The sequence below is a fragment of the Thermobia domestica genome, chromosome 17, assembly GCF_964235325.1.
Source record: "Thermobia domestica chromosome 17, izTheDome1.hap1.1, whole genome shotgun sequence".
Lineage (NCBI taxonomy): Eukaryota > Metazoa > Arthropoda > Insecta > Zygentoma > Lepismatidae > Thermobia > Thermobia domestica.
The window spans coordinates 21,484,882-21,629,060 of NC_137470.1; the positions used below are offsets into that span (position 1 = coordinate 21,484,882).

The 144,179-nt window shown below is 36.9% G+C and overlaps 1 protein-coding gene and 1 long non-coding RNA gene across 2 annotated transcripts; one reads left to right on the forward strand and one right to left on the reverse strand.

The window, feature by feature from the left end:
- The first annotated feature begins 2,791 nt into the window (after window positions 1-2,791).
- Window positions 2,792-66,136, forward strand: LOC145674689 (uncharacterized). The gene is made up of 4 exons (XR_014129017.1): window positions 2,792-2,939; window positions 59,459-59,488; window positions 61,042-61,111; window positions 63,254-66,136. It is a non-coding gene; the product is annotated as an uncharacterized LOC145674689 (long non-coding RNA).
- A 2-nt stretch (window positions 66,137-66,138) lies between these two features.
- On the reverse strand, window positions 66,139-67,988 carry LOC145673955 (death-associated inhibitor of apoptosis 1-like). Its single transcript, XM_081743774.1, has 2 exons — window positions 66,963-67,988; window positions 66,139-66,866 (listed from the first exon to the last, which is right to left on the reverse strand). The coding sequence occupies exons 1-2, from the start codon at window positions 67,123-67,125 to the stop codon at window positions 66,139-66,141; spliced, it is 891 nt and encodes a 296-aa protein (XP_081599900.1). The 5' UTR covers window positions 67,126-67,988.
- Window positions 67,989-144,179: the final 76,191 nt, after the last annotated feature.

Here is a 144,179-nt window from a genome sequence, read left to right on the forward strand (position 1 = left end):
GGACACTTTTTCTATAAATAAGTTGGAAAGTATTGTAAAAATACATTTTTAGTAATTCATACATGTGTCACCAAGAAAGCATTGTGACATTTTGTCTTCTCAACTGTCTACTCAGCAATCCAGACGAAGAGTCTCTGTTTAACAACACTCTCATGTCCTTTGCTTGCATTCCACTCCTACTCAAGCTGTTTTAGACACAAAAGTGATTGACAGTTGCCCGCCGTTTGGAATAACACGTTATTCTACTTTCCTGCTGGAATCTCTAACCAAGCAGAAGACAAGTTCGGTAGTTTTTGCCCGCGGGTACGCATATTGTCTCAAAAAGACACTACTGGACTGCAATTAATCCACAAATTAAAGCGACATAATGAAAACCTAAATGTAAAGTGCACAGAACTATAACATCTTATTTCCACCTTGTGCCTCGAACATAGAGTATTGGACAGCAGAGGACAACACAGTACAGTAACATTTTGGTAATATTCATGAATACATGATTCATCCAAAAGTATTGTTACTAATTGCATATTACCTTCTTTACTAATTTACGTAAGAAAATATCAAAACCTCTCTAAGGCTGACACCTCTCTATAGCGGACAATTATTGATTCCCCACGGCTGTCCGCTTTAGAGAGGTTTCACTATATATATATATATATATATATATATATATATATATATATATATATATATTTGTCTACTCAGATAGCTTATGATGCTTCGCCTATATCGACGAAACTCTGTCTTCAATATTGGGGGGAGGCTACGATCATTCCTCTTTTTCTAGTTATGTTTTAAATATTTACGATATAAAGTTGAAAAACAATACTGTAGAGCAGTAGTTCTCAAAGTGGGGTCCGTGGATCTATCCAGGGGTCCGTGACTCCTAATGATTGAAATGTGTTGTAATAAAACGGAACTCACACCTGTTACGCAAGAAATATTTTTCGGTTACTAAAGCAGTTACTAAAAAGAAAGCAATTAGAAATTACACGTACGTGCGTAAATTTAAATGTTTTCCTACTTCACTAAATTTCTGCCCTGAGCCTAGTCATCCGTTATATAGGACTACTTCAAGTGAGAGAAATTTCTTCTTTGTTAGGGCACTTTTTCAAGAGCAGTTGTACATTAACTGTACGATGCCTCGGAATTTCATGGATTTCAACTTCAAGTGGCGGAAAGTTACCAGCACTACCACCAATTCCACATTTTTTTTTAAAAAAGTAAATGTTGTTCATTTCTATGCTTATAAACATCAATCCTCCCCCAATTTTGGTATTTAAAAAAATAAAAACCTATGGGAAACCCCTCCCAAAATATGTTCCTACATCCGCCACTGCGAGTAATTTGTGACTCAAATTGATTTGTCAGTACAAAGAGTTGTCTAAAAAGGTATTGCAACATTTGATGCCTTTCCCTACCACTTACTTATGCAAGCAGACCTTTTCTGCTCTTTGCAGTATTAAAACTTTAAAGCGAAATCGTCTTAATATGGAATCGGACCTAAGATTGGTGGTGACAAAAATTATTCCACATTTCAATGCAATTATGGAGAAACACAAAAGAATTTCATTTCTCACATTAGTGACCTCACAGATTTGAGAACGTTGTTTATCAGATGAATTTCCTTTTTTTAAAAAAATGATTTTTAGTCTTGAAAGTTACCGTATTTTCAATTGAAATTTCCTTCAATAGGAAACAATCATGTATCTTTAGAATAAATTACTTATTGCATGATTTTTCTTGTCAGTAATAATTCTAATTAGTATATTTTTAATAACATGTGAAATTTCAAATTAGTATTGCAAGGGGGTACGCAGATCACTTCCCGAATGAACAGGGGGTCCGCAGCTCACTTTCCGAATGAACAGGGGGTCCGCGTTATCGGAAAGTTTGAGAACCACTGCTGTAGAGGATCAGGGAAGCAGAGTTGTCCTCAACACTGGAAGGAAGTCGGACAAAAAAAGAAAAATCTTCACATTTCTCCCGAAAAAGCACATTTCAAATCGAATTATTGGGGGAGATATGTTCCCTTCATTCCCCCAGGATTTGCGCCAGTGCCTAAGAATAATATGATGACTGTGTATGCAGTCAGAAAGTGTCCTCAAGCCACTGGTATCATAATATCCCTTGCGCTAACCAACCTTCCGCTTATCTCATAATACTATGAAAAAAAAAAAAAAAACAATTTCCACTTAGAGGCATAACTGTTGAGCATTAAATTAGATTTCATTTCTACTTTAAATTCCCTAAGAAACCTATTTTAAACATCACTAAGTTAAGAACCTATAAATATTTTCAGTCCAATTACGAAATTATAATATTGCCAGAAGAAAGAAAGATTAGTATTTTCAAAATTTTAATTACGGTAAGTAAAATCACAAGATTTTCCTCTTCGCAGCACATACTACATATATTTTATCTTTATCATAACTGTTGCGCGCTTGAAAATTGCTGGGATTAGCTGACAGTTGTCCACGTAGGGTAAATTAACTCTCCCCTTAGATCGGGGCATCTCTTTTCGGGATGCAATACCCCTCGAAATGGAACTTGAAGCGGAATTATACGCTCCCCTCTCTCCTCTGGTGATACGATAACGTTATAAAATGAGCATATGTATGTAATCACTTATTTCCTCAATTCTCCGTTGCCTGCCACTGGTTGAAATTCATTCGATAGCTTTTAACAGTCTGCTATTGGTTGAAATTCATTCGGTAGCGAAAAGCTAGTAGTGATATTAAGCCTTCTTCAGGGCCTCATAGAAAGACACTACGGCTCCTGAAGTCTTAATATAACTATCTATAGTACGAAACATTTAAACAGGCTGGAATTCACTCGCTGCTGTTCAGAAACATTCATTCACGTTGCCGGAATAGGAGATAATAACACTTCTGGTTTCTCCCTTTCAACATACAGCAAAGCAGCAGGGCCGCCTAACGGTAAACTATTTTATTTTTTTGAGTCAATGTTAATTATAGAAAGACCAATTAGATAAAGAGCAACCAGGCACGTAGCCAAGGAGTTCCTTGAGTCCTCCTCCTTTCGAGTCTAGGAATGAAAAAAAATAGGGAAGGATGGAACAAAATGAAATTAGAAAAAGAAGGATCAGCGTTGAAAAAAACTACAGGAAGGTTTTGGTTAATCTTTCTTATGAGGAGATTTGTATTGCTTGCAATAAATGGTGGCGAGGTGAGCGAGGTATCCTGCAAGAATCAGGGAATTTAAAATTTCTAGAAATGTTATGGAATTCTCAGAATTTCTGCTACTAGTCAGGGAAATTTCAAGATTTCGAAAGCATGGTGTCGTTCTGTAACAGTGTGGATATTTTTTTATCATAATTTGTCGTCATCGTTTTTCTGCAGTGTCAAACATGTTATTTCAGAAACAGTTTTCTACTGCTCCTTTAACCTGTCATTTGGAACAGACAGTAGTTGACAGAATAATAAAAACAAAAATTTATGTGGAAAGAAAGTTCTGTTAACATTTGATTCAACAGAGAAAGAACGCAGATGTTGTAAAATATTTTACAAGACACCATTGAGTGTGTACTTTTTATAATAATATGTACTTTTTATAATAGTTGAGGTCATAATGAAATGAAAATTGTTATATTTGAATTAACAGAGGAAGGACGTAAATATTGTATAATCTTTTTCAATACTTTTGTTTATTCTTTTACTCTAGATTTCTTCATTTTGTTGTCCTAACAAACCAATATATGTTGCAAGTAAAATAGTTTATATTGATCGAGCTCCTGGCGTGATGACTACAGTATTTCATGTCACGGATCCTTTCTTTCGCGAAATCCTGGCTACGTGCCTGATGCAACTCAAAAGTTGCATTTAATTTTTGAAAATTAGCACAATAATGACGGCCTTTTACAGTTTACGGAAATGAACTTCTGAAACTGTACTCAAAATCTGAGATATAGGTATTCTCTCGTAACTATATGTTAACGTACACGCTGGGATGCGCCCCTAGTAAGCAGACCTGTTAGTGAAGGTAAATAAGCGCATAGTTGAAGATCTGTTTCAGCATTTGTTAATACGACTGGTTCTCCGTGTCATTGTTCGTTTCTGTATAGGTACTTCAACTGGAGTGGGTTTTTTAAAGTTAACCCTACATTTTTCCGTATTTCCTTTCTCTGTACAGTTTGCTGCCCACGCCAATAATGTCCGAAAAACTTCAATGTAAGGTTTTACTTTATTTGAATAACGTAGCACATAGTGAATCAACTCATAGTAAAGTAATTGTAAGTGTTGACTTCCTAAGGAATCGGTATTTGGAGAAAAAAAAAGAAAAAAACGTGAAGAGCGCAGCTTTGTCGGGGAGTAGAAGCTGAAACTCGAAATTTGAATTGAGAGTTTTTAAATATTTGGCCTTTGATTTGACCTTGATGCCAGAAATCGGGACCAGCAACAATCCATTTTTCGTATGATAGGCTAATACCTAGACTTTTTTCTTTTTAAAAAAAGTATGTCCAGTTTAACCTATAATTTTAGTAGTTTTCATAATACTGAAGTAGGTTTTCTTTTGCAAGCTGTGTGTAATAACGCAAACTGGAATATTTCAATATGAGTCGAAAAATTAACATATGCTTGTGATCATGGTTATCGCTGGTGCCGAATTTTTAAATAAATAAACCTTTGAGAGCTACGGGGACAAGAGTGAGTACAACATTCAAAGTAAAATCTGTAGGCAGCACTAAAAAAAGAAAGTAATGCCAGGCCTAATATGCTTGTTCATGATCAACCAAGCACGGGCGTTTACATTCTGTTGGTCTAATTTTATCCCCCCCAATATAGATTATCTAATTCGCACACTGTCAGCGTATCTAGACTAGAACGTAAACTTGAAAAAAAAAGTAGAATGCTTCATTGTTTTGAATAACAAAGTAAAAAGCTGTATTGATTCGAACTTTACTGGTTTTATAATCGAAGTTGACGAATGTATACGAATATAGGCCTAAGTGTTGCTTTTTTCTTATTCAAGGTCTCCTCACAGACTAGAGAGCATATGTGAGTGCACACTTAGGGAGCATTTTACTAGCTTTCCCTCTTTAAAAAAAAAAGGAAAGAATGAAACTACAGGTATTTATGAAGCTCTGGGAACATTGTGAGTTCAATTTCATTTCATTTTTACATATAGTCCTAAAAATGTTCATTTAACTTACAAAACTTAAAAACACTTAAACCACTGGCGTAACAGACCGTAAGTCCTGAGCCGACCCCAACACCATATGTTAACGACTTGTGCACCTACTACCACCTGAATGATGAACAGGTGGTTAGCCCGGGGGTGCGGCACAGGATCGACACGGCATACGACCGACAATTCAGCTCAGAAACCTGTTTCGGTCCTGTGCCGTTTCGGTCCTATGCCGTGTCGATCCTATGCCGTTTCGGTCCTGTGCCGTTTTGCTCTCACGCCGCTGCTCTGAAATAATTTAACTTTTAATCATGTGCCTAAAAAAATAATATTTTTATTATCTGTTTAATCTTTGCTCTTACAAATTATAAACTCCTGTCGATTCTATGCCTGTGCAAGTTATATGCATAGAATACGTACGATCGAAACGGCATAGAGCCGACACGGCATAGGACCGAAACAGCACAGGATCGACACGGCATAGGACCGAAACGGCACAGGATCGACACGGCATAGGAACGAAACGGCACAGGATCGACACGGCACAGGATCGACACGGCGCAGGACCGAAACGGCATAGGACCGAAACGACGCACGATCATCGCCACTGCGTAGGATCTATAAAACCAAAGATTTATTTTTCATAAAAGCAATCAGAGCCCTCTCAATTGATTTTAAAATATAAGAATTATAAGATATTTACTATATGAATATTAATAATTGTGAGTGACAAAAGAATGATAGTGCTAAATGGACAAAATATAATTTCTTGTGTGCTTGGTCAAAAGCATTTCTATATGTATGGAATACTTATATATATATTTATTATTATTATTATTATTATTATTATTATTATTATTATTATTATTATTATTATTATTATTATCATTATTATTATTATTATTATTATTATTTATTATTATTATTATTATTATTATTATTATTATTACGTTTTAGCTCGTTTTGAAATCATGGCCTGATTACACTAGAAAGCGAAAGCCATGAGAAATGTAAGCTAAGTAGTAACATGGAATACTTTTAATGTTGCTCACTAGAGGAAACACTGCTCGCATGTCTTCTCGTCTCGATATCGAGACCACAAGAGATTTTTTAATAAGAAGCTCAGTTGGGAAGTAATAACTGAGCCGATGGCTCGAGCCGGCTCGCTTGGGGTGAACCATCGGCTCGAGCTGGCTTGGTTGGGATGAGCCATCTGCTCGGTTCGGCTCATCTGGGCCGAAGGCTCTAGCTGACTCTGTTCGGTGAGCTGTTGGCTCGGCTGACTTCTCGGTTCGGGTCGATAGTGAGTGCGCTGTGAGCCGAGCTGCTGAAGTTGTTGACAATTGTAAACTCGGGGCGAACAGTTTTGAATATATTTGGCCAGTGCCCTATAACTTTTAACAATGTTTGGCTTGAGCCCGAATACTCAACCTAAACCCTCAACCCAAATTCACAAGCTCGTGAACAATATCCTTGACTCCTAGAATTCACGACTACCGAGGTTAGCAATCAACTAGTTTTTTAGTATTCAAATACAGACCGCGTATCTTTCATGTTTAATCACAGTGTTGTTATAATTGTAATTATAATTATTATTTACTATTATTATTAATAATAATAAAAGTTGTACTAGTAGTAGTACTAGTATCATTGATAACCTATATTGTCTATGCAAGATACTTGAAGAGAATACTCGAAACTACACACCAGATTTGGCTCGACTCGACCCTAACGCTGGTTTAAAGGAGAAACCAAGCTCTCTTGAAGCAAAGGAAAAGAATTCTAGGTGTAAATAGAGGAACCGGGCTCTATGTCCCACCTGCTCACTTGATTATAAAGAATTCTCCACATGACCCAGGGATTCCAAATATTGTGTGAATACATATGGGGCAAAAGTAAGCTGCATTAAACGGTTTCCTCCTCGTAATATGTAATTCCGTGGAATATGGTACTTCTGTGCACAGAAGCAACAAAAGTGGAGAAAGAAGGGATGTTGTACACGTTGCATAAGGATACCAAGAAGTGCTCTGGAACAGTATCCTTGATTTATCCGTTAGGTGAATCTTCTTCCAGGAATACTTTAGATGGCGTTTTCCCCTTCCTTCGAGTTGGCAAACCTCAACTTTTCCCTGAGCTATGAAAAACTTGATTGTTATTGTGAATATACCAAAATACTATCTTAGTGTAGACCACTTATATTTTGATTTTCTCATTGCTGGAGAAATTTTCTAAAAGGAAGGTCGTTGAAAGTACATTTTAAAAAAAGGATAGTCTTTTTTCGACATTCTAATGTACACATGGTGATCAGAAAAATGGAAACATCTGTAGTTGGCAACACGTCAGATGTATGGGTTGGCAGTGGTGTCGTGCGCCCGCAGCGCCGGTCCGCTGCTGGTGGTGTGTTAGGTCGGTCTCCATACTACGTCAGGCGCAGTGCAACTGCAGTGTCCAGTGGCTGCAGCAGACGGATGTAGTGTAAAATGTGAGACCTCTCAGATTTTCAAAAAGGGCAAATTATTGGTGCGCGGTTATGTGGAGTGAGTACGACGGCAGTGGCTACTGTGTCAGGTATGTCGCGTGGGACAGTGTCGAAGGTGATGACGGCCTACACAACACACGGGAAAACCACATCGGGTAGGGATGGTATCGAGACGAGACGAGACGAGACGAGACTTTGTACAGTCTCGGCCTCGTCTCGGTAGATAAGTAGCGGTCTCGGTCTCGATCTCGTCTCGAGTCAAAAATCGCCGTCTCGGTCTCGTCTCGGTCAGCAGATGCTTGTCTCGATCTCGGTCTCGGTCTCAAAGGCCAAGTCTCGGTCTCGTCTCGTCTCGTCTCGAAAGTCTCGAAATAAATAGTGTGAAATTAAAATTGTGAAAGTATTATTATCGTACAGTCTGTCGTTTTCGCTTCTTATTTTTTGCCTTCATTCTTGATTTAGAATTATTGTATGATGTACCTATTCGTAGCTAATTTGCTATCGCTAATGCTTTCCATGCGTGTGTTCCAGGTTCAATCATCAGCGTGGGTATAATATACCTGGGATAAAACCCTAATAGTAACCCATATTTCACTTTCAGTAATAGACTTTGTCTCATATAGCGTCAATACTGCCTATACAATTAAAATCTATTAAATTAACTCCAGTACTATACAGTAGTTTATTTCCTTCCTTTGAAACAGAGTTGTTCAATACCTCCTAACGTATAACGCAACACATAGCAACATGAATGTATTTAATCGTACCGAAATTGAAATTTTACAATTTCTCAGTTACTATCCAATACATTCTGCTTTGACTGTCATTTTAAAAACAGAATATAACGGTCATTATCTTAACAAATAGAGTAAATTATTACTACAATATATTTTGTTTCAAATTGATCAAATGCTTTGTTACCGTTTCACATCTCAGTGTTTAATTGACACTTTAAAACAGGCACTTCCTTAACCTTGTGGTGGAAGCTACGACACTCATCTTTGTTGTCTGTGGTCTCTGGTTGGATCACCAAACAAGTTAGATTCAAAGTCCGATGCTTCGTATAGTATCGTCTCACTTTAAGTACATTCTGTTTCTTATACAAGTGCATAATGTCGTAATGTATTACATAAGCATATATTCAGTGTCGTAACATAGATTAAGCTTATTCCTGAGCTCTCAGCGCTGCATATTATCTTTATTAGAGAAAACTAATCATGCGTTCATTACGCTGAAATTTTATATTGATTGAAAATTACTTGCGAAACATGGACACACATATTATATAAGTATATAGGTAATTCGAGCTATCTGTATCTATTTTCTCTGTCCCGGCAAAAGAAGTGATTCTTAACTTTCTAGTTTTCTTTTCTATTAATTTTCGTAGTTTTGCTGCAATATGAAGGATCAACAATATTTTTTTTTTCGCTGTACGAATTTCGTTAAATTTTGGATCCGTTTTTACCCTACCTTACATAGTAAAAGTTATATATATATATATATATATATATATATATATATATATATATATATATATATATATATATATATATATATATATATATATATATATATATATATATATATTTGAATTTTAAATTTTAGAGGTAGACTATGCGAAGTCCCTTTTTGGTCGAAATAGAGTTAACTATACTTTTTTGAATATAATATGTTCTTTCCAGTGGTGTAATAATGTAAGCCTAAAAGCAACCTATTACTTTGTAACTGCTTAGTATAGTTTGAAAACAGTACTATAGGTCTTAGTTAAGGAACCGGATTTTCGCTTCTCCTGTAAAATTGCGAAATTGTGACTTGGTTTAGTTTACCTCTGAGGTCAAGATATAATAAAATCATAGCCATAATCATTATCAATCCACTGCTGGATGAAGGTCTTTCCAAGTCTTCTCCACAACTATCTATCTTGACCAATTCTTTTTCAGGTCACTCCCCAGTTGTTCTTGATTTCGTCAAACCTTCTTGTATAAGGACGTTTCCTAGGCTGTTTCTATCTCGTTGTATTCTGTCTAGAATTGTTTTTGTCCATCGATCATAATTTCTTGCAATATGTCCAGCACATTTTCCAGCCCATGCTAAAAATAATTTTATTAGTACCAGTCATTAATTGCCAAATTATTCTATCTATTTTATACATTTGGCCTACAAATAGTTCAAATCCGCTATTCTTGGAGCACAGAAACGCTAGTTTTTGATCTTTGTGTTGAATCTGACAACACTGACTCAATGATTTAAATCAACACAATATGAGGACCTCCATTTGGTTTAGCGGCTAGCACGCTTGACTTCGTTTCGCGTGGTCCCGAATTCGATTTCCGGTGGGGGTACAGTTGAACGACCGAAATGGTTCGGATTCCATTATAATCATTAGCTCCACGTCTGCTTTAGACGCTCTAGCATAATCGTGGGACGTTAAACTAAAACAAACCAAACCAAAAATCAACACAGTGTGTATTACTAACTGTAAGTCCTTAAATAATTTGCATATAGCCATATGGTATGGATGGAGTTTGAGGTGGTCGGTACTCAAAAAAAAAAAAAAAAAGTGAAATGTAAGTAGGGTGTAATTAGAACTTTTAATTAAGTATGGCTTTGTGTATATCAAGCCTAAGGCTAAGGGGAACAACTAGTGTTACTAAAAAGTTATCAGTTACATTTAATTTCAGTTACAATTTGCATTTACTTGTATTGCTGGAACCAAACCTTTGACATTAACATTAACATTATAAAGACTGTGAAAAACATCGTCTTTTGAAAACATTCTTGTACCATAAAACAAATTACGTGTAATTTAAAAATATTTTGCAGTTTAGCTACGTTATTTTCACTGTATTTAGAATAATATCTAGAATTTATTTAAGATGGCAACACTGCTTAAAATAATGGAACTGCGACTTGTAATTAAAACCACCAGAAACTATTGTTGCAATGTTATAGAAGCAAACTAAAGCACCAATCATTATAAAAATTTAACATAAATACAATATTTTAAGCAGTATAAGAATCACTATCCAAGTGTTTGGTATCTCTTAAACGGTTTGAAATAACAATTGTTGTAAATGACATTATGATCACTTAAGTCTTTTGGAAGAATCTACATGATGAGACGTGATATGTCAGCACGTTTTCGAAGTAAAATCTTCAGAAAAAGTTATCTTTTTCATTTCTTATAACTTTGTTCCTTCATTCATTCGAAATGCATATGCCATGATCATAGTATTTGACGCTAAGATACCAATAATGAGCATTGCACCATTCCATTTGAGTTATTAGTCATCTCCAAAATGTTGATGTTAGTGATACTGTATTGTCCTTTGTTACACGGAATAATGTATGTGGTATTGTGGTTTTATTTAATATCTAAATTAGAAATAGGCAATACTTTACATAATGCAATTTGAGAAAATTATTTTTTTTTTGCGTTAGCAACACTGCTTCTTTATCTAGTGGTATTGTAGGGTATCTAGAAGAATTTTTCCTTCAATATTTCACACAACATGGTAGAAAATTTCAGCATTTTGAATATATATATATACGTGGATCCAAGGGGCTATATTCCCCCTTAACGCTCAGGTATACACTGAATAAAATGAGCTTCATTCCTCCTTTACACTGGATAAAGAGGCAAAGTATGGTCCCTCCTCTCCACTCCCGGCCCTCAAGCCCCTCCCTTTATCATATCCTAGATTTGCGCCTATATATATATACTAGCAGCGTTCACCCCGCTTCGCTGCGGTCACCCCGGAACGCAATAAACCTTGTTAATTAGATAATTTTTACTTTTTCGCTTTCAAGTGATATGATAAAAACCATAGTAGATTCCAGTAAATGTTAACATTATATCGCCTGTCATTTATGTTAACCCGCCGAGTCACATGGTCATGCGGGTTGCATATAAATACGTTTATTTTTACCTATGATGAACTAATAACAAAGGATTTGTACGTATGGACACTTGAATGGTCAATTATCTCAAGACACTGGTAATTAAAAATTAAAGTGATATGATAAAAACCATCTAGGGTCCAAATCCTAATAACCCCCCAAAAATGAAAGAAATTGGTTCAGCCGTATTAGCGTGATGAGTTCACAAAGGATTTGTGCGTTCTCTTTTATATATATAGATATATATATATATATATATATAGAGAGAGAGAGAGGAGATTATGTACAACAGCAGTGGATTTTGTTTCGGGAGAGGCTTGAGGAACGGGTAAGAAACCTTTGTGTTGTACGTGTAAAGCGAAAAAATGATCATAAATATATTTCGGGAGGGGCTTGAGCCCCATAACTACCACCTAAATACGCCACTGTACATCAGTCAACCGTTTCCATATTAGCTCACAAAGCAACGAAACAAATTTTGAGTAAAGGCAAAATAACTATCAATATTCGAGACTAGACTGAGACTTTCGAGACTGACCAAGGTATCGTCTCGATTTATAGAGATCTGTCTCGATCTCGGTCTCGTCTCGGTATGTAAAAGTCCGTCTCGGTCTCGGTCTCGTCTCGAATTATCGAGACGATACCGAGACTAGTCTCGGTCTCGGCACCATTCCTAACATCGGGGAAGCGGTACAGTGGGCGGAAGAAAATCATGAGTGACAGGTCACGCCGGGTATTAAAGCGCATTGTCACGCAGAACCGTCGTGCCACTGCGGAGCAAGTGACGGAGGAACTCAATCAGCATCTCCCCCACCCTGTTTCGACAATCACAGTCCGCCGCGAATTACATGACATGAACTTACGGGGTCGTGTTGCACGGGCCAAACCGCTCATCAGGGACCATAACGCTTTCGCACGCCGCAAATGGTGCCGCGACCATGCAACTTGGACCGTTGAGGACTGGAAACGTGTGATATGGTCGGATGAGTCATCCTTCACCCTATTCCCAACCACGGGCCGTGTTTATGTGTGGAGAACGCCCAAAGAAGCTTATGATCTGCAGTGTCTCCGCCCAACTGTGAAACATGGCGGACGCTCGGTGATGCTGTGGGCTGGCATATCAGGTTTTCATTGGGTCCTGTGGTCACACTTAGCGGACGAATCACTGCCAACAATTATGTCGCAATTTTAGGAGACCACTTGCATCCTATGGTCCGGATGTTGTTCCCGGACAATGGCGACATCTTCCAGGATGATAATGCACCCATTCACTCAGCTGGCGTTCTTGCAGCGTGGTTTGAGGAACATCGGGATGAAGTTCAACACCTCCCCTGGCCCGCCCAATCCCCAGATCTCAACATAATTGAACATCTGTGGTCCGTCTTGGAAACACGACTCCAGCGATGATTTCCCCTCCATCCTCTCTCACAGAACTGACTGATGCCCTGCGCGAGGAATGGTGTAAAATTCCACTTGCTACCATTCACGACCTCTATGCCTACCCCCACGTCGCATCAATTCTGTTCTGAAGGCGAAAGGTGGCCCGACACCATATTAATCTCATCATCATCATAGGTATTCTGCCTTTATTGGCAGGTCACTTGCCGCAGCTGAGAAGCTTCCATGCTCCACGGTCCTCCGCTAACCTTTTCGTCTTGGTGTATGATCTTTCTGTTTTAATATCATCCATTAATTGTAGTCTCTTTCGCCCCCTCCCTCTCTTTCCCGCCACCATACCCTCTAGGACGTCCCTCATGATACAATCTCTTCTTAGGCAATGTTCCAACCAGTTTCTCTTCCTCTTCCTAATAATATCTAAAAGTGTTCTTTTCTCACCCACCATTTCTAACACTCTCTCATTCGTTTTCCGCTCGACCCAACTAATTCTTTCCATTATTCTCCACACCCACATTTCGAAGGCTTCCAGTCGATTTTCGTCATCTTTACGTAATGTCCACGTTTCCGCCCCATACAGTACAACACTCCACACGAAGCATTTTATAAGTCTTTTTCTCAACTCTTTATTCAAGGTCCCACAAAACAGACTTTTCTTTCTTTTAAAGGCTTCTTTCGCCATTCCTATCCTTGCTTTTATTTCACGTTCGCATTTCATGTCATTACTAAGAACACTACCCAGTTATCGAAAACTATTCACTTGTTCTATTTTCTCCCCTCCTACTTTTATATTTGACACAGACCACTTCGTTCCAATCACCATGGCTTTTGTCTTTCTAACATTTATTTTCATCCCATTTTCTTCAAAGCCCTTTCTCATTTTTTCTAACATTTTATTGATTTTCTTTTCAGATTCTGCAACAAGCGCCATATCGTCTGCAAATCTTACACATCTAATCCTTCTACCTCCTACCGAAATGCCATCATTATCATGTAGGCTCTTTTTCACTATTTCTTCTAGATAGACATTAAATAGTGTTGGCGAGATGCAGCATCCTTGTCGAACTCCCCTCCCAATTGCACTCTCTTCCGTCAGTTCTTCCCCTATCCTAACACTTACTTGTTGGTTCATGTATAAGTTTCTTATGAGTCTTCTATTTTTCCATTCCAACCCTATCTTTGTTAGAACTCCCAACAACAATTCCCAATTCACGCGGTCAAAAGCCTTTTCTAGATCAATAAATACAACATACACCTCTTTCCCTTTTTCTATAAATCTTTCACATATCACCCTTAATAATCCAATAGCATCTCTTGTGCCCTTGCCTCTTCTGAACCCGAACTGCTCTTCCTCAACATCCTTATTTGTTCTTCCATATAACCTTCTGTTCAGTATTCGGAGCAGAATTTTAGCTGCATGAGATATGAGACTAATAGTTCTATAATCCTCACATCTCTTTGGGTTCGATTTCTTAGCCATCGGTATCATGATCGTTTTCAGAAAGTCTCTTGGCCATTCTGTTGTTTCATATATTTCATTGCATAGTCGCCACAATTATTTCTTTCCCTTGTCTCCTATATTTTTAATGAATTCAATTGGTATGTAATCTATTCCTGTTGCCTTTCCATTCCTAATCTCGGATATAGCCTTTTCAAACTCATCCCGAAGAATACTAAATCCTTTATCATTCTCGCCTACTTCATTTTCCACTTCAACATTTAGGCTACACGGTCTATCCCTACTCTCATATAAGTCTTCAACGTATTCTTTCCACCTTCCTATGTGTACTCTATGTGTATATTAATCTGGTAAGTTGCAATTTCGTTCAGGTGTTTCCATTTTTCTGATCACCATTTGTACCTTAGAGCTGTATGGAATACCTACACGGAGGAATACCTACGGAACTATCGTCCCTTGTGTGTCAATTGCGAGTGGCTTGCAGAAGGCTGTCTTGCAGTTTTATTGTGGAATGACATCAATTAGCATGGCTGAGTTGTAATAAGCATCTACGCAACTTGTGAGTGATATACATAGTCAGATGCTCTACTGTTACACGTGTAATTGCTGTATAACAGAATGGGAAGTGTTGCGTTCAACGGTAGAGGGTTGTGTCCAGGTATTTAAGGTCGTGTAAAAGTGTAGATCTTGGTGTTTAAGTAAAATTGATTGTGTTAACCTGTACACGTCTGCGCAATGGAAGATTACCCTGTCCACGAGCTGGCAGATATGCAACTCATTTATGGAGTAGCAAGGGGCAATAGCCCAGAGGCGAGGCGTTTATATCGTGAACGTCGCCCTCAAAAGAGAGTAACTTTCCTTGTATTTTTCCACGCCTCCATATTCGACTTCGAGAGAGGGGTCCCTTCAGTTTCTCGTACGTGAAATCGGAGGAAATAGCCCCATATGGACAGCTGAACTTGAAGACAGCGTACGTCGAATGATCACAGACCGTCTTGAAACTATCATGTGTATGGCGTAACAATCCACATGCAACTCTAGTAAACGATCAGCAGCAGAAATTTGGCGTGGTATGGTGGATAATTTTGTGGTAGGATCTTATTTATTATCGGCCTGCCTGTGTGGGAGTACGTATCTTTTATTTTTACGTAATTTTCTCCCAAAATTGATAGAACATGTGCCCTTGAACATAAGACAGTAGATGTGATTTCAGTATGATAGTGCACCTGCACATTTTGACAGGAATATGCAGACTTACCTAAATGAAACATTCCCAGATCGTTTGATTGGGAGAGAAAAACCTGTGTTATGACAACCTCGTTCATTCTACCTCACGCTGCTTGATTTTTTTTTTATTTCGGGGATACGTATGAAACTCCGGCCACGACAGCCGAAGAACTTGTAACTCGATTTAATATAGCTGCGGCAATCATCTACGAAATTTCAGATGTGCTTGGCCACACGCGGAAAAAATTGCTTCGGCGATGTCATCTTTGCAATGCGGTCAACGGTCGACAATATCAGACTGTGAAATGTTATTCTTCATAGCTGTCTCGTGTACACATACTGCATTGCACAAATACTGTACAAGGTACCTCTGAGTATTTCACAGTTATCCTACCTTGTATGAAACAGAATAAATCGATAATTTGAAATTGTATTTCTTTCTTTCCTTGTGCAACACGCGCAACACCTTGAGTATCGTCGAATTTCATTCCTTCTGTACTCGTAGTTATTATCTTCCACGGATTTACGCATTACGGGGAGGAAATCTTTTAATGCAGCTTACTTTGGCTCAAATTATATTCACATAATTTGTGGGAACCACTGTTGTTATGTGAAGAATCCCTTATACTCTAGTTCATCATACATGATCTTTTGCCCTGACTGTCTTATGCACAGTCGTTATAAACCTACTCTGGATCACAGTTATTTTTTCCATTTTTACACACTCTTAAGTTGAACAGGAAGCCGTTCATTGATCATCCGTTACCATTAGCATAGAAGTTATAATTGTGATAAGCTAAAGACTTTGTTTCATTTAAATTCTTCTTCCGAGTCCAGGAATCACCTCCAGACGTTCATTACATTAATTAAGTTACACCCTATATATATAATGATAAAAAATAATACCGATATTAGTGTCGATGAAATAGTATTTGGAGTCACTCAGACGAACAGTAACACTTCCGATGCAATTTAAATCCATACTCAGATACCATTGCCCTTTATGCTCAATATGAAACTATTCTCCCCGTGCGAAGAACGGGTATTCTGTTAATAATTTATTATTAAACATCACACCATAAAATACAAAGTGTATCACGTAATGTACACGTTATACTGTTACTTGCTTAATGTATAAATAGAGGATGAAGGACTATTATGGGATCAAAAGATCCAATATATTTCAGACAAAAAATTTCTTGTAGGCTTTATATCTGGAGAACAACATATAGTGTACCCAAGCCTAAACTATGACTGAACTCACAAGGAAGGGTCACGCAGTGGCTCCGCTGAGATCCGAACGAGACAATTGTGTTTGCATTTGAAATGCTATAACTAGATGAATCCCAAAGTTATACGTGCCACCGGGAGGAATATCGTGAGTTACAACATATTTTGTAATGTAAGAACTACAAAAAAAATTACATGGCAGAATAGTTTGAACCGAGTCATTTGTTCGGAAACGGTTGGGTAAGTGGAAAACTCGGCCAACACGTACCCCATCATTTTCAACGACATACTTTTTGGGGTAAAAAACTTTGTCCCAGGGTCCCCCGCAGAGTCCCAGACGGGGTCCAACTCAAAATTTTCAAATGGCAAGGGGAGTTAAGTGGCACATCATTTGAAAGCTGTTGTAAAATGAAAGAAAATGCAGCAGGTCTCGACTCTCTACAACAACCCTGTGCAAAATGGCGACGGGTCAAAGTGTAAACAAAAACAATTGAAAAGTCCATGGTCACCCCTATAAATCGGAAATGGTGAGACAAATGTGAAAACAGAAAAGGATGTGTGGTATTATTTTCAAAGTATAACGATTTAAGTGAAAACGTCTTGTCCCAGGGTCCCCACATGGTCCCAGGTGGGGTCCAACTAAAAAATTTCAAATGGCAAGAGAGGTAGGACATCGTTTGAAAGCTCTTGTTAAGTGAAAGAAGATGGAGCACTTCTCGACTTTCTACGACAACCCTGTCCAAAATTGCGGTGGGTAAAAATGTAAACAAATTGGAAAACAATCCAAGATGGCCGCTTAAAACCTATATCGAAAGGATAAGCATACCAAACTGCTGAAGCTAGGAAAAAATATTTGGCATTAATGTTGATTAGTAAGTGACTAAAATATGCAAAATGTTCAAAAACGCGACATCTTGAGTTCAAAATGCCGCACTATGTATCGAACGCATATCCAGCTCACACCACTGGTGTTGGAGAAGTGAACGTTTATGGTTAATAGTCCACAAAATATCAAAGAGTATAATCTGTAATCCAATATGGCTGCCAGCGTGAAAAATGAGTTTGAATATAAACATGTTATTTCTTGGAATACTATGACCAAGCCAACAAAGTTTGACGCAGTTCGATGTACTGAAATGACTTACATATGTTTGGTACTACTTGCCAATCTTGCAAATGATTTTTTTTTTTTATTTGGTATTGTTTGAAGTATATATTCAAGTAAATAATGCCGAGAGAACCGTGACGAACGTGCATTAAGAAGAAACCATATATATGTTGTTACCGAATGAAATAATAGTTGAAGTGAATCGAAATTCAATTGTTGTTTAGTCTTCCTAGTATTTCTAAATACATAATAGAGAAAAATAGAGATTTAGATTTGTACTGTTATGAATGACAGGTTTTAACCATCTTGCATTCGAGGTTGTCATATTTTTCAATTAAGCTTTTATTTACATTTTGACCAGTGATGTAATGCTAAAATTTTAGGTGAGTATACGCTCCATTGTTTGTCACACACACACACACACACACACACACACACATATATATATATATATATATATATATATATATATATATATATATATCGGGTGTTGCAAAATAAGTGTTACAACTCTTGCGAGGTGACTCCTGCCACTGAGACAAGAAAAAAAGTTCTCTTGAACTTTCGGCTATCGGACATAGTTTCGGATCTACAAGGTGCCGAAAGCGTGGGAAAATGACTTTCGGACGCCTAGTCGGACGAAACTATTGAACGTAAAGAGGGCGGATAAAAAATTCACTGAAGAAGTCATACCTGCTGTATTGAATTTTGCATGTTTCACAATCCTACCATGCACGCGCAAGGGATTCCTCAAAGGAACGTAGGGAGTCCCGGATAATCTGCAAAATGAAAATTGGTCTAAATGGATATGAATTGATAGGGTTTCTACGCGGCAACAATAATTCATTTGTATTAAGTCGATATCTGGAACAAAGACAAAATGGCGGACATCTTCATGCCCGTTGTATGTGGTTGCATAATCGCCAGGTACGGATGCTGGCTAACAGTGACGTTCTGAGTATTACGTGTAGAGCATTTATATTCAAATGCTCTAGAAAGACATCTGGAGTGTCGGTAGAGAACAACAGATGGAGCTGGGTGATTCACATGTGTGGAAACACTTAACGAAAAATGCCCAGAAATGTACTCATACTCAGTAAACGTGATTTCAAACTATCGGAAATGTAAAGATTAGCGTTAAGAACATGAAAGGCATGCCGATTCACCAATAATATTCCCTCAATCCGATGCAATATGATGTGCACAGTTGCATACCAATAATAATGCAAAACTCAGGCCAAGTTGTAATTGTGCAAGGGAACTCACAAAGAAACTGGGTAAACTAAATGAATGTCACTATTGGGATCGCATGATCGATATTGAAATGTGACTAATGTGTGTGTTGATATCAACATGTATCTAATGGACAAATATCAACATGTCCCACTACTGCTGGGACACCGTCCCACGTGCAAAAAATAGGAAAATAACAACTCGGGTCTTGAATCTGAGGCCGTGGGCTCCCAATAGGTTTGGAAACTGCGACCACGCGAGCGCTCTAGCCCTGAGGCTTCGAGGGAGCCTCACTTTCTCTGTTTTCATTTTTTTTAGGAGTACCCATTTAGTTTTTGGCAAACGCTCTTGTACAGCCTCCAAACATGCTTGTGTGTTTCATTTTATTCCTACTGCACAGTTGTAAACAATCAGAGCTTTAAGACATTTCTTCCTATTTCCCATGTCGTTTTATTTTCCATACGTTTGGTGTTCCAGCAGTAGTGTTACATGTGCCAAATTGGTTCATTTTCGTCTTTGACTTGGCACTGTGTGTAAGATACGAATTTCTGGAGGTATTTTCCTATATTGACGTGGGACATGATACAAGTTTGTAAATTTCACACTGTATCAGAATTTGAACCATGGATTAAGATATTTCTTTTCATATGTGTCGACTGTGGGATAATGTCCCAAACAAAGAGGGACATTGATACAATCTTGTTCTACTATCCATTTCATGAAGATAGGCCCCTGACTTCGCGGTGCTGCCCTGACATTCACTCAAGACATATATTGCATTATCGTACCTCGTTAGAATTGTTGGAATGTTGTCTTTTCAATACTTAAGACACAAAAATTTTCTTTGTACTGTGTAATAAGAAAAAAATAGAAGTTAATGAAAAAGTGCGTATTTTATAGTACTTTTTTGATAAATCAATGTTTATAGGACTATGTCTCAAAAAAGAGAGCACTTAAAATAATTTCCTGTGTACGATATACAGATGCATTCATTAACTGTAAGTTGTATAAATTTCATTACTCAACACGTAGTAATTTTCTTGTTATTCAGTAAAAAGTGAGACATCATTATCCTGAATTGCTGCGGTGTATTAACAATCTGAAAAAAACTTTTAGAAAGATCTTAAAGTACCTTTTTCAACCAAACTGTTTCGATTTGTTTTAAGAGATAAACAATATCAAATATGACATTATTATTTTCTCTGCTCTGCGCCTTTCGCTATCCAGATTATTCGGAGTACCATGTTGCCACACTTTCCTGGCGCGTATCCACTCAGCCCGACGGGTATTTAAACTTGTCACTCACACTGTCCAGAACTTTGCAGAGGTATTTTTAAAATTTCATATCTCCAAAGATTTTAAACTAATTTCTGGTAAATTAACAGGGTATACAGTAAACATACCTATTGTTTAAAATTAGAGGAACGAACTGAAGCACGTTTGTTTAGATTTGCATGTGAATTGTTGCAAAATTTGTTGCTTTTTGTCAGTTTTTTCACTTACTGCACGCAGTACAAAATACATTTGCACCGAAACAAATACACTCACGAAGCTTATGATATGATATAATCTTAGTTGATATGTAATATTGAGTTTACAGTTCACAGAAAATATGTTTTCAGATCTAGGAGTCCCAGTATTTCTTTTTAATGTTGTACATTTCGAAGCACTTCTCCACACAAAGTTCAACTTCATATATCAGACAATAAACACTAATATTTTATTAAAAACTTCTTTCACAGTGTGGATGCTACGCACTTTGCATTTCCTTTGTCCTACTCTATTAGGATTTGCGGATATTAGGGGAACTTTGTATGGGTAATGGCCCGTTGTTACCAGTCTTCCATGGGTTGAGACTGGGATAGTCCCTGTAGTTCAGTGCCTGCTGAGTGAAGCAGTTCTTCTGCTACGTTCACATAAAAAGTTCGAAGTGCGATTTGTTTTCCGTCTTTCTTCCTGTACAGTATGTGAGCACTGGCAATGATAAGTCAAACAGCAGAAAAAAAATATCATCTTCCATCATTTGATAGACACACTAATAGCTCTTACGTAGTTGATTTGTAAAAAATCCCGTAAAGCTGGCTAAAAAGCACATGTGAATAATCAATGTAAAAGGTTTCTTCTTTTCAATTGAAGTAACACGCTTTTACTTAGAAAACAAAGAGTTTTGTTTCAGTAATTTTTCTTTTTCTCAATCTGCTGTTTTGCGTATTTATTCATTTCTTTTTATACTATTCCCGGCGGAAGCTCATGTGGTTTGGATTCCACGTTAATAAGTAGGTTCACGTCTCATATTGCCTCTACTGAACGCAGGGCCTAAAATTGAGTGGAGTAGTCCACACTTTGTGGAACTGTAGGAAAGGAGTGTGGAACTATAATTCTTAAAGTGTGGAGTGGTATTAATGTGAGTACATTACTTTTCTCGGATTATGCATTTAAACGCGTTTAGTGTGTCAAACTAAGTATTACTGATTCAATACATTCATTATGCAACGGGTTACTCAATTCCATATAACTGCCAGTATATGACACTAAGCCAGAGTTAATACGTATAGGTAGGTGTCTCCTAGATGGCAAGGAAAGCCATTGCCAATTTTTAGGTGAAGGAACTTTTTAACTATATTTAGTTTTCAAACGTTTTCGGTTGCATTCATATAGTTTTAAAATATGCAACTAACTGCACGTTTATCTGTTGTTCCAATAGGACATTACACTTTTCCGATATAATGAAATGTGTTGTCTTGTAGATAAAAATTCACGATCCTTACAACCCGTTATAGAAATATGTACTACCAGAGATAACATACATCAATAACCGCCAAAAATTTAGCCGAAGCACAGCGTTACGAAAATCAGTAGAAAGAGTAATGTTTCCCAAAGTGACTTCGATAGGTACTGGTAGTGAAAACATGAATACAGGAGAACACAAAGGAATGTGGAAATTGTTAACTGATGAAAAAGTTGCTTCAGGTGAAACGTTGCCTCTGTTGAAAATTTGGTGTGCTGCCCATCGCATTAATTTACCATGGAAATATGTCACCAAGAATGTCCAAGAAGTTTCATCTCTCATACAAGCAGCATCTGGACTGTGTGCTTTCCATCACTCTTCAGGGCAGCGAACAAAAGGTTTAACGATGGTAGCTTCAGAAAATAACTTCAAGTTTTGCAGTACCCAGAATATTTTGACGTCAGGTGGACAGAATTTTCATTCAGTATGCTCACTACTCTCCTAAAAATTGATATCCAAGCTGCCTTTACTTGTAAACGGAAAGCCATGGATGTAATGAAGCCAATGGTCATCTGCGTAAATGGATAAAAGTAGATCGCCTTAATCTTCTGTGTCTTGTGACAAATGCTCTATATGTTTTCAAGAACTGCCAGCAGAAGTTTGTAGGGATGCGCACGAGACGAGTCGAGACAGGAATTTCCTGGCAAAATTCAAGTGGAGACACGGCTCTTCCAATAGAAAAATATACGTTTTTCGAGTCGAGACATCACTTTTACAGAACATTTTCCACAAATGTTCAAATCTTGTCACAAATCTTGTCTCGTGCGCATCCCTCGAAGTTTGAGAATGATGAACTGTTTCTTTTGGACATAATAACAAATAAAAATAGAACTGTAGCACAGTTGGAGAGTATGAAAGAAAAACCTCTGTTAGACAGGTGGGAAAAAACGTTTTTAAACGAACGTGTGCAAGAGAACGTCAACGGAGAAATACAGTACTCATTACATGGTATTCAACTTCATCGTAATACACGTCGCAATAAATCCCATGACAAATATGTCAGTGAGAAAAGAGATTTTACTGTAGTACGCTACGAAGTCCTGGATTCCATAATTAACTTTGTTAGTCAGCGTTTGCTGTATGAATACACTATTGTTGCTTTGGAGCCTTTGCGTGTTTTGCAAGAGTATGTAACTGATGATGCCCTAAGAGAATGCCACAAAGTTATTTGTCTTGATACAGATCTTCTGCAGTTCGCAATGCAATATAGAGAGGCATCATCGTGCAGTATGTTGAAAGGTCTGGACGCTAATAGCTTTCTCATGAAAACCTGTGGAAATCAGTCATTTCATGCTCTATCAACAAGTCTAGCCCGAGTTGTTGCTTCGAAACCATCTTCTTCCGATGCTGAAAGACTTATAAGTGACTACAACATATTGAAAACAGATAACAGACTGTCCTTAGCTCCCACTACTGTGAAAAATTACCTTCACATTAATATAAATATGAGTCCGTTGGAAGATTTTAGCCCAACCTCTGCTGTTATGAAATGGCTGGCCAGAAAGGAAAGGCGTTTTGAAGTTGGTAGGAAGTCAAAGGAACAGCCCTGGTATAACGGTGGATTTGCCTCGGCAGAAAATAGACTGAGACAGCGTGATGATTACGGAAAAATGACAGTGAAATTCTTATGTAAGAAAAAGTGACTTTTTTCTTCCAGTGTGACTATTTTTCTTACCGGATTGTTTCCTGTATTTTATGGTTTAATGCAATACAATTAAATATGTATCCTAATGTGCCTCTAATTTTGTTTGCTCTGGATGCCAAAATTTTCCTAAATAATAATAATAATAATAATAATAATAATAATAATAATAATAATAATAATAATAATAATATTTTTGAGGGGCGGAGGTAAACATGATGTACTGGACAGAACACTGATTATATGTCTAAACAAATGCTGACTAAACTAGTTTTTCTATACTATATAAAATTTTTACCAGTGTGGAGCTGTGATTTCGTTGAATTTTAGGCCCTGACTGAACGGGACGTTAAACTCAAAATCAACTCAACTTTTTTATTATAAAACTTTATCGGTAAAAATAGCGGAAACACTTTATATGGGGAATACTCTGTAGATAGTCTAGCATTTTGATTAATTCCCGGGACACCATTAAACAAGGGTTTTGCATTTACTTGAGTTTTATCGCTCCAAACTACATCAGAATCTGCCTTGAAATAGGAACGACACGATTCTTTTTCTTCTGTCAGGGCGCAACCTCAGATTCACTTGAAACAGAGTTACTATCTTGTTCACTCCCGGATATGCCGCCACTGAGCACGAATAATCAATGTCATTACTATCTAACTCATAACCATCTGTGTCGGAGTCATTCATCAGTTCTGCAATTTCATTATCGCTCAAAATTTTGCCACTTCCTTCTGTAATGCGCCGCTCGTAGAAGGAATATTCATAGTTTTTTTTTTCATTAAAAAATCACGAGAAATACGTAGGAAAAATACAAATGCACGTTCGCCCGCCTCACTCCAATGAGCACATATGATCTGAGTGTGTAAGTTTTTGACGCCTACGAACTGAAGGGAAGTGTTGAAAACGTAATCAATGCGACGTGATTAGACGCAAAAACATTCCTCGTCACCTACACATTGCATAGTTTTCTTTCGTTGAAATAAAACAAAGGACCCATGTTTCTCTATTACATTCAGCAGGAGAATTGATCACAGAACAACTTGGGTGAGCATGTGATTGCCAAGGCTACAATTTCTTTTTTTCCCTTTAACATGTGCGTAAGCTGGTAAGTGTGTATACTGATAGATCTTGAGGTAGAAATGGAGCCATGGCTAATAAGTGTCCAGGAAGATAGCAGGAGCTATGGTGAGTCAACAAGTGACGAAGGTGAATGAGATAAGTAGATTAAGAGATGAGTTTTTGGATGTGTTACTTCAACGTTTTATTTCGATTACATTGAGATACATACATGCATGGTTATTATTATTAAGATGTTGTGAAAGGTTATGAGATCTTAAATACTTTTTCCTATTACATTCTTATGAAGTAGGCTTCGCGCTCCAAGCTTTCTGAACGCGACAACACAGCACAACACCGTTGCCACACTTCCAGTTACTGTATGCTGTTTCTTCATATAAGCGCGGGGAATTTAAAGGCTGGGCTGCAACATGGCTCTCCGCTTAACGCATAGAATATGTTCGAATAAACATTTTTATTTAAAAAATAATTACTCTACCAACTAAACCCTTTCTCGTTAAAAATTTCAAATATTCAGAATAATAGAGTTCCAAATTTTCGAACTGTGTTTTGTATGCTTCTCTACCTACCACGGTAAAGGAGATCATAGCCTCATACATTTATTTTAATTACACAAAAAGTATCAAGTGATGAAAATTGAACTTTTCCCAATTTACAGCTAATGAATGCATCTATATATCGTACACAGGAAATTATTTTAAGTGCTCTTGTTTTCGAGATATAGTCCTATAAACATTGATTTATCAAAAAAGTACTATAAAATACGCACTTTTTCATTAACTTCTATTTTTTTCTTATTACACAGTACAAAGAAAATTTTTGTGTCTTAAGTATTGAAAAGACAACATTCCAACAATTCTAACGAGGTACGACAATGCAATATATGTCTTGAGTGAACGTCAGGGCAGCACCGCGAAGTCAGGGGCCTATCTTTATGAAATGGATAGTAGTTACGTTCTACTAGTTACGTTCTACCAAAAAGTGCACCAAATGTATTAGCAGAATGTACAACGTTATTTTCTTAGTTTCCGCACTTGGGACGGTGTTCCAGCAGTAGTGGGACATGTTGACATTTGTCCATTAGATACATGTTGATATCAACACACACACTGGCCAAATTTCAATATCGATCATGCGATCCCACTAGTGACATTCATTTAGTTTACCCAGTTTATTTGTGAGTCCCCTTGCACAATTTCAACTTGGCCTCAGTTGTTGCATCCTTATTGGTATGCAACTGTGCACATAATATTGCATCGGATTGAGGGAATATTATTGGTGGATCGGCAATGGCTTTCATGTTCTTGATGTTATTTTTTACATTTCCGACGCTTTGAACTCACGTTTACTTAGTATGAGTGCATTTCTGGGCATTTTTCGTTAAGTGTTTCCACACATGTGAATCACCCAGCTTCATCTGTTGTTCTCTACCGAAACTCCAGATGTCTTTCTAGAGCATTTGAGAACAAATTCTCTACACGTAATACTCACGTCACTGCTGGCCAGCATCCGTACCTGGCGATTATGCGACCACATACAACAGGCATGAAGATGTCCGCCATTTTGTATTTGTTCCAGATATCGACTTAATTCAAACGAATTATTGTTGCCTCGTATAAACCCTATCAATTCATATCCATTTACCAATTTTCATTTGGCAGATTATCCGGGACTCCCTACGTTCCTTTGGGGAATCCCTTGCGCGTGCATGGTAGGATTGTGAAACATGCAAAATTCAATACAGCAGATATGACTTCTTCAGTAAATTTTTTACCCACCCTCTTTACGTTGGATAATTTCCAAACTATTGGCATCCGAAAGTCATTTTCCCACGCTTTCGGCACCTTGTAGATCCGAAACTATGTCCGCTAGCCGATAGTTGTGGTAGGTAACTCCACTGACAAACTTAAGGAGGTGATTCTTTATATGAAATGAAAGAAAAAAGTTCTAATAAACATGGAACGAAAAATGTCTCCTTTCAGCGTTATGAGCCGCCGAAAATTCGAAAATTCACGTTTCGAAACGCACTGCCTTAGAAACTACAGGACCGATCCCAAGCGGTTTAAGGAATTACAAAGGAACTAGAATGCGCTCTATCTAAATATCCATGTTCTACCGTGGTCCGTTATCGGCGAAGCGAACTGTAAAAATGAAGTTGAGGTATAGGGATACTCTTTTAAGTACTAATGGCGCGTTCGTTTCGCCGATAACGGAGGATGTTAAAACATGGATATTTAGATAGATCGCATACTAGTTCTTGTGTAAACTTACTTAAACCGCTTGGGATCGGTCCTATAGTTTCTAAGGCAGGGCGTTTCGAAACACGAATTTTCGAATTTTTGGCGGTTCATAACTCTGAAAGAAGACGTTTTTCGACCTATGTTTATCAGAAGATTTTTCTTTCATTTCATATAAGGAATCACCTCCCAAAGTTTGTCGGTGGAGCTACCTTACCACCCTGTATATATATATACATATATATATATATATATATATATATATATATATATATATATATATATATATATATATATATATATATATAGAGAGAGAGAGAGAGAGAGAGAGAGAGAGAGAGAGAGAGAGAGGGGTGTTTCATAATTCCTACTACAACGCTTCGGGATTGAAAGTAGGCATGAAAACAAGCAAAAAAAAAAAAAAGTTATTACACCGAAGTCGATAGCTGCATTCTTTTCGATTTACGAGCGCGGGAACGTGCAGAAAATTGAACTTTGAGCATTAATAGCTCAAAGACCAATAGTGTTAGAAGAAGCGGTATGGTGAACGTCAGAGGAAACCATACTTGTATTTTCGAAAAATGTCACATTCAAGATGTTCGGGAAATTACGAAAAATTTAAAAATTGCTCCACTTAATCCACAGTTATCTATGAGACCTTCACTTATTTTGTGAAATTCTGCACCTATTTTCTCCATACTCTTGAACTTGGTATTTCCTGACAACGCAGGTGTGGTTTCCTGTGAAATTCATCCTGTGAAATTCACCGGGGGCCGTTCACACAAGGGTAAAATCCTTCAATAATAATAATAATAATAATAATAATAATAATAATAATAATAATAATAATAATAATAATACATCGGTGAAGAAGGTGTGAAAACCCCTTTACAGATCACCTATCTCAAGACATGTTTTTCTTCATTCGCACCACGCAAACATTGGAATAGTACGTACCTTATAGGTCCCAATTAGTCTCCTTTGTAATGTCGATTATCGACGGATTTTGTTCCTCTGACATCTTCGTGATAAAGCCGGAGCTGCCATAACAACCTTTATAATGTGAAATTAATAAATAAATATACTTACGTACCTGGCAAATCAGCATGTTCTTTGTATTTTTCTTCCCTATTTTTCGATATCTTTGCTTTTACATTTTCGTCAACGGGATTTACACAGCTATTGTCTTTGCCTTTTTAACCACTTTTCTAACATCTTCTTGGAGATCTTGCAAATTGCGAATCAACTCTTACTTCGCCAATCCACAAAGAAATATTTTCTGCTGCGGCTTTTCTGAAAGTGAAGCAGGGGCGGATCCAGGACGGGCTTCTAGGGGGAGCGGTGGGTTGTAATACTGCTACTTAGAGATACTTTTAAGAACTTCAAACTCTGGGATGGATTTTATTTATATGAAAAATAAGAAAGTTTCCTCATCTGTGTGGGAGGGGAGCGATCGCCGCACCTCTGGATCAGCCCCTGAAGTGAAGTTCAACTACTACAAGTGACGGCTCTACTGAAATGTTCAAAGATTGCTGTGACATGGTCAAACACTACGTCTTTCCTGACTTTTGTTTTCTACCTCCTCCTGTTAACAAATTTTCTTCAAATATTTTGCATCTGAACGAAAATGAAACAACAAAGAAAAATATATATTTTTACTCCAGTCTTTTTTTGTTTCCAGTAGGTTGCGGAAAAACTACTGCTAGTACTAGCTGCTGAGTATTTATGAAAATTAGACGCCGCTGTTGTATTTGATAGTATTGGGAATGATGGTGAAAGCTTCAACTAGACCGACGATAGATCACGTTGTTTTGTTATTTTTATGAGGACCAATGATTTCTTGGCACAAATATATTCATTTAATTTCCTCTTAATTATTTAACTAAAGTAAAGACTCTTTTTTCGGAACCTCCTTCCACGATTGGTAAGGAACTGGTTTCATCCCGTATTACCTTGCTCAAACTGTATCAAATAGGTAAACTTTGAATTTGGATCAAAGAGAGCGTGAAAACTGGTCATTGCTAGGTCAGAACAGAACAACTTCGATGTCACCACCTGGATATAGCCCTACTTCTTACCCTCCTCACCACTCAACTCTATCTCCCACTAATCTTTAGAAACAAAAGAGTTTCAAAGAGAAACATTTAGAGACAGTTTGGTTTTACTTTATTATAATACCAGAGGTCAGCATTCAGAAGGTAAGGACAGCGCATGTGACATCTTGAAGAAAAACTACCGCAGGTTCAGAGTGATGTTTTCCATTATAGAAGGGATTTTCAGAAAACTCGACTCCCACACCCCGAAAACGCAAAGATTTTTTTTTTTTTTTAAATTATACATCATTCGCGACAACAGTCTGACGACCAATGCTTACTATTTTTTTTTATTTGTTTTGAAATACAGTACATAAAAACTGCTTTTCCCAATTAAGTCAGTGTAGAATGAATCGAATGTAGCGTATACCCACGTACTTCCTAAATTTTAGGTGGCTATACGACAGTTTCCAAAACTTAGAGGTCGGTATACGTCGTATATCCGCGTATACCCTCCATTACATCCCTGATTTCGACCCGCCACAATTTTGGATAGGGTTGTCGTAGAAAGTACGACAACCATCTACTTTCATCATCTACAACCATCTACAACCTTTCTCCATCTACTTTCATTTATCAAGATTTTGCAAACGATGAGCTTCTTAACCTCTCTTGCCATTTAAAACTTTTTAGATGGACCCCACCTGGGACCCTGTGGGTACCCTGGGACAAGACGTTTTCACTTAAATTGTTGTACTTTGAACATAATGCCAGACTCCCTTCCTATTTTCAAGTCTCACCATTTCCGATTTATAGGGGTGACCATGGACTTTTCAATTAAGTTTTTGTTTACATTTTGACCTCCGTCATTTTGCACAGGGTTGTTGTAGAGAGTCGAGACTTGCTGCATTTTCTTTCATTTTACAACAGCTTTCAAATGATGTGCCACTTAACTCCCCTTGCCATTTGAAAATTTTGAGTTGGACCCCGTCTGAGACCCTGCGGGGGACCCTGGGACAAAGTTTTTTTTACCCCAAAAAGGTTGTCGTTGAAAATGATGGGATACGTGTTGGTCGAGTTTTCCACTTACCCAACCGTTTCCGAACAAATGACTCGGTTCAAACTATTCTGCCTTTTTTTTTTTTTTTTTTTTTTTTTAGTTCTTACATTACAAATTATGTTGTAACTCACGATATTCCTCCCGGTGGCACGTATAACTTTGGGATTCATCTAGTTATAACATTTCAAATGCAAACACAATTGTCTCGTTCGGATCTCAGCGGAGCCACTGCGTGACCCTTCCTTGTCAGTATGATGTGCTTAGTGCCTGAAAAATACGAAAACTCGATTTAGGGGCCATTCAAAAATTCTTTTGCCCTTGATCCAAAAAATCTAATATATTTCATTCAATAAAAAATAAATCTTGTACGTCTTATATCTGAAGAACTACATATAGTGCAGCCAAACCAAAACTATCACTTAACTCAGCATGATGTGCTTATTCCGAAAGAAATACGAAACCTTGATTTAGGGACCTTCCAAACGTTTGTAGCCCCTGATCCAAAAAGTCCAATATATTTCATTCAATCAATAATTTTATTGTATGTCTTATATATTTATATATGGAGAACTACATATACTGTAACCCGACCCAAGATATCACTTAACTCAGTGTGATATGCTTATTGCGTAAAAAAATATGAAAAGTCGATTTAGGGACCGTTCAAAAATTTTGTGGCCCGTTATAAAAAAAAATCCAAAATATTTCATTAATCGATTTTTTTTGTACTCCTTATACCTGGAGAGCTACATATCTGGAGAAAACTCGATTTAGAGACCGTTCGAATATTTTATGGTAACTGATCCAAAAATTAATATTAGCCAAGATCATAATATTTTGATCCATTTTTTAGATCATTCCTAAAATTCTTGTTTTTATCCAATCTTTCTTTTAAGCAGTATCACTCTCTTTGTTCTCAATTTGAAAGGTATCAAGCAATTATAAAGCATTGCTTATTATCCAATTTATATTCGGTGTAGAGCTTCAATTTTCTCAAAGTTTCAAATAAGATATTGAAATATGATTTACTATCGGAATTCGTGTCAGGTATTATTATTACTTTTATTTTTGTTTTCCTTTCTTTCAATTGTTAAAACAAGAAACTTCCTTGCACTGTCATAAAATATGTGCTCTTTTCCAATAGCATAATAAGTGCTCATATAATTTTAAACTTTGAAATTAAGAATTGAATCAGTACAAGAAGTACAATTTGGATAACGAATGATTTATAATTGATGTTTAGTGGCGTACTGAAGGAAATGAATTAAGGACTTTGAAACCCCCCTTGAGCAAGGTATTATGCAAAATTAAGCACGTTTATAATATTAGCACGTTTATATATATAAACACTTGATATTATATAAACTTGTGTTCCTAAAGCCCCTGAACCCCCTAAACATTTGCGTAGAGTACTGATTGTGTTTCTCTTATTATTTTAACCGTTTTATGCTTTGAACGAAATTTGAAGTGCAAGGACCCTGTGAAGGACCACCTTTACTATCAAAATTTCTTTAATGGTTCTCAGTTTTTCTTCAAAACAATCAATAACGAACGAAAAATAAATGATTGAGTTTGATTTTGAATCGAAATTTGAAATACCACCAAAAAGTTGGCCCACCCAACCTTATTTTGTAAATGCCTCTTAATAATTTTCAAAACAAACTATTTTCTCTTCAAACCAATCAATAAGAAAGGAAATCACGTTATTAGCTTGAATATTGAATCGATATTTAAGAGCAGAAAAAACAGTATGAAGTTGACCACCAAATGTATCCTGCAAATAGATATATTTTACTGGTTGTTTTGAAACAAGTGATTTTTTCTTCAAAATAAGCAACCCGCCCCGAAACAAATGACCTTCATCAACATTATTTCTTAATTATATTCTTATGTTTTTCGAATCAAATTACTTTTCTTCCAAACAAGCAACAACAAATCCATATCAAACGATTGATTTTGGTCTTGAATCGAAATTTGTAAGTAAAGGAATCAGATTGAGTTTGATCACATTCTAAATTTATTTTGTAAATCTCTTTCTCTATTTTTTTCGAAACAAGCGATTTGCTCTTAAAAACTACCAATAAGAAACGCTTGGCTTCGGTTTTGATTCGAGACTTTAAAGTGGAGCCAATATGAAATTCCATCACCCATTTCTCTTTAAAAGACTCTTTATGTTTTTCGAACAGACTATTCTTTTTCAAAATAATTAATAGCATACGCATATCAAACAATTGATTTAGATTTTCAATTAAAATTTTAAGTGGAGGAACAAGGGTAAATTTGGCCATATACCAACTTTATTTTGTAAACATTTCTTTATGTTTTAAGAAAGATACAATTTTTACTATTTTTCTTCAAAAAAGTCAATAACAAACGATTGGCTTCCGATTTCAATTCGAAATTTGGAAGGAGGCAACTTCACATAGGTGCATTGATTCCCTTAAAAAAATCCAAATTTCCAAACGCAAATTCTAAGCCTACAGTTTTAAAATTGCAGTTACATATACATACTTCAACTTAGTATACATAAAAAATTACAGCATTATAAAAATATCAGACAAATAATATTACTTATTCGGTATTGAAAACCTCGAATCAACTATTGGAGTTATTTAGCGTCATTTTTTAATATCATATATATACAATTTGTATATATATAAATATATATTTAAAAATATATTTAAATTTTGTATATATATTTAAAAATAGACCATTTAGAATTATTTATCCTTACAATTTTTTATATCCACAAATTCAAGGTGAGGGATATGCGATATTTATGCATTCAGAAAGTGTTGACCACCCTACAGAATGTCGATCCTATGCCGTTTCGGTCCTGTGCCGTGTCGATCCTATGCCGTTTCGGTCCTGTGCCGTGTCGATCCTGTGCCGTTTCGGTCCTATGCCGTGTCGGCCCTGTGCCGTTTCGGTCCTATGCCGTGTCGATCCTACGCCGTTTCGTTCCTATGTCGTTTCGATCGTATGACGGTTCTCTCCTATATATCCTTAAGAAAATAATTGTTACTTAATATTGCGTAATTATAAAATAATGTATTTTTTATTATTTTGATCGTATGAAAGTTCTGCTGTCGATCCTATGCCGTGTCGATCCTGTGCCGTTTCGGTTCTGTGCCGTGTCGATCCTATGCCGTTTCGGTTCTGTGCCGTGTCAATCCTATGCCGTGTCGATCCTACGCCGTGTCGATCCTATGCCGTTTCGGCCCTACGCCGTGTCGGTCCTGTGCATGTAACCCGTTAGCCCGCTGCGTCGCCCTCACACAACAGGTGCATCACTTCCCAGTTTTCGTCACGACGCTGGGCAGATGCCAAAAATTTGGACTACTGTAGCGGGGGATTGGATCCGGGATCACATGGATATGAATCCAATAGTCTAATTACTATAGTATGGAGCTTTTTAACTTCTTTATAATGTATCCTATGGGATACATAATGTTTTTTAATTTTTTTGGTAACTTTGTGGCTACCTATTCTTGGAAGTGTATCCTATTTAGACAGCCTTGTCTAAATAAGAAAATGTAACTAAAATGTGCAACTTTGTCTTATTTGCATTTTTTTTCTTATTTTTCTTATTTTACGGAAATCACATGCAATATTTTCTTCTGAGCAACGCAAGTCTTCTTGCCAAAGTGTAGCCTACAAAGAGAGTTTTGAACTTATTTGATCTTCAAAACATTTCAGATAAATAAAAACAATACTGTAGTACACGCAAAGTAATAGATGTAGGTGACTCAACAAACAAACAAGGAGTCCAAAATAAGCCCTCCCCCTACTTTAGTTAACCATGGTTATACTGTTTTTTTTTATTAATATTGTTCGTAGTAGTTATAATCATAGTGGTAATACTGCTAACATTGTCAAATGGTGCATTGGTACGCATAGAGAAATTGTAAATTAAGTTCAAGTAACACATGGCCTTGGATTTGCGTGTAAATAGGGTCTACGGTATCCTGATGGCTAGAAGGTCGGTAAAAAGCACGAATGCTATGTAACCGAGCCACGGTAAGGTATTAGTCCCGTATTGCCGGACCACTTTGAAAACTAAAAAAAAAAAAAAAAATGTACTGCATTCGGCTATATTTTGTTGGATTACATGAAGTTACGTTAGATGTTACTTTGCATAAGGGTCATAACAACTTCAGTACAAAAACACAACACCAACCTGCACTATGTGGACACTAAAAGCACGAATGCTATCTAACAGTCAGTGCGTTTGCACACGGAAACGATAATATCGGTGGAAGCCCCGATAATATCGGTGTCGGTGTCGGCGTACTTTGCACACGTCGCCGACAATATCGGTGGAAGCCCCGACAATATCGTTGGCGGTGATGAGCGAAGTAAGCGACACACACAAGAAAATCTTCTCCATATATGAAAACAAATAAAAAAAAATAATCGGGAAAATTATTTTTTAAAACAAGGACTACAAAAACTGCTCTAAAGAGGTGTGGAGGACGGTACAAAACTTAGAAAAAATAGCCCTATGCCTGAACATGTTTAGATTTAACAGTGCCGTTTTAAATAGATGCTGTAAACATATTATTTTCGTTTCGATGAGAATTGATGCTGCTGTACATTGCAAACTATATTAGTTTTAATTTTTGTTGAAACACTGTTACATATTGTATGTATATTATTTTGTTTTCCATGCAATTAACATTAATGTCATAGTAGATTAAATGATAAGATTCGAATTAGTAATTACGTTTTACATTGCTCCATACATACACTGGCGCAAATCCTGGGGGGATGAAGGGTACATGTCCCCTCCAATCTTGGAACTGGGGAGATTGTCCTTCTAATAATCCGATTTGAAATGTGTTTTTTGGGAGAGAAATTTGATTGTGTCCGATCGCCAGAAAGGAAAGTGAGATGAAATTAATGTCCACTCAGAATAAGCCTCAAATCTGCCCGCCTCCCAATGTTGAAGACAACTCTGCTCCCCTGATCCTCTACAGCATTGTTTCTCGACTACAGAAATAGTTTGAACATCGCTATATATATAATATGGGAACTATCTTACCCCCCCCCCCGCCAAATGTTGAAGACTGATTTGCGCTGTTGCATACATACCTGTCGTTTCTCGTTTCTTTTTGTCCATGAACTCAAAATCCTGGCTCAAAATTAAGGCTTGCATAAACTTTTCGTCATGCTTTTTGCTTTTCAATTCTGTCCTTGAAAGAGTCTGTTATCTTATCCCATATGCAAGGTCTACATTCCACAAGTTCAATAAGGGTTAAAATATCGAATGAAAAAATTCCTGCCATTTTTAAAATCTAAGCAAAACTAGAAAGATACGAATGCAACAATACACAACCTTTTCATTCAGTCACTGTAGCTAAACTGCAGAACTCTATCAGGGGGTCGATCCCGGTACAAAGGGGATAGAGAAAACTTGGATACATAGCTTTGGTCTTTGTTTTCAATTGCCATTCCACAAATTATTTTAAAAAAAGGGGATTTGGGATAGTTTTGGAAATGAGAGAAAAAATCTGCAACAAGTGAAGCATGAAGTCACATCTCTATTGTTGAGATCACAATCAAGAAAATGCCAAATGAGTAACTTGTCCTTGGAGCTTTGGAAAGAGTGTTTGATTGTGCTGGTTTCGTTTCAAAATAATAAAAATTCTACTTTGACTTGTCAACAAATATTCTATTCAATCATTGCTTATTGAGTGGAACCGGGAAAAGTGATCTGCACACAATTCTGGTGAAAATAAAAGAAAGTAATAATAATCAGGATTTTTTCCATATGCTTATGTTCCCAGTGTATCCAACTTTGAAAATTACGCTTAAATTAATTTCCAGAATGTATAAATATTTAAAAGCATTAATAGATTAAAAAATATACCATCAAAGAGTGTGTGTGTGTGTGTGAGAGAGAGAGAGAGAAAGAACAAAAATTAAAAAAAGGAGTGGAAAATAATCAAGAAATGGGTTATCTAAATTTCCTATATTCTATTTGGTAACAGCTATTTAGAGGGAAACCAGTACTCTTCAGACTTCCCACATTTTATATTTATTTAATAAAGGGAATTAGCTACTCCAAAACAGAGACTGTAAAAAAATAATAAGCTGTTCCGAAGTTGTTTATAGGACAAGATAATAATAATAATAATAATATACAACTGTAATAGAAAAAACGGAAACAACAGAATTCCAAAGACAAGAAACGAAACAAAAATAAACAGCGCCTTGTCACTCACTCTCTTCATCTAACCCACTGGCCGGCTGACATTATCGGTGGCGTGTGCATCCAATCATAAAAAAACATTGCCCCCGACAAAATCGGTGTCGGCGATACCGCCGACAGTATCGGGGGCTTGGCCGACAGCATCTGCGTGTCGGAGGATCGGCTGATAATATCGGTGGCGTGTGCAAGCTACGATTTGAATACATTGAAGTCGATTTCACCGCCGACATTATCGGTGCTTCCACCGATATTATCGTTGCCGTGTGCAAACGCACTCAGGGTAGAAGCGCAGAAGGGGGCCTGAGCGGATCGAGGGGACCCGTTCGACAGGAGCAAATGCGTCAGTGACGATACGTGTACGCGTCAGCGAGGGTAAGTGACATGTGGTTTTGGCGATCATAAAAATTTCAGTAGCACTTGTTATGGTTTCATACTTGCAACGCTTCACATACAGCTTCTGTACACTGTGCAGAAATATATTCCCGTTCAGTTAGAAGTAACTTGACCTTCAACACTGAGGCCTATGAACTTTGTCTTTCTATGCAATGCACAATCTCGGTTAAATAAATATTTTCTATTGCACAAAACGAGACATTATTTGCTAATTAAAATTCATAATTTTCATTGCATGGAGGCAAAAATTTTTAAATTCCATATTTCCTAATCTGAATTCTCAAATAAGAGCTCCTCCATACCTTTCGACTAGGAATTTAAGATTAAATTTAATATTTGGACATTATTTTTTTTTCACACTGACAAAGGCGCATATAAAGATGAAGTCACACGCTCAGAGTTACCAATGTTGTGATACTGAAATGAAATCTTTGAGTTTAACTTCCCACGATTATGCCCTTTAGACTAATGGAAACAATGATTAAAGGCAAGTGAATGATGAGGAGAGAATTGGTGGCATGAAATGTTGGAGGAAACGAGTGTACCCTGGGACAATCCACGGACATGATGTTGCCCACAGAAACTTATTTGCATGGGGATTGAACCAATGACCCCACACACCAGAGATAAGTACTTTAGCACTGAGCCGCCATGATCAGGAGGTAGCGTTAGTTCTCCCCGATAACGCCCTGGTGTGACCTCACACCAATTTTTGTCTCCTAAATGTTCATTAAAAATCTTTCTCTTATGGGTAAAAAACTTTAATATCAGAACCGGGAACTCCATTACGGAAGAAGCCCATTAAATGAATTATAATTGCACTAAATGAATTATGATAAAACTATTGGTAGAATGAGAATATGGGATGAAACGGACGTGTGTGAAGTTGCCACCCCCCACTTTAAAATTTCGACTTGATACCGAAGCTAATCGTTTGTTCTTCGTTTGTTATTGATTGTTTAGATGAACAAATCGTTTGTTTCGAAAAACGTACGAAGCTATTCACAAAATAATGTTGGGGGGCCAACTTCACACCGGTCCTCTACACTTTCAAATTTCAACTCGAAAACGAAGCCACTGGTTTGTTTTTCGTTTTTGTTTTGAAGAAAAAATCGTTTGTTTCGAAAAATTTACAAACATATTGACAAAATAAAGTTGGGGGCCCAACTTAACACTGCCCCCCACTTTCAAATTTCGACCTGAGACCCAAGAAAATCGTTTGCTTTTCGTTTGTTATTCATTGTTTTGAAGAAAAATAGTTTTTTTTAAAACGTACGAAGATATTCAAAAACAAAGTGGGGGGGGGGCAACTGCACACTCTCCTCCCCACTTTCAAATTTCGACTCGAAACCGAACCCAATCGTTTGTTATTGATTGTTTTGAAGAAAAAAATCGTTTGTTTCGAAAAACATACGAAGATATCCACAAAACAAAGTTGGAGGAAAAACTTCACGCTGCCCTCCCTTCTTACTAATTTCGAGTCGAAACCGAAGCAAATCGTTTGTTATTGTTTTGAAGAAAAAATCGTTTGTTTCGAAAAACGTACGAAGATATTCAAAAAATAAACTTGGGGGAGGGCAACTTCACGCTGTCCTCCACTTTCAAATTTTCACTCGAAACCGAAGCCAATCGTCTCTTTTTCCTTTGCTATTGAGTTGAAGAAAAAAAATCGTTTGTTTCGAAAAACGTACGAAGCTATTCACAAAATATTTTTTTGGGGGGGGGGCAACTGCACACTCTCCTCGCCACTTTCAAATTTCGACTCGAAACCGAAGCCAATAGTTTGTTTTTCGTTTGTTGTTGATTGTTTTGAAGAAAAAATCGTTTGTTTCGCAAAATGTACGAAGATATCCACAAAACAAAGTTGGGGGCAACTTCACGCTGCCTTCCCCACTTTCATATTTCGACTCGAAAACTAAGCCAATCGTTTGTTTTTCGTTTGTTGTTGATTGTTTTGAACAAAAGATCGTTTGTTTCGAAAACATACGAAACTATTCACAAAATAATGGTGGGGGGCAACTTCACACCGGCCCTCTACAATTTCAAATTTCGACTTAAAACCCAAGCCAATCGTTTTTTTTTTCGTTTGTTATTGATTGTTTTAGTGAAAAAATCGTTTGTTTCGAAAAATATAAGATATCCACAAAACAAAGTTTTTTTGGGGGGGGGCAGCGTGAAGTTGTTACTATCCCAATTTTCAAGTTTCGACTCGAAACCGAAGCCAATCGTTTCTTTTTTTTTTGTTATTGATTGTTTAAAAAAAACAATCGTTTGTTTCGAAAAACGTACGAAGATATCCGCAAAACAAAATTGGGAGGGTAACTTCACGCTGCCCTCCCCACTTTCAAATTTCGACTCGAAACCGAAGCCAATCGTTTGTTTTTTTCGTTTGTTACTGATTGTTTCTTTGAAGAAAAAATATTTTGTTTCGAAAATCATACGAAGATACTCACAAAATAAAGTGGGGGAATAACTTCACGCTGCCCCCCACTTTTCAAATCTCGACTCGAAACCCAAGCCAATTGCTTGTTTTTCGTTATTGATTGTTTTTTTAAACGTTTGATAGGAGTTTGTGGTTTATTATTTTGAATAAAAGTAATTTGATTGTTAAAACATATGTATATACAGTATTTATGAAATGTTGTTAAATGTGGTTTCTTTCTCGTTGGTTGTTAGTTGTTTTAATGGAAAGAAAATGGTTGTTGATAATAAGTTGATGGTCATCTTCATGCTGGTCATGCACTTCATTCAAAGCAAAAAAAAAAAAAAAAATAAATAAATAAATAAAATAAAAAAAAATAAAATAAAATAAGTATAAAAGCACAATCAGTAGCGTACGCATAAATTCGTCAAACGTTCTTCAGACGGTTTCGGTTCTCAATATTGCTCAACATACAGCAAAATTTATTAAAGTAGGGTTTCAGCGTTGAATTTCATAGAGTGAAAATGTACTAGATAGCACGAAGCGGTTTTCTGCAATCAATTAAGCATCCTAAGAATATATTCGATCTCCACTCTAATCTCTTTACTAGAACCAGAAGTGATACAAATGTACTACGATTTCAATAATAATTGTGTAGTGGAAATGGAAAAGGCTGAAAGTGCCAAAAAATAAGAAGTCGATTTTTTGCATGGAATATGTTATAAACGACATCGCCAATAACCTAGAATAGGTCCAAAGTGTCAGAAAAATTCCTACTAGTTTCTAGAGCACTCGCAAGGAGCAGCACCTTAAAGGATAAAGTACAGTTTTAGGAAGTTTTTATTGAATACTGGAAATTTTACTTTGTGGCACTTTCAGCCTTTTCCATTTCCATTACACAATTCGTAAAAAATCATTGCATAGAAAACAAACTCAATCAATTGGTGTACATGTGACACTGTTACTTGCTTAGAGTATAGAGAATGAAAGCTTTTTTTATTCAATTTTTGTTCGTTTCAAATAGTACTACAATCTTTCTTCTTAATTTGTAATGTATAAAGAAATATAAAGCATTGCGCTATTATTCAATTCGTACTTTTGTACAGCTTCAATTCTTAATTAAATAGTTCAAAATAAAATAATGAAATATGATTTATTATTGAATCTGTGTTCGTCTCAGGCATTGTTATTACTATTATTAGTCTTTTCCCTTTTCAATTGTTAAAGCAACAAAATGTATTGCACTATCATAAAATAATTTGCTCCTTTCAAGTAGTATTATTATGATCATATATTCAAGCACTTGAAATTATATAAAGTTCGCAACCTGAACCCCCTGAACCTACGCGTAACAAATTTCTGCGTACTATTAATGGTGTTTCTCTTTTTATTTTTTAATTGTTTAAAACTTGGAATGAAATTTGGAAATGTAGACCCAGCGTAAAGGTGACCACCAATTTATTATCGAAATATATTTAATGCTTTTTGATTTTTCTTCAAATTAATCAATAACAAACGAAAAACAAATTATTCATTTTGAATTTAATCGAGAGTTGAAATTTGAATGACCAGGGTAAAGTTGGCCCATTGACCTCTATTTTGTAAATGACTACTAATATTTCTTTGAAACAAAATATTTTCTCTTCCAATCAATCAATAAGAAACAAAAAAAACAAGCGATTGGGTTTGGATTCCAGTCGAAATTTCAAAAGAGGGGGCTAGTGTCAAGTTTGACCCCAAATTTCTTTTGCGAATATGTCCGTACGTGTTTCGAAGGTGGTACAATTTGAAAGTGGAGACAGCGTGAAGATGTAACCACCAACTTTGTTTTTTGAATACCTTCGTATGTTTTTCGAAACAAAACAAACGAAAAACAGACGATTGGCTTCCGTTTCCAGTCAAAATTTGAAAGTGGGAGAGCCAGTGTGAAGTTGCACCCCCATACTTTTTTTGTGAATATCTTGGTACGTTTTTCGAAACAAAGGATTTTTCCTTCGAAACAATCAATTAGGGATGCGCACGAGTCGAGACACACTTTGTAAAATTCGAAACGAGTCGAGACAAACGTATTTCTCGACTCGAATTTTCGAGTCGAGGCACGAGTCGAGTCGAGACTGCTCGTAAAAATCTCGACTCGACTGGAATGTCTCGAAAATCTTTCTATAATTTTTAATATTATTTTGAAAAGAGTGTTAACTCAGAAACAGCCTTGGAACGAATTCCAGCATTTATTACTTTAGAAAGGTACATAACGTATAAACTTCATAGTTGATCTTTCAAGATCAAGATTTGATTTTCAGCTCAATTCAGTTAATTAAGACTAATTATTAATGTCGTGATATTTGATTGTACTACAAACATAATAATAATTATCTAGTTTGTATAAAACTATTATCAGTAATATATAGGGCCTATCTATTTTGTATAAAACTATTGCGATAACATGAATTTCATAAATTTTCTGAATGAGCAATTTGCAATCTATAGTAATTAGCATAGTTATAATTGAGGAGTTTTATGCAATAAGGGCGTGAATCTGAAACATGCAGTTGGAGAAAAACGATGTTGCAAATTCAAGTTTTTTTTTTTTTTTTTTTTTGCATAAAACAATGTAATATGCAACATTTTATTCCGATATTAAATTGAAATGTTACCAGAAGGCTAAGCAAGCATGGTAAAAGCCACAAGTGCGTTTGATGCAAAAGGGCGTAAACTCGCTTCCGCCCTTATTACATCAAACTCCTTAATTATTGTTTTCGTTTCAATGAACGCAATACGGCTACGTAACTTCTGGATTATTCGCTTCTTCAACTATTTTGAGGCTTTAATGAGTTTCAGCATATCACAAGCTACGGATAATATATAATGTAACATTTGTTGTACATCACATATTATGATATGAGACTATTTTACATAGTATATTACAATAAATGAACTGCTTGGATGCCAAAAACTAGTACATATAAGTACCTTTCACTTCTGTAGATAGGTATTTTTAAAAAAGATTTTTGGAAACACTAAATTATACAATAATAAACTACATACAGTAGTTATGGTTTTGGTTCCCAACATGAAGGAAATCTGGATTGTTCATGACATATTGAACTTCAACTTTCACTCTTGGAAAATTTCAATTTTGGAGTTAGGCCACTTACCATCAAATCAGTTCACTGTAAGATAAATACACTGCTCACTTTACTCTCTTGGTTGCAACGCTATTTCCTTTTTTTTTTTTTTCATTCATTACTATTCCAGATAGTTTTGTTTTGCGCTGGGAGTATATTTTATATTCACCTAATAAAATTACGGATTCATTTTGTAATCAGTTTTAAATTTACAAAAACTGTTAATATAAGTTCACAATCAAATTGAGCTAATTGTTTAATGCATTTCGAAGACTTCATAATCGTAACATTTATGTTCTAAGACACTATGAACATAAAGTAGATTCGACCTAGCCCAGGGGACGCTGCGACTCAGTGGCATAGCTTTCACCCTTGGTGTGTGAGACTCTGATTCGATCCCAGCTGGTGCCAAGTGGGCTTTGTGATACAGAAACACCGTGTGTGTGTGGACTTTCTCATGGTTCTCTGGTTTCCTTCCACTTACTTCATTTCATCATTTCATTCATTCTCAACGTCCAAAATTATTGTCGCATATCTATAAATATGTTGTTGTATGAATATAATTTGATAACGAATTCATCCGGTATTTCTTATAATGTTAGCATGTGTACAATCGGCAGAGACATGTATGTGGCAAATTTCATGTCAAACGAGCAGTAAATAAGAACAATAAAACGAAAATAAAACTTTCGTGTCCATTTAGCAACATTTTGTTTTACTCATTCTAATTTTCGTATTTATAAATATTTTCATATGAAATTTACTACATATACATTTCCCAACTGTACACATAGTATCAGTATTAAAAGTACCCAGCAAAATCATTATTACATTATACTCTTACAAGAAGACAGTTATAGATATGCGACAATCATTTTGGACATGAGTATACAATGACGTAACAGGTGTTTGTTTCAAACATTGTATAAGTGTTCGTATAAATTGAACTTATTTCCTAACGTCATAGAACTAAGAACTGTTGCAGATCGACGTAAGTCCGGTGACAATACAAAATTCCTTGGTACTTTCATACTTTGCAATATATCTATTTATTTTAAAAGCAAATTTTAATATGTTTTTATTTTCAACTTCTTTATCCTAAAATAAATAATAGTCTTTAACCAGCCCTGGTTTCCCTGGTTGCATATCACTTTAGGATTTGGAAAATGTGTCCAACGAATAAAAAAATGATAAAACACCTTTTAAAGACATTCTTTTGTTAATCAATTCGCACTAAAAAGTTAAAAATAATTTTGTTTATGCAATACTAAATAAAAAAATGGGACGTGTCATTTTAAGAATTTATAAAGTAACTTTAAGCCTATATTAGAGTGCATCTCATTTTTTTTAAGTCATGCATAAACAAAATTGTTTTTTACTTTTAAGTGCGACTTGATTAATGAAAGAATTTCTTTAAAATGTTTATTATTATCTTTTTTATTATTGTTGATGTTTCCATCCTTGGCATAGGGTATTTATTTTGGTAAGGTACCGCATGATGCGTTTCTATACTACTAGGGTATATTAAAATTTAGTTTCCTATGCGTTACTGCATACATTAAAGAACACCTTTTTTTTAAAGAATTACTACCTAATATAGAGTGTTTCTCCGCTAATAAGAGGGAGACAGATTGAGGGTACCAAACACCCCTACCGTTGATTGAGAAATATTTAGGTGTCGACACTGATGAGCGACATCTACATTTGAATTTGAGTGTTTTATGGGCTTCAGACAATTGATTCAGACCAGGATACATGGGGGACGGAATGTTGGAAGCAAGTAGTCCAGTCCCCAGTTTGAATGCCTGGAATGAGTAAGGACTCTTCCCCCTTGGTAAAACCTGGCAGAATTGGAAGCAATATAGAAGAAACACTGCTTCGAAAAGAGAGAGCAAACATGCATAAATAGATAGTCAGAGTCGGATTTAGGTTTAGTGGGGCCCCAAGCTGTTTAAGGTAATGGGGCACTTTATGTGTCCAGATGGACATAGGCACCCTACATACAGAAATGAAGAAACTGGAGGTAATTTAGGAAGCAGACTAGCAGGAGCCCCAGTAATTACATGGGGCCCCATGAATGTAGGCTACACAGTAGGAACCACTCTTGCTATGTATATTTAAATTTAATTTAATTTTTTTTTAATTTTCTTATATTGTAGAAATGTATATCCAGTTTTTCTTTAGATTTTGGAGCCCCCAAGAGAGCGGGGTCCTAAGCTATAGCTTGTTTATCTTATACGTAAATCCGGCACTGTAAATAGTATACATATACAGGCGCGGATCCTAGAGTGGCTATAGAGGCTATAGCCCCCCCCCCCCTTGACGCTCAGGTATACACTGGATAAAATAGGCTTCAATTCTGTTTACTCTGGATAAAGAGGCAAACTATGGTTTAGCTCCTCCCTTGATCATATCCTGGATCCGCCACTGTATATATATATATATATATATATATATCAAGGCCGGCCTTAGGCCAATTGCTCCCAATCGGGCCCCGCGCTAGAGTCGTCTACTCTACTCTCCAGTACTGTTTTAACAGTATATTAGGCCCAAAGCAAATAAGTGTGTTGTGGTTCCTTTGACTAAATTTTGCTCCTGATACATGCCACTATGTTCGCGAGGCCCTCAGTCAAGTGAATCTGTTCTGCTACTCTCGGTTATCAAGTACACAATTGCAATACAGGTATATCCATGGACTCCACAAAGGAAGGTATTGAATCTCCCTAACAAGTAAATGAATAGTTTATATTAAGTTTCCGGGCATAAGCAAATATTTTCTGAATTTAATGCTGCAGTAGTTTCTTTAGTTTTTTTTATGTTTATAATTTCTGTTGTAAAAATAGATCTTATGTCTAGAGAGTATCTTGCACACCTTAACACTCCCCTAAATTTCCTTACACGCATCCCTGGGCGTAAAAATATTGTTTTCTTTGAGTTAGTGTAAAAATGTATATCATTATTCTGGGTGCACACCCTTTTTATTTTGAACACCCCACTAAGTAAAAGTTCCTGGCGTTTTTACTGATTACGTCATGTGATACTACCGAGATGGTATCAAATAAATCAGCCTCAGTGCGAGCTCTTTGCATATCCTTTCTCTTATTATATTTATATTAAAAATTCAAAACCATAAGACAAACTTTGCCCTCTCCTGCGAAAAATCACGTGGATTTTTTTCTTTCTTTTGAAAAATGAAGTCAGGAAAAACGAATGTATACTAGTGCATACTGAATAGGTGGCTGCTTATGAAGGTTTGTGTTCTAACTAGATGAATCCAATGAAAAATATGTCATTCGTCTGCAATCAGTTCCTTGAAGTTTGTAATCTTCTCATCACCATTTCATTTTGTCTACAGTCGATGACGATTTCAAGAAGATTATACCTTTCACAAGTTGCTACCTACGATGTTCTCACTAGCGTACATTAGGTTTCCCTGACTTTAATTGTTTTGAAAAAGATACAGCTGTTAAGGAATCTTTGAACCAACTAATTTATATCAATGTGTATTTCAGTATGTCCTACAAATATAAACTTATGGAAACATAGACTGCACCACTGTATTTCTCGTAAAAATCTACCCCAATTTGATATATTAGATGTGACCGCCTTCCTATTAAAAGGAAAATAGAAGTTAAGTGAGATACAAGATGGCAGCCATGATAAGCATACCCTCAAATAGATGTCTACTTCCCCCAGTGTCGGTTAATGTGATTTTGGTTTTCATCCGTTTACCCGTTTTACAAATAAAACGAAATTTTCAAATTTATAACGCATTGTTATGGCTTGTTCTGGTCAGTCAGGTTTTTCGCCACTGCGGCCATCTTTATGGACAGAAGCACTTTAAATTTTGCTTACGCTCGTTTATTGATATTCTACATTTCTCTGCCAAGTTGGTCAAGAAACTAAATTTCGACATCGATAAGTTCACTTGTAAGATATGAAAACTATGAAATACTGGTACAGAACCTTCTTAAAAAATTGTGAAGCACAAGGGTGAAACATGTATTTTAAAAATTCATTCACTGTCTGTATTAACATTTGAGTTAGACCCTATATATAGGCTCTACATACCTTGATGCAAATTAGTTATAAACCCGGTGCCCCACAAAATGTTCCCAATCGGGCCCCGCACCACCTATGGCCGGCCTTGATGTATATAATATGTGTGTGTCTCTTATTGTACGATGGAAGCTGATGAAAGAGCCCTATATTATTCTTGATTTTTTTTTTGACAGGTAAACAAAGAATATTTCGGGGATTAATCTACCCTAAAGATTATAATAATGTATCTTATCTTTTCTCTTGCATGCATATTCTCAGTTCTGCAGGTAGTTTTCATTTCTTTCTTGGAATACATAAACAAAGACTTTGGTTCGGTTTCTTCTTCACAAATCTTTGTCGAAAAGTTGACTTCCTAAATACGCTGGTGCAGAAAACGTCACTTCCACTTCCTCTTTAGCTAGCTGGTTACAAACAAACTAGCTTTGAGCGGGTTATATAAAGAAGTTTACATGGTACTCGCCTCTGAAAATGATTTGTTCCGCTTTCGGATGTAACCATAACAGTTTAAGAGTAATTGACTACAGAATGATTAAGAAATCAAATCAAATTAGAAATGTACTACCTAATATATTAAAGAGTAACAATAAGAAAGCCACGCTATACAACAAACGATATAACGATTAATTATTTATTGGGCGGACAATCTTTTTGAGGGACACTTTCTCTCTTTGCGCATTTTGCCAGGAAGAAATTAAAATACACATATTTTTACCAAAAGCACCCTTGCTTTGTCTTTTTTCTTTGTTTGTATGTTTGTGACATTTTGGGCTAATTTCGCTAACTATTTAATATATATTAATACTCAGAACACTGTAATATCTTTTCTTAGTAAACTGATAACTGAGTTCGATTCCCGAGGGAGCTCATGTGGTTCGGATTCCACGTTAATCAGTAGGTCCACGTTTCATATAGCCTCGCTGCTGAAAGGGACGTTAAACTAAAATCAACTCAACTCAACTGATAACTGAATCACACGTTTAGGGACACTATAATCTTCAAACAATGCCTACCTCAGCATGGAGTGTGATACTAGCCTGCCTCCGCTCTCTCCGAACCACACCATCGCAAGTTCGATCACAATTTTACCCTTGTGGTAACATATAAATTATGTGTAAAAATTTGAAACGCTTGATACATTTGACATTAGCAGGCGATGGATGATTTTAAAACTGGTAAATCGCCGTTTACACATATATGTAAGACAACCGCATTTAATTAAGCACAACTAACCTAACTGTACCTTACTGCATATGAATGTTGGTAACAGTCGTTCTTTCAGAAAAAAAGGTTCCGGAGGGGCACTATTACTATTCTGAGGGTCCCTACTGGTGCTATTCTATTCATTATTATATTATAGACGTATTATTTTGGTATCCTCCGGGGGGCACTCTCAAAGTTCTGGGAAGGAGGCAGTGCCACCCAAAAACATATCTGAACACACATGAAAGAAACACTGGTTGGTGAGACTATAGTACAGGCAATATAGTAAAGTTTAAACCGGAGTTGTTAATTTGTCTCATTTCGTTAAACTATAATTGCTCCATCCTATCGATCTACGTTAAGTGCGCATGAAGAATAGAGGATCATTTTTTTTTAAATTTACGTCTAAATATCTGCTAATCTACGGAAATAGTTATGTGGAAGAAAATTATTTACATAGAGGGAGAGCATAAAAGCAGTGTTTAAAAAGGGTCAGGGTTACTAAGAAATTCAAATGCAAATCCACCTGAAGGTTCTAGAACACAAGTCCCCCCATATAGGTTAGTGGTTAGGTTGGTTCCTATCTGTACCAAAGTTTAATATTTAATTCAAATAGTATTGCCGAGCTGGCGTTAGCGAGTGAAGGCGGGTTAGATCCCCGAAGGGCACATTGTTTTCTGTCTTTATTACTGACAAATGGGAACGGGGACCTGTGGTCTAGAACCTTGTCCAAATCCACTTGTGGTGATTACTACTTCAGGTTGGTGTATGGTTTTCGTACCTGTCTTTCTTTCTTTGCACACATATCAAACTTCACTGATCTGCCTGCTCTCTACAGGTGCATCCTTACGGGCGCTCGAGCTTCAAGCGAGCTCGAATTATCATAAATGCCGGCATGTTACAAATCTATACGCCGTTCGTGGCAGACGCAAAGAAAATAATAATTCAGATAAGATTAGGACATTATATAAAATAGTTAAAGTATTATATATTTTAAATAATTATTTCTGGTGGCGCATTTCAACTTTACCAGCGCCAAGCAAGGAATGAACACCTGCTAACAAAATAATGAAGAATAACTTAGGAAACTATTTCCACGAAGAGATCAAGTATTAAGTTTCTGAGATCAAGTATTCGCAATTGTATATTATAAAATACATTGGTTATTCTAGCTCTGTACCCTTTCGCTCCGAATATCTGATCCCCATTTATTTAAAAATCAACTTTCTTCCATATTAAACATTTTCACTGAAGCTAAACAAACAATATGACAAAAGTATATAGCATTCAATTTTCAGTAATTTTAATTAAACTCAATCCAAAATTATTATTAAGGGACGCTCATGTACGTACTTAGAATTGTCACTCGCTTGTTGTCCAGCAAGTTATCGGCGATTGCAGTAAATAAAATGTAAAGTAATTTTGTTTCATATGATAAAATATAGGCTTCATATACGTATAAAGTAAATATTCACTGCTATTTGTTAAAATCAGACATTTCAGCATACGCATTTATCTTGTTCATCAACACTATATTGAGAATATTTCACAAGACTCAGCAGTTTCAATACGAAGCCATTGAAACTGCCTTAGCAACCACCCTAGCAACGGTTTGTTTGTAACCAATATTGCTGCGCCCAGTAAAATTCACAGCAGACGACTTCAGCAGCGTATTACTTCTCATAGAAACAATCTAGAAATACACTGTACTGCTGAAACAGAAACCATCAACTAAAGAGGTCATAAATTTTGCCATTCCTCGTGTTTGAAGTTCCCGTTCTTCACAATGATTTCCTTTTCAAAAGGACTGGCTCCCGCTGAGAAGAAAAGTGGGATGAGGAATGACTATAGTGCCATCTAGCAGTTAGATGGCGAAGTACGTGAACACGAAAAAATCGGATTTCTGATTTCTGTAGATTCAATGATGAAGGATATAATTTCTCATCGATTGTGTAATGGATGTATTTGGAAACAGCGAAAAAAATAGTGCAGTAGCGCACAAATACAAAGATAGTACTCCATTCTCAAAAATGTCCGAAGCTTTTAGCTCTTTTCCTTACTGTAAAAAGACAGAAGACTTACCCCTAATTTTGATCATTTTCTTATGGGAATTTGGATTATTATTATCTGTATTTATAAGAAGAAAATATCACGCACAGAGTTCAAATTGCACCTTTAAAATGAGATGCACCATATTGAGTGGGCTTTTGAGACATTTTTTGCGAAACAATGAAATGAAACCAGGATTTCCCTAAAAAATGATTGAGATCCCATGTTAAATTGAATACCAATATTCCGGCCGCTGTGGCTCACTCCTTCTCCCTCTTAAATATTGTCTTGATCATTGAAAAACCAGAGACGGTATGTCCCCATTACTAAAAAACTAGGGGCGGTATGGTATGCCACCGCATACCGTCTCATTTCGACCATTGTAGATAAGTATTAAACGGTTAGCGAAATGAGCCTAAAATGTCACAAACAAACAAAAGATACAACAAATGAGCTTTTGCTTTAAAAAATGTATATTCTGGTTTCTTTCTGGTAGAATATTGGGTACATGTGTTCGCCCAATACATAATTAATCTATATCGCCTGTTGTACAGTATGGTTTTCTTATTGTATGGCTTGGGAAAACAAAAAATTGAAACTTGTTAATTGAAGTTGCTTACTGAGTAGTTTGCCGGCCGGATTTGACTACTGCCTTACAGCTATACCTCACACTTCCTGTCTCTCACATAAGAATTTCACGTTTTGTTCTAGTATATTAGTAGACAAGCGACTAAAGTGTATATATATATATATTTCTCAAATTCTTGGGGGGGGGGTAATTGCTCCCCCTGCCCTCCCTAAATGACGCCCCTGTCCTAATACTTCTTAGGCACACTAAAGGATTGTTCATTCATGCACCCATATCACTGAGCACTGTACTTCTTACTTAATCCTTCCCGCTGGTCTAGTGATTAGCGCGTGTGCCTTTGTTGCACATGGTCCTGTGCTCGATTTACGGTTGGTTAGCACATATATGTTACTTCACAATGATTCACTTCCATTCATGATCCGTTTCCTTTAGCCTAAATGGTATAAGCATCGAAAGTTAAATAGTTTTACTATACTTCGTACCGTGATGCCTACAGAGCTCGCGCATGCATTTTTCACCATTTTTAGTTACGTTATACCATTGGATAGATCAAAGCAACACCATGCTTAGATTTCTACAGCTTCGAGGGGAGGGCATTTTACGACAAAATTTTCTTACTGCATATACGATACAAACATGAAATTATAAATGAAACATCAAACAGGTTCACTACATTACATAACCAAAACAGCAGACAAAAGGTCAATTAAACAAAAATGAGTCGTGGGCCCATTTCAGTAAAAAAAAAAAAAAAAGTTAGGGATCCTAGAAATAATATTTACTGGTATGACTTTGAGATTTGTCAATATTGTACCCTTAATTAATTTGTCATGTATGGAACGGACCCAGGGGGGTAACTAACGACCCCGCAGAGCTTGCCGTGCGGGAGGGCCCATAAAGAGTAAATGATGCAACAAAGATATAAGGTGCAAGAACAAAAAGAAGTGAAGACGTATTAAAGTTATAGGGTACCCTATTCAGTGTAAGATATAAACTATATAGTTAACCTTCGAGCGCTCGCATGGGTGGCATTTATACTACCTTCTCAGAAAAGTAAAAAAAAAAAAAAAAAAAAAAAGACTGATCCGAATGCACTGGGCTAGATTACCCGTCAGTTTTCTCTAGTTAATTATTAACACATTTGATAGTGCTGGTCCCTTATTTTTGTGACGTTAAGTTACAATCCATATTATAAAATTGAAAGTGACTATGTTTGTGACTCTTAATCTCCGTGATCGACTGACGGATCTCAATTACATTTTTAACGTAAATGCGGTTCTGGCTGGGAATGTTTTTAGCTATTCATTTTGACGGTAGAACTTCGGGGAGGGCAGGAGAGGGAGAGTTAAAAATAAAATTTAAGTTTTGAACCAAACGATCAATCTCGATCAAATTTTTAACATAGATGAAGTTCAAACCTGAGATGGTTTTCCTCTAGTGCTGTGCACAAAGACCGGTTTTTCAGTTTTCTCCAAAAACCGTTTCTGTTTTTCACACACACACACACAAAAAACTGTTTCGGTTTTCTCAAACTGGTTTGGTTTTCACCGAAATTGGTTATGGGTTTTCTCCAAAACCGGTTCGGTTTTCACCGGATCCGGTTTTCTTTAAAACCGGCTCCGCTTCTTTTTTTCAAATTCTATTTCTGACCGGAATACTGTTTCGTTATTCTCCGGAAACCGATTCAGTTTCCACATAAATAGTTTTTTTTTTAAGTTTTCACTGAAACCTGTTTCGGCGAAAACCGAACCGGTTTTGAAGACAACCAAAACCGGTTCCGGTGAAAATCCGAACCAGTTTTTGGAGAAAACCGAAATTGAATTCGGTGAAAAAGAGAACCGGTTTTGGACAAAACCGAAATAGTTTTTTTTTCGGTTTTCAGTTTTCTAGAAAGCGGTGTCCGGTTTTTATAAAAACCGGTTTTGCCCATCCCTAGTTTCCTCCCACTTTCTTCATTGCACCACTTCATTCATTTCTCTTCATCAGTGGCTCCTTTAGCCTAACCGGCATAATCGTGGGACGTAAACCGTAAAAAATTTTGATGTTCACTTGAATTATGCGATTCTTAATTCTTGACCTCCTAGGAATTAGCTGCTTGTGTTTGTGAATGTGTGCGCACAAAACATTATCATCCTAGTTCTTAAAAGGTTAAAACATATATTTCGGACTCGGGTCGGGCTTCACATTGTAAATTCACGGGCCGGGTCGGGCTAAAAATTCCGGCCCGTGCAGACCTATAAGACGTGATCAGCGCGCTGTGTCCCTTTGTCGTTAACAGGCGTATCAGGAACTTTCTAGACCTATTGGTCGTCTCGTCTTTTATTATTTACGTGATTCCCCAGTTTGCCTCACGACGCTGGGTGGATGCCGAAAATTGGATAGCACTACCCATGAATCGAACCCGAGTCCACACAGAATGAGAATCCAACACTAATCACTAAAGTGTGACTTATATAATGTATCGATTCTTATAAATAGCTTTCTAAGGTTCTGATGTATGAAGCATTCTTACAGGGGCGTACGCAGGGAATGGGTCCTGGTGGTCCTAACCCCCCTCAAAATTCCGATTTTTTTTTTGTAAATGTAGTCTACTTTTAGGGGCAACTGTAGAAATTTTCATATAATTTAGCCTCAAGTTGTACTTGGACCCCCCCTAAAATGCTTTAGACCCCACCCGAAATAATTTCCTGCGTACGTCCCTGGTGCTCCACACCCCAAGATGTAGAAAGATAAGCTAAGATAAGCTAGTAGGCTCATACCCCGCATATGAAGATTTACTCTTTTTTTTCTTATGATTACTTATCCTTATACTTACTAATCTTATTCTTTCTAATTGGCTCAATTGGTGGTATAAATCAAACATCTGTTTGCAAGATTATAGCATTTTCATCAATCAATCACACAGGATGACTGCCAATATCCTTATTACTAGGTGATATAACATTATCTTTATACTTTTTATTTTACGCCCTACTCTTAACAATAAGTCACCCTTTTCATAATAAGGGGGCGCTGTGGCTCAGTGAATAGGAGTGCGAAACGTCGACGAGAGCGGACGTGGCGAAGAGTTCTCGGAAGACTGTTCTTACTGTGTTGCATAGGAAAGTTAGTGAGACGTACTGTTATTAATAATTTTCTGAGCTTATTGCTCCTGTGTATTGCAGGTACGTGGTTTATTCTTTTGGCCTGTAAAAGTGAAGTAAAATGAATCGTGTAAATACGACTCAATTTCTATTTGAAAATGGCGCACAGAAACCCAGTGCTTCTGAGTTGCATGATTGCATTTTTGAAACTTTTCATTTGCAACAAGACGAAATCGCTGCTATTCAAATTCCGACAACCCAACGTTGTGTTTATTTAAAATTAGTGCGGAAAACTCGAATGGAACAGATTCTTCGCGACGCTAATGGTGAACTCACTTTCAAATATAATAATGGAGCCGTTGCTAAAGTATTGGTAAATGATGCTACTTTAGAAGTGAAAGTGTTACGCATATTTAGTTTGCCCCCGGAGACTTCGATTCCTTGTATTCAGACGACTTTAAGTGCCTATGGTAATGTGTTAAGTGTTACACCTGATGCATGGTCTAGACAATATCGATATACTGTAAATAATGGCATTTATCTTGCCCGTGTCCAGCTTAAGCGAAACATTCCATCATTTGTGATGTTTTCAAAATATCAAGGTCATATTATTTATGAAGGACAGCCTAAAACTTGCCAACGGTGTCATTCAGAATTACATGAACGCTCTAATTGTCCTTTAAATTCTCGCCCTACTGTGTTGCCCATACCCCCTACTTTTCCCCGTCAAGTGCCTGTACCTCCCCCCTCTGCCATCCAATCTAGTACTACGGACAGTGAATTACATGTAACGAAGGAAGAAATTCAATTCAGTTCTAATTATGTTCGACCTGTAGCTCCAAGCGAAGGTGTTGAGAACCAAACACAGGCAGAAACAGCTGACGTAACACAAGAGGAAGTAGCTGATGTTTCTCCCGTGGAACTCGCTCAGACCGAGGTAACTGAAGGTCAATTCATTTCAACAACAACAACAACGGGGAGTGTCGATAGAAAGCAACCAGAGGCTTCTTGTGTGCTTCAAACTGATACAAACGATAATAACTCTGACCTTCTCAAGGACGCTGACATCGATGGTAATGATGATTTTCCGTTACTACGATCTAGCCAACGCAAAATTAAACGTTCGAAATTAGAGAATAAAAGAAATGATAATGCATCGCCAAAAAGACGGACACGTCAACAAAGTGCGCTTCATCTGCAAAACAATAGTACTGCCTCACAAAAGAAATTAAATACGGGTGATAATCAGGCAAGCAATATGGACTGTTCTGAAACGGCGTCTGTAAATACCTGAATACTTCGTTTTCCTTTAATTGTTTACATTTAACAGGAAATGAGTGTTAAGGTTGCCTTGTGTTTACTGTGTTTACTTGGTTTACTAAGTTTACTGTGTTTATTTATGTCTTTATTGAGTTGTGTTACTGTTAATGTTAATGGCATGAGTTCGGAAACGAAACGTCAACTGTTTAAACAGTTTATATTTGACCACGATCCCGGAATTATTTTTTTGCAAGAGGTAGTTGAAGATAATTCTGCTTATCTCACTGGTTATAAATCTTATGTAAATTTGGGAGTGAACCGGAGAGGTACTGCAATTTTGATCAAGCACGAATTTGAGATTTCTCAGTTGCGTATGACACCAGATGGCCGTGCTATTGGTTTTCTTTGGAACAAAATATTATTTCTTAATGTATATTCTCCTAGTGGGCATAATAAAATAAATGAACGTAAGATAGTTTTTAATGAAACTTTAGTGTATATGTTTAATCTGACATATGATCATGTAATTTTTGGGGGAGACTATAATTGTATTATTCGACCTGGAAAAGATGCCACAGGAGACACTAGTTATAGTCCTGAATTACAATATTTAGTCGATGGACTTAGGTTACAGGACGTTGCTATTTTTAAAAAGAAAGACCATTTGTACACGTATGTCCGTAGTAATAGTACTAAGAGTAGATTAGACAGATTTTATCTTAGTGATAGGTTGTGTACACCACAAGTGATGTATGATGTGCGTGGTAATTCTTTTTCCGATCATTTTGCAGTACAAATATGGATCCCTTATGATGTACCACGAAAGTTAATGGGTAAATCTTATTGGAAATTAAACTCTTCTTTGTTAGATTTACCTGAAGTTAAAGAAAACTTCCGAAACTGTTGGATTAAATGGTGTGAACGTAAGCCCCACTTCAACTCTATTCTTAATTGGTGGGAGAAAATGGTTAAACCCAATATCAAAACCTTCTTTATGCGCATCGCACAAGATCAGGCTATACAGACTACACATACTTTGCAATTTTATCACAAATGTCTCCAAGAATTGAGTCACAGGAATGATCTTCCAGATCAATATCAAAGATTGCAATTTTTTAAAGCAAAAGTTTTAAATTTGCAACGAAAAAACTTAGAAGGTTTTACGGCAAGAAGACGTGATCCTCTGACGATTCCACACGAAAGGTTATCCATGTACCAACATATAAAAGAAATTCGCCGACGAGAACGTCTCAGTATTCCTTCTCTTCATACAGGGGTGCGAATGTCCTTCAGAAGCAACCTGATATAGCGGCTTATATACTCTCCGAATACCAAAATAAATTTAATGACATACCTGATCCTACTCAGTCTGATCCGCCATTTCCTCTACCGCAAGTGAATTTTCCTACCTCTGAAACACATCTCTTGACCCAACCATATACAATGAACGAAATCCACCAAGTAGTTAAATCTTGCAGTACATTGAGTAGTCCAGAAGTTGACGGAATTCCGTATACTTTGTATCAATGTTATTGGGATATTATTGCCTCGGACTTTCTTGAAGTCGCTCATTATATCCTAGAGACGGGTCAGGTGTCTACCACATTTGCTACGGGGGTCATCGTTTTAATACCGAAGAAAGATAAACCCCAGGTCTTGAGTGATTACCACCCTATTACATTACTCAACTGTGATTACAAAATTATTGCGAAATGTCTTGCTCGTAGATTGCACCCTTTCATGCCTGATCTACTGCATGACACCCAAAGTGGCTTTAGTATTGGTAACAAAATGTTAGATGTTCTAATGGACTTCCGCGACACAGTTGCTTGGTTTGATACCACTTGTACTAAGGGTGGTTTACTGAGTTTAGACCTCTGTCAAGCTTTTGATAATGTGCGACATTCCTATTTATTCCATGTTATGCAACATATAGGGTTACCTCAGAAATTCATTCAACAAATCCAAACCCTGTTTTTACATGCAGCTTCTAGACTTCAAGTCAATGGTTTCTTGACACCAGCATTCCCAATTCGTAAGTCCATACGCCAAGGAGACCCCTTGTCGTCGGTTTTGTTTAGTATATATCTCCTCTCGATCGCCAGCTAACTGGAATTCCAATGAACGGCACTAAACTTGCATTGCGATCTTATGCAGATGACATTAGTGTCATTATCCGTTCAAAAGAGGATTATCAACAAGTTATGCAGGTTATGGCTCATTTTAGAACATCTGCTGGAGCTAGTCTAAATATGCATAAATGTAAATTTTTAAAGTTTGGTGTTACAACTCCGACTTATCTGCCGACTACTATATCTGTTGTGTCGCAAGTCTCTATATTAGGTATAGTCTACCAGCCAAATGTTTCCTCGATGATTATTTCTAATTGGAAGAGAGTGGTCACTAATATAAAGTTACTTTGTCAGGATATTCGTTTTCGACCATTTAATTTGGAACAACGACTCTGGATTTGTCATAGCTATATTTATGCAAAATTATGGCATGTTGCCCAAATTTTGCCTGCTCCGAAGGATAGTCTCCGTCAAATTCAATCTTTGAGTCTTTGGTATATTTGGCAAGGGCAAATCTTTCGTGTGCCTTATTCAATATTATGTAAAAGGAAGGAGAGTGGAGGTCTTAATTTGATCAATATCCATTTAAAGTGTTGTGTTCTGTATTTCACAAAATGGTATTGTAAACTGTATCAGGAATCTCCTTCCTTCACTAAAGAGTGGGCCTTATTCTGGTATGAAAGAGTCGATATACTTGCACCGTTAAATACAGGTAACTTACTCCCACCGGTCTATTATTTAAAAGAACTCTTATTGGAGGGCAGTTATTTACAACGAGATCCGGCTCTTTCTTCTAGAGAGCTTGCAAAAAATTTGTACAATACAAGGTTACTTTCTGACCATACCACAGTCTCTCGTGTCGAAAGAATAAGTCCCACCTCTTGCTGGTCGCAAATTTGGAAAAATATAAATAGTCCTGTCATACCACAATATATACGCATTGAGTGGTATAAAGTCGTACATGATCTTCTTGTTACACCTGCTCGGTTAGTACGCATTAACTTATTTGCAAACAACGTATGTCACTCTTGTGGACAGGAAGATGATTCTCAACATCGTCTCACGACGTGTTCTAAGGTTTTACCAACATGGCATTTATTACGGGCCATGTTAGGATATATATGCCACTGTGGAATTCAAGCATTCCCAGATACTTTATTACGCCTTCCTGATTTTTGCTATATGCCGCAGCCTAAACAAATTTCGATGCTCTGGTTGTGTGCTTATACGGTGTACTATCTGGTTACTCGTGTAGATTATTCAGAATACCAATAAAAATTGTTTATGTACGGTGCGCATGTCAAATGTCAAAATGTTCCTTCTTATTATGGATTTTTTGCTAATTATTTGAAGTTTTTGTTTCCCCCTCATAACTTGGGGCGGTTTTTTGATCAGTAGTTCTCTTGTATAATATGTAGTTTTTGTTAAATTGCACAAATGTATTGTTAAGCTGTCAATAAATCAGTTGAAAAAAAAGTGATAGAACGTTCACTTCCGGTGCTTGGGATCCTGGGTTCAAACCCTGCTCCCGCCGTGTGGACTTTTTGGTGGACGAACACCGTACTCGTGGGTTGTCTTGGGGTTCTCCCGTTTCCTCCCACTTTCTTCATTCTACCATTTCATTCATCTCTCATCATCACCGTCTCCTTTAGCCTAACCGGCATAACTGTGGGACGTAAAACTCAGATTTAATTTCATGTCCTTTTCATAATAAACAAGATATTCCACATTAATGAAACCTTCTCTACTAAAATTAGTGTAAAACCAAGTTAACTCTTTTTACTAGCCTACTCTAATTACCTAAGTGAATTATTATTATGAAACCTGCTGAACAAATATCATTCATTTTTCTTACGCTAATAGTAATAACTGCGGTGCTACCACTGAACCACCGCGGTCCCTTCACTCAATTTAACTGAATCTATTTCAGATATCTTATAGTGCATGAACTCCCTAACTTCTTTTAGATCAATATTTGTTATTATGGTTAGTGTTTTTTTTTAGATTTTGATTTGTTTTTTGGGGGTGGGGCAGAGCCCCCCCTTGGTGCTCTGAGAGTAACCCCCCGGAATACTAAGTGTGCTCCCGGAACATTATTTATGAAAGAAAGAATGCTTGAGGTGGTCAATATTTGCAAGAAGTATCGTCATTAAAAAAAAAAGGTGCACTACAAAACGGTGTTTTCGATAACTAAAACACGTCAGCCACTTATGATGAATTTTTTTTAACTTTCTGAATATTTAAACTTGACAGAATGAGAGTGTGGACTACAGACAGAACCATAATGTCCTGGCTTTTCGGTTACCCTCCAAACAATGTGTTATAGGTCGTATTTCTTTATACGTATTAATTTCTGTGTTCTTTTTGGGTGCACACGCAAACACCTACCTTATGGTTACTTATTATATTTATTAATGTTATTTTTTGTTAATATTTAAAATTATTTATCATTAATTTATACATATAAAGGAATGAATAATTATAATACGATAGCATGTCATATAAAACTTGCATTGTGCTCTGCGGTAGACTATGCAATAAACTTCAAATCGCTTGAGCCACCTCTGACTGTTAATCAATTTCATTCAAATTTCACAGAAAATTGTTTTTCGTAAAAAGAAACAATATGAAAGGGTCAGAGGTTGAAATTTCAGACATGTGAACATAAGGAGAGCCCAAAAATCATACCGAGAGCCCAGAAATCTAAATCCTAAATCTTACATAGAGGGTTGATAAGTTACAATAAAAAGGGCGCCCTGCTATTCCTTCATTATTTTATATATTCTCTGCTGTATTCAATAGAAATTAAAAACATGTCACTCTTTTATTATCTATGCTATATTAGATATAAGGTGCTTCTAAAATATAATTGGGTTAAGTGTTTCTACTTCCTAATCTCTATGCTATATAGGGGTTGTAATTTCTATCATATGCCATATTCTATTAGTATCAATTTATTTTCAGATATAAGACCTTCCGGGACCACCCGTTCAGGTAAGATATAAATATTTCCAATCGTTCTTATTGTTGCAGAGATACGATCAATAATTGCAATAATGATATCTCTGCAAAATTGCTTCGTATCGATTATCATCTTGTTTTAATTTTTGTTATATTTTATTTCAGTTTGCAAGTTTGCATAACATTCATAATATATAATAAATAGAACAAGTAGACGTAATGAAAATTAAGCGACCTATTTTATTGTAGTATCACCGCTATTTACAGTTTACGGAAATGAACTTTTGAAATTGTACTCAAAATCTGAGTTTTATATATTCTCTTGTAGCTATATGTTGATGTACACGCTGGGGGGATGCTTTCCGTATTGAGCAGACACGTAAGTGAAGATGAACAAGCGCATAATTGAAGATTTGCTTCAGTATTTGCTAATACGACTGGTCAGTAGCGTATTTAGGGGGGGTCTTCCGGGTTTAAAGTTAGCCCTTCGCTTTCTATCTTTTCACTGTACTGTTTGATGTCCAAGCCAATAATGCTGTCTGGAAAACTCCAATGTAATTTTTATATTTCATTTTATAAGTAGCACATAGTGAATCAACTCAATTGTAACCTAACAGTAAAAGGAATTGTAAGTGTTGATTTCGTGAACTCTGTCGCGGAATCGATATTTAGAAAGAGAAAAAGATAGCGCAATATTAACGGGAAATAGAAGCGCAAGCTCGAAATTTAAATTGAGAGTTTTTGAATATTTGACCTTCGATTTGACCTTGATGTGAGAATCGGGATCAGCAACAATCCATTTCTCATATTATAGGTTAATTCTATTTTTTTAAAGTATTTTTAGTGGTTTTCATAATACTGAAGTAAGTTTTCTTTCGCAAGACTGTGTGTAGATTTCAATACGAGCGGAAAAATTAACATATGCTTGTGATCATGACTACTATTCTGGCATAATGATTAAGTAAATAAACCTTAGAAAGATACGAGCACGAGAGTGAGTATAAAATTTAAACACGTTTAGAAAGGTTAGATACAGTGTGTGCACTCAAACAATATAGACATATATATGTCTATTGATTTGAGTTGACTTTGAATTTAACGGTCCTTTGAGGAGCGAGGTTATATGAAACAGGACCTACGGATTAAAGTGGAATACAAGCCACATGAGCTCCCGCCGGGAATCGAACCGTGGTCTCCCATGTCAAAGGCGCGAACGCTAATCGGTAGCCACGAAGGAGCTATATACATCGTTATTGTCAGTAGATTTATTGAATTAATAAATCAATTATTTATTACAGATGTCAAGGGGGTAAGACATTGTTGTCTCATTTTGAACTATTGCACCTAAGGCACTACGTCCTGTTGGCTAATTTTATCCCCAACCAATATAAATTAACTAATTCGCACACTGCCCATGATTGTCCTTTCGGATAAAGGAAACAGCCATTCCGCCCCAAAGTAAACATTTAAGTGAAATTTTATGTTTGTGTTAATTTGAAAAGTACCTGAACGACGATAAGATACTATACTTATAGTAATGAGAAAAAATAGAAGTAATTTTTGTTCTAATTTTAGTTTTTTTATAGGAAGTCACTAAACGAAAATATGAACCAGAGTACACGTATCTCACTCCGAAGGGACGTCATTATATGAATGGTGAGTATTTTCTTTTTAGCGTTTTAGTTTTTTTCAGCATTTTACGTAATCGGTAGTGTGCGTAACTATATTTTACTTAATTGACTTTTATAATCAAATTTCTTATGTTGAGTATCAGTCCGCAAAGACTATTAGGGTAGGGTAAGTTCATTTTTCATGTTTCGGCAGCCTATAATTCTGAAATGACAGATTTTTGCACCCGGGTTGGTTTATAGTTTTGGTTTGCAAGAGAAATTTTGTTGCAAAATTGCAAAATTCAGAATCCAGATCGACGTCTGATATACCTTGGCTGCTGAAAAAGCACTAACAAAATTTGAATAAAGAAAACAAAATAATAATTATAATGTTCCAGAAATACCGAAATTTTAAGATTAATTCGTGTTTTCCAGTGTTTCAATATTGGAACAGTTTTAAGGATGACGCAAATACCGGCTGAGCTGGTTACATTGTATCGTGATAGGAAGTATTAAATTCTTTATATTTTTCTATTTATTTCCTCAAATACTTTGATTAATAACTGTTTCAAGTCATATTGAAATTTTATAAGGAAAATCAGGAACGCCGGGAAAGAATGGATTCATTATTTTTATTATTGTAACATTATTTTTGTTTTTTGTACGTTTTTTGCTTTCTGCCGGGAATCGAACTTTGATCTCTTTGGTGTCTTACACAAAAGGCAAGAACGTTAACCATTTAGTCATAAGAAGTAATATCAAATTATAGAAAATATTATTTTAATATTAGGATTTTTAAGCCAAGTAAATTTTCTTTAAGCTTTATTCCCCAATTTCCTGAGTGTGTGTCCAGATTCCAGTACAGTTCGTATACCGACGAACAGGGTACATTAATATATTAATAATTACACGTAATATTTTGCTTTCCAGAATAATGATGAATAGAGTTTCGTGCAAATCGTTTTCTCTAAGTACCAAATTTCATACAAAACGGTTAAAATTCTTTACAAAAACGTAAATTTTTTCCGGTTTCGGGTAGTTGAATAATCAAAGAAAACGTGTTTCAGAACCCCAAAGATACTTCTGCCAGTAGAGAAGCCATCTTTATGTACGCCCCCCCAAAAATAGCATCAAAGTTACAAACTTCAACTTCCGGACCCTCTTTCCTTTCCGTAAATCTACAGCACCAGATAGCTGTAGATGTTTCTACAGACTCTTTACCTCCAATAGTGTGCCGTGGAGAATCTTCTCAGTATACTTTGATTCTACCAGGGAATCGTGTAGTAACATATTTGGCAACAAAAACTGAAAGCACAATTCATAAAAGCATTTTTGAGCGAAGACAATATTTTCAAAATAATAAGTAACTTTATGAACTGCAGTGTAATGTAGACTATATATGAGGTAATAATGGAGTGGAACGACTATGAAATTGTATAGACATAGTTACCTATTCGAGTTGAATTGTGATAATCTTAGTTTTTTTTTTAAGTTCATCTAACTAAAAAGGTGGATATAACTTAACGAGGTTATAATGTTTTTTCTATTTACATTCTATTTTAATATTTAACTTAAAGAACTTGATTACCTTAGGTAATATATGGCTAGTTTACCAGCAAAACTGAAATGAAATAAATAAATAAATAATGAGGATGGATAGAAATAACCTTTTAAAATGCTATTATTTAAGTTCATTTTTTTTAAAATCAACATTTGATATTCGTTGTTTGAAACTAATAGGTAAAAGCATAAATGTAAAAAAAAAGTGTTGAGATCTATCTATTCATGGAAACTGACTCTTCAGTAATATTTTGTATCAACCTGATAGAATCTATCAAAATTCATAATGATACAATTTAGACACACTTTCTCGAACTAACTATTCCAACTCATTCCATACTATCGTTCTATTCTCATTCTTAATACTTATATACCCTAGCCTAAAAGGTCTTAATTGTGAGACGTTAAATTAAAAAAAAACTAATTTCGTTGTATTTGTTCCACCTCAAATACTTTATTCATTAACTCGAATTTTGAATTGTAAAAGTTTGATTGCCAGATATGATTAGGAGAAAGCTTTAATTAAGATAGTTTGGGTTATTTGGATTTGTAATTTGGTGATGTTATTTTATCTTAGGCATCCTACCTAACCAACTTTATGAAGTAAATTTTTAATTTTCATTTACAGGAATTGGAAATACGAGATCTAGGTGTGCAACAGCAATCAGACCAACCTCCAAGAAAGCGAGGAAGACCACAAAATCCCTTGCGTGGGATAAAAAGGAAAGATGAACAATTGAGCCGAGCTTTGTTGAATCGTGTAAAAGTACGTTTCGTAAAAGCTGCCTGGAAAAACAGTAGAGCTAAAAAGTCGCGCCAATTACCAGAGAGCAATCAATTTAAGAAACGAACCCTTACATTCAAATCCCTTCTTGAAGAAACATCTGATATATTAAGTATATCAAAACAATATAAGCAACTTTATCAAGATTCAAGAAAAGCGCAGAATTTTATCAGTTTTTGTGTAACTATAAAGCTGCCATAGAAATACAACAACATGGCAATCCAACAACGATTTCCGTTCTTAGCCACCCATATGTCAAGTTATCCGGGGAAAATTTTACGGAGACAATTAAACATTTTGTAAACAAAAAAAAAAATCTGACATTACATTTACATTTTCAAATAAATGTGAAGATTTGTTCTCTCTTCTTTTAACTATGTCAATTGCAAAAATTGCAATGAGTTTAGATGTTATTGCGTTTTTATGTCGCTCAACAACATCGACTGTTAAAGATGTACGCTACTTTCAATAATTTCATATTATTTGGATGACTCTTTTAATATAGTATTCAGTGAAGATTCTTTAGATATTCAAGATTTTAGGTTTGTCGATACAAGAAATCGTATCGAAAGAGTTCTATTTTGCATTCATTGGCTTGCATTGAATTCGATACCTCAATCATTGGAGGAGGTAGTTGAACGTTTGGATGCAAGAGTTGAACGTTTGGACCTTCCATAAACTATATAGCTATCATTATTCTCCAAAAGGATTAGATTCGCTTCGTACATCTATTGTAAAGCTTGCTTCATGGATTTCTTGACGACCTTATGTTTTCAAAATATTTTGATAACAATAATGTTCAAATGGTTGCTGAGGATATGCGCTTTAATAAATACCTATTCGGCTATACACCTCATAAAGTAGTTGAAATTCTTAATGAATTAGTCTTCTTTAACAAAATTGCGCAGGGAAAGAATCTTCAGGAGAATGTATACAGCAGTCAAGCTCTCTTTAGTTGGTTGCACGGAACAGCATTTGGAGACAGAGAGCAGCTTGTGAACTTGAGAAATGCACTGAACATTTCTGCGAGAGAAGTGGATGAATTTTATTATCAACAAATTACTCAAATCACTCTACTCTAAGGGAATTCATTCGTGGTTGGGTTGTTAGCGTACACACATTTGGCGCAAGATACTCGAATTCGATTCCCAGTGGTAGTTCATGTGGTTCGGATTTAATGTTAATCAGTAGGTATTGCTACTGATGGGACCGATAATCTCAAATTCAACTCTAGTGTGTGTAATGTTTGTGTAAACTCTAGTTTCAACTAATGTGTAAAATTTCTGTAGTTTCGCGTTTATTATAAAATTGTGATTAGAACCTTTTCATGTTGTGGCTCATAATTATCTTTTGATTGGATTTTTTTTATGAATTTTAGGTTGTAAGAAGTTAGGATTTCAATTTGTAACAAATGTAATAACTAATACCTAAGTTACTTATTGAGAAAATTTACAGTAATTTAAATTACATATTAATTGTGTAGACTATAGTTGGATTTTTTTTACAATAGGCTAATAGATTTTTTACTGTTGTTGGGTATCGTTTTCTGTTCCTATTTATATGTTTGAAACATTTTCTGAAGTTTTATACTACCGTCAAATGGGGCTTCTTTGAACAAAACTGGGAAAATATTTCAATTAAAATTTTCATGCCCTGAAAAGTCATTTGCGACTCATTTGAATATTCCAAGTAGTAGTTTGGAGTGTCCTGAATTCAACCATAACAAATCTTTAAACTTTACTTATCTGTAAACTTTACTTAAAAGCATATATAGGGAAAAATAAATATGAAGCGATGTTTTTTTTATTTTTTCTTTGACCTGAATTTTTTTTTCTCTGGAACTCGGGTTTAAAGTAGATGGCATTATGTTGGGCAAGCCATAGACAAAGAGAGCTGAGATTGAAAAGTCAAGTTTACGCGCATTAACAAAACAAGCACCAGTATGGCATTCTATTGGTCCGAAAATGTAGACAGCGATGTGGTTTGTACAGAAGATATTGTTCAGATGCTACCCAGAGCCCATTCTTGCTAATCGAAGGCTTCTTAAGTTTGGTGGCATCTCTTTTGAAGGGCTCAATTTGCAATAAGGCCACTTGTACACAAATAGCTTCTTACAATCCTGTATAGTATAAATAGTGATTTTTCATCGTACCAAAAAAATATTTACGTTTGTTTAAAAACTTCTCTGTTAGATTCATATGAACATATGAACCTCTTACTAGAAGAGAGAACTTTTAAAGTTTTAAATATTAAAGTTTCAATAGTGATACGATGGACATCAACCTTTGAGAAATATTGTTTAAGTACATTTTTAAAATATTTTCTGTAGCCTGTTAGGAAAATCACACAATTATATAATATATACCAAAATGTTCATAAAACTTGCTTCTTTTCAACTCAATATCAAAGAACCATAGAGCTCATAGGCAGAATTTTATAACGACAATTAACATTATGTTCTAAGTAGCCCCATCTAAGGGGTTACTTTGAATTCCCGTATTTCATTTTTTTTTCTAGCTGAAGACAATAACTGACAACAATGGTTGTCATACAGAATGATAGTAGTCTTTTCAGTCATGGCTTTAAAATTACAACATTGGGCATACAGTATGTTGTTCACAAAATATTTAAGAATATGTGTTTTTTCTTATCAAAGTAGCCCCATTTGACGGTACAAATTATATATTACCTAATATCTTATTAAGTGTAAAATTAATAATCATAATGTGTTATGATAAATACGCTTTGACCGTGGCCATAATTTTCTTCCTACATATTACACACTTTGATACACTTCCTGCACAGTCAATACATGTTGCAAGATGACCACATGGCATGAAAAGTATTCTAAGTTCATTTACGTAACACACTTTACACAACCTCGCACCATCTTTCTTATTTTCTAATTCAGCTGGCACCACAGTTTCATTACTACTTTCATTATTGGAACTCCCACCGCCATCTTGTATATCACTATTCTCGACATTATGAGCTAGTCGCATATTACTATAATTTTCGCGCACTCGTTTAACAAACGCATCGCCTTTCTTCAATTTGAGAAATGCACAGTTGCCAAACCATCTCGCATGCTCTACCCATGGATCATCCATATCCTCCCAATCTTTCATTCCTCCTCCGCAATAGTAGCAAATAGTCTGGTCTCCTTTGCCTGTGTAGAAGAAACCAGCCTCACTCAACTGTTCCGGGCGCTGTTTTATTACAATAGGCCAAAATTCGAATGACCGTAATCGTAATTCCTCCGTACAGTATTGTTTATGCTGAGGCCCCCTACATTCATATGCACCAATGGGTGCTAATTTTGACATAGGGTACTTTACTTCTCTTTCTGATATAAAATTTTGTCTTAGTTCCATTCTTAAGCTTCCACAGACATCAAATCCCTGAGGTCTAACCTTATTTTTCTTATTATTGATGGGAATATTACCAACATCGAAACCTCTGAAATATGGACAATACGGGCTCCATCTTTTATGTTCTTTTTCCGGGTCATCATCCTGTTCCCATTGTCCCACTTCTCAGCTACAATATATACATTTCACTGCATCTGGAGGTCTTGAAAAATAGAAGCCTGTCTCGGCAGGTTTTCTTGGCTGTATGAAAGATACTTTCCATTTGTGATCATACGTAGACAATCGAACACTCTCTATTCGTAAGTCCAAGACTGAAGGATTTATAGAATTTATAGGTGTATTCATTATAGATACATAATTCTGTAAATGTTATCTTGCTGAAAGTTCTATGTTCGATTACGGCAAAAACCTATGAAAATAAATAGTTATAGTTAATAGGAATTTGTCAATATTATACTGTTTGACTATTATAATCAAACATTACTTAGCTGTAATACAAAATGAAAGAAACCTCAAGGTCTGAGACCAACCAGACTAAAAGTGGTGTTCAAGAAATGTTGAATATCAATTATGTTGTGCATAGAATTAAATAGATTATTTGAGGCAGATTTGTTCTAAATAATTGTTTTTTATGATAAATAAAATGTAAAATACCTAGTTATATTTTTTTAGAAATATAAATTAATAGTGGTTTGTGTATGTGTGTTTGAGGAAGGTGGAAAATGTAGAGGTATGAACCCATTATATTTGACAATCCCAATCCGTCCCAGTATAAATCCCATCGAGTTTTTTTTAACAAGAAACTATCTAAAAATCTGTATATAGTTGTTACACATTATAAGTATTAGTAATAAGAAATATCTTTGAACAATTCAAGATAAAAGTACAATAGAAAATTAAATGTAGTTAAAATATAATCGTATAAATTAAATAAGTTATAACAATATTATACAATTATCCAAAGATATTATAATTCAATATTATTATATTATTCAATATTATAATATATATTTATTTATTCGAGGATTTTGTTATTTTTAGGTGAAATTATTATATAAGGTGAGAAGTTCTTTATTTGAAGCTATAAAATTGTTAGACTAGGAGAAAATGTGACAGTAAAAGAGAATGTATTCTCTCTCCTTACTTTTCTAGCAGTTCTCTGGAAACAAATATAACATTAGTAATCAGCATGTTTGAAACCCCTCACATATTGAGTTTTATACAAATCGGTTAAGAGTTCGTATCCTACATAAAGTGATATATATATATATATATATATATATATATATATATATATATATATATATATCGATCACAAAAATTGGATTACTAAACTACAAAATGACCTCTTGCATGGTTGATACAAAGATATACAAAATAGTACATAATCAAACACCACAAGAATTAATATATTCGTTTGTTTAAATAGTATAAAAGGTATAAAATTCTGAGCTAGTTAAAATGGTCTTCTCGTTGGTGTAAAAAGTAGGACAAAAAATATTCTTTTGTTTATTTGAATAGCCGAAAATGGTATAATACACTGAACTAGTTAAAATGGTTCTTCACTTTTTCTGGTTGGTACAAAACTATATAGACCATTCAAATTATCCTCAGTCTATTTAAATAGTACAAAAAACGTATAACATGTTGAATATGTATGTCCAATTACCCAAATGAATTATCTTCACGCACTCCCATATAGTCACATTTAGAACACAAATTACCTGACCAGGTGACGTCGAAAAATGAGCTGAGATGTAGAGGACAAAGGTTCTTTTTTCTAAAGGGTTGTCTTATAAATATTCTCTTACATTATTTGTTTAATATATGGCCAAACATGTCTTGAGGATATGAAATGTGGCAACTGTTACGTACTACGAACCTTAGTATGTAAATTTTGAACTGAATTCATTCCCGCTCCGCCTAAAGATAAGATCATTTAAAATATTTTCTACAAAGTGCTGGAAGGGGGGAGCAGTGATGGCATTATTTATGGGTGAGAGTGGGCGACCGCCCATCCGATGTGAGACAAGGAGAATAATGAAGGTTGTACTTCAAAAGCAATAGGCATTACTTTCGATTGTAATATAATAGGTTCTATGACTAACTCTACAATGAACAATGATTTTAAGAGAGATACTTGTAGTAATAATGATGCCAAAAATCGCGATTTCAGGAAGAGAGGAAGGGAGGTACTTTGCCTCGGATGCTGTCACCATTCCTATATCTACTCGTAGTTTACCATGTAAGCGTTTTTTTTTTGTGTGGTTGCCCAAGCGATTTTAGTTGTTCCTCCACTATTTTAGTCTGAGCCTTAGCTAACTAAAGAGCATAAAAATTGAAACTTATTGTAAAAACATGTACATTGCCCAGTTTTATTTTAATTGTTTACCCACCTAACAACTAGGTCCACCTGTTTGCACCCACTCCATAAAGTGTTTCTGGTGCCATCCCTGGTGGAGGGATGGGCCGAGGAGCTGTTAGGTAGAACAGGAATTAATTCAGATCAAAATTTTAATCAGTTTTCCAGTAGTTCATGTCCAACATAATAAGGTTCGTAGTACGTAACAGGTGCCGCTGTTCACATTCTCAAGACATGTTTGGCCATATATTAGACAAATAATAATATAATCCTTTAGAAAAAGAGCATTTGTATTCTACATCTCGGCACCTTTTTTGACGTCACCTGATTAGGTGATTTGTATGACTAACCAGACTTATTTATATTATTAATACAATCACGCCATAACATATTTACACTAACACTGAATTTATTCAAAATAAAGAAACACTAAGGACAAAGCAATCGACTTAAAATACTGGAGTTTTTTAAAAACCTTATTTTGGAAGTAAACTGAGATAAAAGGTAACACCAAGATAAATAATAGTTCTGTGCAACAGTAAAACATTATATTGACATATAAGAGCAGAAGGGAATTACGTTAAACCGTATGTTGTGAATGGTGTCGTGTACTGCTGCACAGTGGTCGAAGAGAGACGGTATGCAGTGGTATGCCATACTATCTCTGGTTTTTCAGTAATGAGGACATACCGTCTCTGGTTTTTCAGTGATCAAGACAATATTTAAATAGCCGGTATGTTGAGTTAAAATCATGATAAAACATACCGTTTCTGCTTTTTTCCACATCGAATACTACTGCTGCACAAAGAAAACAGGACAAGAAAACGGAATAAAGATAAGCAAAAATTTTACAAAGGTAGGTAACAACAAAGTGATTCAAGGAATGTTTTCAAAGTGCAAATGACAGTGGGGCTGCGTGAGTTTTCTCGGACACCTTCCGTCCCCCACATTTTTTTAGAAGCTTAGAGTTGTTTGAAGCAAAGCAAACAGCAGTCGGCGAACAGCATAGGTAAACCACATTATTCTTTTTCGTTTGTGATTTACGTTTAACTATTTCATAACCCATTTTTTCCTCCTCTTCCTTTCCATCTAATCCCTCCCTACAATAACGCCAAAACTGTTGAAGAAGAATCTAGGCATAAACTCTGTCTAGGACTCTCCCAACAAGGAAAGAAATATCAACGAGGCAAGAATTTTAATATGTAAAACGAGTTACCAGTATTTATAAATTGAATCCGGGTCTCCCAATGCAAACTGCAAAGTAACTAATGTTGAATTTGAAGCGTACATTTTCTCTCATTACTCACAGTATTCGTTTCTCGATGGGAGTAGAGGCTAGGGAGTTCACCTGCAAGGTGACCAAATTTTTTTTCTTGCAAAAAAGGGGGACGCATACGACTCGGCAACCGGGGGAGGGTAGGGAGGGTAAATATCTGACTTTCAGATTGCACTTACGAACAGCGCAAGGTTTTAAATTTTACAAAATACACAAGTAAAAGTGATAACACAGCGTTTCTAACTTGGGTTTTGTGGTGCATAGCATCGTATTCATACATTCTCTCGGGACGTTATAAACTAGAAGATATTTTCATTTTGATATAATTTTGTATGATTGATATATTTTCACCACCCCGCCATTAACCTTCTGATATGTACAGAACGTGGGGTGGGCTAAGCATCGCAAGTAATTTTCCTTATGAAACAGCTGAAAATTGAAATAAGTGTTCAGAATTCTGTGTTTGACCTAACAAGGTTTTAAATTGTGAAATATGTCTCTGGCGTCTAGCTCTTCAGAACTTATTGCCGCATATTTGTTGTTTTTGACGCGCCCTGTTCTTGTCCCAACTCTTCATGAAGAATGACGTTACTGACTACAAAGATGTAAGTCCATCTTTCATTATGAGAACTTACCCGTGGCTAAGCGGGTATAGGAGGCTCGGATTTGATTTTGGGAGGGAGCTCATGTGGTTCGGATTCTACGTTAATCACCAGGTCCAATCTTTTACCGCGTAAAACTCAACTTTCATTCTGAAGCTAACGGTGTGACTCATTATGTCACAATGATGGTAAATGAATTTTTTTTTTTTTTTTGGTAAAACATTTTTACAACTACATACTCTACAGATGCCAATTTAACGAAAATCTCGTATAAGTTATTTTGCGAACGAGTACAGAACTGTAGTAGATATTTTATGAACTCAAGTTTAACTTACAGTATAAATTTTATCTGATTGTTATGTTTGAAGTGTAAACATTTTTCTGCGTTTTTATATAAAGAAGTATAAATTCCAAGTAACTACTCGCGGGTAATAATTATTAAATAACTATTATTTTGATAAGCTTTTTGTTGCATTCGCAAATATTTTAATGACGAAAACAATAATTACCTATTTTAGATAAAAATTACGGCGAACTGCACGTGCCTCTCTCCATATCAGATATGTTTTAGTTACATTCGGCAAAAGATAACGACTTTTATATACAACTCAATAGTTATTTAAAGTAAGTTCCTTCATAATTATGCGTAAGCAGAGCCACTTTTGTTTATTTTATCTTGTCTATCATCCCAAGGGTCACAAAAAGTAATACTGTAAATCATCTTTTCGGAAATCACCAAATCTAGTAAAAAAATCACTAACAGCAAATCCTACTCAAAAAAACTATTTCTTAGCCGGGAGAAATAGTTATCCTTCGGTTTCCATTATCATATAAATGTAATCAAGAAAGTTCTGTCGCTTTTGTGGAGGTTTGTCTTCCACGGTGTGAGCTAACCCCCCTCACCATATTGACGTGACAATGATTATGGAGCTAGGTCGCTTTCTTCCCGTACACATCCTTTATTTCTTCCTCCTTCCCCGGTTTATATATGTACTCGCCATTGGACGTCATCCGCCATACGTGATGGGCTTATGATCACAGTTTCCGCTAATACCAAGGAATTAGGGGGGGGGTCTGGCATTTAGACTGTAAATGCGATTTTAGCAGACCTACCAACTCTCCCGCATTTCGACGTTCACTCCCGCTTTCCCATCTTTAGACAATTTTGTGTTGGTCACTTACAGTAAAAACTAACGGATCGAATTTAGGGCCGAGCTGTGTTTACACGTATGCGCGCGCGCGCGCGCGTGTGTGTGTGTGTGTGTGTGTGAGAGAGAGAGAGAGAGAGAGAGAGGGAGACAGTTTTAAGGGAGGTTCAATGTTAATACAATAATCTCAAGATAAACTATTTTGGGATGCGCACGAGTCGAGCCAAAGGTTATTTTCTCGAGTCGAGTTCCGAGCCGAGTCACTATTTTTGAGGTCGAGTTTCGAGTCGAGTCGAATTTGATATATGGCTCGCTGTTCTATTCTTTCCAGATGACACCTAAAGTCGATAATGATTGAAACTAGCATCATTTATAAGTGTAGCAATCGATTCAACTGCTTGTTGTATTCGTAGAGTAATGCTAATGGCTCCATGAAAATTTATAACTTTAACAAGCTACTTTTAATAAACTATCGAATAAATAAATAAATACATATATAAATTCAGTTCACGTTACAAAATAGTAAAAAAAGAAAGACATTTTTTTCCTACAGCTTGGGTTGGAATAGATCCGAGGACCTTTAGTGCCTGAGTCCAGCGCTTTAGTCACTAGGCCATGGGATGATGCGATCTGAATGCCACCTTTTTTGGGTAGCATGAAGTAATTCGGCGATCTCAATGCGACACTTCCTGGGTGGTACGTGTTTCTACCAACGTATCCAAGTTCAGGATTTATTTTAAAGGTGATTTAGAAGGGTGAATCAAAAAGTAAGGTGAATTGTTGATTTACAGAAAAGCGTACAGAGATACGACGATGAAGCTTTGCTATGTTTGAAGTATGGTATCACACTATTATTCGAAGAAGGAACCGTATTTGTCTAAACAATTATTCCAACGTGGCACCAAATCATCCATGCCCTGTTCAAAGAAATGTGGTTCCAGATTTCCTAACCAGGTACGTGTAGCCTGTTGTGCCTCTGTCAGTGTCTGGAAACGCTGCCCACGGAGATGTTACTTCAGGGGGCCGAACAAATGGTAATCCAACGGGGCTAAATCAGTACTATAAAGAGGGTGATCGGGAATTTCCAAATTGAACCCGCGGAAGTGTGTACGGGTCCGTTCGACTGTATGTGGACTGCGTTATCATGCAGTAACAACACGCCCTCTCGGAGTACCCCCTGCCGTTTCTGCCGTATGGCTGCTTTCAGCCTGTCCAGGGTTTGGCAGTAGGTGTTTGCATTAATGGTCGTACCCTTTTCCAGACATTGAACATGAATAACACCGAGATGGTCCCAAAAGACAGTAGCCATTGTTTTCTGGGCAGATGCTATTGTCTTGCATTTCTTGGCCTGTGGTGACGATGGATGTTTCCATGTCATGCTCTGACGTTTGGATTCAGGTGTCCATAGAGGTATCAGAGTTTCATCGCCCGTTATGATGCGATGAAGGAATGAATTTCCTTCGTCGGCATAACGACAGAGGTGGCTCAGGTAAATGCCCATTCGCTGGTTTTTGTGTTCGTTACTCAGACGCTTGGGTACCCAGTGCGCACACACTCTTGTGAAGCCCAGTTGGTCATGGATGAAACCGCTTACGGAACCAAAAGAGATATTCAATTCATTGGCAATGCCCTGCAACCGCACTCTTCTGTCCTCACGAATCATGGCATCGACGACAGCCATATTCGCGTCGGTGATGGACGTTGATGGTCTACCACTTCTGCCATCATCTTTGACAGTACTCCTACCACTTGCAAATGCGTTACACCACACGTACACTTTTTTCTGCGACATAACACTATCTCCGTAGACCTGCACCAATTGTCGATGAATATCACATGGTTTTGTTCCCTTGGCCCAGAAAAAACGAAAGACACCGCGCAGTTCCTCCTTGGTGTAATGTTACAGTCGTTGCGCTATCTTTGAGTTGCTGTCAGCACCAGACGGGTGGACATAGAATGTTGTACAAACCGTCACACTTCTATTACCAGATTACCTGTAACATGGAAAAGAATTAATTAGTTACACACAATGCTATGGGTTTGACAGGCAATTTCACCTTACTTTTTGATTTATCCTTGTACTAATGTTTCTTTTTCTTATTATTACCCTCATAATATAAGTAAATTACGAATGTTTCCGAAAAACGTACTAAGTTCTACCTCGGTAAAATGTCTTCCAATTATGTGATCATGTAAACTTTCTTGTCTCCCCTATAATTTACTTTTGTACATGAAAACTTATAACTTTAACAAGTTGCTTTTTTAATAAACTACGAAAGAAAAATAAATTCAGTTCACGTTACAAAATAGTAATGAAAAAAATATTTTGCAACAGCTTGGTGCAGGACTGAACTCTGGACATTTAGTACATGAGTCAAGCGCTTTAGTCATTAGATCACAATGGAAGGTAGGGTAGTCTGTGATAATCAGTCATTTTAAAGGCAATTTACAACTGTAATACGCTTTCAAACAACGTATTAAAAAAGTTGAAAGAGAAGCAACTACACTAAGCATGTTTGAATAATTTCTGTCACTAGATGCAAAGCGATCCTAGAAAAGGAGACAGTATAAAATATATTATTTAAATAATTATTAAGTTTCCTTCACTGCATGGCACGACTGCTTCCTTCTCATGTCTGAATTATTTTTTCATGAAATTGGAATTTATTTCTGTTGATCTGTATTCTCGAATATGTATATAATAGTGAGTCCCTACACTCATCCATTTGTCTAGTTTCACTTGTCTACAAAATTTCAATCTAGTTCAAGTATACTTTTTTTCTGACTTTAAGTTCTTGAAACCATATAATGGTTTTTACCTATATGAAACCTTAACTTTGTAGTGCAAAACAGAAAAAAAAATCCAAAGAATTATTAGTAATGCTTTCAGGAATTCAGTGTTGACAACTAAAGAGGGAAAAATCCATACAGTTTACTAAATTCAAACTTTCTGCAAAGTATGATGGCTCAGCCCTTATTTGCAATGGTATTATACAATAAACTCAATGTGGTAGAATATTCAAGATAATTATTAGAGCACATCTATATTTAAGGGCACACACACACACCGACCTTAGTATCTCATTTTTTTTATTTGTAAGAGACAGTCATTGAAAGTTCGATTCCCGACTGTGTGGTTCCAAAAAATATTCTGAGAATTAAAAAAAATAGCCTCAGTGATTAACACGACCATTAAGTGTCTGAACTGTATTTTTTTTTAGGTACATATTTAACCATAGTTTATTTAGATGGACATTATCGTGTTTTCTTGAACTCATCATCACTCTATTTCTTTCATATAAAATAGCTTCGGTACATAAATGCAAATTCACAACTTTAAACTCAAAAGAGATAGTAAACGAATGAAAAAAAAACTGATCTCATTGTATGTTCCCTGCTACCAAGTAATTTTAGCATTCATAGAAGAAAAGTTTTCAAATTCTTTAAATTGTCTGCTTAAATTCTCCCGTTTCCTCCCACTTTACATAATGGAGCAACCGCGTTCGTTGAACTACATAAAAAAAGATCACCGTCTTCTTTAGCCTAACCAGCATAATCGTCTCCTTTACCCTCTTTCGTTTCCATAGGATACTGTATGAGAAAACACATTTTCACTTTACTTGTACTAAAAAACAATGACTTGGTTAAAACTCGAATTAGTTTATCACAATAGAAAAGAAATATTACTGTTACTTTCGCTTCAAAAAAATCTTCATAGAAATTAATGGGTTAAAAATTCAAGATGGTTCATGTATTCAACGCTATTAACATAAGGTAAATGTTCAGTCTATTTATATGCATTCTAGTAGACTAAGCGTCTAATGGTTAGCGCATCAGCATTTTACATTTCCAGTGGAAGGTTTTTCACGAACATGTCTCATAGAGCCTCGGTGTTGAAACTTTTTCCCCTTCAATCATACTTACCATAATTTTCAAGTACACTTTGAAGTTGATAAAAGACATCTGTATGTCTCATCACACTATTATCAGAATACCTAATCAATGTTAAGTACTTGAATAATATGATGGGATATAAAAATCAGAAGAAACAAAACTCAAATTTACCCTTCACCCAAAAAGTAGACTTTTATTTTACATATATATTTACAAACTATATTTACAACTATTTACAACCCCAAAACTACTTCCCCTCCCTCTTCATTTTCCGCACTCTCTTCAGTTTCTACTTCCATTTCTTCTTCCTTTTCTTCTCTTTCTTTCGTTTTCACCACCACCTCCCTCAAAATCTCAACGTAACCGCAATATTATTTTTAACCTCAGTTCTTCTTGCTTCCGCCGCCACAGTATTATATTCGTTAATTCACAATTCATGCATTGGTAACAAATATGCCATCTTTCGCTGTTCTTGCTAATTGGGCACTTATCCGAATAATAATCAAAAGAAAAATGATCTAGTCCGGCGCACCTTTGCTCATTATAATAATGTATGAAATCGTATTCTTCAAATACATCACAAACATGACGATGTCAGTAGTTATCCCCCAGGATAGCTAGCCAAGTCAGCAAAAAATTATCTTGTTTTCCTAGAATTCAAAGGCAAGTTTCAACAAGCCTTTAGTTTTTATGCTTATAGCCTTTTAGGGTTTTTATCAGGAGCCCCGTGGGAAAATGTTGATTGTGGAAACCAGCTGTTGCTATGCTCATAGTCTTGGATGCTCATACTCTTGGACGGCTATCGGCTCTTCATCAGTCCTTTCAGTTATCACGATCGAAGCTTCCCAATTGATTGATTGATTTTCGTCTTTTCGTTATGTATTGAATAGCTAATTTTGCATAGCATTGGTCTTCGTCTTTCCCCGCCCGTTCCTTCTGAGAAGTCGAAGTGCATAAGCGATTTAGACCCCTTGGTCCTATTCCCACGAAATGCCTGTAGGTTATGAATGGAAGACGTGAAAAAATACAGCATCACATTATTATTATTATTATTATTATTATTATTATTATTTTTTTTTTTGGAGGAGTGAAAGTGAAGCAGACAACTAACCTTGAATGCTAACTTACGATATAAAGTTTCTGTACACAAAAATCCACCACGCACACACGATGTTTGTACATCACAAAGTCCACTGCACGGGAACTGTGATTGAACCCGATGTTTGGGATCTAAACTTGAGTAAACCAGTGTTACTTACGATTCTCGGATGTTTTTGTATCATCTCGTATTTGAAAATGTACTTATGGATTTGAGTGGATTTTTGTGTATAGAGTCTTTATATCGTAAGTTAGCGAAGCTACAATCAAGGTTAGTTGTCTGCTTGTGGTGCATTATTAACGTATTTACAAAGTGGAAATGTCTGTTTAATATATAAAGGAATGAAGATTAATGTATCTGGGCGTAACATGCACAAACTTAAATTTACTGAACTGGGCGAAGAAGAAGAATAATCTCGTCCCACTGAAGTCAAAATTAACAACGAGAAAAAAAATTGCCGCCGGAAAGACCATACTATCGTCAGCATGCCCGAAACAAAAAAATATAAGATAAATTATATAAAACGACGTAGAATACCAAATTCATATGATACTCTTCCATATGGCTACATTACTTTCAACAAAAGAAGAGGAGAAATGTAATAAGGCTCTTTATAAATATACGTATGAAGAAAGAATGATCATACTCTTTAACATGGATACGACGTGGAAACATCCCTTTTCATGTATTGTTGCCGGACCAAGTGGATGTGGAAAATGTTGATGGTTGATTTCTTTACAAAGGGTTCTCATCATAGAAATCTTAGTGCACTATTTATTACACAAAACATATTTCATCAGGGAAAAGGAAGCAGAGATATGAGCTTGAATTGTTCTTCGATTCTCGGTGAGAAAGCATCGAATATTTTAAGACATTAAGTTAATTCGTTCCTTTCTGTCGTGAAACGAAGTGCTATATACGTGATTTTTTTCATGCAAGGACTAGTTCAACTCTAAAATCATGAAGGGGCCGCGGTGGCTCAGTGGTAGAGCGTTCACCTCTGGTGCTTGGGGTCCCGGGTTCGATCCCAGCCCCCGCCAATTGAACTTTGTGGTGGACAAACACCGTGTGCGTGGGTTTTCTCGGGGTTCTCTCGTTTCCTCCCACTTTCTTCATTTCACTCATTTCTCATTATTACCGTCTCCTTTAGCCTAACCGGCATAACCGTGGGACGTTAAACTTAAAGATTTCATTTTTTTTCTAAAATCATGAAATACCAATTTCGATCCCAGCTCCCTATCAAAGTGGATTTTTGGGTACAGAACCTTTATATCGTAAGTTAGCGAAGCTACATTCAAGGTTAGTTGTCTGCTTCACTTTCACTCCTCCAAAATAATAATAATAATAATAATAATAATAATAATAATAATAATAATAATAATAATGTGAGGCTGTATTTTTTCACGTCTTCCATTCATAACCTACAGGCATTTCGTGGGAATAGGACCAAGGGGTCTAAATCGCTTATGCTCTTCGACTTCCCAGAAGGAACGGTGCGGATAAAGACGAAGAAAAATGCTATGCAAAATTAGCTATTCGATGCATAACGAAAAGACGAAAATCAATCAATCAATTGGGAAGCTCCGATCGTGATAACTGAAAGGATTCTGATGAAGATCCGATAGCCGTCCAAGAGTATGAGCATCCAAGACTATGAGCATAGCAACAGCTGGTTTCCACAATCAACATTTTCCCACGGGGCTCCTGATAATAGCCCTAAAAGGCTATTAGCATAACAACTAAAGGCTTGTTGAAACTTGCCTTCGAATTCCAGGAAATGATATCGAGTTCTAGGAAAACAAGATATTATCTGCTGACTCGGCTAGCTATCCAGGGGGATATCTACTATGTCCTGCTAATTCAGCTATTAACTCTTCCAGCTTCTCTTCAGGAGTTAATTCTGTGGGCGATATTTCATGTACTCCTGACTTTTTTTCTGCAAAATAAAGGAAAGTACTATTAGGACAACTTATTTTCAGCAAAAATAGTTCAAATTATAATCTATACTAATAAAATTCTATTCTTCTAACTACAAACTCAATAACATTGTTTAACTTGGACAACTTATGTATAATTTTAGAGGGGATAAGCGTCACAAAAATTTCACCGATATGTAAGAATTTATGTGTGATTCCTGGTGGAAATTTTATGGTTCAGATTAGAGCTAAAATTTCCACGAGCAAAATTTTTAAAGCTATGTTAGACCTATGCTTAATTTTCAGTATTTTTTTTTCTGAAAATCTATAAGAAAAATATATCACTCTTAAACGCAAGCTTAAGTCATGTCTAGTGGTCTCGGCATAACGTAGTCCTTAACGCTAATAATCATGCTATTGGTACAAACTGTCCCGGCTTCAATTTCCGGTTATGGTAGAGTACTAGTCTCGTATAGTCAAACTGCTGAACGGAATGTTAAGTTAATAAATCTCACAATGTGCAAAATTATTATGTTCTTAAATAAGTGTGTAAAAAAAAAGCTATAATCAACCAGATCATCTTTACCAGCATGTTCTCCTTCTCCGTGAAAGCCCTGGGGGTTCAACTTCCGACGGATAACATGTAATTTCTCACAAGAAGTAAATGATATTCTAATTTTTCTAAAAAAAAAAAAACAGTTCTGAACGGTGCTGAACGCTTGCTTAAATTGAAATTAAGCTACCACTAATAAATCTTGCAATATGTTCATGAATAAAAAAAACTTTAATCTTCATCATCACGTCAAAGACCATGATTCAGTCCACATTTATTAATATTTCTGCGCACGGTGGTAGCAAACACGCGTTCAATTCTTGGTGGTTCAGCATCGCTAAGGTTCTTGATTTTGGTGGAAGCGGTCCCGGGTTCAACTTCCACTGCAAAGTGTCGCGACCAAACCAAAATTCAATTCAGTTTACGGCTTATTCATATAATTTAACTGTCGATCCACTACTGGATGAAGGTCTCTCTAATTCTTTTTCGTACTTATTTATTTTCGGCAGTTCGTTTCCACGTTACTCCACACTGCTTTCTAATTTCGTCACACCCTATTGTATTACAACGTTTTCTGGATCGTTTTCGTTCCCTTAGGATCCAGTCAAGGATTGTTTTTGTCCATCTATCATCAGTTCTTCTTACAATATGACCAGCTCCCTAACACTTGAGTCCTTTTATTTTCGCGATGATAGTGGTCACTCCTGTCATCTTCCTGATCCATGCATTTCTTTCTCTATCTTTCCCAGTTTTTCCAAGTATACCTCTCTCAATGCTTCTTTGACTTGTATATGCTCTCTCCCTATGGAAGTTTAAGAAAGAGCATTATACATTAACAACTGATCACAGAAAGTTGTGAATTCAACCAGACATAGATTTTAATTCCTACTTTAGATTGGGAGCAGCAATATATTTCAAATTATTGTCTTTGGTATAAAAATCGATTGTAAAATTTGATGTTGCGATGGCAGCTACATGGCATGAGCGTGAACTGCGAATCTTCTTTCCTGTCATTATTAAGAGACAACAAGTTTTATTTATTGACTGTAAGATTCACAAGGTGTAATTAGAAGTATGTAATATACATTGCTCACATGTACACGTGTAAAATTTGTTTCGACAAGGACAGGTAGTCTTCGAGCTTAAATTGTCAGTTGTTGAAACCAACCATATATTTTCTTCTAATGTTTTAACCAAATATTTAGCACCGTAGTTTCGAGAAACCCTTTCTGATATTGGATCACCATTCTGTAGTTGGAGTGTGGGAATGATATAGATACAACTGAAGCAGATACCTAGCCTAACTTTCCGTCAGTTTTTGTAGGTGAGACCTAAAATTAAACCTTTGTCTCTGTGCTTTTTATAGTCAATAGGCGGAACCGCTTTCCCTAGAATTTCGGAACACAATGACGCAGAAAGAAAAGTTTTAGATTAGTTCTAATATTGTGCTTTAATAGGATGTTAATCTGCTTAAAATATGACAACAATAAACTGAAAAGCGAGAACGAGCAAGACAAGGACAACACAGGAACTGAATTCGAACACCACACTACTTACTGGAACGCAGAACTAGTTCGTATATATATATATTCGTTTACCCCAGCTAATTAATAGTGATTCTTTCAGAAAAAAAAATATCCAAAGAAGGTAATTTAAAAGTAAAGAGGGGTGTTATAGTTAAACATATGTTTCTTGATATCCTGATTTTCTCTGAAAATTTGCGTAAAGAGTATTTTAGACTTAAGTGTGTGTGTGTGTATGGGGGGAAGCCCCTTCTCACCCTTCTGAAAGAAATAATGCTTATCAATAATATAATTATATAACAATATTAGGAAATCCAAATTTGAGCAAGTAAATATCACATTTATAATTTTGATTTAATAAGTTAATATTTCACTTACCGCTAAATGTAATGATGTGGAAACTGAACTTGAACTGTTAATGAAGCTACAGCCGCCTTCCTCGAAGTGTTACTTCTGAATCAAATTTGTCGATAATCTGAGAAACGTTAATATCGTAAGACCTTTCTATGCACAACACAGCTAAACTACGGTCTTTCTTGACCTATAGTGCTACGAACACATGTTTTTAGCAAAAAAGGAACTTCACTGGTTGCGGAACTGATAGGTTCGGTTAGAAAAATCTTATAAACTTGGTTCCAGTTTGGGAAGCGTTCGTAAAGGTTCAATTTTGAAAAAAAAAATATATATATAGGCGATGGAAAATTAGTTTCAATCTACCTATCTGCACACAAATTGGAGAAAACTGTTAACTCTAATGTCAGCTCAACTTTGGCAATTTTGTAGGTGTTGCTGACAATTGTGATACTTTCTGCTGATGGCTTGTGTTGATTCAACACGTCGTGGAGGGAATGAAGAGCCTACATATCATTTTCTTTGAACTTATTGCTAATATTTGCCACAAGGATGTCAATAACGGGATAATACACTTCGCGTCTGTAATATTCAGCTACTGTCTCACAACTCAGAAGTAGTACCATCACCATCCAATGCTCGTGGGATTCGTCTTCTTCCTGGAACGTTCGGTGCACTGCACCCCATGGTTTCTGTAATTTCTTCTGTTTCTGTCTACACTGTCTTGAAACTTTCCTCACTCCGTAAGGACTGAAGGCAGCAGATAGTGGCTTGCGACAAATTTTTCACAGTATAAAAATTGTATTCTGTAAGTGCATGGACAGTTGATTCGTGTATTCAAGAACACTTCTCATCAGTTTAAGACAAAACAGAAATAAAAAATCATGAACATTTCTTAACAGGGAATTCGCATCTGGACCGTAAATTTGATCGTGAGCTGCTTCCTATTTCCTCTAAAGTTTCAAATACAAATCCAAAATGTTTTAAAACTGCACGAATAGCTTCTAATTTACAGTTCAATTTAGTGTCGCTCAAATATTTTAACGTTATCAAATGCTTTATGTTTTATTCTTGACATTGAATATTTTTTTATAAATAGCGTGCCTTTTTGGCGACTCTTCTAAGGAATGCAAACTATTCAGAACATCTGGGGGTACGGTGGCTCAGTGGTAGAACGTTCACCTCCGGTGCTTGGAGGTCCCTGGTTCCATCCCAGCTCGCGCCGTGTGGATTTTGTGGTGGACAAACACCGTGATCGTAGGTTTTCTCGGGGTTTTCCTGCTTCTTCCCACTTTATTCATTCCAACATTTCATTCATTTCTCCCCATCACCGTGTGTTTTAGCATACACGGCATAACCGTGGGACGAAAAAATGAGATTTCAATTCATTTACTCAGAACACCAAACAGGTTTCGAATCGCAGAAACTTCTCCGCACGCATCAACAATGCGAAAGTTCAAAATGTGAGCGTAACAATGAATATAAATCGCTAAATCGTTCACGTCCCTAATCCTCTTTGCAACGCCAGAGTACTAACCACGCATAGCGACTGCACCATCGTAACATTGTCCTCGGATGTTATCTACGCTCAGACCCAGTGATATTAAAACCCTACGTGGTAACATTTATTTTTTGTGACACGGATGTCACACTGGCATCCACAGGACCCAACCACCACTTTTTTCTTATTTAAATTTTTAAATATTTTTTCTAATGTTCTTTTTTTTGATTTTACTGTTTTGTGACAAGTTCTATTTACCATAAGCAATAAATTAGCACTTGTAAATGATTTGGTTACTTTTATTACAGTTTTCATTAACAGTCAGAACAAAAAATGCGTTTTTTTTACTTTATCGAAAAAAAGCTAAAAATCTCTACGCTTGAGGGATCATTTGTAATAAAATGTATGCATATTGTATCCTAACATAACAAACACGAGTTATAAAAAATATAAAAGAAAAAACCTCCCGTACACTCTCTTAGTAGATTGGCGTGGGAGACCCGGGTTCGATTCACGGCGGGAGCTCATGTGGTTCGGATTCCACGTTAATCAGTAGGTCCACGTCTCATATAGCCTCGCTGCTGAAAGGGACGCTAAACTAAAAATCAACTCAACTCTCTTAGTAGAACGGTACCATTATTAACCTTTTCAGGACCGACAAGTATTGCAAGAAAATCATAGACCCTTAAGTTGGCGGCCCTAGTACCCCTTGTAATTATCACAGATACCATAAGTATACCTCGTTGTAAAGCTTATGTAACACAGATTCCAAACAGCTAACTCTGTGTCCCCGGTGCCAAAGCCTTAGAAGAAGAAGAAGAATATATTTGGAAAACAAGAATTTATTTGTTTTTGGAAATTTGTGAAAGGCTGGCAACCAGGCCCGTAGCTAGGAGGGGGCGAGGTGGGGGACTGACCCCCCCTCTGTGGCCACCTTCAGCTCCTCCTGAAACTTTCAACAATGTTTTAAATGCTTCTATATAAAGAAACGAGCACTGCATGGAAACACTGTTTTTGTTTTTATCGTATTCAGACTTTGGCCACAGACTAATGTTATGAGAGTAAACAGTAAAATATCTGGTGTCTTCCCACTTGCGACACTACTATTAGCGACAGGAACTGTTAACTGTCCTATGAGCGACCGATTCGATCTGTTAACTACCCTATGAGTCACCGATTCGTTCATACTAAGATAATGGAAGAAGATAAGGTTCTCTCTTCTTTAACTTGTTTTGTGCTAATGTGATTTAGAACCTAACAAAATGTACTATGAAAAATTTCGCTTTACATGAATTTACTATATGAGAATGCTCTTATTACATTAAAAATCTTTTATACGTTTTATTTTATATTTTTGAATTATTATTATTTTTGAATTAATTTCTATGAATACATTGACTATCAAGGGGAAAACTAAATATTTAGAGTAATATCTATGATTCTAATATACGTAATTAACATTTTCATATTAAAATGTTACGGAGCATAAGCTTAGATTGAATATGTTTATGGCATAAGAAAGAAATCAGAAAGAGGTAGGGGCGCCCGAAGAAAATTTTCTAGAGAGGTGCATCCCAATGGTTGCTGTATCACGTCTGGTATATCTTGTATTTAATATACGTGGTTTGCTATATTACGTATACATTTTTGTGAGCCAGGAGGGCGATCCCTGCCTTCCCATCGGGCGCCCATGGAGAAAAGGTGTTCACCATTTGATTATATTAAAGAAATCTAAAAACACGGTGTATTCGAAGAAATTATTACACAAGTTGCAAATCTCTCGCAGGACTTAACAGTTCGTCTGGTTATAAGGGATTATTTCAGATTGCTACACGACAATCTTTTATGTATAAGTCAAAACAAGGGAGGAAAGCAAATTAAGCAATTAGTTTACGTTTCAAGTTTGTTTACTTTTGGATTGTTTAGAGTGAACTGCATTGTAATTGGTGGAATTGGTTGAGAATAGCCAGTTAGATGTAAAGATCTCAAAAGCTGTCTTCTATCGTTGACTTTTTTATTTTATTCATAGAGTCTTAGGAAGTCTAAAAAGCAGATAGTGGGAGAAACTGTTACACGTTTAAGTTTTTCAAAATAAAATATATTACTGTGCTTAGTGAGTAATTAGATTTGAATCAAATTAAGTACAGAAAACAGAGCATTTGAAGAAAGGGGATATTACAACTGGATTTTCAATAATTACATAGGAATATGCTTTTCATGGAAAATCCCTGTTGTCTCGTTAAGTTATTTGATATGTTTTATGTCAAATCTAACTCAAAATTAAAATAAGTTTTATTTGCACTCACAGTAGAGGAAAAATATATTTGACGAACAGTATCACTGGCACGTACATATTTCATACCAAGGTTGTTCCGGCGCTAATAACGCCAGAGGCAAACATATGTTAGGAGAAGGAATCATATCATCTTCCATCATCTCAATGTAAATGAATCGGTCGCACATAGGACAAATAACAGTTCCTGTCGCTAATAGGACTGTCGCTTCTGGGACTAATTCAAATATCTAAAAGTTTTCTCTTTGTTAATATAATACCGAAAGATCACGTCATTGTCTTTGGATCTTAGCGATAAGAGTTCTAGTAAATTACCATTATTTTCACTTTCGTTGTTTTCCTATGGACTCTAAGAAGAACACATTCGCGAGCACAATACAAAATATTATCTAGAAGTGCTTCCAAATATTTTCTATTGTCGTTAACTAGTTGGTTCGTCTGCAAATCTAATTTACGCGCAACTGATCCTTGCAATAGTGCGTTTCCGAATTCCGCAGCCTTAGAAATACAAGTCTTATGAGCGTTACTTGCATCATGAACACTGAATTTATTTACGGCTTTTTTCAAGTTACGGAAACCATTCTTAGTAAAGGTGTCTTAAGATTTCAGAATTTTTTCGCAGATTGCGCGACAATAAAAGCAGAAAGCACTATCTCAAAAAAACACACTATTCTAACTAACAAAATGTTTCGGCTTCTTACTAAAATATTCCAACAAAGTTTTCTTTCTTTCTTTCTTTCTTTTTATTTTTTTTGGGGGGGGAGAGGGGGCACTGCATATTAGTCATAACAACTTCCTGCAAAACTTAAAAAATGTTCAAGTACCACAGATAAAATATAAAAAATGAAACCACTAATATAATATTCACTTAATGCTTCATTCCTAGTCATTGGCGTAACTATAGGATCTTTTCCTGGGGGGGGGGGCACGGCCCCTTAGTTCTGAAAATTGGAAGAATTTTTTAGAAGGCCTTGTTATAATGTTATATATAAACCGTGGTCCGGAAGCGGGCGTACCCCTAATTGGTGTTTTCTGACGGTTTTCTGGACATTATTACCTGGAGATGCTTAATGAGTAGATGATACCTCAACTGGAAAAAATAGTATCAAAGAAACTGTTGTGATACAGTAGGATGGAGCATCAGCGAGATTCGCGATTTGCGTGCACAATTACTTGAATCAGACGTTTCCTGGCCGCTGGATTCGAAGAGGTTGTGCATCTTCGCCAGCTCCCTTTGCCTGGCCTCCAAGAAGTCCCGATCTGATGACAACAGACAATGCTCTCTGGGGTTTCATAAAGCAAGAAATAAGAAACACTTAATATCACAGAACGCAGGAATTACGAGCAGCTGTACGGAACATACATTCACCCTCGTGCCTCCTAGTATCTCTGCAAAACATCTGCGAGAACTTGGCGCAGAACTCAGCTGTGTTACGACATGGATGGTGATCATACCGATGTTTATGACTCTCAAGACTTCAAAGTACTTGTGTACAGACATTCTACCATAACTAACACTATAGGGCCTACTGTTGAAACTAAAGTGGGTACGTCCACTTCCGGACTACCCTTTCTTTCTGAGTCCCCCTTACCACGCATTATCATCTCTTCAAATTTAGTTCTAACATGACACTAATATGTAACATTTCAGCGAAAATCTATTACATTAGAAATTTGCTTAAAATTGTATATTTCCTATACTCTGTTACTACTATATAACTACCGGTACCTAAAATCATATCTTAACAATTTATAAAACTACATGAGCTTTTCTGTGGGGATACAATGATTAAATTTAGCATGATTGTAGTTTTCCGGAACTAACTGACAGGAAAATTGCCAAAAGTGAATATTTTTAATTTTTATGGGGTCTAATGAGAGGAAGGAGAATTTCCCCATGTTATATAAATGGACCTTTTTTTGGGGGGGGACCTATAATCTCATGCTTTAGGTAATTAGCATTGGAATGAAAACTTGAAATCCTATATACTTGTACGTTTTCGTTAGCGTTACGTAAGTGAATCATCAGAAATAAAAACTCCCAAACGTAGAGAGGTTTTATGGGGAACTGAAAAATCTTTCCCATGTTATTTATATGGGACGTCTTCTGCACCCCAAAAATATGCCAGCGGGCACATGGTTTTTGAGAACAACTGAAAAACGAACGCCCGCTCGCTTTTCACCTCAATCTAAAGAAAAGCGTCTTGCAAGTGAAGCTTTTGGATTGTCCGCACTACAGCTTGCGTTAAGCAGAAATAAGCTTTTCTGTGTAAGCCAAAGCGAAATAAAATCAATTAAAAGCGACAGGCAAGCTTGCGGCAAGCGCATGCTGTCTTATATATTTCTGTATTTAAAGTAAAGTGTAAAATCTTTTCATTTTCAGTTTTACAATAAATCGTTGTCGTTACTAGTGTTGCAACTTAATTACATAAACCTTTGCGAACAAAGAAGTGCAATCTTTTTTTTTTCACAGAAAACATTTATTTTAACTAAAGAACAAATAAAGAACTACCAAATTGGAGAAATATAGTTAGCTAATTTGTAACTTCCCGTACAACTTATGTATTGAAAAGAATACAAATAGAAGAGAAGCAGGTCAACAATACGGGAGGAGAAGACTTGTAGACGGACTTGAGGGATTCGTTTTTCTATAAAAGATGTTTGTTTTCCATTATTTTTTGAATTAAACATTAAATTACACACCCTAAAATTTAAAATTTTCGGGATGGACAAGCAGAAGTGATTGAAAAATTTGAAACAACAAACATATAATGAAAAATGACGTAACCAGCAGAAATGCTATATAATAGTGTTAATCGCAATATTTTAACAGAGAGAAAGAAAGCGAATTAAATGGTATAAAAGGACTTATTTTAAATCATTAAATCAAATTTCATAAGCAATATATTCAACGTTTTGGAGCATGTACTGTATCAGTTAATTGTTTTAATATTCCTGAATTACATAAGAGCTTCTTAGCATACTGCGGGAAATATGGTTATAGCCAGGGGACGCCAACGGACGGGTCCACGTACTGAATCTGGACTCTAAAAAAAAAAAAAATCTTATTTTTAAAGATTGTGTTTTGTCTGTACCAGGGCGCAATTATTGAAAGTTCATTCGATCTGGACCGCATGCAGTCATAGTAACTTGACAGCGAGGGGAACTGGAACAAGAAACACTTCGTTAATAATGTTAATTACTTGAAACAATACAAAAATAATTTACATTAATGAAGCTATCAAATAATAATAATAATAATAATAATAATAATAATAATAATAATAATAACAATAATAATAATAATAATAATAATAATAATAATGATAATAATAATAATAATAACAATAATAATAATAATAATAATAATAATAATAATAATAATAATAATAATAACTCATATAGTACAAGTTGAGCGGTCGCTATATTGCCCACTATCACATTGGTCTAGGGGTTTTATTACATCCAAGCACCAGAGCATTTTTTTTTTTTTAAATCGATGGGCGGACGAGTATAGATATGTCGAATGCAAGTCTCAGTAAAATTGTTATGCGTAAATTGAGGTAAATTAATAGGATTATTTTCGTCCAGTTGAAAAATTCTGGGAAGGGCCAACTTGGCTTCTAGGGGGGGCGGCCCCCATGGACCCCCCTAGTTCCGCTTATGCTCCTAGTACTGCACACCATACTACATAGTACATCACTATCAGGAGAATTGACATAATTGACGCAATTTGCTACCGGTACTTATAATGGTGAATACTATTTTTCATAGACAGTAAATATACTCAACACAGTGGAAACTCATATTCAAGACTGATTCATGTTGGTGTTTTCATGCTGTATGCCTATTAATTAAACATTTATTTATGAAATATGAACTATCACCTAAGGCATTTTTCAGAAATTAGAAAAGAATTAACTCTCAAGAGTAAACTACCCGTTGTGGATCTTTCCGGGAAAGGAATAGTTGTCTTTGTCTGGTTATTAATAAACCATTTATTTATGAAGTACGAACAAAATTAACTGACTCGTGTTTCAGGATATATCTCGAAAAGAAAAGAACTCACAGGCAAGAGGATGTTGGTCTGTCTACTTTTACGGAAATTCTAGTCTGTGTTGATAGGAAAAAGATTAGGTTATCACTTCCGTTGAGTTTCTAGTCTGTGACAAGACCTTGAATAAAGAGTTGGACAAAAAGCAACACACTGTATTCGTATGCATTTGTCGTCTTCGAATCAATAAAGCTGGCGACCCAATAAAGCATTTCACTTCTTGTTTTCAATTTTACGTTCTAGTCTAGAGACGCTAACCAACGGCACCCATTAGGATAGGGCGGGGGGCAAGAGGGAGGTACCCAGCAAAATTAAAAAAAAATGCTTGATATGCATAAAATCGTCAAATGAAATTTGTGGTGGACAAGTATGTAGTTGTTAAATTTTCATCTGTAAAGTACGTAAGTGTAAAAATGTTTTACCAAAAATATAATTCATTTACTATCATTGTGACATAATGAGTCATACCGTAAGCTTCAGCAGCGTGACTATAGAAGACGTGGACCTGGTGATTAACGTAGAATCCGAGCCACATGAGCCCCCTCCCGGAATCGAACCCGAGTCTCCTACGACAAAGGCACGTACGCTAACCGCTTAGCCACGAGTGCGCTCTCAGAATGAAAGGTGGATCGCGATGCTTGACCTACACGTCAAGCCTACCATAGATAGCTGAAGAAAGTGGAGGGTCGAAGAACATTGCCGACTAGACTGAAGAGCAAATTGATTCCACCTTTTGTCCCATCCCTTGTTCTGTACATATCAGAAGGTTAATGGCGGGGTAGGGAAATATATATTAATCATACATAATTATATCAAAATGAAAATATCTTCCAGTTTATAACGTCCCGAGAAAAGGTATTAACAGGTTATGTTGTCCACTACAAATTTACTGTATATAAACTCTAGTTGAGCACCCTACCACTGAGTTCCATTGCCCACATATAGATTAGAAATTTATTTCAAACTATCACCGAATGAAAATATCTTCCAGTTTATAACTATAGGCTGCGCAAGTGTTGGGGGCAATTGGGGTCGCTCACCCCACCTAATGTTTTGGCATTGCGGTTTTTATTTTTTTTAAATAATTTGGATTATATTTCACAAAAGTGGACCCTGAAAGACATCTGTAATCATCGTTTCCTCCGGGCCAAGGTGGTTGCATATCTTCAGGAGTACCGCTATTGATTTGTACAGTCAGCGACAGTAGAAACTGGAGGTTGGATACATAAGAAATGATAGCTTTTTCCAGTAGGAGAATAGTTTCACTCGATGTCTGATAGTTGGACAACCAACATGACAGCAAATACGTGCCCGAAAACATAACATGCCAGGATATTCCTCCATTTGGAGGAAAAAGTATTACTATCTGAGAGCATCACTTAGAGAAACAACCACGAGATAAATCTGCAGAAAATCCATTCACTTTAAGATCAAAGAGATAGGAATTAATGCAAAGGAAACGAAAAGAATAATACGCCATCATGCAGAGACCGAAAAAGTATGGAAAGCTAAACAAAATGAAAAAAGAAGGAAAGAGGGAAAGGAAAGAGCAAAAGACATGGGAATAAATTAAATTTTAACACTTAAGGATAAACAGTGTCCGTCTTTCCCCCTGACCCCATCGTGGGTTTTCTCCCTTCATAGGATAAATCTCTTTCAGTATCAAACGCGAACATCATTTATAGTGTTGAAAAAAAATTAACTCAGTCTAGGCAGAGACTCGAACCCCACACCCTTAGAATGACAGTCTCACGCGGTATCCACTTAGCTACACAGGCTCTATCTATAAACCATCTATTACCCGCGCTGTTATCAAACGTGTTAAATCAGCTATTGTCGGTGAATCACCCCAGTTCCATTTGAAGTTTAAATTTTATTTACCTCACTTAGCCATCTATGGGTAGCAGTCCCCTTGCTTTCATAAAAAACATTTGTTCTGTAGATTAAAAACAAGAATGAATTAATCTGTACTCTTGGGAGCTTACTGGTGCACCAACATATCTATCTATCTATCTATCTATCTATCTATCTATCTATCTATATATATATATATATATATATATATATATATATATATATATATATATATATATGTGTGTGTGTGTGTGTGTGTGTGTGTGTGTCGAATTGATTTTGGATTAAAAGAGCGACTTCGTAAATTTACGGAACGCGTGTTAACACGACAGTAAGGACATCGCTTTGAAATTGCTTTCTTTCATTTTTTGTAGATTATCTTAAATTAGTGAAGGCCAAGTAAGGTCAGATTACATATATGTCTGCTTTATCTGTGTATACAGTCCAGAGATGGAGTGAGTCAATTGGGTCAAGATTTGTGAGTAGGTCAGTGGATCGTGGGTCAACAGGACGTGACTAACTGTGACACACCACCCCCCGTGACCTCTCTGACTCACACTGACCCTACGTTTTAAATTTTAAGGTCTCCCTCTTTATTCGGCCTCCCTCCTTATTATTAAATTCAATGTATAGATAATTATTGAGTTGAGTTGATTTTGAGTTTAGCGCCCTTTTCAGCAGCGAGGCTATATGAGACGGGACCTACTGATTAACATAGAAACCGAAAAACGTGAGCTCCCGTTGGGAATCAAACCAGGGTCTTCCACGCCACAGGTATATAATAGTGTCTTATATAGCAGTTAATATTCTTGCTATAAAGTATCAAATAACTAAACATTTGATGTAAATAAATGAGAAACCTAAAATATTTCAGATTACTGCAATTGCGATTTAATTCAATTTAAGCATTATACATCCATATGATTGTTAAAGTTGCTTTATAAAGATGCAGATTATGAATTATAGTAATTTTTTCAATGAAATGAAATTAAATTAAGTTTGACGTCCCATGCTTATGTCGGCTAGGTAAAGGAGACGGTGATGATGAGAAGTGAACGAAAATTGTGCAACGATGTAGGTAGGAGGAAACAGGAGAATCCTGAAGAAACGAACGCACACGGTGTTTCTTCACCACAAATCTGACTTTGTGCAAGCTGGGATCGAACCAAGGACCCCATGCACCAGAGGTGAACGCTCTACCACTAAGCCACTTTGGCCCTATGAAAAATACAACCATATTTATTCTCTATCTCTCTCTCTCTCTCCATTTTTATATAGGTATCAGAAGCATGAATAATTTTCATTTTGGGGGGTGCGGTGGCTCAGTGGTAGAGCGTTCACCTCCGGTGATTCGGGTCCCTAATTCGATCCCAGCTCGCGCCGTTTGGACTTTGTGGTGGACAAACGCCGTGCTGGTGGGTTTTCTCGGGGTTCTTCCGTTTCCTCCCACTTTCTTCATTCCACCATTTCACTCCTTTCTCATTATCACCGTCTCCTTTAGCCTAACCGGCATAACCATGGGACGTTAAACACAAAGATTTCATTTTATTTCAATTTTTGTTTTGAACGTATGGTTTCAAGTTGGTATTAAACTCAGAACTCTGATCTTAATGAGTTGAGTTGATTTGGAGTTTAACGTCTCTTTCAACAGCAAGACCATATATGACGTGGACATATTGATTAACGTAAAACCCGAACCATGTAAACTCCCGCCGTGTGGTGGTGATTGTGATTTTGAGTTTTACTGCCCGGTCAGCAGCGTGGCTATAGGAGACGTGGACCTACTGATTAACATGGAATACGAAACACATGAGCTCCCACCAGGAATCGAACCCGGGTCTCCCACGATAAAGTCGTGCGTACGCTAACTCCCACCGGGAATTGAAATCTGTTCTCATTGTAAGAATGTTAACGTTCCTTATTTTACCGGTTTTTGTATAACTTCATGGACCAAATTTCACAGAAGTAAATCCCCACGGTAAGCAGGTTTGCATATCCAGACTCCTAAGTATGAAAACATTTACGCTCACTTCAACCTCAAACAATTCATGAATTGAAGAATAAAGGATAATATTCCAGATAAAGTATATGGTTTGAAAAATACCATATAGGAGAGGGACATATCAGTCCTTTCTGCTCATGGAGTTATTAAAACAGGATCATCGGGCAGTGGTCTTTACCATTGAAAGATATTGCTTCTAAAATATTTCCAAGTAACTTCCAATTTTCCATCTATGGGTAGCAGTCCCCTTGCTTTCATAAAAAACATTTGTTCTGTAGATTAAAATCAAGAATGAATTAATCTGTACTCTTGGGTGCTCACTGGTGCACCAACATATCTATCTATCTATCTATCTATCTATCTATCTATCTATCTATCTATATCTATATGTCTATCTATCTATCTATCTATCTATCTATATATATATATATATATATATATATATATATATGTGTGTGTGTGTGTGTATGTGTGTGTGTGTCGAATTGATTTTGGATTAAAAGAGCGACTTCGTAAATTTACGGAACGCATGTTAACACGACAGTAAGGACATCTCGTAACGTTGTTAGGTAACACACGCAGTGTAAATAAAGTTTCAAAACCAGAAGTCGAAGATATGCCGTGGGTAAGTCGATAAGACGTCTGTTTGTTGAGTGCCGAAATTCGGGTTCAAATCTTGGCTGTTACGTTTTTTTTTTTTTTTTGTTCCGTTGAAAATACATTTCTATATTTTTGCGTTTGAAATTGCTTTCTTTCATTTTTTGTAGATTATCTTAAATTAGTGAAGGCCAAGTAAGGTCAGATTACATATATGTCTGCTTTATCTGTGTGTACAGTCCAGAGATGGAGTGAGTCAATTGGGTCAAGATTTGTGAGTAGGTCAGTGGATCGTGGGTCAACAGGACGTGACTCACTGTGACACACCACCCCCCGTGACCTCTCTGACTGACGCTGACCCTACGTTTTAAATTTTAAGGTCTCCCTCTTTATTCGGCCTCCCTCCTTCAAGGTCTCCCTCCTTATTATTAAATTCAATGTATAGATAATTATAAAGTTGAGTTGATTTAGAGTTTAGCGCCCTTTTCAGCAGCGAGGCTATATGAGACGGGACCTACTGATTAACATGTAATCCGAGACACATGAGCTCCCGTTGGAATCAAACCAGGGTCTCCCACGCCACAGTATATAATTGTGTTTTATAAAGCAGTTAATATTCTTGCTATAAAGTATAAAGTTAAAGAAAACTTGTAGCTTCACGAAAGGCATTTGTTGGTCCTTCAAGGTCAACACAAGAACAAAAATGAAAAACTAATACTAGGTGTGCCTTTACAAGTGACTACTATGATAACAACAGAATGCTGCCTACGTTTAACATATTATGCCTCCGGGGGTTAGTAAAACGCTTAACTGTGTGAAAATCGCTGCACACAACAGGTCTTAGGAACACTCGCAAATACGTAAAATTGAAAGAACAGAAAATAGTGCATTTTTGAAATGAGCATACAATTCACACTTCACGCAAAGTTCCAATATGGGAAATCAGTCAATATCTTCAGTTGGAATTACTGAAAAAGACAGAAACTGGCTATTTAAAATTCCAAGTGTAAACCTGCGCTTGGAGCGATTCTATTAGCTATATCACAACGCATTTTCGTGAGTTGCCTCTGTGGTCAAGCGTGCTTAATAGCGCTGTTAAAGTTCTAGAACCGGAGGGCGGCGGTTCGAGCCTAAGTACAGTAATTTTTTTTTTCAAAATAGCGATGGCTTTTTAAAAGTATATATAAAGTTGTATTTTGAAGTGATTGTAAAACAAATTCAGATGAACTTTCACATTTCCAAGCTCACTCGTATTTATTCGCCATGTCCCAAATTTCACAGAAATAAATCCCTACGTTAAGCGGGTTTACATATCCAGACTCCTAACAAGGAAGGGTCACGCAGTGGCTCCGCTGAGATCCGAACGAGACAAATGTGTTTTCATTTGATATATTATAACTAGATAGATCCCAAAGTTATACGTGCCACCGAGCGGAATATCGTGAGTTACAATATATTTTGTAATGTAAGAACTACAAAGCTGGCAGAATATTTTGACCGAATCATTTGTTCGGAAACGGTTGGGTAAATGGAAAACTCGGATAATATGTATCCCGTCATTTTCAAGAACACACTTTTTCGGATAAAAAAGTTTGCCCAGGATCCTCGCAGGGTCCCACATGGGGTCCAACTCAAAATTTTCAAATGACAAGAGGGATTAAGTAGCACATCGTTTGAAAGCTGTTGCAAAATGAAAGAAGATGCAGCAAGTCTCGACTCTCTACGACAACCCTGTGCAAAATGGCGGAGGGTCAAAATGTAAACAGAAACTTAATTGAAAAGTCAATGGTCACCCCTATAAATCGGAAACGGTGAAAAATGTGAAAATAGGAAAGGAAGTGTGGCATTATTTTCAAAGTACAACAATTTAAGGTAAAACGTCTTGTCCCAGGGTCCCCACATGGTCCCAGGTGGGGTCCAACTAAAAAGTTTCAAATGGCAAGAGGGGTTAAGTAGCTCATCGTTTGCAAGATCTTCTTAAATGAAAGTAGATGGAGCAAGTCTCTACTCTCTACGACAACTCTGTCCAAAATTGCGGCGGGTCAAAAAGTAATCAAAAGCTTATTTGATAAACTATGGCCACCTCGAATCCAAGATGGCCGGTTAAAACTTATGTCGTTCATAACAGTACAAATTTAAATCTCTATTTTTCTCTATTATATATTTAGAAACAATAGGAAGATTAAAGAACAGTTGAATTTCGATTCACCTCAACTATAATTTCATTCGGTAACAACACATATATGTTTTGTTTGGTTCCCTCGCCATAATTTACTTTAATATAACGAATATGCGATGAACACACAACTCTGACTTCCTCTAATTTTGTCATACGTAGTTCATGCATAAAGGACTTGCTGCACCAGTAGGTGGGTGGCTCTATTGTAATTCGTAACTGCGCATTCGTGGCGGTTACATTTGTATGTCATTCGTTGGTTTGATCACAATACTCCAAGCAACACCAAATATACAAAAAAAAAAAAAAATCATTTGCAAGATTGGCGAGTAGTACCAAACCATGTGTAAGTCATTTCAGTATTTCGAGTTGCGCCAAACTTTGTTGGTTTAATTACGGTATTCCAAGAAATAACATATTTATATACAAACTCATTTTTCACGCTGGCAGCCATATTGGATTACCTCCAACACCAGTGGTTTGAGCTGGACATGCGTTCGATACATACTATGGCATTTTGAACTCAACACGTTTCGTTTTTTGAACATTTCGCATCTTTTCGTCATCCACTGATCAACATTCATGCCAAATTTGGTTTTCCTAGCTTCAGCAGTTTGGTATGCCTATCCTTTCGATATAGGTTTTAAGCTGTCTCTTGGATTCAAGGTGGCCATAGATTTTCAATTAAGCTTTTGCTTATATTTTTACCCGCCGCAATTTTGGACAGGATTGTCGGAGAAAGTCGAGACGTGCTCCATCTTCTTTCACTTAACAAGAGCTTTCAAACGATGTCCTACCTCTCTTGCCATTTGAAACTTTTTAGTTGGACTCCACCTGGGACCATGTGGGGACCCTGGAACAAGACATTTTCACGTTGTGCTTTGAAAATAATGCCACGCTTTCTTTCCTGTTTCCACATTTGTTTTACCGTTTCCGATTTATAGGGGTAGTCATGGACTTTCCAATTAAGATTTTGTTTACACTTTGACCCGTCGCCTTTTTGCACACGGTTGTTGTAGAGAGTCGAGACTTGCTGCATTTTCTTTCATTTTACAACAGATTTCAAATGATATGCCACTTAACCCCCCTTGCCATTTGCAAATTTTGAGTTGGACCCCATCTGGGACCCCGCGGGGGACCCTGGGGCATTTTTTTCTTACCACAAAAAGTTTCTCGTTGAAAATGGTGGGATAAGTGTTGGCAGAGTTTTTCACTTACTCAATCATTTCCGAACAAATGACGGTTCAAACTATCCTGCATGGTAATTTTTTGTAGTTCTTACATTACAAAATATGTTGTAACTCACGATATTCCGCCCGGTGGCACGTATAACTTTGGGATCCATCTAGTTATAACATATAAAATGCAAACACAATGGTCTCGTTCCGATCTCAGCGGAGCCACTGCGTGACCCTTCCTTGTAAGTGTGAAAACATTTACGTTCACTCCAACCTCAATCATTTCATGAATTCAACCTGATTTACATATGTTATTAGGACGTAAAATTGAATGTGATTTATTCTACAAACACTTTTATACATTGCAAGAGCTGTGACGTCTAAATATTCACTGAGAACTCATAATCGTATCGCAATAAACAAAAGCGAGTATGGAACAGTAAACTGCTTTCACAAAGGTTAAAAGAAAGCCTGCAAAAGCATGCAAAATGGTCGAGTGGTTTAGGTCGATACTCTATCAATCATATGTTTGTGTTTTAAAACCCGATAATAAGTTTCTCTAAGTGTCTTCCTATTTTCATTTGGAGGCGGAAAACATTTCTTTGAATAACTCATTGGAAACTTCTTTTGTTTCAAATTCGGCTAAGACGGAACAATATATCAATTGCAAATCTAAAATCCATAGCTGAAAACAAAATATAAAGTATGTTTTCCCATTATTATCCTCCGATTTGTAACGAGACCCGGGTTCGATTCCCGGAGGGAGTTCATGTGGTTCGGATTCCACCTTAATCAGTAGGTCCACGTCTCATATAGCCTCGCTGCTGAACGGGACGTAAAACTCAAAATCAATCAATCAATCTCCAAGAGAGAGAAATAAAAAAAGTTTTTTTTGGTAAATTCTAGTTCAAAGTTCGAAGCACTTGCTTTTGCACGTGATTTTTTGTTTCTTTTTTCAGGGAACAGAAAAGTTCTGGCGCCTAAGAAATTATACCATATAATATTGCAAATTTGCAAGTGGATGTATTTACATTGCAATTTGTGGTAATAAAGATATTATTATTAGAAAACAATATTGTAATAAGTAAGTTTAATTTCTTCATCCATCGCCAGTCTTAGGGGCCCCTTATACCTCGCCGCCCCCCGAATATCGATATCGAAAATTTCGAATGATATATTCATGTCCATATATTCGCGATATCGAATGTTGATATATGATAATATATATATATATATATATATATCGACGATAGCGATTTATCGACATATCACAGGCCCAGGTCCGAGAAGTGATGCTTGAAATATACTGGAATCAACAATCAAATTCTAAATAAGTTCTCCATTTCCGTATTCAATGTTGAGGGGGAAGAGTGTGAACCCGAATAGAAATTTTAAGAAAAACAAATGTTAAGATAAAAGTAGGTTTTCCGTCTCCCCTTGAATATAAAAATTAACAGAAAACTATTACTGCAATTTACCTTTTACTTCTGTTTCTGATTGTTATCACAAATCAGCGACAGTACACATACTTTACATAGTATACCAATACCAATACACTCTATAACTTTTCACAACCAAGCAAGCCGGAAGATGAATTTCCTGTAATATTAAAGTGGAATATTCTACAAAATAGTCATAATTCATTGGCCATATTTCTATCAGTACTTTGGTACGGACTAAGAGCTACAAGACTAACAGAACTAGAAATTAAAGATTTCATTCCTTTTTTTTCTCAGACTAAAAGACTTCTGCATTTTCCTAAGATTTTCATTTTCTTAATATAAGTCCCCTATCCTGGGCTAATTCTGGCTACCGCGGTTTCGAGGTAATCGGTAAACGAAAGAGCAAAGTTTGTCGACTCTCAACTCTCGACAGTTTGTAAGAAGATATTTCACAGTACATGTTGTTATTTCTTCGTTACAAAAACACTTCTAGTTGACTCTATTCATGGTGAATTACTGAACTTATAAACATTGACAATTATTGAAAAATGAATAATTATTTTTAAACATAAAAGGCATTACAGTTCACTAGAATGCAGTAGTAGAATGCAGAAGTGAAAGAAAATATTGTTTATTTGTTGAGATGCGCAAACTGAATGTGAATAATAAGTGTTTCCCATTCTCTTGTCCAGAGGTGGATCTACGATGGACTTCTGGGGGCTCGGTGGTTGGTAATACTCCTATTTAGAGCTACTTTTAAGAGCTCCAAACTCTGGAATGGGTTTTATTTCTATATAAAAACACAAATATTCCCTTTCTGGGAGGCTATCGCCATGATCGCCCACTGCACTGAGAAAAAAAATGTAGGTGGCATACTTAAAAACGTAGGTTACATTCGTAATTCCTGTAGTTTCTGGACTTAACGTACAACCGTATATAACATCCTGCAGCAAACGTATAGCTGAAAAAGTATGTATTATACGTACTGTCTGCACAAGTGCAATGACGTCATTCGTGTGACGTTATCTGCAGTAACAAGTATATACGGAGGTAATATCTAGCTTTGTGACGTCAGGGTCGTATGTAGCATGTGGGTTAATAATGACGACATACACTGACTATCAGGACGGAGCATGATTTCAAGAAGTATGCAATATACGTTCTGTACGTATGTTTCTTGCGTTCAACCCCGAGACAGCATCTATATTGTACTTGTGCCCCATACGTACGACTAGATACAGTATACGTATTGTACGTATGTATTATACAGATTTTCCTTATGTCGCACACAGCTTGTCCAGATACAGCATACAGAATATCCGTATGCACCATACAGAGTGCATATATGTAGCTTACAGACTGTCTGCATGCAGCATATAGATTATACGTATGTCGCGTACAGGTTGGCCATATGTAATGTATAGATTGGATGTATATAGCTAATAGGTTGTCCATATGAAATATACAGATTTTACCTGTATCGAATACGTATTGCCTTCTTGTAATGTATGGATCGGACATATGCAGGATCTAGAGTGTACGTATAGTGCACCATTATTAAAGTGCTGCAACATACTGCAAAGTGCATGATACATTCTTACTGTAATGTTGTCAAATATTGTTTTACTCTGTATGAAAACAAAAATAGCTTAAAATATGGTTTATCTCCTTTGTGCCAATAATAATAAAATTAACAATACTACACTTTTCAAATCTTAGTTTGGAGCAGTGAAACTGTCCAAAGAAATGTATTTACCTGCAGGGTGTCCTATAAGTTTGGGCTTCCTGCTAATTCGTTGGAAAGCTACTGCAAAGTCAAGTGTTGAAAAGTGACACAAGCGTTAATTTTAAAATTATGGACACAAAGCAGGGGCGGATCCAGGACGGACTTCTGGGGGGGGGGCGGTCGGCGGTAATACTGCTACTTTTAAGAGCTCCAAACTTGTTATGGATGGGTTTATTTATATATAAAATAAGAAAGTTTCCTCTTGTGGGGGGGGCGATCGCCCCGATCGCCCCCCTCTGGATCCGCCCCTGGCACAAAGGAGGTTAACCATATATTAAACTATTTTCGTTTCCATACAGAGTAAATCAATATGTGATATATTACTGTAAGAATTTATCATATGGTTTGCAGTTAGTTAGTTGCAGCACCTCAATAATAATGCAAAATGCATAGCCTTATACAATCCTATATTCAAACTCAAACAAGATTTACGTACAATCATTTATTAAGCTGTTATCATCCATTGCTTGTACGATATAAAGATTATTTTACCTCATTCTTTTCCTTAATAGTATCTTCTACTAAAGTGCAGTTGTTACCACAAGAGGCCTGAATAGAATTTTCCAGAAATAACTTCTCTGTACATTTTAATTAACAGTTTTTTTTTTAATGTCGCAATAATTAAAAGTGTGGTGTCAGCCGGAAACGCATTCGCTTACAATATTATTCCTACTCAGTACTCGCCATTAAAAATGAAACACCAAGAAGGAGACTGGGTAGATGCGCCAAAGTTCCCAGGCCGATACCTAATAGTAAGTGCAGAATACTCTTAAACGTTCGCTGTATTCGCTGTGTGACAACGTGGTGACAGCGGAGGAGTTGTGCAGCCATCGACTAAACATATTTATTCTTCCCTGCTATAGACATTCTGCAAATTTGGACTTTCCTGGATGCATCCTTCTTAGTGCAACATTTTAAGGAAAGAGCAATTTAACAGTCTCATACATTGCTTAAAGAAAGAGCAATGATTCTCAGAATTACTCGGAAGATATATATACACAATAATTTAAAACGGTTATTTCAAACTTTGCAATTCAAAGCACGAAAAGAACTATAGATAAAGGAACACTGATTTTAGCCAAATAGTAATTAGTAAACTCAATCACACTCAGTACCATTAGTTGCTTGGTGTTATCCGTAAGTCAGAGATCACGGTATCTCATTTCGTATAGATTTTTGCATTTGTTTAACGCTAAAAATGTATTTTATCGCTAATTGAACCCAGTACCATATATATACCGACAGGACGTACCTTAGTCACAAGGTGACATGAGTGAAACACTAAACTATTCGATTGACACCTGCGGCCTTGTCAACACTAGAGAAAGTTACAAAGTGATTAAGTAAATACGGAACATAGTTCATACAAAGTATAGCGATGTATGAAGTCTCCGTTTCATACGACTTGGATAAAGGATACATCTGAAATAGCAACAAAGAAATATATAATGATTTCTCTGGATAATTTGGATTAGTCCAGAATTCGAACACACACACGCTGGTAAGTCCAACATTTTTTTTTTTTTAACTTCTTTCTTCGGATTCCCAATAAAGTTGACTACTGAAAAGCTGAGTTATAGATTCTGTATTAAAACAACACCTTCGCTAGACATGTTCAGTATACACATTGTCTTACATACAGAACAATACATTAGTTATTAATGCATGTCTGAAATAATAGTGCTTCGTATAGAATTTTACTTCATCCAATCGCAATAGCACAAAGATAAAAAATATTGCTAGGGATAATGTTCTTATTACAGAGAAAAAGAATTAAAATGACTTAACATTAACAATCATTTTCTTTAAACAGAGATAATATTTTATTATAATTTATGGAAGAAAGAAATAATTTGTAGTACAGTATCTTTATTAGGGTTATATATTCGTACAAAATAATGTAAGTACAACTGAGTCTGTCTTCAGAAAGGGCGTACTTTTAGCCACAACCTACACTGCTTCTTTTGACTGTCTTTCAAGCAGAATCCTGGTTTGATGCACGAAATACCTGCAACAAAAATCAGAAAATATTTAAAATGTTATATTCAGTGTGCTTAATTTGGTTGTACTTAACAATACAAAGTATCTTAACATTTTTGAGATTAAATGGACAAAATCTGTTAGGTCAGGTATGGACTTTTGGGTTGCACGTAGAAAAACTATGAAGTGTTTATTGATGCTGAACAACAACTCAAAATGTATTACCATTCAAAAGTAAGTGGGTACCTCAATGGTGTTCGGGCTACCATGGGGTACCTAATGTCTGTATTTTTTAGATATATGAAAATATATGTCTCTAAAATGTAAGGAACTGACATCTGTTTACCGAAAACCTCAACTCGGTAAGCCTTATGGATATCGAGATATGGGAAAATAAAGAGCGACACTACAGAACTGTGGAGTTTGCGTACTAGATGGTGCAGTTTCGGAAACGTAATTACGAGGGCTTACAACAACCTCAAAAGTAGTTTCAATTAAATACACTACACACACGCCCTGATGGGGGTTTTCGGGTACCATGATATTCCCAGAACTCTCATTTCTAAATATTCTAAAATATGTCTTAATAACGTTTTAAAGAACGTTAGAGGTGTGTGTTTACCGAAACCGCAAGTCGGTACGCCTAACAGTTACCGAAATATGGTGAAATAAAAAGCGACACCATAGGTACGTGGAGCTTGCATATTAGACAGTACAATTTAGAAAATTAATTAAAATATGACTATCAAGATATTGTCAAATAAAGGAAGGATCCATATAGTTATGGGGTTTTCGTGTTAGGTGGTAAAATTTCCGAAACCGGTCATGTAAAGTTAATAAGCATCAGTAGCAATTTCATCTTAAAATAATTAGGTATTTCCATGGAGTTTAAGAACATCATGGGGTCTACCAAGATTAAATTTTAAAAGTTTTGTAAAATATATTTTGACATTTGTAAAGAGTATTAGAAATATGTATTTACCTAAAAGTTCCAGCTAGTACATCTAGCAGCTAGAGAGACACCATACAATAAAAGCGTATTAGATCTTGAAATTTCAGAAAACAATTATTGATCCTAACAAAAGTTAAATAAGATGGCACTTATATGGGTTAAGTGAGAACCTCAGACTCGTCAGTACAATTTCGATCGAAAGATTAATTCAGCTCTAAATTTTCTTTGGACAATTCCAAGCGTTCATCGGGCTCTGAAATAAAGTGAACATTTTTTGTCAATATCTAATATAGCAAGCGAGATATAAGGAATTATGTATTTTATGACGTCGTAAAAATAGAGACCCACATGGATTTGTACTTTTGAGTATTTGCTGTAAGAAGAAGAAATTTCAGAAAACAACCGTATATACCTTAATAGACAATTAAATGGGCGGGGGCACAGTGGCTTAGTGGCAGAGTGCTTACCTCTGGTGTATTGGGTTCTTGGTTCGATCCACGGCCAAGTCAGTTTGTAGTGGACATCGTATTCGTGGGTTTTCTCGGGGTACTCTCCTCCCACCTTTGCATTCCATCAATTCTGTCAACAACATTCACTTGCTTTAATCATAATCTCCCTGAGACTAAAATGCATAATCGTGGGTCGCTACACTGAAATATTTCCTTTTATTTAATTTTAAAATTAAATAGGGAGTTAAGTATGATCGTATTTCTATGGGTTAAGTGAATACTCCAATAGTTTCTGCAAAAAAAAAAAAAAAAAAAAAGATTAGTTAAATACCCTACCACTAAGCTACTGTGTCCCCGCCCACTGAATTGTCTATTAAGGTATATACAGTAGTTTTCTGAATTTTTTTCTTTTAGGAAAGACCCAAAAGTACAAATCCATAAAGATCTCTATTTTCACGTCATAAAATATATAATTCCTTATATCTTATTTACTATCTTAGATATTGACAGCGAATTTTCATTCTTTTGCACAGCTCGATGAACCCTTGGAATTGCCTGAAGAAAACCTAGGACTGAACTAATCTTTCGATCGAAATTGTACTGAGGTACTGATTTAACCCATAGAAGTACCATCTTATTTAATTTTGTTGCGACCAATAATTGTTTCCGAAATTTCAAGCTTTTATTTCACAGTGTTTCTCCAGATGTTAGATGTACTAGCTGGAAGTTTTGGGTAAATACATATTTCAAATACTGTTTACAAATGTCAGATTATATTTTCAAAAGCTTTTAAAATTTAATTTTGGTAGACTCCATGATGTTCTAACACCCCATGAAGATATCTAATTACTTTAAGATGAAATTGCTACTGGTGTTTATTAACTTTCCATGACCGATTTCGGAAATTTTAGCATCTAACACGAAAACCCCTTAACTGTGTTGGTCCTCCCTTTATTTGACAACATCTTGATAGCCGTTAGTCATATTTTAATTCAATTTCCGAATTGTAGCGTCAAGTATGCAAGCCCCACATACCTATAGTTTATTTTCCCATACCTCGGTATCCATAAGGCTTACCGAGTTGCAGTTTTCAGTAAAAAAAAAAAAAAATCAGTTCTTTACATTTTAGAGACATGTATTTCCATATATCTAAAACGCAGAAATTAAGTACCGCATTGGAACTCCATTGGAGTACTCACTTACTTTTGCATAGCAGGGTAAAAACGCCAGTGGTTCTCACTTTAAGGTTGAAAACATACTATTTTGTCTCTTCTCTGAGCATCGTGAATCTGTCGGAGCTGTACCATAGTTGGAAAGACTCACTGATCCTTCCTATAATGACCATGTAGTTAGAATTAAAAAAGGAGTAGCCGTTGGAGGAAAAACAATATTTTAAAATCCTTGCACCAGTAGTCGTCACCTTAAAATCAAAATGTTCCAGTAGTAGTCAGGATTTTCTACCAGTGTTCGTCACTCAAATAACTTGACATAATTTATTCAAAAACGCACTGTGTATCAGTTTAGGGTTAAGAATACAATATAAAGTAGTAAGCTTAATAACTTTGCATCACTTTTAGCACTCAAGAAATAAAATAAAAACGTTTTTACATACTTTTTAAAGCAATTTCAGAGAGAAAAATGTTAACTGAATTCAAAAGTTAACTGTATATCACTTTCACGTTAAGAGTACAATATTAAATACTATGTTTAATAACTATACGTCACTTTAAACTCTCAAGAATGAAAATAAACGTTTGTACATACATTTTAAAAACAATCTGAGAAACAAAATAAGTTAACTGAATTCAAAATTTAATTATACATCACCTTAAGCTTGAGAATACACTATAAAATACAGAGATTAATAAAAAATGAAATCTTTAAGTTTAACGTCCCACGATTATGCCGGTTAGGCTACAGGAGACGGAGATAATGAGAAATGAGTGAAATGGTGGAATGAAGAAAGTGGGAGGAAACGGGAGAACCCCGAGAAAACCCACGAGCACGGTGTTTGTCCACTACAAAGTCCACACGGCGCGAGTTGGGATCGAACCAGGGACCCCAAACACCGGAGGTTAACACTCTACCACTGAGCCACCGCGCCCCCCTGAGATTAATAATAATGCATTACTGAAGAATGAAAACAAAAATGTTTTAGCTACCTATATTGTATTTACATGTTACCGGTATTTCTCATTAACTTTTTTTTTTTTTTTTTGATACCTCATGATCAAGTGTAGGGATGCGCAAGAGAAAAGATTTGAGATTGTCTCCTCTCGAAAAGGTGCCGCGAAAGTTATGTCTCGTCTCGAAAACTGGATCCGTTTCTATTGGAAGAGCTCTATCTCGTCTCGAATTTCGTAACAAAAATTCTGTCTCGTCTTGTCTCGTGCGCATCCCTAATCAGGTCCATAGCCAAAAACTTCATTTCGGAGGGGGTTCGATAGGGCTTTGGGATATCCGAATTTAGATATAGATAATCGATATTGACAAACTATCGAAACTTGTTCGAAATATCGAAAAATACAGCAATATCGAAATATAAACAATATCAAAAATCGAAAATATAGAAATATGAAAGAGATCAAAAATATGGATATATCGATCAAAAATGGATATATGATCTTGGAATACGATTTGGTGGAATAATGAGGGAGAAAAATAATCATTGATTAAATATTAAATTGAAAAGAAATAAGAGCCTGACGCTCAAATACTTATCTATCCGGCACCCATCTTGATCCCCATAAAATATCATGAAGTGCTTGATTGATTCTAAACCCAATAATAGTAATAGTAATTTAACAACAAACACAGAATATATAATTTACGCACCTTGAAATGTAGAAATTAATGATTGTAATCCCCAGCTTTCCAATAGACGTTTGATTTCTCCAAATGAAGATTCGGATATCTTGTTTCTTCTCAAGCAATAATGGGTTACAATAATCAGTTGCAGTCCAAAGCCAAGTCACTAAGTTAAGCATGAAAATAAAGAATTCATTAGTTAGATGCATACAAAATCCTACGCATATAAATCCGAATCTACTTGTATTAAATTGTAAATTTAAACAAACTAAATTATACTACTTTGGAAAGCGTCTCCAAATATAATGTTTTCATTCTAAAGTGAAGGAATTTTTAAAATCGGATGACCCGTTTGCGCTGTACACTCGCTATGCGTCCAATGTGAAATGAAAATGCAACATTGCCATTTACCTGGACCCACAACGTAAGTGAGTGAAGTTACTGTCTTTTACGCTAACATGTCGATGGCCAGCCCCCGTTTCAAACAGTAACTTCATTCACTTATGTTGTGGGTCCAGGTAAATGACAACGTTGCATTTTCATTTAAAATTGGGTGCATAAAGAGTATACAGCACAAACATCTCGTCCGATTTTTTTTAAAAAGTGTTCACTTTAGATTGAAAACGTCATATTTCGAGATGTTTTTCCTCTTACATTTTGTTGTAACTCTGATAATAACAGAGTTATCCTATGCCAGGGAACGTTTGAGACATCCTGTATACATCATAAGAAGTTCCTTTCTAAATTCTACACGGATGTGGTTTCATTGAATGTGAGGTGGGTGATACACATTAGGCCTTTTGGGAGTACGTCACACGGACGACCGTAATTTTGTGTTCAAAATTTTTATGAATTGATGGGATATGTGATACATATGGCCACGGACTAGAATTTTCTCAGTATGTCAAATATGCAATCAGATTTCATGCAGCTTAATTTGGTGAAAAGCTATTGCCAATTGAACGTTACATTTACCTCTTTCTTGCAGATGTTGAACCATGCCGTTAGCACGTGAGGAATGGATCGAAATAATCAAACTGTGGGGCGGGAGGAGTATATGTGCAGTGGTTGCCGATTGCAGTCATCCACAATGTGACTCTGTGTCACATGTTTCAGTGTCACAGTAATTAACTAAATTTGAGAAGACGGGGACATTCGTGAACATACATCGTAGCGGTTCAAACTCGCGGAACCTTTTTCCTTCCCCATTTTGAACCGGTACATGAAAATGCCATTTTCTCCATGTTTGCCTGCGCCGATTTTGAAAATTCCTTCACTAATCGATTTCTCTCGTCGAGTACTACAAGAAACAGTTAAAATCTCGCGGGCCCTTTTTTCTTCCCCATTTTGAACTGATACATGAAAATGCCATTTTCTTCATGCTTGCCTGCGCCGATTTTGACAATTCCTTCACTAGTCGATTTCTCTCGTCGAGTATTACAAGAATCAGTTAAAATCTTGCGGCCCTTTTTTCTTCCCCACTTTGAACCGGAAAATGAAAATGAGATTTTCTCTATGTTTGCCTGCGCCGATTTTGAAAATTCCTTCACTAATCGATTTCTCTCGACGAGTACTACAAGAATCAGTTAAAATCTCGCGGAACCTTTTTCCTTCCCCATTTTGAACGGGTACATGAAAATGCCATTTTCTCCATGTTTGCCTGCGCCGATTTTGAAAATTCCTTCACTAATCGATTTCTCTCGTCGAGTATTACAAGAATCAGTTAAAATCTTGCGGCCCTTTTTTCTTCCCCACTTTGAACCGGAAAATGAAAATGAGATTTTCTCTATGTTTGCCTGCGTCGATTTTGAAAATTCCTTCACTAATCGATTTCTCTCGACGAGTACTACAAAAATCAATGAAAATCTCGCGGTCGTCTTTTCTTCCCCATTTTGAACCGGTACATGAAAATGCGATTTTCTGCATGTTTACCTGCGCCGATTTTGAAAATTCTTTCAGTAATTTATTTCTGTTGTCGAGTACTATAAGAATCAGTTAAAATCTCGCGGGCCCTTTTTTCTTCCCCAAGCCAATATTTTTGTATATTTTGAATGTATTCAAGTATGGAACAAAAGTATTATATAATTCCCTTAGTAGGTTTCTCAACTTCATATTTTTCAACTTAAATTTTATTTATTTTAATTATTTATTTTCTTGTGACTCAATATTTAATTGCAATCGTTCATTGGGGAGAAGGGTGGCCATTCTCAAATATATAAATATAGTATTCTTAAAATTTATGTGTTCTCGTACTATTAGTTTCTTCCACTAGACCTGGAAATTGAAAAATTAATACCTGGAAAACCTGGAAAATTCAGGGAAATTGAGTTCCATAGTTATATATGAACACTGCTATTTACAATTTTTTTTTCGAATAGGGAGAACTGTACAAAAGGGTGTTTTGGGAATGGTATAACAATAGGTTTCTGGGAGTGTTGTTCGAAATGAAATCTTTAAGTTTTACGTCCCACTATTATGCTGGCTAGGCTAAAGATAACGGGGTGTTGTTCGCAGTGTTGAATTCAGACATTTACACCCGGGGGGGAATGTCAACTGCTCGGGGGAGGGTTATTTTTCTGTATTGTTTTCAAGAAAGCAGCATATTTAACAATTCCATTCACATACACATCTTACCTAATATTGAGACTAATTGCTGATAAATATTCAATGAGATTATAATTTTAAGAAAACAATCGTTTGATTTCATCTAAAACATTAAATAAAGACTGGCAAAAATAGTTTAGACTAAACTTTAACTGCTATTTACAGTAACTATTTTTATTATTTCCTATATTCAGTAATTACTGTTTGTTACTAATGTAAAAATTTTTAAAAAGATTTAAATTAACTGAAATATTTTTTCTCCTAAAACAAACATACTTAGGAATATCTTAATAAAAAGTTATCATTCTTTCTCACACTTCTGATTCTAAATCAAACATATTAGCCTTGGTTTCTTCACTGCATATACATCAATAGTTTAGTTGACGAAATCTTCAGTAGGATTAGTGCCGTGTCGTGGAAAATCAGCGCTTGGCGCGAGAGTATACGACGGCATCCCCGTATATATGAGTGAGGTCGACAGACCAGCCGCCAAAGGTGGGAAAATTTTAAAAAGTAAACCCTGCTTTTCCTTGATTTTGAGCACTTTTCATTACTTTTTTCCTTTCATTTTATATATGTCCACATGTATTTCATTCCTCTGTTTTTCTTTCCTTCTTTTTTCTTTTTCCCTCCCGAATTTTTCACCCCTTACTTCGGCGCCCGGGGCCGTCGCCCCGCTTGCCCCTCCCCCATGGAACGGCACTGAGCAGGATCTTGGCCACCTTCAATAGCAATCTTTCACTTATATACTATTATCATATTGATAAATTCTATATAAGTCTCTAATCAAGGAGGGATAACTGTTCCTCCCTGATCCCTCTAAATGACGCCCACTGAATCTCACCCTTTAACTGAATTATTTTTAATTAAAGAAAGATGTGTTTACTTTAACAATCGGAAAACACATTTACGTCTGTTACTTCCGATGCGAGAAATGGGATTTAGGCGCCCTATTTCAAATAATGTAGGAACTGTATATTTTCAAGAACTGAAGTCTGCTGACATGAGAGATTATATGGAATGATCGAAAGATCTTCCCTATCTTTCCTTTCGTATCTCAACCTGTGCTAGTGCTACCTACTAATATATAATATAGGGCGAGAGTATAGTACCTACTAAAATACAAATCTTTCTTCAACAGTTAACAATTTCATGTTCTGCCAAACTCAGTCATAGCGTTAAGAAATACAAGTTTTATTCACTATTTGGTATTCTATCTTAGATGTTACATGTTAACATTTATATAGAATGGGTCTGCGTCATTTATATGTATATTGAGAGATCGGATTTCGTCTGCACGTACACGGACAGAAAAGCAAATAATTGGGTGAAGTAATTTCTACATTTTGTGACTGAAATTTTGGGAGTTTCTCCGGGGGGGAATGAATTTTCTTCGGGGGGGAGATTTCCCCCGGGCCACCCCCTGAATTCAACCCTGGTTGTTCGGTGGGGGTCAATGTTGCCAATTTTGGGTAAAGTCGCTAAATAAGGGGAATTCGACCTCAACGATAGCGTAGGTTGACCATAAAATTTTCAGTTAAAAACGGGACAGGTTCTTGCAACCCTAGACTTTTAGATCTACCTTTGTTCTTATCAGTGCCTTGATATCAGATTTCCTCCTCTCTCTCTTTGTTACAGAACGGGTACTTATGAAAAAGGAAAGACACGTTGAAATTTGTTCAACACACAACCAACTGCTAAAACCTCTGCTGCCTTTCGAGCAGTACTGCGAACTATAGAGTATGTTTAATATAGGGAATTTCAGTTCAATTTTTGCCTCTTTTTTATTATTAATTATTAATACTTTTAAAAGGAGTAAAGATACTGGGTTTGTTATTTACTTCTTTCATTTACATAGAACGGGACGAATACTACTTTTTCCATCTACTGACGGGACGGCCGGGACACGCCACTAAAACGGGACTGTCCCGGTCAAAACGGGACGTATGGTCGCCCTACGATAGCGACAAAAAATATTTTTTTCCGATTGGAGACTTTTTTGGGTGATTTTTAAATGACGATTTACCTACTTACACATTTAGCGACTTTCTGCTCCAAACAAAATGTTCATCTGTAGAGAAGCATTATTAGTTCAAAACAGTTTTTACGTTCTTTTTTTCTGTTTGTTTGTTTTAATCAGCGCAACTGATGAAGAGTTTGGAAATACAGCATACTCACTGCCCCACAATCCTGCATTGTTATGTTACCCTTGCCCTCTAACGAAGAACAACTACAAACTTGATGTCCTTTAGTTCGCAGAGTTTCCGTTGAGAAACACACGTAATACATCATTACCGATAGCAACAAGATTAGCTATAGATTGCGTGAATAAAGGCGAAGAAGATGTTTGTTATATTTGTCCTTTGGGGTATTTTAATTATTCTGCACTTTTTCTTTTACAAAAAAATGATCCCTGAATTAAAGGATTGGTTGCGCCCTATTTACAAAGATGTGAGTAGAACCAGCGGCGCAAATCTGTCTTCAACATTGGGAGGGGGGGGGGTAAGACCGTTACCATACTTTTTTTTGACAATGTCCAAAATACTTATGAAGTTGAAAAACAATGTTGTGGAGGATCAGAGTTGTTTTCAGCGTTGGGAGGCTGCAGATTTGAGGCTTATTCTGGGGGACATCTATTTTATCTCACGTTCCTTTGTAGCAATCGGACAAAAATAATCAAATTTCTCCCAAAAAACACATTTCAAATCGGATTATTGGGGAGAAGTCCCCCTCAGTTCCAAGATTGGAGGGGACATGTATCCGTCATCCCCCCCCCCACGGATTTGCGCCAGTGAGTAGAACATATTGTTTAGTTTACATCTACAACTTTAAAACAATGCTTATAGACAATGAATTTCTCTATTATTTTTTATAGCGACTTTTCACCCAAAATTGGAGTCGTCATATCCCGTTTCGCAAACTTATTGCCAACATTTTGGAAACTGGTTGCGAAGAGAGCTACAATGGATGAGTCGAGTTATTTCGTCGCTTCCGCTGTGAACCTAAGTACAAGATTCCAAAGAGATTAAGAAAAAATGAAATGAAACCTTTGAGTTTTACGTCCCACAGTTATGCCGGTTAGGCTAAAGGAGACGCTGATGATAAGCAATGAATGAAAGGTGGAATGAAGAAAGTGGAAGGAAACGGGAGAACCCCGAGGAAACCCACGCACAAGGTGTTTGTCCATCACAAAGTTCATTTGACGGGGGCTGGGATCGAACCCGGGACCCCAAGTACCGGAGGTGAACGCTCTACCACTGAGCCACCGCAGCTCTTAAGAGATTAAGAGTCACAAACATAGTCACTTTCAATTTTGTAATATATATAGGTCTATATATTGCATCACTGACTAATAACTAAAATCCTTGGATTGTATATATAAAAGTCGCCCCCTGCCCGTAAAAAGCTTCATTCGAACTCGGAATCGAACAATTGCATCTGTAAAACAGTGCTGATTTGATTTTAACGTTCCTTTCAGCAGCAAGGCTGTATCAGACGTGGACCTACAGATTAACGTGGAATCCGAACCACATAAGCTCCGGCCGGGAATCGAAAAAATGAAATGAAATCTTTGAGTTTTATGTCCTACGGTTATGATGGTTAGGCTAATGGAGACGGTGATGAGTAATGAATTAAATAGTGGAATGAAGAAAGTGGGAGGAAACGGGAGAACCCCGAGAAAACCCACGCACACGGTGTTTGTCCACCACAAGGTTCACTTGGCGGGGCTGGGATCGAACCCGGGACCCCAAGCACCAGAGGTGAACCTTCTACCACTGAGCCACCGCGGCCCCCGGCCGGGAATCGAACCCGGGTGTCCCACGCCAAAGGCGTGTTCACTAACCACTTAGCCACGAGGGAGCTCATCTATAAGGCAGTGTAAGCAAACAAAAAAACGCACACTGGATGTTTGCGCAACTGAGGATCAAAACATTCTCAATGGAGTATGAGAAATAGTTAACGCCAATCAAAGTGTGCTTTTGCTTATTTATTACTTCGTTAATACTTAATTCCTTCTAGAAATAGTGAAACTATACTATGAAGAAACACTAATAAACTAATAACAATTACGTTGTATTTCTTACCACACCACGACCATTTTTACCACCCATAGAATTTGAACCTAGTACTATACTGCATTAGTCACGCCGTAACGAAAGATGAACATCTGGCACTCGTAGCTGTTGAAGCTACCTGTATATCACGCGGCCTGCGTTGGTACTCCTCAACATAAATACCTCACAGCCCAAAGCCAGGAAACATCACAGACAGAAGACAGGGGCACAAGCAGTGCCTGACACTTCACGAACTCTAAACCCGCCAAGACTCAACTCAACATGACCTTCAATTACGTTCTAGAAACCAAACCAATGCTAAGGCACAAACTTACCAACTTCCTATATGAAAACACAAGAAAAAAATCTAACTTTTTTGGTTCCAAAGTGATGACATAACAATAATACTAAAAAGGTTTTAATTTTCAGTAACCCAAACATTAATTAACTAGGGAACATAACAAAGCAAAAATAAATAAAAATAAAAATAAATTAAATTAAAAAATAAAAATCTGACAAGTAAACTCTCCCTGACTACTTTTTTTTTTTAATTTCAGTGAGGCTGTAAAATATGTTAGTATCTTCGTAAAATATATATATATTTCAATGTAAACAAGTTCTTTAAACAAAAGAAAGCTTTGTAGTAGAGCGCTTACCTCTGACGCGTTAGGTCCCTGGTTCGATTCCTGCTCCCGACAAATAGCCTTTTGGTGAACACTGTAGGTGTGGTTATTCTTAAGACTTTCCAGTTTCCTTACATTTTCTTGATTCCACCATTATCATGTATCTCATTGTCACCTTCTCTCTTACATTGATGTACAATCATGGGGCGTTAAACTAAAAGCAAAAAAAAAAAAAAAAAAAAAATTGCAAATATCCTAGTAAAAATGAGTTTTCTAGACTACACAAGTGGCCCCGTGTAGGGTAGTCGCTAGCGCTCTCGCATTCGGTGCGAACGGTTCCGGGTTCGATCCCGGGGGAGAACTCGGTCGAAAAAGTATCAAAAGATTTTAAGTCCAGCCATCCTGAATGAGGTTTCCTTGGGTTTTCCTCATTCACAGCAGGCAAATGCCGGAGTGGTACCTAACATATAGGTCCCAGGCCGTTTTCTTCCTTCCCCAATCCTTTCTTCCCTTCCTTTCCCCGGATAGTGTACTCGCCGAGGAAAGTCATCCCTCATATGGGGTAACAAGGCCATTGATGCCGAAAGCCCAGAAATCTAAATCCTAAATCTTCACTACACAAGGAAATTTCCGCGCTGAAAACGGTTTATTAGCAATTATGTTAAGCAGTCCTGTAGTAAATCTGCACCAAGTAATAAATCGTCACATATAAAATGGAATGAATAAACACATAACATTCATTTTGCTACCTTGAAACATAATATGTTTCAAAACATTAATATTCAAAGTTTTTTCAAAATTCAGATTCACCCATTCCATTCTCCTCAATCATTTACGAGTTACAATAGTAAGAATTGTAGTCATAAACTACATTACTTACTTAGTACTATATTAAAGCAAGTTACACTAAAAGAATATATAATTAATGGGAATATTTAACTAAAGTAATAGTTAACTATTGTACTTACCCAGGCTTCCCAGGTTTCCTTCCTCTCTTCTGTTCCGTTTGTAAACAACCTCGTTTCGCAAGCAAAAGACGGTAGTTCAATGACGTCAGCCATGGCGAAAGAAAGAGTGTCTATAGGCGGTCTGGATCTTACACACAGATGGACGTATATAACGTATAGCTGAAGTATTTAACATACGTATACGTATGTAAAATACAGAAGATTGTTAGATATCAGACATCCTGCAGAGACATGATGTAATATCTAAGCGGGTAAAAGGCAGTACCTATGTAGTATATGGATAAAGTACGCTCCGTACAGATTTCCTTAGTAAACATAACGAATCCTTGTATTTGTACAATATACCGCTGTCCGGATAATGGATTTTTCTCAGTGTGGATCCGCCCCCGCTCTTGTGTAGCAGACTTTGAAGATATTTAGCTCCTGCGATGGTGATTAAGGATTGTAACATCTGGATAATTTTTATACTGATATCGGATAGAAATTTATCCGGATTTGCAATATCCGGTTGACGGACAACAAAACGGATGACGGATAACGGATATTATCAGTCATCCATTATCCTGATATTATCCGTTATACGGATAATATCAGGATAATGGATGACTGATAATATCCGGATAGCGAATGATGGATAATATAGAGGTAACGGATACTATCCGCATGATGGATAACGGATGACGGATAAGATCCGGATAACGGATGTTATCCTGATGTCGGATAATATCCGGATAATGGATTTATCCGGATAATTTAAAAAATTAAGATAACGGATAATATCTGGATAATAGAACATTCGGATAACTGATTACATCCGGATGACGAATAAAGGATAGTATCCGGATAAAGTATGTGGTTTGAAAAAGACAATATAGGAGAGAGACTTATCAATGCTTTCTCCTCATGGAGTTATTAAAAGACGATCATCGGGCAGTGGTCTTTACCATTGAAAGATATTGCTTCTTAAAATGTTTCCTAGTAACTTCCAATTTTATTGTTCTTGTTGAGCGCGGTGGCTAATGGTAGACCGCTTACTTTGGCGCGTGGGGTCCTTATTGTTTCGATCCCCGGCCAAATAAGTTTGCGGTGGACAAGATCGTATCCGTAGCTTCTCTCAGGGTACTCCCGCTTCTTGCCACTTTTCACTCCATCAATTCTTCTATTATCATTGACTTGCTTTAATCATTCGACACGGCAGCTCAGTGGTAGAGCGCTTCCTCTTTTGCGTGGGGTCCTTATTGTTACGACCACCACCCAAGGAAATTTGTAGTGGACAATATCATATCCGTGTTTTTTCTCAGGGTACTCCTACTTCTTCCCACTTTTCATTCCACAAATTCCTCTATTATTATTGACTGGCTTTAATAATTGCGCGCGGTGGCTCAGTGGTATAGCGCTTCCTCTGGTGGACCAATTAACATTGAGGTGGATGAGATCGTATCCGTGGGTTTTCTCAGGGTACTCCCGATTCTTCCTACTCTTCATTCCACCAATTCCTGTATTATCATTAACTTGTTTTAATCATTGGGAGCGGTGGCTCAGTGGTAGAGCGCTTCCTCTGGTGCGTGGGGTCCTTATTGTTTCGATCTCCAGTCAAGTAAGTTTGTTGTTGACAAGATCGTCTTCGTGGTTTTTCTCAGGGTACTCCCGCTTCTTCACACTTTCCATTCCACCAATTTCTCTATTAGCACTGACGCTTTAATCGTTGGGCGCGATAGCGCAGTGGTAGAGCTCTATCTCTGGTGCATGGGGTCCTTATTGTTTCGATTCCCGGCCTAGTAAGTTTGTGGTGGACAAGGTCGTATTCGTGGGTCTTCCCAGGTACTCTCGCTTCCTCCCACTTTTCATTCAACCAATTCTTCTATCATCATTGACTTGCTTTAATCATTGGAGATGCCTTGGTCCCTTGAGCATTGCGGTGATGTAAGAAATCAGATTCGATCCCAAGCATTTGGGTTGTGATGTAAACCTTTGCTGTGGTTCAGTCTCAGTATTTTATTACGCGAGATAAAGCCATCCATACAGCTATAAATGTTGTTCTATCTTGTGCAAGCAGGTATTGATTTTGAGCCAATTCGGAACCACATTTTTGGCGCTTTGAGGCCAGAAACCGATTTCGGACATTACGCTGTCCTCAAACTACTAGGATCTTTTCAATGTTACCATCCGCGTACAACAACCCCATGTTTAAAAGGGAAATAGAAAGGACTCGTGTCTAAAACTTCCGGACCCAGTTTCTTGAGGTTCAAGAGTAGGAATCGATTTCTGATATCACCATTGTGCTCAACGGATCAAAACCTTTGAAATGTCGCCAACGCCGTCCAATAACTTCATCTTTAACAGGTGAATAGAAGGGACCTGAGCCCATAACGTCAGGACCCCATTCCTTGAGCTTCGTGGTCTGAGCCTGATTTCTGACATTACTACTGCACTCAGGGGCAGTGGTTAGGGATGGGCACGAGCGAGTTCGAGTGTTTTTTTTTTAAACTTGATTCGACTCGAAACAGACATCTTTTAGCTCGACTCGGGAACTCGACTCGAAAAATTTCTTCTGACTCCACTCGAAACTGGACTCGAATTTGGATCGAGTTTCGAGTCGAGTCGAGCCAAATCGAGCCAAATCTTGTGTGTAGTTTCAAGTTCCTTTTTCACTTATTCTGCATAAACAATATAATTATTATCAATGTTGCTACTTCCACTACAGCTTATTATTATTATTATTATTATTATTATTATTATTATTATTATTATTATTATTATTATTATTATTATTATTAAATTCTGTAATTAAGCTTGAAAGATAGGCGGTTTCCATCTGAATACTAAAAACTAGTTAACTGCCGATTTCGGTAGTCGTGAAATCTAGGACACAAGGACATCGTTCACGAGGTTCTGGGTTTGAGTTCCGGAGGATCAAGTATTCGTGCTTGGGCCAAAATTTGTTAAAAGTTATAGCGTGCCAGGAAAACATGTTTAAAACTGTTCTGCTTGGGTCTACGGTTGTCAACGACTTGTGCGGCTTGGCTCACAGCTTATTCAATATCGAACCGAACCGAGAACCGAACCGGATGTGCACGAGTCGAGACACAATTTGTAAAATTCGAGTCGAATCGAGACTGCTCGTAAAAATCTTGATTCGACTCGAATGTCTCAAAACTCTTCACATATTTTTAACAATAGTTTTGAAGAAACTAATCACTCAGAAACAGTTATATATATATATATATATATATATATATATATATATATATATATATATATATATGTATATATATATATATATATTATACAGGTGCGGATCCAAGGGGAGCTACAGCCCTCTTGACACTCAGGTATACACTGGATAAAATAGGCTTCAATCCTGCTTTACACTGGATAAAGCGGCAAACAGTGATTTAGTCGCTCCCTTGATCATATCCTGGATCCGGGGCTTTAAGGGTTCATAGCTGTAAAACTATGGGACCTATCGTTAGGGATGCGCACGAGACGAGTCGAGACAGAATTTTCCTGACAAATTTCGAGTCGAGACACAGCTCTTGCAATAAAAAAGAATACATTTTTCGAGTCGAGACATCACTTTTACAGCACATTTTCGAGACGAGAAAGCCTCAAATCTTGTCTCGTGCGCATCCCTACCTATCGTAGTCGGGTTAAGACTTCACTTAGAAACTAATATGTGCGCTATCCAAAAATACAATGTTTCAGAATCTAGAGTACACATGCGACAATTTTTAGAGAGGAACTTTGGCTATGTGCATATAATTTGAAGTACTCACCAAATACCTGTATAAAAATTGTTGCAGAAGTATGTTAGAATTCTAAAATATGGATATTTGGACAGCGCACGTACTAGTTCCTAAATAAGGTCTTGACCGTACTACGGTAGGTCGCCTAGTTTTGGAGCTATGGACCTTTAAAGTTCATTTCTTCATGTTTTTGGCAGCCTATAACTCCGAAATTAAGCATTTGTGCGCCCAGGTTTGTTATTACGTTTTGTCCTATCTTGGTGTCAGGAACAGTATTTCTTCCAGATATGTTTTTGGGGCACTGCCCCCCTCCCGGAGCTCTGAGAGTGCCCCCCGGAGGAGACCAAAATATTACGTCTATAATACAATAATAAATAGAATAGTACCAGCAGTGCTCCCCTCACCCTGAACATTTTTTCTGAAAGAACAACTGGTCAGGAATCTCCTTGCATTTTTTAAATGGAGTATCGCATCGCAGTTTGCAGTGCAAATGGGAATGCAATGCAGCGCAAACATGGAAATGCAACATTGCATTTACATGTTTGCACTGCAAATTGAAAAATGTATTGCAAATTGCGATACATCTTTGTGTCTTAAATTACTACATAAGCTAAAATAAGGAGTAAGTTAAAAATATATTACTATTATTTCAAGAAACTTCCCCCGACTTGAAGGGTCGGTTATTGCAAGAAAAAATGCCTCGACTTTGAATTACAATAGTTTTCCACTTTTGCATTTCCTTCCCTTTGTCAGTTTATTGTTACTGGGTCATTCTCCAGATCTTCTCAGGTTTCGGGTGATTATCCTTGTTTCTGAGCGTGTAATAATAAAAAAAATGTTCCTTGAAGAAAAGGCGCATTGGCAGCAGATTGGACCTAGCCGATATATGGTATATATAGCATGATTGTGGGTTGGTTAGTAAAACGCAGAAGTGCGTACAGTAGATCAATAAAACAGTAACGGTATTCTTCAATGCCAAAAATACAGTATAGGAAATTACTCATCTTTATCTCTCTTTTCTTTTTGCTTTCCATTTGAAGTACTGATATACCTGATACCCATTTACGTTCCTTGTTAAAAACAACATATGTTTTAGCAAGATTTCTTCTTGGGAGACGCCGCGAACCTCAAAAAACATCCCGAACAAATGGACTCTCTCTTTCTGTGTGTGTTTGAACCAATGAGTTGTTTTTCATAAACCTAATTGTTGAATTTGCCGCTGTGGTAAAACTATTTCGCTCAATTTGACAAATAATGTAATAAAATATAATACTTATCCAGCAATGAGCGTGGATTGCAAGGAAAAGCAGTGAACTCTAAAGTACCCCTGTAGCAGGGGCGGATCCAGAACGGACTTCTGGGGGGGGGGCGTGGATTGTAATACTGCTACTTAGCTAGTTTTAAGAGCTCCAAATTTTGGGATGGGTTTTATTTATATATAAAATAAGAAAGCTTCCTCTTCCGTGGGAGGGGGCGATTGCCCCGATCGCTCCCTGGATCCGTGTCTGCCCTATAGCCTCTCCTCGAAATTAAATGCATTGATCTATTATTTCCAATTCGAAGTCATTTTCGCTTCCATGTTAATGGTGACGGAGTTCTTGTTCTTTGTATCTCTGTACTCAAGAAAATAATAATAATAATAATAATAATAATAATAATAATAATAATAATAATAATAATAATAATAAAGCATCTGAATAATAACGATATTTTTAACCCCCCTTCTTTAAACTTTCTGTGTATTTCTCTGAATCTGGATGTGTTGTTTTATAGTGTATAATACAAAAATGCTTCAAACAGCAATCAGGCAAAAAATTATTTGTGTAAAAGACACAAACGCCTTATCAGTGGCTCTGCAAAGAAGTACTAAACAACTGACGTTGTTTCTGCTTGCCTTTAAACATAATGTTACGGTTTACAAGGCACAGACAAAAGTAGAGAGCAACGTGAAATTTCGCCTAAGGGCACCTTCATTGCTAAACTGAAGACTAGCACTCTGGCAACATATTGCATAGCTATCAATAAGACACACTCAAAGGTTCTTTCCAAACGTTTTGGTATAACAGGTTAATCAAACTACGCTGTTGTAGGTAAGGGATGAGACTCTGAATGACCGATAAGTGTTGGAGTTCAGAGCAGTAGCTAGAAATTTAGTTGCCCGGGGCGAAGTAGAATTCGGCGTCCCCCGACACTCACCTTACCAAACTTTGACTTTTTTTTCTGTGCTTTTATTTTTAACATATAAGAGAAACACCTTTTTGTTGTTATGCTAAGCTGTTTCTTCTTTTTTTATCAAGCCGCTTAGACAGACCATTGCAACAGCCAAAAGCGATCGTTATGTATTTTTTAACAAATAAGAGCCACTCTCAAGAGGCTTATTTTAGACCTGCTGCTAAACTTGCCAAACTACCTTGTATACAAATCCATTTGGAGAATAATTATGAAAAAAGCATGGAGTCGATTCTCCTACGTCAGGACGACCATGTTAGACATGGAGTTGCTGGACGCGAGTGGTAGCGTTGGAAAGGCCCGGGTCCCCTGAGTGCAGTAGTAATGTCAGAAGTCTGGCCCAGGCCACGCAACTCAAGGAATGGGGTCCTGACGTTATGGATTCGGGTCCCTTCTATTCACCTATTAAAGATGAAGTTGTTGGACGGCGTTGGCGGCATTTAAAAGGTTTTGATCCGTTGAGCACAATTGTGATGTCAGAAGTCGATCCCTAAACTTGAACGTCAAAAAACTGGGTCCGGAAGTTTTAGACACGGGCTCTTTCTATTCCCCTTTTAAACATGGGGTTGTTGGACGCGGATGGTAACATTGGAAAGATCCTAGTCGTTTGAAAACAGCGTAATGTCCGAAGTCAGTTCCTGGCCTCAAAGCGCCAAAAATGAGGTTCCGCATTGGCTCAATATCAATACCTGGTTGCGTAAGATAAAACAACATTTATAGCTGTATGGATGGTTTTACCTCGCGTAATAAAATACTGAGACTGAACCACAGCAAAGGTTTACATCACAACCCAACTGCTTGGGACCGAATCTGATTTCTTACATCACCGCAATGCTCAAGGGACCAAGACCTCTCCAATGTTTAAAGCAAGTCAATGATGATAGAAGAATTGGTTGAATGAAAAGTGGCAAAAAGCGGGAGTACCCTGAGAAAACCTACGGATACGATCTTGTCCAACGCAAACTTACTTGCCCGGGGATCGAAACAATAAAGACCACACGCACCAGCGTAAGCGGTTTACCATTGAGCCCCACAACAAGAACAAGAAAATTGGAAGTTACTTGGAAATATTTTAGAAGCAATATCTTTCAATGGTAAAGACCACTGCCCGATGATCCTGTTTTAATAACTCCATGAGCAGAAAGGACTAATATGTCCCTCTCCTATATGGTATTTTCAAACCATATACTTTATCGGGAATATTATCCTTTATTCTTCAATTCATGAATTGTTTGAGGTTGAAGTGAGCGTAAATGTTTTCATACTTAGTAGTCTGCATATGCAAACCTGCTTACCGTGGGGATTCACTTCTGTGAAATTTGGTCCATGAAGTTATACAAAAACCGGTAAAATAAGGAACGTTAACATTCTTACAATGAGAACAGATTTCAATTCCCGGTGGGAGTTAGCGTACGCACGACTTTATCCTGGGAGACCCGGGTTCGATTCCCGGTGGGAGCTCATGTGTTTCGTATTCCATGTTAACCAGTAGGTCCACGTCTCCTATAGCCACGCTGCTGACCGGGCAGTTAAATTCAAAATCACAATCACCACCACACGGCGGGAGTTTACATGGTTCGGGTTTTACGTTAATCAATATGTCCACGTCATATATGGTCTTGCTGTTGAAAGAGACGTTAAACTCCAAATCAACTCAACTCATTAAGATCAGAGTTCTGAGTTTAGTACCAACTTGAAACCATACGTTCAAAGCAAAAATTGAAATAAAATGAAATCTTTATGTTTAACGTCCCATGGTTATGCCGGTTAGGCTAAAGGAGACGGTGATAATGAGAAAGGAGTGAAATGGTGGAATGAAGAAAGTAGGAGGAAACGGGAGAACCCCGAGAAAACCCACCAGCACGGCGTTTGTCCACCACAAAGTCCAAACGGCGCGAGCTGGGATCGAATTAGGGACCCGAAGCACCGGAGGTGAACGCTCTACCACTAAGCCACCGCACCCCCCAAAATGAAAATTATTCATGCTTCTGATAACTATATAAAAATGGAGAGAGAGAGAGAGAGAGAATAAATATGGTTGTATTTTTCATAGGGCCAAAGTGGCTTAGTGGTAGAACGTTCACCTCTGGTGCATGGGGTCCTTGGTTCGATCCCAGCTTGCGCAAAGTCAGATTTGTGGTGAAGAAACACCGTGTGCGTTCGTTTCTTCAGGATTCTCCTGTTTCCTCCTACCTACATCGTTGCACAATTTTCGTTCACTTCTCATCATCACTGTCTCCTTTACCTAGCCGACATAAGCATGGGACGTCAAACTTAATTTAATTTCATTTCATTGAAAAAATTACTATAATTCATAATCTGCATCTTTATAAAGCAACTTTAACAATCATATGGATGTATAATGCTTAAATTGAATTAAATCGCAATTGCAGTAATCTGCAATATTTTAGGTTTCTCATTTATTTACATCAAATGTTTAGTTATTTGATACTTTATAGCAAGAATATTAACTGCTATATAAGACACTATTATATACCTGTGGCGTGGAAGACCCTGGTTTGATTCCCAACGGGAGCTCACGTTTTTCGGTTTCTATGTTAATCAGTAGGTCCCGTCTCATATAGCCTCGCTGCTGAAAAGGGCGCTAAACTCAAAATCAACTCAACTCAATAATTATCTATACATTGAATTTAATAATAAGGAGGGAGGCCGAATAAAGAGGGAGACCTTAAAATTTAAAACGTAGGGTCAGTGTGAGTCAGAGAGGTCACGGGGGGTGGTGAGTCACAGTTAGTCACGTCCTGTTGACCCACGATCCACTGACCTACTCACAAATCTTGACCCAATTGACTCACTCCATCTCTGGACTGTATACACAGATAAAGCAAACATATATGTAATCTGACCTTACTTGGCCTTCACTAATTTAAGATAATCTACAAAAAATGAAAGAAAGCAATTTCAAACGCAAAAATATAGAAATGTATTTTCAACGAAACAAAAAAAAAGTAACATCCAAGATTTGAACCCGAATTTCTGCACTCAGCAAGCAGACGTCTTACCGACTTACCCACGGCATATCTTCCGATTTCTGGTTTTGAAACTTTATTTACACTGCGTGTGTTACCTAACAATGTTACGAGATGTCCTTACTGTCGTGTTAACACGCGTTCCGTAAATTTAGGAAGTCGCTCTTTTAATCCAAAATCAATTCGACACACACACACACACATATCTATATCTATATCTATATATATATATATATATATATATATATATATATATATATATAGATAGATAGATAGATAGATAGATAGATAGATAGATAGACATATAGATATAGATAGATAGATAGATAGATATGTTGGTGCACCAGTAAGCTCCGAAGAGTACAGATTAATTCATTCTTGATTTTAATCTACAGAACAAATGTTTTTTATGAAAGCAAGGGGACTGCTACCCATAGATGGCTAAGTGAGGTAAATAAAATTTAAACTTCAAATGGAACTAGGGTGGCTCACCGACAATGGCTGATTTAACACGTTTGATAACAGCGGGGGTAATAGCTGGTTTATAGATAGAGCCTGTGTAGGTAAGTGGATACCGCGTGAAACTGTCATTCTAAGGGTGTGGGGTTCGAGTCTCGGCCTAGACTGAGTTAATTTTTTTTCAACACTATAAATGATGTTCGCGTTTGATACTGAAAGAGATTTATCCTTTAAGATTTATCCACGATGGGGTCATTGGGAAAGACGGACACTGTTTATCCTTAAGTGTTAAAATTTAATTTATTCCCATGTCTTTTGCTCTTTCCTTTCCCTCTTTCCTTCTTTTCTCATTTTGTTTAGCTTTCCATACTTTTTCGGTCTCTGCATGATGCGTATTATTGTTTTCGTTTCCTTTGCATTAATTCCTATCTCTTTGATCTTAAAGTAAATGGAATTTCTGTAGATTTATCTCGTGGTTGTTTCTCTAAGTGATGCTCTCAGATAGTAATACTTTTTCCTCCAAATGGAGGAATATCCTGGCATGTTATGTTTTCGGGCATGTATTTGCTGTCATGTTGGTTGTCCAACTATCAGACATACAGTGAAACTATTCTGCTACTGGAAAAAGCTATCATTTCTTATGTATCCAACCTCCATTTTCTAAAGTCGCTGACTGTACAACACCCTTCCCCTAATCCAAGGATCTGCAAACACCTATTTTTATAACGCCCCGAGAAAAAGTATGAATACGATACTGTCCATTACAAAACCCAAGTTAAGTTAGAAACGCTGTATTATCGCTTGTGTATTTTGCAAATTGAAAACATTGCCGAGTTCGTAAGTGCAATCTGAAAGTAAGATATTTAGTCTAATCCCCTCCCCCCGGTTTTCGAGTCGTATACGTCCCATTTTTGCAAGAAAAAAATTTTGGTTACCTTGCAGGTAAACTCCTTAGCCTTTACTTCCATCCAAAAAGAAATACTGTGTAAAATGAGACAAAATGTACGCTTCAAATTCAACATTAGTTACTTTGCAATTTGCATTGGGAGACCCGGATTCAATTTATAAATACCGGTAACTCCTTTTACATAATAAAATTCTTACCTTGTTGATATTTCTCTCCTTGTCGGGAGAGTCCTACACAGAGTTTATGCCTAGATTCTTCAACAGTTTTGGCGTTATTGTAGGGAAGGATTAGACGAAAAGGAAGAGGAGAAAAAAATGGGAAATGAAATAGTTAAACGTAAATCACAAACGAAAAAGAATAATATGGTTTACCTATGCTGTTCGCTTTGCTTCAAACAACATCAAGCTTCTATTAAAAAAAAAATGTGAGGGACGGAAGGTGACCGAGAAAACTCTCACAGCCCCAGTGTCACTTGCAGTTTCAAAACATTCCTTGTACAGTTGTAGAAGACAAAGGCTCTTTTTCTAAAGTGTTGTCTTATTATTTGTTTAATATATGCAAACATGTTTTGAGAATGTGAATAGCGGCACCTGTTACGTACTACGAACCTTAGGATGTTGGACATGAATTGAATTAATTCCTGTTCTACCTAGCAGCTTGTCTCCCCCCCCCTTCCACCAGTAAACGCTTTAGGCCTACCGTTCACTGGCAACATTTTGTCGGGCAACTATCTTGTTGCTCTGGCTAAATTGATTGAGTCTTATGGGAGTCCGCTCACTGAGGCGATGGCGACCAAAAATCTGCCGAGGTGTCGCCAAGCAGGGCGACAGCAGGGCAACAGCTCGGCGACGGAACAGTTGCGCAACATCTAAAAATGCATTGAGTCTTATGGGAGTCCGCTCACTGCGGCGACGGCGACAGAAAAGTTGCCGAGGTACCTCCAAGCACAGAAAAAAAAATAAATGTTTTCCACATTTTGTTTTACCTGATCTTTGAACACTTTCAATTAAATTTTCTGCATGAGCTGCAATTGAACTTCTTTTAAATTTGACTTTTGTTTCTTTTACAATGAGCTTAAATAGAGCTTCTTCGTAGCTAAGCGATTAAAGTACATGTTTTTGGCAGAAGATACCCGGATTTGATTCCTGGCGGAACATGTGGTTCGGATTCCACGTTAATCAATACAACCCATTTCTTATAGCCTTGTTTCTCAAAGGGACGTTAAATTCAAGATCAACTCACATGTTAACTTGCTCACAGTAGTGATCTTTCCTTTCTTTCCGTTGAGTACAAGAATTAAAACTTCTAAACTGCCACTGCACAGAAATCTAACAGTCTTTAAGTGGTAGCACAGTCTAAAGAAACTGAAGAAATAGGTTATTCGATGAAAACACATCTGAGCGTCCTCATTACAAGCGTATGAACAGCAGTAACCAAGTTTAAAAATATCAAAGTTACGGTGTGTAATGTGAAAGAGAATTGACATGGTTTATAGCAACTTGCTTTAATTCATTCAAGGAGCAATTCGAATCAGACCTATGCGTGAACTGAATCTCTCTGCAGATTATCGTACTTATCATCCACGAAGGCCCATCAGTGGTCTGTATGGCAAGTAAATAATTACCTCCGAGACTTATCTCGCTTATTTATTTATTTATTTATTTTTTATTTCACTTTCCATTGCCCCCAACGAACTAATGCTCAAATTAAGGGGCAGTATAATGTACTATGTATATATTTCAATAATAACAAAACTTGACTACCGTATATATGTTTGTCATACACTAAAAAGCAACAAATAAAAGAAAGATAAACTAAAAAAACAATAATGGAAGTAAAATACAATTATATATGTGAAAAGGTAATAAATGGTTACTACTAAATACATGAAACAAAAATAAAAATTCACAATAGCAATATATAAAAAACATGAACAGGAACTTTTGTAGTATGTAATTTACATTAAAATATGGCCAAAGTGTATTTGTGTTTAAGTCATTTTGTGCAATAGCAAATTTTATACTAGTCGTTACATTTTGTTTTATAGTATAAGAATGGTTATAATGACGCTTGATTTCTGTTCGAGAGGTTCCAGATTCGATTACCGGTAGCGGTAAAGTGATTTAAATTCCAGTATAATCGGTAAGCTTACGTCTCCTTTAGACTATTCGGCATAAGCGTGGGACGTTAAAATAAATCAAACGAAACCAAACCATTTGTGTCAAAACTGGACTGAACATGTTCTAGGAAAAGACTCTTCAACGACGTCTGACATTTCTATCAAAATAGTAAATACAATAATGTAAAACGAAACCAAACCTTTAGTGTCAAAACTGGACTGAACATGTTATAGGAAAAGACTCTTCAATGACGTCTGTCGTTTCTATCAAAATAGTAAATACAATAATGTAAAATTTAATGTCATGACACTCTTAATATTGTCTAGGCCTAATTTTACAAATAACACAATCCATTTTTTTTCTTTTTTTTTTCTTTTGGTGACGTTCATATTTATACACAATGCCTGTTACACTATCAATCACCTTCCGGCAAAATGCTGACTCGGAAATAATTATGTATTGGTTTCTCAGGTTTTTAAGATTAGAATTTCTTCTTAAACATGATTTTACTTCATTTATTGTGATATTCCGAATAGTTTTAATTCTTGTTTCAAACATTTTTAACAAGATTTCTCTTCCATTATCCGAGAATTATGATCTTACTTTTCTGACTGGTATACCTAAACTATTGTCACTATCACTACTTCTTCGATTTTTTTCTGTTATAAGTGCTGACATGCATGCATGACTGCTGTTTTTCTAAACCGTGTGAATGTTATTTTGCTCGCACAATTTGTTTTCCTCCAAATGCTTTGAACTCCATTCAAAGCTTGGTTCGAAAGAAATTATTTTCCTGTTGTAATCAGAAATACGAAATTATGTTTTGTTAACAGATTTGGCCGAATCTTTTTAATATAAATTGTTAAAAACTTCCTTGTATTCATGTCCATACAAATATTTACAGGACCTTTAGCTGCAACAGTCTTATTTTCTTTAACTTGGACTACAAACATATTTAATAATTTGTTGTCTCCGCGAGTTTTGATGATCTTACTTGTATTAAATTCTTCGATTGTCATATTTATTATTGCGGCTGGTCTCTGTGCGGTGTGAAGTAATAGTTTTAAGATTATATAATTACGAACCAAAGCATGTTCGTTGTTTGTTAAGACTTTGCCTTGCAAACCCTCTCTCCCCCAGAAGTTCGTCCTGGATCCACCTCCCTGCAACAATTATGCTTTGTTGCAAATTTCATAATTTTGGAACTACTACTTCACATAGCACAAATACCAGCCACAATAATAAATATGACGATCGAAGAATTTAATACAGACAAGATATCAAAGCTCGTGGAGGTGCTTATGTTAATGAATATGTATGTAGTTTTACATAATAGAAATTTGCATAGTAGGTATGTTACAAAATAGGAAGGTTGTATTATTTTTTCCTTTGAATTTGAAATATTTGAGCTGTTAAAAATGTTATGATTTGTTTGAAATTGTCACGGTTTACTTAACCTTATGACGCCAACCTGGGGTTCGATCGGACCCCAGGCTTTATTATATTTATATATTTTCTCTGTTTCTTTTATGTTCCTGTCTGTAACTTAGGACATCTCTTTTTAAGATGTTTTCAATTCACTCATAACAATTTACTTGTTGTGCGCTTTTGTATTTAGAAATTATAAGAATATTTAAGAACAAAAACGTTTCTAGCACACCTGGGGGCCGTACGGACCCCATAGTTTTTCATGCTTCCATATGCGCAAATAAATAAAGCTTGCCAATTGGTAGTTGCTAACACTGACAACCTAAATAAAAGTAAATATTTATTCCTGTGACAAGTAAGTTGTGTTGTTTTAAAAATTGTTGGAAGATGGCAGCACGATCTTTGTGTTGTTCTTCTATTACAATATGGATACCTTACTGGATGTGACTATTCACATATTTTTGAAACAAATAAATTATCTTTTTTTTAAAAAAAAGTGTACTTCCTGTGTAATATTTGTGAGATAATTCTTCAATTTTATTTGTATTTCAAAGTTGCCGGATAATATTACTACTCAAATATACAGAAAACAATACGTTTCAGCTCAAAATTACACAGGAACATACTTCCACTTGGCTCTGAACTCTCCGGCCGAGGTACTTAGGTATCGAGTCTAGGCTTTGATCGTTCCCGAGTTGTGGACGCAACCAGGCAATCATTGCTACGGGCGTAGTGGTGCGGCGAGATAGAGGGTTTCACCCGAGAGAGGCCAGCTATTTTTGGCTATTGCATCATTCATTTTTCTCATTCAGGCTACCTTCATCTGAGTTACGTACTTTGTTGATTCATCACATCGACTTAGACGACCATGGATACCGACACCGGACAAACAACACCTTCACCTTCTGCTTCAACTGGTGCTATCAGCAAGACTGATAAACGCAAAAACAGCAAGGGTTCGCGGGCAGGTGTCCGATCTCGGTCGCGATCCCCAGCCCCAGTGCGAACCACTCGCAGTCAGCAAAAGTCGCCACCGCCAAAGAAGCACCACTCTTCGCAACCTGTGCAACCTCACTCTACCGAGATGGACGTACCATCTCCAGACGATAGGCAGCAATTTCCTTCTCTAGAAGATATCTCAAAGCCGATGTTCTATTCTTATCTGCTTACTAATTACGATCCGAAGTTCCAAAACGAGAAGCAAATTTTTCTTCAACTAACAAAGTATTTCACTCGAGCACAAGTCACTCAGATCACTAAAACTCGCAACGGGATCATAATTAAATCACCAGATCCTAACTTTGCAACGACTATTCGAAATAAATACTCATTTGAAATTTTTAGGAAAAACGCTAACCTGCAGAAACTAACAGATAAACATATAAAACAGCAACCTCCTCCACGCCGACAACCTGCTTTATCAGTAGTCATACGTGGAGTTGAACCAAGTATAAGCGACGATGAAGTCAGCGAGGAACTAAAAGCTGAAGGACACTCCATTCTCAAGTGTTTACGCATCAAAAGCGTACATGGCGCAACTTACATGGTCCGCGTTTTGACTAGCTCTCAAGAGACCATTGACGATTTACTTTGCAATGGAGCTTTCATTTATAAAAAACGCCACGGAGTGGAGCCATCACACACTCCAGCTCCCCTTCCATTGCGTTGCGAGAAATGTCAAATTTATAACTCGCATAGCACAGCGGAATGTCGCAATCCTGCGAAATGCGGATACTGCTCGCAACTTCATAACACGAAAACCTGTCCAAACCTCCAAAGTCCGCCAGCATGTAGTACTTGTGGAGATGCTCATCCCACTTTTAGCTACAGGTGCAAAGCACGGCCCCGTCCTGAACCAAGCAAGCCAGAACTAGTCGTGCCCTTAAAGGTTACGGCACCTACCGACAATCCTATGGATACGCCAACTTCTGTTTTTCAACCAATTCAAATCAACCAGTTTCTTTCTTTTCTCACCACAGCGCTTCAAAATATTCTTCCCTTTCAACGGCAACACGTCTTCCAACAAATTCAACTGGCAGCCAAAAGAATCCTCAATGTTAACTTCCAAGCTACTTACTCTGGTCAAAATGTATATTTTCACTCTTCTATTCTCAACACTGGCCTTACAACTGATACACATTGAGTTTTCAGACATGGACTCTCATATTAGTTTATTGTTTCTGAATATCAGCTCCTTACAGGAACACAGGACTTTGAACAACTTCTTTTGGAGGAAACCATTCATGCATTCTTACTAAACGAAACTCACCTTACAGCTGCACGCTCTAGCAAAGTTTCAAATTATCATGTTCTTCGCCATGACCACACCATACCAGCCCGCAGAGCAAATGGTGGGGTAGCTATTGGTTTCCCTCGAAGCTTACCATATCGCATCTTTCATCCTCCAATTCAAAATCTGTCTGAAAACTTGGTTGTTACGAACTATTTTTCAAACCTTTATGTAACCATTGCCACAATCTACATTCGCCCTGGTCATGAGCTTCCTTATGGGTTTTTTCAATATATTTCCAATAACTTCAGAATGTTTGTAATCATGGCTGACATCAATTTTCACAGCCGTACCGATCGTCAAAAACGCCACTTCCAGGATTTCATCACCACTCACACTACCGGCACTATTCTGCAACTACCCAAACCAACTCGACATGTTTCCAACACTACACCAGATGTAGTCATAGTTTCGCATAATCTCATAGACCGATGCACTGTGCACGTACTCGATCCGATGGGCAGTGATCACCTTCCAATTAAACTTTCTATCACACGCCGAGTCTCCAACCTCTCCAATTCTATTCCATCACGTGAAGTCCCACGTTTTGATAAAGCAGACTGGGAAGCATACCGCATTTCTCTTGCACGCAGTCTTGAACACTTAGAAGCCCCTACTACAGAAGAAGGTTTATATCATGCGCTTGACGTTATCACATCATCTATTCAGGCATCCGCAAACTCCCATATTCCCAAGTCAACTATTTCTTCTCATCATCCTCAACTCCCACCCCATTACCTTCCACTTATTCGACGTTCTAGAGAACTCTATAGAGATTATCAACGCACCGGCAATGTCGAATCCTTAAGGCTTCATAGACAATTTCAACGGACAGTCCGAAATTACATACGGGCATATAAACAACGGCGTTGGATAGACACTTGCAATAAACTTTCAGATACTGCTCACCCCACGAAATTTTGGAAAAGATTCAACATCCTAACAGGTAAAAAGACACATACGCCATATCCATTAATTCACCATGACAAAGCTCTTCATACCGATAAAGATAAAGCGGACGCTTTTGCCGATTATCTACAAACCATTTTCACTCCTCTACCACCTACTAATCAGTCAAAAACTCATCCAGTCGAAAAAGTTAATTTTCAGTCCCCTCACCTTCAGTCAAATCCATCCCACTCTCTTCCCGCTAACCATCCACTTACAGCTCCTATCACCACAGTCGAAATTCAAGACACCATAGCACGAAAACGCAATACTGCCCCTGGACTAGATGAGATCACATATCGCCATATCAAAGAAGGACCGTATATTCTCCTACACCTCTTAGCTCTCATTTTTATATTTATACTCAGAACAGGTTACATACCGTCTCACTGGAAAACCTCGAAAGTTTTAATGTTTCAAAAGCCGGACAAACCTGCCAATAGCGTTGCTTCTTACAGACCAATTCAATTAACATCCATCTACAGCAAAATTCTTGAACGTATTCTCGTTTACAGGCTCCACCAACACCTCTCTGTTAGAAACCTTCTCCCGAATCATCAAGCAGGCTTTCGTCCAAATTACTGTATCAACGACCAACTTTTACGAATGCTCACTATCATAACTGATCATTACAATACCATCAAACCATCCTGCTTAGTATTATTTGATCTTGAGAAAGCATTTGATAAAGTTTGGCACCAAGGTCTCATTGCTAAATTGTTGAATTTCAAACTTCCTCTCGCCTACGTCCGTTTTATTTATAATTTTCTCTCTTGCAGATTGGCCATATCTCAATCAACAGTGCTCTTTCACATCCCATCTTTCTACATTCCGGCGTGCCTCAGGGTTCAGCACTTTCTCCTTTATTATATCTTCTTTATGTTGCAGACTTACCGCCACTTCCAGACAACATCCAACTTTTTCAATACGCCGACGATACAGCCTTCCTAGCCTTAGGGAACATAGTACAGCAAATTAATACCGCTATGCAGTCTGCTATCAACTCCTTCGTCAGCTGGTGCAACCAGTGGAGGCTCAAGATAAATCCAGATAAAACACAAACATTATTTCTTCTTCCTCCCAGAAAACGTAGTAAAATTCAGAAAAATCCATCTTATCTCAATTTAACCGTCGACGACACTCACCTGAAACCCGCTAATTACGTTAAATATCTTGGTATCACCATCGACAAACACCTTACCTGGCGTCCTCATTTAAAGACGGTTGTCGCTAAAGCTTATAATAGATTGAATCTCTTACGACGCTTAACTGGAACGACTTGGGGCCTCAAATCATCTGTCGTCCTAAACACATACAAGGTTTTTCTCCGGCCAATACTAACGTATGGGTTCGTGGCTTGGATTAACGCCTCTCCCTTTTATTACGAGAAACTAAAAATTCTTGAACGCCATGCCTTACGCATTGCATTCCGCATTAAATTACCCAGCCCTACACATGAACTTTATGAGCGCCTAACTTTACCCCATATTTTATACTACCTCGAAACGCTCCGACTGAAGTATATTACTAAACGGTTCGAGGAACGACATGCCCTCCTCTTAGATACTATGAAATTTGATATAGCTTATACCCCTTCTCACCCCCTTCATCATACTTCACTTTCCCTTCTATTTTCATTATATCATTACACTTTACCCCCTGATCATCCCGATCTTCATGCCGTTGCTGCTTATAAAACCGACTATTCTTCACCTCTCATCTTTCCATCCTATGTTGCACAGTAGTCCTTTTGTTCTAACAGGATTCCCACTGTCTCCATCATGGTCCTGAGCCACCCCAGGACCGGAAGATAACCTCATTCGTCCACTAACATATCCCACGTGTTGTGATGTCCGATGCACTTCATTTCCATCTCATATATTCCCCTCATTTATGATTATAGCATTAAAGCTATATTGTCCTTCATATGATCTCATAACCAAATAAAGGCAATACCATCGCTAGAACTAGTACCTACTCCCCATCCTTATGATTATAGCATAATGCTATAATGTCTGCAGTTGTATCATACATTCACATCTATTTATCTTCGTAATATACCTGTTGTATATTATTTTTTATTGTTATTAAAGCTAATTAATAAAAATGCCCTCACAGACCAGCACTATATACCTTCTACCCACAATCCTCTTCCTTCTCTTCCCATATAAAGGGCATAATCCTTTGGGGGAGCTAGCCATCAAGCTAGCATTAAAAAAATCAAAATTACACATACTTTCCAGAGCTTGTCTCTACAAGTCTCTGAAGCGTTACCTGATAAGAGGTGACGAGTTTTGATTTTCCTTCCTTTTCCACATCCTCGGCCTTTTGCTTTGTCATCCCGTGGCGTACCGTTTCGTCAGACTGATCCAGCCAAGGGCGACCGGTACAACAGGTTTGGCAAGTGAACTGCTGCACCTTGACTACTATCCGAACCGGTAGTCAAACCTACTATATCTAATATCATTTCATCACCGCACTTTACATTACATTCACCTACACTGCCGTATTCACACCATTGGGCAGCCGCCCACGGACGGACCTTTTCATGGCAGACTCAGGCTCAGTCGGAGGTCGTAAGAACAAGGGAAAACACCATGGACTACCACAAGTTGTTAGCGGACCCTCCGAGAGCTCTACGAAGGTGAAATTGCTTAAGGATCAATCTTCAGCTCGTTCTAAGACCACAACCAAGCATCATCTTCAACGGACGGACTCAGTAGGATCGATTGAATCAGCGGCATCTGTAGTCTCTAATTCATCCATCAGATCAAGATCACCGCAAACATCTGACAAGAATGATAGCTACGCCACCCGTCTTCAGCATTCTCCTCCTGCGAAGAAGCATCACCTGGATTCAGCAACAGACTCAGATTCAGGACCAATGGATATCGGAGCCACCGGATCCCACACCGACAATCAGCAGCCAGCTTCAACTCACTCGATGCTTCTCACAAACTTCGATCCAAAATTCAACACACCAAAGATGGTAGCTGTCCAACTTCGGAAATACCTGCCAAGGGCATCCATTGCACACATCATCCACACCAGAAATGGCATTATATTGAAGACAACAGATCCATCACTGTTCAGCAGGATCAGGAACAAGGTACCGATCCACACTTTTGGCAAAAACGCGAAGTTGGAAGCACTGAACACACCTCGAAGGAAGCAACCTCCACCTCCACGACGCCCAGTCCTTCTTTCCGTAGTCATACGCGGAGTAAATCCGTCGTATACAGATGAGGAGATACAGGAAGAATTGACCCTGGACGGACACACGATCACCAAAGTAATTAGGATTCGCAACGACCGGGGCCCTACTTACATGGTTCGTGTGCTCACCTCACACCAAGAGACTATTGACGAACTGTTAGCATCCGGAGCATCCATCTATAACCACACACATCGAGTAGAGCCTTCACGGTCTACCCCACCTATGCCAGTACGCTGCGAACGCTGCCAGTTATATAATTCACACCACACGGTAGACTGCAAGAATACAAGTAAGTGTGGATACTGTGCCGGACCTCACAATACCAGAGCCTGTACTAATCTTCAACAACCTCCGAAATGCGCTACGTGTAATGAGCAACATCCAACATACAGCTATAGATGTAAAGCGAAACCAGAACCTGCTCAGGAACATCCTGAATTGATCGTCCCACTGCGGCCTCCGGCCCAGGCACATGACACTCCGCATCCGCTCAACACTCCTGTTAATCTAGATCAACTCCTTACATTCTTAACACTAGCGTTACAAAACATCCATCCGTTTATCAGACCTCACATCTTACAACAAATTATACTTGCGGCCAAAACTACATTCAATGTTACTTTCACTGCTACTTATTCTGGTAATACTGTGCACTTCCATAAATCTCATGCTTCATCCATCGATTAAATTTCTTTGTGTTATGGCTCTAGTCTTCATGTTTCTCAATATACGCTCCCTTCCAAAAACCAAACTTTTATTTGAGCATCTTCTTCTAGAACACCACGTCACGGCCTTTTTACTTAATGAAACCTTTCTGACTTCGTCTCATGCCTGCCGTTTACCACATTATACAATGATCCATGCAGAAAACACTCTTCCAGCACTACGAGCAAACGGAGGAGTGGCCATTGGTTTCTCGCCTTCTTTACCATTTCGGCAGCACCACTACAACACAACGCCATTACCAGAATACCTTCTTGCCACAGTTTATTTTAAAAATATCGTCGTTACACTGGCCACTATATACATTACACCAGGGCACCCCCTTCCGTATCAATTTGTGCAATACATCTCGAATACCTATTGTTCGTATATCATCATGGCCGATTTTAATATGCACAGTCGCACCAATCAGGAAAAATCAAATCTTCAGAATTTCATCACAGCTAACACCACAGGCATTATTGTTCATCTCCCTCAAGCTACTCGCCTAATTTCCGATACCACGCCCGACATCGTTATAGTTTCTAATAATCTCATAACTCACTGCACCGTCGAAGTTCTTGACCTTCTCGGAAGTGACCACGCACCTATCAAATTAACATATCAATCACATTTACTGAATACTGCACGTTCACGACCACCACGAACTAGTTTACGCTTTGATAAAGCTAATTGGGAACAATACCGCTTACACATTTCCCGTCACACCCTTCATCTCACGGACCCTACTACTGACGAAGAGTTAGATGCTACAGTCGACAGAATCACCACTGTCATTCAAGATGCGAGTAACACATGCATCCCAACTTCTACAACTACTTCATTTACCCCTCATCTTCCTCCGCAATATCTCACTCTGATCAAGCGCTCAAGCCAGTCTTATAGGGAATTTCTCCAAACACGCAATCCGGAAGCATTACGTCATCATAGACAACTCCAGCGTATGGGCCATAATTATATTAAGGCCTACAAGCTCCGGTGCTGGGTAAAGGCTTGCAATAATCTCTCTGACACTACTCATCCCAGCAAATATTGGAAAGGATTCAATATACTTTGTGGAAAGTCTTCCACACCAAAGTGTCCTCTCTTGCTAGGTGACACTCCCGCATCTACAGATACTGCAAAAGCAAACGCTTTCGCCAACCATTTACAAACTATATTCACACCTACCAGGTCAGACAACGCTCCCCATGTGGTCGACAGGCTTAACACTTCATCACCACAACTTCAACCGAATATTCACCATGCACTACCTGCCAATTCACCCATAACAATGCCGATTACAATACAAGAGATCACCCAAGTCGTTCATAACAAACGAAATACAGCCCCTGGCTTAGACAATATAACGTATCGACACATTAAAGAATGTCCGGGCAGTCTGTTAGTCTTACTTGCGCATATATATACTATCATATTCCGCACTGGATACTTTCCAGTATCTTGGAAGACATCAAAAACGCTCATGTTCCTTAAACCTAATAATCCGCCACAGGATGTAGCTTCTTACCGTCCCATACAATTAACTTCTACATTTAGTAAAATCCTGGAACGCATATTAGTTAAACGTTTACATCAGTATTTGACCAATCGCAATCTTATTCCTTTCACACAAGCAGGCTTCCGACCATCATTCTCTATAAACGATCAGCTCCTCCGACTTACGTCACTCATCACTCAGCAATATAATTCAGTTCAACCTTCCTGTCCGGTGCTATTCGATCTAGAAAAAGCCTTTGATAAAGTGTGGCATACTGGGCTTATATACAAACTCCATACATTACAGCTGCCAATAATATATATTCGTTTCATTTACAGTTTCATCTGCAACCGCCTCGCATACATTTCTGTGAACAACAGCCTGTCACACCCCATTTTTCTACTCTCAGGCGTACCACAAGGTTCGGCCTTGTCCCCACTACTTTACTTACTTTATGTTGCCGATATGCCTAGGCTTCCCGATAGGATCCATCTATTTCAGTATGCCGACGATACCGCCTTCCTTGCTTTATGTAACACAATTCAACAAATAAACCATGTCTTACAGATTGCAATTAACCGCTTTACCTCCTGGTGTACTCTTTGGAAACTTACCATAAATGCGGCTAAAACTAAAGCTATTGTCTTTCTACCACCACGCCGAAGATCAAAAGTACGTCGCAATCCTCGCCATCTCTCACTTCATGTAGATCATGAACGTATACGACTCAGTAACACAGTCACCTATCTCGGAATTACTTACGACCGCCACTTAACATGGAATAAACATCTTGCAACTATCACGTCGAAAGCATATAATAGACTCAATTTACTGAAACGTTTAACTGGTACGACATGGGGACTCAACGCACAGACAATCTTAAATACATACAAGGTTTTCTTACGGCCAACTTTAACGTATGGATTCACTGCATGGATAGCCGCATCAGCTAAATTTTACCAAAAACTTTTGATCCTCGAAAGACACGCTTTCCGCATAGCCTTCCGTGTCCGATTACCTAGTCCTACCCAGGAGCTATACCAACGCATAACTTTCCCCTCATTACAGTATTACCTCGAAAAACTACGTCTCACTTATATCAACAAACGTTTTCAAATCCAGCACCCTTTACTTCATGATACTATGCGATACCTCGCTTTGAATCCCACACCACAACGTTATTACCATACCCCCTTGACCTTACTGTTTACACTCTATCAGTACATATTACCTCCGACAGATCCTTCGCTCTTACTCATTTCTGACTACATCATTGATGAACATCTTCCGCTCATTCACCCATCATACCATGCACAGTAATTACCTTTGTCTACTCACTTGGGCTCCCCCTGTTCTCATCATCGCCTAGAGATGCCCCTAGGCAGAAGATAATTTCATTTGTCTGACTAACAAAACCCACGTGTTGTCCTGTGCTTCGCACCTCGTCTCATTCTTCATCCTCATTATCAATATTTCAAAATTTCATTAATCATCTATATTTATTATTTGTTCTACTTGTATATCCTTATTAATATTTTTCTATTTTATTTTATTTTATATTATATATATTTTTCCATGTACGTTCAGTTATTTGTTATAGTTATCACTTGCTATATATAGGTATGGTTTTCCTTTCACAATGGTAAGGATCAAAGTTCCTTACGTCCTTTTTGTTAGTGTAAGACATAATACTAAGAAATTTCAATATAGCACATAGACCACCAACTGTACCTCGCACCTAAAATCTTTTTCGTCACTCACCTCACAGAGGGCGTAACCCTCTTATAGGTTGCTAGCCACTTTGGCTAGCGGGCAAAAAAAATAAAAAAATAATAATCAAAATTACATTGAGAAAGTTCTGTTGTTTAGTTGCAGTGTCTCGTCTAGGACTGACTAAAGAAAGTGTTCTGCGGATGTTAGAAGTAAAAGTAACTGATATTGAGAGAACTGAGATTGAATCAGACGACAGCCACTGCAAGTATGAACGTGAATTGTTTGGGGAAGAGAAGGAGACCAAACTACCGGTTGCTCCAATCAACGTGACTTGGACCTGCTTTATCACCCTCTGCAGCGTTCTAGCCGAATTTTAGACATGTCAACAGAGCACGGAAAAAAGACTACAGAATTTACACCTCCACGTGGAAGAAAATCAAGTGCACAGGACCCGCCATAACACCAGACGTTGGCAGAAAATGTCGGAAAGGAATCAAGAGGTTTCAAACCAGTGGAATTAAGTATTCAGAATGAACGTCGTGCCTTCCAGGTTTTCAATCTCCAGAATTAGCATATGTAATTGTGCAGGAAGCAGAAGCTCGAATCTATGTTCAGAAAGTGAAGGAGTAAAACTCAGAAAACGACGAAACTGAAATACATGCGTTCATAGACTTCATTATTTTAGGCCTTTTGCTAAAATCGGCAGGAGAAGGCTTGAATGAATTGTGGCGAAGTGAAAGTAGACGTCCAATATTTCAAACAACGACGTCGCTGAATCTTTTCCACCTTCTCCTTAGCTTTTGTTGATTTCATAACATTCAAACTAGTCAAGAGAAACTGGAAACAGGCAAGATATCAACATTCCGAGAATTCTGGGAAACATTCGTTCTGAATTTTCGTGACTTGTACAGATCTGGAAAATTGTAAACTATGGATCAGTAAGTGTTACCTACATGTGGAAGATTTTTGTGTGTTTACATTCCAAGTATGCCTGGAAAATACGGTATAAAAATTTACTGAGTGTGCAATACTAAAACATCATATTCATTTAGAGACAAAATGTACGTTTGTTAGCACATGGGACATGAACGAGTCAATGTAAAAGACCTGTTGAAGTGACGTTTAAAGCCGTTTAAGGGAGGAAATATAAATATGGAGATATATTTCAGTAGCACCGGGCTGGCCAAAAGTTGCGTCTTCAGATAACAACAGTTGTAGATACAATGAGAAGATGCAAAAGGGATATCCATAGTTAAATGGTTGAAAGCCGTGAGCGATCAGAAAATACGTAGAAATAAAGAAAATGTAGTATATACAAAATTTCAGTAGAATATATCGTGGTACGCAAATGTTCCACAATATGTAGAAAGAAAATATAATTTCCTAAGCAGTAAAATAAAAAACAGCTTTGATAAGTATATTCTTCTAGAAAGTATATATATAATGTTTAGTTTTACTACATTATAGTAAATAAAACTAAGGAACTGTATTTAACAATATAATAAAAATAAAACCTAATAAAAAGTGCCAGGTAACAATGGTATTTGTTGGGGTCCGTACGGACCCCAGGTTTGCATTAACGTAATCTTTGAAAGGTTGGCGTCATAAGGTTAACACATTAGCTGACAAAGTACAGTATGCATACCTGAAATATAAGACTTATTGTACTTACATAATTACAACCACTCTTACACTATAAAAGAAAATGCAACGATGAGTATAACGTTTTGTGATTACACAAAGTGACTTAAACACAAGTACAGTTTAGCCGTAATTTAATGTAAATTTCATAAAAAAAATCCATAACTAGAAAAGTTTCTGTTCATATATTCCACATATTGTTATTTTGAATTTCTGTTGTTGTTCTGTGCATCTAGGAGTAAAGATTAATTTCATTTTCATATATATATAATTGTACTTTACTTCCATTTTTGTTTCTTAATTTACTTTATTTTATTTGTCTCTTTTTTTAGTGTATAACAAATTATAGTCAAGCTTTGTTATTATTGAAATATGTATTTAGTGCATTGTACTACCCCCCTAATTTAAGCATTAGTTCGTCGGGGCCAATGGCAAGTGAAATAAAAAATAAATAAATAAATAAGTGAGATAAGTCTCTGAGCTAATTATTTACTTCTCATACAGACCACAGATGGACCTTCACGGTTAAAGAGTAGATCCTATGCGAGTTCTGTGAACTTGGCCTACCCAAACCAGCTTATCCACCCACTTTTGTCTACATGAGACGTTAGTTCCTCATTTGTTCCCGTTAGCTTTGCGATTTTATACAAAATAAAGCGAAAACAAAAATGTGCCGTACAGACCACAGATGGGCCTTCACGGTTAAAGAGTAGATCCTATGCGAGGTCTGTGAACTTGGCCTACCCAAACTAGCTTACCCACCCACTTTTGTCTACATGAGCCGTTAGTTCCTCGTTAGTTCCCGTTAGCTTTGCGATTTTATACAAAATAAAGGAAAAACAAAATTGTGTCGGTAGGCTAACTTCATCGTTAGTTCTTACAAAAGTTCCGTTAGTTTCGCGATTTTAAAGAAATCGTACGCAAAAAACCAATGGGTAGTCCAAATTCACATGTGAATTTGGCGTACCCAACAAGCTTTCTCACAATTTTCGACATAAGTCGTTAGTTCCTCGTCAGTTCCTGTTAGTTCTTACAACAGTTCCGTTAGTTCCGTAATAGATTTAAAATTATGAAATTTGCAACAAAGCATGATTGTTGCAGGGGTAGATCCAGGATGGACTTCTGGGTAGTGTGGTTTGTAATATTGCAACTTAGAGCTACTTTTAAGAGCTTCAATTACTGGAAGAAGAATTAAGAAAGTCGATCTTGCCATTTAAAGGTGCGAGAAGTGAAAGGGTGAGATAAATTTGATTAATGTACCTGTTGCAAGGGGTGCATATTTTGTGTAATACAAAGTTTTTTTTTTGAGTTGAGTTGATTTTGAGTTTAACGTCCCGTTGAGCAGGGAGGCTATATGAGACGTGGACCTACTGATTAACGTGGAATCCGAACCACATGAGCTCCCGCCTTTTTTTGCCAATAGATTTTACAACACTATTTTAAAGAAATATAGTGGTAAAAGTATTTGAAATATAATATTTTTGGGTGGCTAACTAGAAGTAACAATGGTAATATTCACAACACAATCAAAACTCAAATTAAGTTCACAATTAACATACTAGTTAGCACGCTTGATTTCGGTCCGAATGGTTCCAGATTTGATTACCGGTAGGGATAAAATGATTTAAATTCCAGTATAATCGGTAAGCTTACGTCTCTTTTAGACTATTCGGCATAACCGTGGGACGTAAAAATAAATCAAACGAAGCCGAATCGTTTGTGTCAAAACTGGACTGAACATGTTCTAGAAAAAGACTCTTCAATGACGTCTGTCATTTCTATCAAAACAGTAAATACAATAATGTAACATTTAATGTGATAATACTCTTAATATTCTCTAGGCCTAATTTTACAAATAATACAATCCATTTTTTTTTTCTTTTTTTTCTTTTGGTGATGTTCATATTCATGCATAATGCCTCTTACACTATCAATCACCTTCCGGCAAAATGCTGACTCGGAAATTGTTATGTGTTGGTTTCTAAGGTTTTTTAAGATTAGAATTTCTCCTCAAACATGATTTTACTTCGTTTATTGTGATATTCCGAATAGTTTTAATTCTTGTTTCAAAAATTTTTGACAAGATTTATCTTTCATTATCCGAGAAATATGATCTTCCTTTTCTGACTGCAAATTTAAACTATTGTCACTATCACTACTTCTTCGATTTCTTCTGTTATAAGTGTTGACCTGCATATCTGAATCACTATCTGAATTAATGTCACTCCCATTGTCCTGCTGTTTCATCAAATTTGTTAGCGCCAACGATGTTACTGCAGCCTGTTCTGGTTGTGCAATTTCCTTATATGAATTCTCAGCAGTTTTAACCCTGCTACTACCGGATTTTTTTCATTACACTGAATACCGTTGGGGTCACTGGTGACCCCATTTCATTTATTGAAGAAACACTGCCTTCTTTGTTTATAAAAACATTTAATGGTGTTTAGTTTTACATTATATCGTGTTTGTTTATACATTGTTATTAACTTAGCTTTTCTGGTCAGGTAAAATGCTTAATGTGTTGATAAATTGATAACATAGTGCAATTATATAAATTAAGTACAGGTATGCATATAGGGAAACTTAATAATTTGGATGATTTTCCAGTCTAATTACCTATTTTAGACATACAATTCGATTCTAAAACAGTTCTCTAAATTTTTGTTTACCTGTGAAGTATTTTTTGTTTGTTTGTTTAGAGAATTTTGATCTCCAAGTAACAAACTGCTCACAAAAGAACTGTAAAAAATTACACTGTCGTTTTAGTCGTTGTCAAATTTTACACAAAGAATAGCTGAGTGTGGAGTGTTACTTATTCGCATATGTTTCGCATCTTTGCATATGTCTTGCATAACACACCGCTCATAGAAACGACAATGACTACGTTTTCGATAATTATTGGCTTCTGAAGATATACACGGGAACTCTGAACGCCGAAGTCGGGTTTGTGTAGTTAGAGACTTAGCTAGTTCAAGAAGAAATATTCTCCATCTGTAATTATTTCTGCTGTTCCATTCAGGATTGAGTGAAAACCAAATGATGAAAACGTTGAGAGCACTGAAGCTAATGACGGAGGGGTTTGCGTCCTCAAAATAACACTAATTGTTCATCAATAGTAATGTTACCCGCTATATATGCGTCCTGTAACGTACTTCCACATGCATCAAAAGCGTCTCTAATTGGAAATAATTTGTCCCAACTATGATTTTTGCCTCGATGTTGAGTGCCATTGAACCGGAAACATCGAGATATATGTGTAAATCTATTTCTCCACATTGATTTGTTGGAAATAGGAACCGAGTCCTGAGAAGTCCTTAGTGGATTACTACTGTAGATTTATTGTCCATTCTCCAACTTGAAAAGAAAATGCGGATTCATAAGATAAAAGAAAGGGAAAATCATCATTGCAATAACATAAGATGACTAACAGAAATCAGGATCAAATTCAGAACAAGGATTTAA

Excerpts from the sequence above, each read along its gene's own strand:
- LOC145673955 (XM_081743774.1), bottom strand. The coding sequence starts at position 67,125 with ATGAATACACCTATAAATTCTATAAATCCTTCAGTCTTGGACTTACGA. Across the intron at positions 66,867-66,962 it reads ACCTCCAGATGCAGTGAAAT|GTTTCGATGTTGGTAATATT; the intron begins GTATATATTGTA and ends CATATTTCAGAG.